The sequence below is a fragment of the Hemiscyllium ocellatum genome, chromosome 5, assembly GCF_020745735.1.
Source record: "Hemiscyllium ocellatum isolate sHemOce1 chromosome 5, sHemOce1.pat.X.cur, whole genome shotgun sequence".
Lineage (NCBI taxonomy): Eukaryota > Metazoa > Chordata > Chondrichthyes > Orectolobiformes > Hemiscylliidae > Hemiscyllium > Hemiscyllium ocellatum.
Genome location: NC_083405.1, coordinates 82,134,845 through 82,238,807, shown reverse-complemented (window position 1 = coordinate 82,238,807; position 103,963 = coordinate 82,134,845). Strand labels below are relative to the sequence as shown.

General features: G+C 41.3%; 1 protein-coding gene across 2 annotated transcripts; it reads right to left on the bottom strand.

Annotated features, from left to right (window-relative positions):
- Positions 1–8,621: 8,621 nt before the first annotated feature.
- cmtm6 (CKLF-like MARVEL transmembrane domain containing 6) lies at positions 8,622–89,304 on the bottom strand. 2 transcript variants are annotated; one of them, XM_060824915.1, is made up of 5 exons: positions 89,168–89,304; positions 88,567–88,957; positions 33,130–33,306; positions 16,176–16,274; positions 8,622–12,662 (listed from the first exon to the last, which is right to left on the bottom strand). In XM_060824915.1, exons 2-5 carry the CDS (start codon positions 88,696–88,698, stop codon positions 12,489–12,491), a joined length of 582 nt encoding a protein of 193 aa, XP_060680898.1. In that variant the 5' UTR covers positions 88,699–88,957; positions 89,168–89,304; the 3' UTR covers positions 8,622–12,488. The 2 variants fall into 2 exon arrangements, with proteins under 2 accessions (XP_060680898.1, XP_060680900.1); XM_060824917.1 differs by having other exon boundaries at positions 88,567–88,746.
- Between the last annotated feature and the right edge of the window lie 14,659 nt (positions 89,305–103,963).

The window sequence follows — 103,963 nt, the reverse complement described above, 5'->3', positions numbered from 1 at the left end:
AAGACTCACAATGTCTCGTGGATGTCCAGTCTTGAGTCTGTCCCATTTAGCACAGTGATAGATGTGAAGCCTGACTTTGTCTCCACAAGGACTGTGCAGTGTTTTCTCTAACTGATACTGTTATGGACAGATACAGCTGCAGCTGTCAAGTCGGCAAGGATGAGGTCAAGTATGTTTGTCCCTCTTGATGGTTCCCCTCACCACCAGTCCGGTAGCTATGTCCTTTAGGACCCAACCAATTTGATCAGTTTTGACACTGCTGAGCCACTCTTGATGGTGGACATTGAAATCCCCCACCCAGAGTACATGCTGTGCCCTTGTCATCCTCAGTGTTTCCTCCAAGTATTGTTCAATATAGAGGAGCAATGATTTATCAGCTGAGGGAGAATGCTGCATAATAATCAACAGGAGGTTTCCTTGCCCATGTTTAACCTGAAGCCACGAGACTTCATGGTGTCTGGAGTCAATGTTGAGGACTCCCTGACAACTCCCTCCCGATTATATCCCACTGTGCCGTCACCTCTGCTGGCTCTATTCTGTTGGTGGGACAGGACATAACCAAGGAAAGTGATTGTCTGTGAGGTATAATTCCATGGGTATGACTGTGTCTGATGCTTACTAGTCTGTGAGATGGCCTTCTCAATTTTGGCACTAGCCCCCAGATATTAGCAAGGGAATTGCAGGGTCAATGGGGCTATTTCTGCCACTGTCTTTGCCCTTCATTGCCAGGTGGTCCGTGTCTTTGACACTTTGTGATGATTGGTACAACTGAATGGCTTGCTCGTCCATTTCAGCGGGTGGTTAATAGTTAAACACGTTGCTTTGGGTCTGCAGTCACAAGTAGGCCAGACCAGGTGAGGATGCCAATTTCTCCCCCGAAGGGCCAGGTAGTTTACCCAACAATTGGCAATGGTTCCCTGGTCATCAAAGATGCTTAAGTGTGGACTACTTTTTATTGAATTCAAATTCCACTACCTGCTTGGTCAATCTGGGGTCCCCAGAACATCAGTTGAGTTTCTGGATTAACAGTCTAGCGATAATTAGGCGATCGCTTTCCCATTGCGTTGTCTGAATAACCTTTCACACTTCAATCAATACATTTAATTGATGTGCTTGAAATTAGTTGTGTAATGCAGACAGCATTGCAGTTCCGTTGCAAGTGTTTTGAAGCCTGAAGGTGGCTGACCAATGACTTATAGTAAATTGAATTAGGAAATCCACATCAAAATGTCTGATTATTGTTAGAACTGTAGAAAGTGTCACTCCTTTCTTAAATATTTCATGCTTTTGTTTCTTTTCTGCTGAAGTTATATTGGCTTCACATCCACTCTTTCTGATATGTAGGGAAAATCATTCATGAAAGTAATTCTACACAGAAACAAATAAAGGTGACAGACCATTTGACAGTAGATAGCAATTCAGGGAATTTGGCAATTAAAGGTTCTGGAGCAATAAACTGCTCAGCCTGAGGGACTCACGTGGGGACTGGAGTGGAATATAGCTGATAATTGTTTTCTCTTTTTGCCAACTCCAATAAAAATTTTGGACGTTCAATGGGATTTCATACTGGATGCAAGTCAATTGGCAATCCCAATTTAAGAATGCATTTGAAGTAGGATACAGTATTAAGTCTAGGTCATGTACACAGTTCTTACCTCTCTGAAAGTGTACATTCTGATAACGTGTTCTCCGTACAAACCTGAAAAATCTACAAGTTTCAATCGACAAATCACATCATTCTTCACCAGGATTAGAGGCCGGCACGATATTGAAAGGCTGAAGGGCCTGCACTGTGCTGTACTGTTCTATGATCTATGTTCAAAACTGGAAAGAAATTTTGTCATTTTTGTTTAAACAAATTCAGGCACATGTCCCAATAGGGAAATAGACACAAATTATTTGTTTGAAGAGTTTCATCAAGTCTAGTTCAGATATTTTAGAAAATATAATTGTTGAGTCAACTGTCCTGAAGTGGAATGCTTGATAAATTCAGAATTCTGAATTCACACAATGAATATATACTATTTGTAGATTCTCAGATTTCAAGTAATAAGGTTGTATCAAAATTGACTAACATCAAATTTTATTCATTATTTCATTAATTCCTGACATTCACATTATTCAAAATAATAAAACATCACCACTTGTTATAGAAAGAATATTATTAAGCTGACGACGCTTCAGAAGTTATTTACCAGGATGTCGCTGGAAATGGGAGGGTTTGAGTTATAAGGAGAGGCTGGATTGGCTGGGACCTTTTTCACTATGCCTGCCTTGAAGAAGTTTTCCTCCTCTCTCTACAAGAATCTCAGGGAGTCCCTCTCCCACTGCAACTCCCAGGTCATTTCCTCTGCCCTGAAGCTCTTCTCCTTTACCATCTATCCACTCCACCCTCTCCTCTCTGACCTATCACCCCATCCCCTCCCCCATTCACCTATTGTACTCTATGGTACTTTCTCCCCACCCTCCTCTAGCTTATCTCTCCACACTTCAGGCTCTCTGCCTTTATTCCTGATGAAGGGCTTTTGCCCGAAATGTCGATTTCGCTGCTCCTTAGATGCCGCCTGAACTGCTGTGCTCTTCCAGCACCAATAATCCAGAATTTTTTCACTGGAGTTAGGCGTGTTAGCCAGGGGCTGCAGGAATAGAGAGAGAGAGAGATACAAGCTGCCAAAACGCTGCAGTAAAATACTGAAATTGCTGACATGCAGGAAGGAGCGGCTTGTGAACTAAAAATTATTTGAGTCCAGGTACTGGTTTGTACTAACAATGTTATGTGGTAAACAATGAACTAACAAAGTTATGTGGTAAACAATGCACCAACGAACTTATGCGGAAAGCAAGGAAGATGATGAAATGCAAAAGCCCAATCTGAACAAGGAGTAATGAGGCAATGCTACTTAGGTCCTTGGCCTGGGCCAGTAAGATAAAGACATGTGACAAAGCAGATGAGCCTGAGCCAATGAGGCAGAGACAGCACAGCTCACAAGAGATAAGGTATAAGAAGACAACTCTCAGGCATGGTGCCAGCGAAAACTCCAGAGACCAACAATTGTGGAAGCAGACCCTACGTCAAAGATATGGTGACGACACCAAGAGAGAGGGAACAGAGCGCCTAGCCAATGTCAGTCCCTGTCAGCATCAGCCGCTATCCTGCTCAGGCATTAGCTTCTATATTCTGACTACTTGGGGAGTGTCAGCGGATCCTGGTTGGTGTACCAATAGGTTCTAGTTTGCTGTAAAACATATAAGCTACATGTGTATTCTCAAACACATGAATAAAGTAACTTGTGACTTATGAGAGAACTGACTCTTTTCCTCTCAGTACAAGCTGATAACTGTAGCCGGCGATTTTGGACAACAACACAAGGTTGAGGAGTGAACTTGTAGTGTCATAGAATTGTACAACACAGAAACAGATCCTTCAGCCCAATGCAGACATGCCGACCAGATATCCTAAATTACTCTAGTCCCATTTACCAGAATTTGGCCCCTATCCCTCTAACCCTTCCTATTCATATATCCATCCTTTTAAATGATGTATCAGCCTCCACCACTTCCTCTGGCAGCTCATTCCATACACGGACCACCCTTTGTGTTAAAAAGTTGCGTCTCAGGTCCCTTTAAATCTTTCCTCTCTCACCTTAAACCTATGCCCTCTAATTTTGGACTCCCCTAACCTAGGGGAAAGGCCTTTCACCCTATTCATTACCCTAATGATTTTATAAGGTCACTTGTGAGACAGGAACATCAACTTCATTTAGAAAGTCAGTGTGATCATATTGAAAAACAGAACAAGAATGTTCCTGGTTTATTTCTTAATACTTCTTTCAGGAAAGAGCAATGGAAACAGACACAAACATGTTTTGCCTGATTCGTGTGCTACTGGACTCAGGAAATCCTGTAAAAGTCTATCGTATCTGTAAAAACATTGGTGGGGTTTCCTACCAGATGTATTTAAAATGTGAAAAGTAGTGACTTGGTGGACACAGAGAATGTTTCTTCTTATCAGCAAAAGGCCATCAAAAAATTCAGTAAGAACTTCAGAAGCAATGTATCTACCCAAGACTGGTGGAAGTATGGAACTCATTAGCAGAGGGAGTGTTTGAAGCAAATAAAATGGATGCATTTAACGGCAGGTTGGACAAACAGATGAGGAAGAAGGGATTAGAATGATTACAAAAGTACATTCGACAAAGAAAACTGAAAGGCTTGAATAGAGCATAAATAATGTTGTGGACTTGCTGAATCGAATGGCGTTAAGCCTGTACTGTATATCCTAAATAAAATAGTAGTTATCCTATAACCAATTGATACTTGTGCAGTGGGGGAGGAGTCTGGCTTTAGATCCCTATCAATGCCAATCCTCAATGACATGATTGGCATTGACAGGGATCTAAAGGATTAGGTAGGATTCGGTCGGCGCAACATCGAGGGCCGAAGGGCCTGTACTGCGCTGTATCCTTCTATGTTCTATGTTCTATGATTTCCTTCCCCATCTCTCTTGGCTCAGATACACTACCAAACTCAAAGATTCAGTCAGAGCTAACATACATTCTGAGTTCCCACGTCAAATCAACCACCAGAAACTGACCCATGCTGCTGTTGCAGAGGCATAACGTTGCTAGATTCTAGACTCCTTGTGATTGCATTTAATAGTAGATTTTTTTTTGTAGAATAATAGAAATTGGATCAATAGAGAAAACCTTTTAGCTCCACTCACGGAACCCCATTATCCCCAGATCTTTTATATTTCTGACTACTTTCCTTACTAGCCTTCCAATAAGAATTATTTGGCATTCTTGGTTCATCCCATCTCAGTTCCCATTCAACACTGCCGCCATGTCCAGCTCTGCAGAAAATGCCGAGTCCCACTCCATCCACATGCCCCCACTCTCTCCTCACCCCTAGTTTGCCTGTGTCTAAATCTATTGTCTCTTTCCAATCCTCCTCCGATTACTCTCACCTCTCAGGTTCCCTTGGCTCTTCCCTGCTGGCGATTGCTGTGCCCAACCCATTGACTGTTCCCGAAATAGTAGTCAGCATGCAGATTCTCTGTTGCGTTTCCATTGTGAAGTAAATCAAGGTGGTGAAGGAAATTTGTGATAGTCCACACCAACACCTCTCTCCATTACAGAGAGACAATTAGTTATGTATGGCTTGATGGCAACCAAGTTTGAGATATATGACGAAGGGCCTCCATGAACTACCATCACGGACTTGAATCCACCCTGATGATTTTATTCTGTAGCAGACTGTAGTAGACAGGTAGGAGGATTAAAAAGAGAAGTTATTGTTGCTGTGGAGTTTTATGAAATTTGAAGATCTCTTAAGCACAAATGACATGCAAATGAAGTTGTGGAGTTAAAAATTGGGCTGGTTGAATTGAATTGAATTGAATTTATTGTCATGTGTACTGAAGCACAGTGAAAAGCTTTTGTCTTGGAGCAAAACAAGCAGATCCCATAGTTAAGTAGCATAGATAAGTAAATAATAGATAAACAGCAGCTAAAACAGTAGCACAGGTACAGGCGAATATAAAAAATTGTGAGTCCATTCAGTACTCTAACAATAGTAGGGTAGAAACTGTTTCAAAACTGGCTGGTGCATGTATTCAGGCTTCTGTACCTGCTCCCCGATGGTAGAGGTTGTAGGAAAACACTGCTGGGGTGGGATGGATCTTTGAGAATGCTAGGTGAAAGTGAGGACTGCAGATGCTGGAGATCAGAGGCAAGATTAGAGTGGTGCTGTAAAAGCACACCAGGTCAGGCAGTATCCGAGGAGCATGAAAATCTTTCCTTGACAGCGGGCCTGGTAAATGGATTCTATAGACAGGAGGTTGGCCTTTGTGATTGTCCGGGCTGAGTTCACACTCTCTGTAACCATCTCTGATCTTGAATGGTACAGTTGCAATCACAGCTAGTGATACATCCAGACAGAATGCTCTTGATGGCGCACCTATAAAAGTTGGCAAAGGTATTCACCATCCTGGGTGAATACCAAAGGTATTTATCAGCCCTTCCTGAAGAAGGGCTTATGCCCAAAACATCAAATCTCCTGCTCCTTGGATGCTGCCTGACCTGCTGCACTTTTCCACCAACACATTTTCAGCTCTGATCTCCAGCATCTGCAGTCCTCACTTTCTCCTCCTATTCACCATCATGCCAAATTTCCTCAGCTGGCTGAGGAAGAAGAGACATTGTTGGGCTTTTCTAACCAGTGCGTCCACATGAAGACTCCAAGAAAACTTGTTGTGGAGGACCACTCCCTGGAGCTTGACATTCTCCACTTGTTCCACCTCTGTGCTGTTAATGTGTGTGTGTGTGGGGGGGGAGCATGAGTAACATTCCGTTGAAAGTCAATAATGAGTTCCTTGGTTTTGCCAGAGTTAGGTTGTTCTCAGTGCACCATTTTTCCAGGTCTTCCACCTCCTGGCTGTAATCTGTTTCATCACCATCTGAGATTCAACCGACTATGGTGGTGTCATCAGTGAACTTGTAAATGGCATTACTCTGGCATTTGGCGATATAAATACCACTGGGTATATACTGAGTACAGTAGGGGGCTGAGTAAAATCTCTGGGGGGCTCCAGTGTTGAGTGTTAGTGAGAATGAAATATTGCCCCCATCTTCATTGATTGTGGCCTATGGGTCAGGAAACTGAGGATCCAGTAACAGAGAATGGGGCTTAGTCCGAGATCACTAAGTTTGGTAATCAGTCTCGAGGAGATAATAGTGTTGAAGGCTGAACTGTAGTCAATGAGTAGGATTCTTACGTAGCTGTTCTTGGTGTCAAGATGTTCTAGGGAGGAATGAAGGGCAAATGATATGGCACCTGACGTGGATCTGTTGGTCCGATAGACAAATTGGAGTGGGTCAAGAGTAATGGGGAGGCTGGAGTTGATTAATGCCATGACCAGCCTTTCAAAATGCTTCATGATCACCGAGGTTAGGGCCACTGTGCAGTAGTCATTGAGACATGCTGCATGAGCCTTCTTAGGCACAGGGATGATGTTGACCCTCTTGAAACAGGCAGGGACAGTGGCCTACTGAGGGGAGAGGCTGAAGAAGTCCAAGTTGATCTGCGCATGCTCTGAATGCATGGCCTCTGTCTGGTCCTATCGCTTTCCTTGGATTCACACAAAGGAAAACTGATCTGACCTCTGAAACAGTGACTGTTGGAATAGGAGTTACCTCTCCGCCAAAATTCTGCTCAAAGCGAGCACAGAAGACGTTGAAATGATCTGGAAGGGTTGTGTCATCGTCCTCTATCTTGCACTGTCTCTTTTTAGAACTTGTGATGTCATTCAGTCCTTGCCATAGTCGCCAGGTGTCTGGGTCTCTAGTTTGGATCGGTATTGGTCTTAATGGCTCTGCGAAGGTCATACTTGGATTCCTTCTATTTGAGTGGGTCTCTTGATCTGAAGGCCTCACACCTGGTTTTTAGCAGATTTTATATGTCCTGAATCATCCAGGGTTCCCTGCAGGTGAACACCCTGATTGACTTCCCCGGTATGCAGTCCTCCACACACTTGCTGATAAAGTCTGTGATGGTGGAGGTGTACTCGTCCAAGGTACCTGCACACTGGTTGAACACGGCCCAATCAGCCGACTCCAGACAGCACTAGAGTTGATCCTCTGCCTTCTCTGACCAGCACTAGACCTGTATCTGTGAGGGGATCTCCTGCTTGGGCTTTTGCCTGTAAGCCCGGGAGAAGAAACTCAGTATTGTGATCAGAGTTCCTGAAATGAGGGCGGGGGAATCGTGTGGTAGGCATCTTTCACAGTGATGTAGCAGTGGTCTAAAATGTTCAGGCCCCTGGTGGGGTAGGTAATGTTCTGGTGGTACTTGGGCAACACCTTCCTTAGATTGGTTGGGCCCATTATCCCACACCCAGTTAAAATACTTTCTAGTGCAACTGTGTTTTGAAGATAATATGTAACTGTGCATACGTAATGTCAACTTCAGACACTGAAGTCTCCTACACTTTAAGCAAAATATTGTCATGGCCCCAGTTAGTAAAAACCTGCAGGCTACATTGTTTTTATTTCTTTGAGTGATGGGATGTGGACATGGCAAGTTAAGCCACCATTTATTGCTCAGAGGGGCAGTGAAGGGTCAACACAATATAGTGGGTCTGAAATCACATGTAAGTCAGACCAGGTAAGGAGGACAGACTTGCTTCTCTAAAGCAGGATGGTACAGAAGCAAATGTGTTTTTGCAACGATTGGTAGTGACCAAACAGTGGCCCTTTGATTTCAGATTTGTGAGAAATTCAAATGTCACCAGTTGTCATGATTTGATTCAAATCCATGTCCTGGGAATATTAGCCTCAGGCGTTTACCACTAGGTTCCTCCGTCTCTCCCAGCATACACTTCTCATTCCTCCTTATATTGGAAAATTATTCAGTTTCTTTTCTCAACCTGATTGGCACAATTTAAACAGTTGTCTTTTTTGAACGATCAGGGATCTGCAGATGGAATGTGATTTGATTGACGAGAACAGACGGTATCACTCCCAGACACAGAAACACTTGCTTTTTGAGCATTTGTAAAGAGAATGTTTTTTTCAGTTGATACAAAGTAGTTTTCACAAGATTGATGAAAATATAAAAAAAAGTATATAAAGTCACTTTAATTGAACATGCAATACATAGTGTTTTTTCAGATTACAGTTGTTTCAAGACATGCAACTATATATCTCACAGATACATCTGTTTGCATCTATGTTGACATTTTTACAGCGCAAGGATAAAACAGCGTTCTGCAATCACAGGTTTGCAATATTATTGAAATCCAATTCACATTTAACGAAGAAGCACATTTTTATTTCTTCCTCAGATTAAAGATCTTTACTTCATATCAAGGAGACTCCAAGTGACCTTACACAGCTTTTCTTTACAGCCCCTAATACAAGTATGTAACCTCAATATTGGAAATACGGAAAAAAAAATTAAAGCCTTGGTAGAAGTAAAATTGGTCTATGCCAGTTGTGCGCTTGAACGGAGTTTTTCCAATTCATCTTGGATTTTATGAGTTTGGGGCATAATGCAACCCATGTGCCCTTGAGCCTGTTTATTTATTTATTTATTCACCAGGTAACCCCAGGTGAATAGCCCAAAGCTTTTATCATGTGGTATGGGTTCAAACACAGTGGCATTATCCCTGAAGTTTAACACACACACACACACACACACCACTTCATCACCACTTGCTGCAAAGCTGGTCTGCCAATCCCTTCACCTGGACCTGTCCAGTCAGACCCTACTGATACCCACATTTACCTTGAAGGCTGGATGGTAGTGGGGACCTTCACCTTTGGTAATCATTGCTGTTTCCTGTGTAAATTGGCAGCAAATCAGCTGGTGTTTTGGGAGATAAAACTATAAGGTAAGACATAGGAACAAAATTAGGCCATTTGGCCCGCTTAGTCTGCTTTGTCATTCGATCATGGCTGATATGTTTCACAACCCCATCCTTCTGCCTTCTCCTTGTAACCCTTGATCCCCTTACTCATCAAAAGCTTAAGTATCTCTGTCTTAAATATATTCAATGACTTAGCTCCATAGCCTTCCCCAGCAAGTGACTTCCACAGATTCACCGTCTCCTCTGGCTGAAAAAATTCCTCCTCATCTCAGTTCTAAAGGGTTGTCCCTTCATTCTTATGTTGTGGAAACATCATCTCCACATCCACTCTATCCTGGCCTCTGAGTATTCTGTTAAGTTTCAATGACATTCCCTCTCATTCTTCTAACTGCATTGAGTACAGACCCAGAGCGCCCAACTGCTCCTCATATGACAAATCCTTCAACCCAGGATTATTCTTGTAAACCTCCTCTGGACCTCCAAAGTCAGCACATCCTTCCTTAGATACAGGGAGCAAAACTGCTCACAATATTCCAAACACGTATGGCTGGAGCCTTATACAGTCTCAGCAGTACATCCGTCCTCTTGTATTCTAACATTCTTAAAATGAATGCTAACATTGCATTTGCCTTTCTAACTGCCAGCTGAACTAGTATGTTAACCTTAAGAGAGTCCTGAACTAGGGCTTCTAATTCCCTTTGTACTCCAGAATTCCAAAGCCTTTCACAATTTAGAGAACAGGCTATACCTCTATTTGCTTTGTTTTAGTCAGCAGGTGGCTAGGAGCAGAAAATATAGTGCCCCATAAAATCCAGCTCAGTGAAACATCTCTGTGAATTTCAGTGGAGCAAACATTTGGGCACAGTGAATATCAGTTGCTGATTCAGCAGGACTCTATTTCACACTACTGTGCAGACCAATTTCACCACCTATAAAGTAAAGCCAAGATAAAGAAAGAATTTGTGACAGCAAACTATTTATTCTACAGTGATTTGTATTACATTGCAAGACTGTGATAATTACAAATGAATAGATATTACAATATAGAGACCTTGAGGTTGCCAGATAATAATTTATATCATTCAGACATAACTTGATGAAAGGCACTGAATGGTGCAAAATCCATTAAAATATCAAAACTACCAGGTTTCTGAATACATAGGAACATCTATTTATAGGTTTAAATTTTTTTTGGAATGTCTTGATATAGAAAAATCATCCTCTTACCTCAGGGTCTTGAGATTCCTATAATAATTATAAAACAGGATCAGAGAATTCTAACAAGTCACTGATGTCTGAGAACACGGTGACCTGACTGGAATTTTCCTCCAGTGCAAAACTACCAGTGGTCCTCAAAGTGAAAAGCTGTTTGATTTTAAATGAAAAACAAAAGCACGTGGTTAATATTTGGCTCTTATAAATCGGTCAGTAAGCCTGAAAACAATTTTTTTCCGTTCATTATCAATGAATTTGTCAGCCTAATTGGGTGGACAGCAGCTTTGCAATACAGGTTGGTGCTAACAGCATAGATTCAATTTCTGCACTCACCGAGATTACTACAATGGACTTCTCAAGTTAAACCGCAAGTTCTCTCTCCAGTCTAATAGTCTGGTGAGACTATGATGGCTTTATCTTTCCACTTCTTCCCACATGGAATTTAAATACTCAACAGACAGTAACAGCAGTAGTGATTGCAGCCAGTAAGTAACAATTTTAAGGCCACACAACAGTTAAGGCTGGACTGTTATATTTAATAAATTCATATAAATAAACCCAATTCAGTTAGTATAGATTAACATTTCACCTGTTCTGTTTGGTCAGTTCAAACAAAATGTTTGACTACTTAATAGAATAATTTTGAACTCTGGAAACCAAATAAGTTCTTCGCAATGGCATTAATGTTACAGGGGGTGAAATATAGTTAAAATGTAAGTATTTTTAAAAACATGACATGCGCGGAACTGACCTGAAATCAATCCTCAGATTAAAGCCAATTTTAATGCCAAATGACCACATTGGCCATCAATAAAGATAGATTTAAATCTGTTACAATTACAAATTCCGTTTCAATTCAAAGCAGAAAGAATCTTAGAAATTATCAAGGTGATTTCATGTGCCTACTCATGCTCACATTTCAGCCCAATTATAATTTTCTTTCCATTTTTCCATTAAGTGTGATAGCTGCTGGCAAAGCTGAGATGTGTTGCCCATCCCTTAATGGCCCTGAACTGGGTGGTTTTCCTCACCATTTCAGAGGAAGGTTATGAGTCAACCACATTGTTATGGCTATGGAGTCATACATAGGTCAGTCCAGGTAAGGATGGTAGATTTCCTTGCCTAAAGGTTATCAATGAATTAGATGGCTTTTATGACAACCAATGTTAGGTGTCACCATTATTGGGACTAGCTTTCAATCTAGTTTTTTTTTAAAAGCCAAATGTAAATTCCATGATGAGATTTGAATGCTTATCCCCTAACTACTACACTGTGCTTCTGGATTACTGGCTCAATGACATTACTATGAGATTGCCATTTCCCCCCAATCACAACTGAATATGAGACAATGCATGTTTATATGTTTCCTCGAAGCAAGTTTAAGTAAACTGGAGATTCCTATGGTCATTTTTCTGAAAAGCTAAATAAAACTAATATGAACACCAACACCAAAAATAAATTACAAAGTTTTTTTATATCATAAAAATTTGATCCAAGCATCTAAAAGGCATAATTATGAAATGCTTTAAGATAAAAGTTGCTTAATCTTCCTAATAATCTTTAAATGCTGAGAGAGAGAGAGAGAGAGAGAGAGAGAGAGAGAGAGAAAAAAAAACTACACGCAGAGGCATCAGAACATCACACATAGTTAAGATACAAGTTCAATTCATTAATTTTCAATGGATCTACAGTAGATTGTATTCAGATAAACGGACAAATGACAAAAAGCAATTTTTATTGAATCCACCCCAAATCTAGAAACAAATGCTCTCTGGTCAGAACAACAAGTATAAAGAAGCTTAGATTTTTTTTGCTATTGTTGTCTGAACAACTTTGGAAACTTAAAATTCAAATGTGTATAAAAAAATGGGTCTGTTTTTAGAAACAGAACAACTGCTTCTGTAGCTCAGACAGGTATATTTCCTTGCTCATTAAGTGGCTGGGTTTCCGCTTTCACATTTTCCTCAACTTTTTTGGTTTCAACTGGCTTATCCTCCTTTTCTTTCCAGGGCAGACCCTCTTTCTGAAAATGCAGCACCAAATCCACAAAGAAGGCAATTGTAGCCAGGAATCCAAATGCCTACAGAAAACAATGAGAACAATGAGAAATGGTCCAGTTAAACAATATTACAGACAAAGTTAAAAATCACATAACACCAGGTTATAGTTCAACAGGTTTAATTAGAAGCACACTAGCTTTTGGAGCGCTGCTCCGAAAGCTAGTGCTGCTAATTAAACCTGTTGGACTATAACCTGGTGTTGTGTGATTTTTAACTTTGTACATCCCAGTCCAACACTGGCACCTCCATATATATAAGACAGTAAGCATTCCATTATAATTACCCTACTATGAAGCAGATATTACACAGATTACAGGAAAATCTAACATGACTGCAGTAGGGATGAAATTCCTGTGAGTTGCACTAATTAAGTTCAAGCAAAAAGGATCGAAGAGAAAATAAAGACCCATAATACTTGGCTTTTCTTAATATTAAAGTGCTGAGATGCTTCTGGGGACCTCCTTGGAAGGTAGAATGCCAATACCCAAGCTAGTCAAGTCACAGACTGGATTATACTGGGTGCCATGGTAACTACACCTCAACTACGAAGTCAATGGGAGCCTACCTGTCAGGAGAGAAGGGGCTGCCCTACAGTTTTGAGAGCTGGAAATGGAATATTTGGACATGGGGACATGAAGTCCTAGCTCAGGAAGTGGCTGTCCAACCCGGTGCTGGCAGTTCTCAACATACCCAGAAACCTCACTGGGAGAGTGGTGGTTTCTGCTGTTACTGTATTCAGACAAGGATCTGGTCAGCTGGGATGAATGGGAACTTGAATCAAATATCGTGGGGGATTGGTTAGCAGGACAACGATGAGCTTGGTGGGGCTCATTACTGAAACAAATAAGGGGTTATGGAATACTAGATGCATATTACAGTGAAGCTACAAATAGTATAAATAGTTAAAAATTGTAGCTGCATGTTTGGTGGTGAAGAAAGGAGGCACTGAAGGGATAAGCAGGATTGCCTGCAATGTATCTATCTTCTGTGAGTAAATTAATGTAATCTTGATATTGGCCTCAAGTATATCAGTTCCTTTAAAAGACTTTCAGGTATTTAACTATGCTGAATTCCTACCTCGCATATGGTTGCATGATGACAAATACTGTCTATATACCATTATAAAAATCCCAACAATTGGAGATCCAAGATGGCGGCGACTCAGCAAGTCTGAGTCTACAGAGCCCTTCCCAAAACCTGGGAAAAGTGGGTTTCCTGCCCCCACCACACTTGCCAAACCACCCAAAAAATTTCTTTAATCTTAATTAGCTGCTGAATATTATATTTAAATAGTCTAATACTGAGTGGATAATGAGTAAATCAAAGGGACCCCGCAGCTCTCAGAAAACAAAGACCCCTCCCCCACCCTCCTCTCCTCCGGCTGCAGCTGATGTAAAAACAGGCCTTATAGAGATGATTGCCAGACTGGAATCGACACTCGTCAATTTCATCGCAGAATCCCGACAGAGATGGAATGCATTCGAAGAAAAGCTGCAAAAACAGAATCAAACTATCGGGGAATTGCAGGGCCGAGTGGAGGGGGCGGAACTAAAGGCCACGACCTCCGAGGCTGCAGCTCAAACAGCTGCAGAACAGGTGCGAACCCTCGAGCAGAGAATCAGGGCCTTTGAAATTTAAATGTATGATATTGACAACAGAAATCGGAGAAAGAATATTCGGTTGCTGGGCCTTCCCGAGCAAGAAGGGAAAGGAAAGTTAGCAGTATTTCTGGAGCAATGGTTGCCCCAGCTTTTAAACCTGGGGGCTGAATCGGACCGGGTAAGGGTGGAGTGGGCCTACCGGGTCACAGTACGCGGATCTGGCCCAAACCAGCGCCCATGCCCGGTCCTGTTCCGGCTGCAGAGTTATAGGGAGAGGCAGATACTCCTGGATGCCTCCAGAAAGCTTGGAAAGGATCCTAAAGCTATGATTCATGAAGAATCCAAGATTATGTTATTTCAGGACTTCTCCCCGGCTTTGGCCCGAAGAAGGAAGGCGTTTGATGAGGTGAAGAAATGTTTAAGGGACTTAAATATTCAATACACCTTACGCTACCCAGCGACGTTATGCTTTACCCACGAAGGATCCGAGTATAATTTTAGATCACCGGAAGAGGCCAAGAAACTTTTAGACTCGGTTAAATAAATCGTAAGAGACAATTTATGTTGGCTTGCCTCTCACACACTCCGTGGGGAGAAATGGATACTTTATTCTACTTTACTTTTGCCTCTGGGAGCGGGGTTGTCTTTCTTGCTATCTTATGTTATTATACTTAACTGTAATCTGTTGGAGTTGTAATTTTATAGTTATGTGTGTTTGTACGTGGAATTGATGCTATCAGATATACTCAGGTATGGGTGGGGGTGCGGCGCTCACTGTTAACTCTAGTTCGGTATTATATCTAAATCCTATTAAGGAGCGCCCGAGTCGAGGGTGGGACACAGTTTGGGAGAGGATATGGTGGAACGTTGGAAAGGTAGTAAGGCCCCCTGAGAACAAGGGGGAAGATCTCCATTCAAACATGTTTAATTTTTTTTTGTTCTTATTGTTTGGAAATAGCTTCCTTTTTATCATACTGTTATGAGTGTATTAGAGAACATTTTCTCTTATTTGAAGGATGTAAGCGACTCAACTATACACTCTGGATGATTGTGGATTAGTTGAATTTTGATGATTATATATTTAAGATTTATTTCTATATTAATGTTTGTGCTTGAAAAGTCTGCTTATTTTTGTAAATTTGTCAAAATGTTAAATTTCCAATAAAAATATCTATTAAAAAAATCCCAACAATTAACCAAATGACACACATCAGGTTCATTAATGCTCCATGTTTTACAGGTTCTATTTAGTTACATATTGTTTTGTTTTAAGATAATATGAATGATTGGTTCAACATGAAATGGCTCCTGGGACATATTGGAGGACTGCTACTGATGACGTGAGTGGCTCGAAATTGTTTTGTCTCCCTTCTGTTCAGTGATCTGCCTGTGGAGGTTCGATCGGTGGTGGCAGATTTTTATTTATCGGAGGCCTGAGGACCAATTACAATTGATACTTCGATCACATGGATAAAGGCAGGCCATGCCTTTGCAACTTCGAGACCAAGTCTGACAACATACCCAGATTTTTAGCCTGAGAAATTTAACCACATAAAACTATCACCAGCTTCAAACACAAAAACAGATGTTGCTGGAAAGCTCAGTGGGTCTAGCAGCATCTGTGAAGAGAAATCAGAGTTAATGTTTCAGGAAGCATTGAGGGCGGGTCACCAGACCCGAAATGTTAACTCTGATTTCTCTTCACAGATGCTTCCAACCTACTGCGCTTTTCTGTTTTTGTTTCTGATTAATAGCATCCACAGTTCTTTTGGTTTTTAGTCACGTACAAACAGCCCGCCAACCCTCGAGGAAGCTAATTGGAAGGCTACTAATGCTCAAAGAACTGTGGTCCAAGCAAAATCTGATATCATTTTACAGAGCCTGAAACAAGGGAGATTGAAATTAAAAGGTATTTTTTAAAACAAAACTTACCACAGATGTTTTCTCCAAATCAGACCCATCATTCTTTGCGGCAAACACAATGGCAGCAATGAGGAACAGAATCCCAATCACAAGAGTGTAAAAAAAGTCCTGGAGGAAAAGAAAAGGATGCAGAGTGAATTTTGAGGAAGGTGCTGCATACATTTTTTGAAAACAAGTCATGAATGAGAAGGGCTGTTTGATGCACCGCTGTGTTCCAAGTACTTAAGCTCTCTTCATGATATCATCTAACATTAGTCCCATTCCTTTTTTAATGTTTATTACATTGTCTAGCAGATTGCCATAAATATTAGTAAAGAAACCTTTTTCCCCACTAGTTGTTCTAAACTTGCTCTCCACAAAAGCCCATAATTATTGACTGATGCTATTTTGTTGATGATTTAATTAACATGCTGTGTTTACCTCATCTATTCCTATAACTTTGAGGTCCCTTTAATCACCTGCACTCTTAATGGCAAAGACGGAGGTGAACTTTCTCACTGTTCATTCAATTTACCTTTGGGGTATTTCTTTTTTATCTACATTTTAGCTCCTAACAACTGCTGTAAACTCTTCACTAATTTCAAAAATTTCCCAACGAATCGTTAAAAGACTCATGACTCCTGTTGAGGATACATTAAACAGGGCTGAATAAATTCATTAACAGGTTGTTAGGTCTTCGAGGTTCCCAATGTGTGCGAGACATCAGTCCTTAAAAATTGCCCCGCATGGCACCAATTTGATGCCAATAGAATGCAGGACTAAAATTAGAATCTTTGCTGATGGAAGTAATTCATGCTGGTCGTTATCAATTTTACAGTAATCTGTTTTTTTGATGAAATAATTCACATTGACATAGTACTTTTAATATCCTTAAAATATCAAAGTTTCTCACAGTAAATTAATTGTCTTGAAATGCACACATGCACTAATGAGGCAGCAGCAAACTTTAGAGGTTTATATACCGAGGGATAGACAGTAACAAGCACACTGGCGATTTCTCTCTTCTCCAGCATAAAGTGTCACCAGATCCATTTATTGACTGAAAAGGAGTGTGGATTAATCTGATGGTATCTCCAATAAAATTACACTCTCAACTTCACTGAAGTGGTATCCCGGATTAATGTGCTTGAACTCTCAACCTTCAGATTAGATGTACAACTGTTGCATTAAGCTGACAATGAAGGCCAGTGTAGTATCAGAGTATCTTATAATTCAGGAGGATAATCAGATCCTGTACCAGCTGTCACAAAAAGCAGTCCATCACTTATTCACTCCCTGTCTTACAAATGTTGGCATTTAGCTACACTAGTATTTCTGTTAAGACATTCTAAATCTAAAATAACCTGCATTGTGGAAACAAAATCCCAACTGCCTCCTTCACTTTTCTAGTAAAGACTTTTGGCAATAAGTTACTAATGTACCGGCCAATGGAAAACTGATATTTTAAAACTTCCATCAGACTGACTTGGAATATGCTTTATTCAAATGAATTGGTTTCTCTGTATCAAGTACAAGAGGAAAAGAACTGCTAGTTTTCAGTGCACACAGGAGTCTTTCTTATGTAATGGCAGACAGCATAGAGCTGCTCTGTTTAAATGGTTCAATGTGTGCTTTAACCTAAGCAGCTGAGAAAATAGGAGGTGGCAGCAAACAGTTTGCATTTCAGATCACGCAAGCAACTGAAGAAAAATCTTTCAAACTTTGGCTTCTTTTTGCTTTTCTATCAAGTTAGTTGATGCCAAGGGAACTGGATTCCTTCAATATTGATATGCACCAGGCAGCACAAAAGGCAATAGGAATATCAATGTGTAGTAAACACCCCAGATTCACTGAAAAGACACGAAGATGTCACATGTTACAAAATGTATGAAAACCAAGTGTGACGACAAATATCCTGGCAGACTGAATTTGTCACACATTTCTGGTTCATAAATAGACACATTTACTGATATCAAACATGGTGGAAGTACAAGCTCAATAAATTAGATGACTGCCTCTTTAATCAGTAGACTGCACACGCTCAGAAACAGGAAGGAAAATCATTGTGGGTGGGGGCTGGTAGGACATAGGCACACTCCCCCGGAATGGTTTTCTCTCAAAATTACTATTTCAAAATAGATTTAAATTTCTGATATCAGGCTCTGCACATCTTTGAAAGTTCCTCTTTACTAACATTGCAAGTAACGCATGAGTTTACATGAGCAGGTGCTCATTTCAATACAGTTTGTTGAGACAAAGAGCTCTTATTACAACCTACAGGCATACAGTTATTCCTGTATGATGCAGCTCATCAGCAAGTGTCCAGAACATTCCCTAGCAGTAATCCCAAAGTAAATGTATAATTTGAAAAGGTTAATTTGACAAGCAGCATGGCATATCAGAAATAGAAGGAGGATTTGAGAGAGAGATTGTAGAGAAGCAGAGCTGGGTATCATTATTACAACACACAGCTGAAGCTCACATCGAAATGTTAGGAACAATCTATCTCTGTCTTGTTTTCTTGTCCTGTAACTATTTGACAGCATCCTGGAGCTGCCAATCAATCTAACAGCTACAGGACTGGCAGTGTACCTGGGGGTACCATGAAGGTGGCATCCATCCCTTGACATTTCCAGGTTACAAACTGGGCAAAAACAATGACTGCAGATGCTGGAAACCAGATTCTGGATTAGAGTGGTGCTGGAAAAGCACAGCAGTTCAGGCAGCATCCGAGGAGCAGGAAAATCGACATTTCGGGCAAAAGCCCTTTATCAGGAATAGAGCAACAGGAAGAGGCCCAGGAATAAACAAGCCTCCCCACAGTCCAAAGATGTGCGGGTTAGGTGAATTGACCATGCTAAATTGCCCGTAGTGTTAGGTTAGGGGTATGGGTGGGTTGCGCTTCGGCGGGTCGGTGTGGACTTGTTGGGCCGAAGGGCCTGTTTCCACACTGTAAGTCTAATCTAATCTTGTAAACTAGAATGGCACCCCATCTTATGGCTCTCCTTCACCTGCAAATTTGAGGTACAAGAACCAGCGCATAACTTATTTTCTTAAAACAGCTGGACAACTGATCTTTGGTACTCATAGGCAATGTTTTAGGAAGCGAGTCTGTCTTTTTCTTTTATTTAACCTATTTTTCTAACTGATCTGTTCGGGGAGGTTATTATACACCTCTAGAGCAGGTGGGACTTAAACCTGTGCCTCCTAATACAGTGGTGGGATCACTACCACTGTACCACAAGCACGTCCCCATCAGACGATCTGCATTATTTTAACAATCATGGTCAACTAATTAAATTGGATGTTAGGAATTGAGGAAATTCATGGGTTAGTGTAGACCAGTCAAACACATTACAAGGTATGAAACAGATATTACAGCAACCAACTGTTCAGTGTGTCTGCACCTTGCAAATGCAAGGCCAAACAGAGTGCAAACAGTGCCTGTACAGCGTGTGTGGAATCCTTAAAAGCATAGTACACATGCAATTATAAAGCTTTAACACAGTTGAATCCATAAACATTTATCAGTGCTCAGCAACAAAGGAATTTTTGTTTTTTTTTAAACACACTCACTGCCTCCATGTTGAAAGTTGGCTTGTAAAATGTGACTCACTTTCTGCCATTCTGTCTACCCCCTACCCATCCCCCATTTTTGTGAGGGTGGAAGGGGCATTGAACAGTCCGACATTGGGACAATACAAGAGACCGATAGGTTTCTAATTAATGGTCACTTCAAGGCCTCCTTTTGCCATAGTCACACAGGTTTACAACATGGAAACAGGCTCTTCGGCCCAACTTGTTCACGCTGCCCAGCTTTCACAATTAAACTAGACCCATTCGCCTGCATGTGGTCCATATCCCACCTTACCTATCCCATCCAATGTACTTGTCCAAACGTTCCTCAAAATGACAAAATTGTACTCACCTCCACCACTACCTCTGGCACCCACTCCAAACACTCACCATCCTCTGCATGAAAAAATTGTTCCCTGGACCCTTGAGTCTCACTTTAAACCTGCGTCCTCTACTTTTAGACTCCCCTTCCATGGGAAAAAGCTGTTGGCTAGCTATCTTATCTATGCCTCTCATGATTTTATAGATCTCTAAAAGGGCACCCCTCATTCTCTCAAGCTCCAGAGAAAAAAAATTCCCAGCCTACCCAGCCTCTTCTTAACTCTCAAACCTTCTAGTCCAAAAATATCCTTGTAAACCTTCTCTGCATCTTTCTAGTTTAATAATATCCTTTCTATAATAGGACAAATCAGAACTGCACCCAAAACTCCACGTGTGGCCTCACCAATGTATTGTACAGCTGCAACAAGATGTCCCAACTACAATACTCAAATGTTCTGACTGATCCCTTCTGCTATTTTGCCCTCAGCAGGGAAAGAATCAAAGCAAGTGAATACCCAGCAGGTTTTTGTGAAGGAGCAGCCTTCTTGTGGGTGGGTACTTACCTACTTCTTTGTGGGAGTGTGCTGGGGATTATGGTACAATTCAGTCCACAAAACTTGTGTTTCTGTCCTGTGTTATTTATTTACCCTATGTTAATTCTGTAAGTGTACCACTAATCAACTGACGGGCTTCACATCACAATCCTAATCCAACAGAATGGTTTCGAACAAGGTAAAGCATTAATATTGCTGCATTTTATAATCAATTAAATTTTTAAAAACGCATAACCAGTAGAAGTTCAATGCGATGCACTGTAAATTATTACTGAATGATTTGAGATTCAAAAGAGTGCTTAATAAACAGATTGGCATCAGCAACTGCAAGTGTGCCTCTGCTGTTCTGTTCAGAAAGAGTGAATCTAACAGCAGCCAATATTTTACAATGACAGGGGAAGTGAGTGAGTGAAGCTAAGAAAACAAGGGTACCTTTGCAGGTCACAATGAGGACGATCAAGGAGGTCACCACAAGTTAGTAGCATTTGTCTGAGCCATAGAGTCCTCCAGCATGGAAACAGACCCTTCGGATCAACTCATCCATGCCGACCAGATATCTTATATCTAGTCGCATTTGCCAGCATTTGGCCCATATCTCTCTAAACCATTCCTATTAATTTTTTAAAAATGTTTTGACAGGGTGAAGGCATTGTTAGCTACGTCAGCATTTATTGTCCATCAGACAATTAAGAGTAAACCACATTGTTGTACATCTGGAGTCACATGTAAGACAGACCAGGTAAAGATGGCAGTGTCTTTCCCTAAAAGAGATTAGTGAACCAGATGGGTTTTCCCCAACAACCGGCTTGGATTAATGGTCACCATTTGACTCTTAATTCCAGATGTTTATTGAGTGCAAATTCCACAATCTACTGTGGCAGGATTCAAATTTGGTACCCCAGGATATTACTCTGGATTAACAACGCAGTGGTAATACCACTGGGCCATAGCCTCCCCTTACATCCATCCTGATGTCTTAAATGTTACAATTGTCCCAGTCTCCAATATTTCCTCCGGCAGCTCATTCCATACATGTACCACCTTCTACATGAAAAAGTTGCCCTTTTAAATCTTTTCCTTCTCACCCTAAACCCATGCCCTCGAGTTCTGGACTCCCCCGCCTAGGGAAAAGACCTTGACAATTCAGTTGAATAATTGTCTCCAAATGGAGAGTCACAATCAGCCCATCTCTAAACTCTATAACAGCTCAGCAGTGCAGAAGGCCCAAGACTGGAATGTGTGGATGATCCTTCTTGGCCTCTTTTTTTTTGTAAATATTAATATTGAAAAGAAAAAGATTTTTGAGTTTATCTTGACCTCTTTCAGGGGTCCCCAGATACAGAAGTCAGGCTTCAGTCAATGTGATTTACTCCACACAATATAAAAAAAAACAAGTGGATATTACAAAGACAATGGACCCTGACACCATTCCTGATACCTATGACATGTGCTCCAGAATTAACTGTGTCTCGAAGCAAGTTGTTCAAGTACGGCTGCACACTGACATCTATCCAAAAGTTGTCCAGGTATGCTCTGTACAAAAAAAAGCAGGATAAATGCAGCCTGGCCAATTTCTACCTCATCTGTCTACTCTTGGTCTTAAGTGATGGAAGGTGTCTTCAACAGTGCTGATAAGGAGCAGTTGCTTAGCAATCGCCTCTTCACTGGCACTTGGTTTGGGTTCCACCAGGGCCACTCACCTCCCGATCTCATTCCAACCTTGCTTCAAATGTGGACAAACGACCTGAATTCCAGAGGGGAGGTGAGAGTGACAGCCCTTAACATCAAGGCTGTACTTTAATGAATGTGGTATCAAGGAACCCCAGCCAAACTGGAATCAATGGAAATCAGGGGAACACACTCCATTGATTGGAGCCATATCAACACAAAATAGAATGACTGCAGTTGTTCAAGATCAATCATCTCAGCAGCAGGACATCTTCAGGACAGTGTCCTTGGCCCAACTATCTTCAGCCGCTTTAATGATCTTCCCATCATAAGGTCAGAGGTGGGGATGGTTATTGATGAACTGCACAATGTTAAGTACCATGCATGTCCAAATGCAGCAAGATCTGAATGTTATCAAAATCACTACACTAACCCATTACCATTTAGGAAGTTCATACGAAGGAACCTGTATGTTTTAATAACTGAACCCAAGTGAGTGGCTTGTCATATGAACAGTTATGAAAAGCTGGTCTTATTACAGTTAATGTGGTGACCACTTAATTTTGACACATCACATACAAGAAAGGTGACTGACCACACCTTTAATGTGTGTTGTGAGGGAAGGGATGCCTTATATGAAAGGATTTCTTCGTAATAATTCCCATTAACAGTGAGCAGTTTCCCGATTTTTGATTTATAAAATCTGATAGTTTAAAATGAATTGTCATTATTAAGTACTAATCATTTATTTTTTAGGCAAATCCAAAATCCAGATTTAGAGGATTTTTCTCTCAATCATTTTGCCTGGTCTGGGTCCACTCTTGTTCGACATTTATATCAACGATGTAGTTGCAAACATAGGAGAAGTGGTTAGTAAATTTGTGGATGGCACTAAAATTGATGGCGCAGTGGACTGTGAAGAAGGTTATCAAACAGTACAACAAGATCTTGATTAGATGGGCCAATGGGTAGAAAAATAGCAGATGATGTTTAATTTAGATGAATGTGAGGTGTTGTATTTTGGTAAGGTAAACCAGAATAGAATCATAGAATCCCTACAGTGTGGAAACAGGCCATTTGGCCCAACAAATCCACACAAACCCTCTGAGCAGTAACCCACCCAGACCCAATCCCCTCCTCTAATAACCTATATTTACCCTTGACTAATGTACCTAACTTGTACACCCCTGAATATAATGGACAATTTAGCATGGCCAATTCACCTAATCTGCACATCCTTGGACTGTGGGATGAAACTAGAGCACCCAGAGGAAACCCACACAGACACAGGGAGAATGTACACACTCCACACAGACAGTCACCCCTGGCTGGAATTGAACCCAGATCTCTAGCACTGTGAGGCAGCAGTGCTAACCACTGAGTCATCAGGGCAGGACTTATACAGTTAATAGTGAGGCATTGGGGAGTGTTATTGAACAGAGGGACCAAGGGGTTCAGGTTCATAGTTTCTGGAAAGTGGCATTGCAGGTAGACAGGGTGGTGTTGACGATGTTTGGCACTACTGCCTTCATTGGTCACAGCATGGATTATAGGATTTGGGACATCATGTTATGGCTATACAAGAGATTGTTGAGACCACTTTTAGAATACGGTGTACAATTCTGGCTGTCCTGCTATAGGAAGGACGTTGATAAGCTAGAAAAGATGCAGAAAAAAACGTACAAGGTTGTTGCCAGGATTGGAGGACTCGAGTTATAAGGAGAGAATGGATAGGCTGAGACTTCTTACCCCTGGAGGGTTGGTGGCTGAGGGATCTTAGAGAAGTTTATAATATCATGAGGGGCTTAGATAAGGTGAGTAGCTAAGATCGTTTTCTAAGGGTCGGGGAGTCCAAAACTAGAGGGCACAGGTTTGGGTGAGAGGAGAAAAAGAGATCTGAGGGGCAACTTTTTCATACAGAGGGCAGTGCAAGCTGCCAGAGGAAGTGGTGGAGGTGGGTAGAATTATAACATTTAGAAGATGTTTGGACAGGTACATGACTAGGAAAGGTATAGGAGGGATATGGACTGGATGCAGTCAAATAGGACTAGCTCAGTTTAAGATACCTAGTCAGCATGGGCCAGTTGGATCGAGGAGCTGTTTCCATAGGATACAACACTATGGACTCTAAATGATGCAATGTTGAGGAAGAAGGGAAAAGTTCTTTTATAGTTGTTGTCTTATAAAAATCAGTTATTTAAATGAATAATTCATTCGGTACAACCTCAACAGTTGCTACATACTTAGCACAGTCAATCCCAACACATCACTGAGAAATTTCACAGATAGTATTTAACTTTGTTTCCTGCTTTGTTTATTAACAGGCTCTCTATTAACACAGATCTGAAACATACGAGTTGAGTTTTTAAATGCTAAACATAAATACCAAAGTAATTAACCATTGAAATTAATTGAATATTTATTTTTATTTAACGCTCCCATGAAAAATGTGAAATTCTGTTTTCCTATAGTTATTTTGGTTGTATATTCCTGTTACATTCTTTAAGGAACTGATGAATATTTTCTTTACTTTATTGTTGATGTGTGAACTGAAATTACTTCCTTGCAAAATATTTTTTTCTTAAGGCCTCCAGCTATATTTGAAGATGGCAAAGTAATATAAACAAGTGGCACGAATATTCATTTTAACAAGTGGGTTTCCGAGACATCTCTGGAAGTAAATCACTTTCATGCTTCCAGTGATGCTAGAGATTGCTGCCTGTATTTTCTTCCTCAGACCAATAGTACAAGCCAACAGAGTATTTATTTTGCATTATTGTGTTATTCACACATTCTTCCAGTATGGGGAGAGATCTATTGCCAGATATCATGAGGCCAAAATTGTTGCTGTGTTCAGATACTCCAATACAAATGGAAAAAGAATTTAAATCATCAGCTTCATGTTACAGAACCATGTCTAATAGGCACATCCCACAGTATAAAGATGATGCAAACAGCATGCTTCGATTGAAAATTAAGATTAGGATAATCCTCTTCTTTTCTATCCAGTTTTGGATATACAGCAATTACTTTTCCAGTTAAACTATTTAATACCACGTTAATTATGGATTGGTTACAGCACAGAAGGAGCCTATTCAGCCCAATGTGCAAAAACAATTTACTTACAGTGACTCCCCTGCCTTTTCCCAGTAGCCCTGTGAAGATAATGATCCAGCTCTCTTTCAAAGGTTGTGTCTGGCTCTGCATGTATCACTCTCAAGCAATGCATTTCAGATCCTAACTACTTGCTGTGTAAAAATATTGATCTTCATTCTCCCCTTGTTCTTTTGCCAATCACTTAGCTTTACCAAATCCCTTCTCAATCCTCTCTTCCCTGAAGAAAACAGTCCCCACTTATTGAATCTATCAGTGAAATTCCTCATCCCTCAGGAAACAATGTGGGTTTCTGGATCCTTTCTGTGCCCTCTCAAAATCTTTTACATTCTTCTTAAAGTCTGGTGCCAAGACTGAATGCCATACTCCACTGTTTTGTTTAAATTTATTATTACTTCTTTATTTTTTAAACTTTCCTGGTCTGTATTCTATGCTCATATTTATAAAGATCAGGATCCAATTTGCTTTTTAACAGTTTGCTCAATCTGCTCTGCAACTGTAAGAATTGTGCATTTATATTGTCTTTGTTCTTTCTCGCAAAATAAATCACTTCCTTACATTCAATTTTATTTTCCACTTCTCTGTCCTTTCACAAAATTATGAGAATCCCTGTAGTGTGGAAGTAGACCATTTGGCCCATCAAGTCCACACTGATCCTCTGAACAGCATCTCACCCAGACTCACTCCTATCTCTGTATCCCTTCATTTTGCATGGCTAATCCAGCTACCTGAGCATCCCTGGATGCTATGGTCAATTTAACATGGCCAATCCACCAGACTTGCACACCTTTGGGTCTGGTGGTGTGCAGACCCACCAGAGGGAGGGAACTGGAGCACCTGGAGGAAATCCATGCAGCCATGAGAATGTGCAAACTCCACATAGACAGTCACCTGAGGCTGGAATTGAACCTAGATCCCTGTGAGGCAGCAGTGTTAACCACTGAGCCACTCATTCCATCAACCTCCCTTTGTCCTCATCATAGCCAAATGTTGTGTCATCCATAAATTTTAAAAGTATGGCCCATATACCAAAGTCTAGGCTATTCATTTACATCAAGATGAGCAGGGGTCCAAACACTGGATTCACAGGGATACCACTGCAAATCTTCCTCCTGTTTGTAAAACAACCAATTATTCATCACTGCTTTCTGTTTCCGAAATTCAGTCAATTTCATGTCCATCTTGATGCAGTTCCTTATTCCATGAGCTAACTTTACATGCAAAGTTTTTGTGGGGTACTTTATCAATGTCTTTTGGAAATTCATCTCCATTTCATTACCCTATTTGCTTAACTGACTGCATTTTCTCAACTGACCACCAACTTTGTTCCAAATGCTTATTTCTAATAGTTCCCCAGCAGTGAGGCTGAAGCATAATCATTGGAGCTTATCCTTAAAAACTTTGAACAACAGTGTAATGTTGTCAATTATCCAATCCCAAACTGTGCCATTGTTTAAAAATGGCTAAATGAATCGATCCTAATAACAAATGAGAGCAGGGCCCCTTGAATCTGCATTACCATCTAATAAGTTGCTGATCATCTACTTCAACTGAGTTACACCCGCTGTCCTCATATTCCTCAATTCCAATGGAGTACAGAAATCTATTGATCTCAGCATCGACTACATTCAATGATTCAGCATCATCAACCCCAATGCCTGATGAAGAATTGCACAAATCCACAATCCTTTGACGAAAATGATTTTCTTCATCAGTCCTAAAGAATCTTATCCTGAGGCCTTATCCGAGTCCTAGATTACTCAGCCTGTGTTAACAACCTCTCAATCTCTACTGTGTCAAAGCCCTTTAGAATCTACAGTATGTCTCCACCTAACGGTAAATCACTTAATGTCGCTTTGTTCTAACTGTGTTTATAAAGTGGTATCAATATAAAGAAAGTCATAACATTAAAATGTCATCAGCCCTAGACTTCCTGTTCTGCAACCTGTTCACATAAGAGGCTTTTGCCCCAGTGCTTCCATTTCCAATCACAATCCTGAAGGTCACTCCACTCTCCCCTCCCTCACTGTCAGCTCTAAAACCCTCTCTTCACCCCAGTTCCTTCTCCTACTTTTTCCTTTATGAAGTTCCTGGTGTCTGTTGTCATCACTGGGGGCTTCAGTTGATGCTCACATGTTGCTGTGGTTCTCAGCTTGGACCTTATTCTGGCTCTTGCTCCTACATGCATACCTTGCACTTATCTTAGCACCTGGTCTGTTCTTTAGTTGCACTGCTCCTGACAGGTTCCTCCTATTCTGCACTGAAGTGCACCATGTGCAAAGTTTGGTTGGTGCAGGTAGTGAGGCAGCATCCAAGGAGCAGGAGAATCAACGTTTCGGGCATTAGCCCTTCTTCAGGAATGAAGGTGGTGTGCCAAGCAGGCTAAGATAAAAGGTAGGGAGGAGGGGCTTGGGGGATCCACTGCACCCGATGTGGCCTCCTCTACATTGGGGAGACTAGATTAGATTACTTACAGTGTGGAAACAGGCCCTTCGGCCCAACAAGTCCACACCAACCCGCCAAAGCGCAACCCACCCATACCCCTACATTTACCCCTTACCTTACACTACGGGCAATTTGGCATGGCCAATTCACCTGACCCGCATATCTTTGGACTGTGGGAGGAAACCGGAGCACCCGGAGGAAACCCACGCAGACACGGGGAGAATGTGCAAACTCCACACAGTCAGTCGCCTGAGGCGGGAATTGAACCCGGGTCTCAGGCACTGTGAGGCAGCAGTGCTAACCACTGTGCCACCGTGCTGCCCACAGGCCGCTTACTTGCGGAACGCTTCAGAGAAAACCTCTGGGACACCCGCACCAACCAACCCAACTGCCCCGTGGCTGAACACTAACTCCCCCTCCCACTCCGCCAAGGACATGTAGGTCCTTAGCCTCCTCCATCGCCAGACCATGGCAACATGGCTGAAGGAAAAGTGCCTCATCTTCTGCCCAGGAACCCTCCAACCACAAGGGATGAAAGCAGATTTCTCCAGCTTCCTCATTTCCCCTCCCCCCACCTTATCTCAGTCCCAACCCTCAGAGTCAGCACCGCCTTCTTGACCTGCAATCTTCTTCCCGACCTCTCCGCCCCCACTCCCTCTCCGGCCCATCACCCTCACCTTAACCTATAGCATTCCCAACGCCCCTCCCCCAAGTCCCTCCTCTCTACCTTTTGTCTTAGCCTGCTTGGCACACCTTCCTCATTCCTGAAGAAGGGCCTATGCCCGAAATGTCGCTTCTCCTGCTCCTTGAATGCTGCCGGACCTGCTGCGCTTTTCCAGCAATACATTTTTCAACTCTGATCTCTAGCATCTGCAGTTCTCACTTTCTCCTCCTTGATGCAGGTACTCCTCACCATCTGATACCAGCACTGGCTACCTTCTGCCACTAGATGGAGCCTGATTAATCTAAAGGACTGTACTGTGGATGAGTAACTTTTTAGAACAGGTTACAATGTGTTGGTGCAATGATACATCGCTAATAAAAAAGAAATACAAAGTATTGTATTTGGTAAGTTATCTAAGCTGCATCTCTAGATGGTGCTGCACATGTATGGTCCAACATTTTAACTTGTTTGTTGTTTCTTCCAGATGAGAAACATCCAAAGGAACCAAAACTAGTTTTAACAAGATTCAGGAGAAAGTGAGGACTGCAGATGCTGGAGATCAGAGTTGAGACTGTGGTGCTGGAAAAGCACAGCAGGTCAGGCAGCATCTGAGGAGCAGGAATTCTGATGAAGGGCTAATGCATAAATGTTGATTTTCCTGCTCCTCAGATGCTGCCTGACCTACTGTGCTTTTCCAGCACTACAGTCTCAATTTTAACATGACTCACACAGTTATTTCACCTGCTCAGGTACACTCCAACTTTACGTGAAGACTTGAAGCCACGTCTTTCAATGACACCAACTCTCATTCTTCTTAACTTGTGAAACAGGCCCAATATAATCAAATTCATTATGTAGGCCAACCATCTCATCCCAGGCACCAATGTAATGAACCTTTGTTGTATCACTGTAATATCCATTCTTAAATATTAAGAGCACAACTTACACTGAAGTCCTGTACAATTTGAGATAGACTTCTTTATCGTGTATTCCAATCCCAATGATTAATGGGATTTACTTTCCTACCTGCTTGATGTAACTCCACACTAATTTTTTTTTGTGTTCTAAGAAAGAGCACACCCAAATCTCTCTCAGCATCAACATTTAGAAGTTTCAGGCCTTTTAAAAATTATAATAATTTTCTAATTCTTACAACTTACGTCAGTAGCTCTCACTTCCTCATATTATATTCCTGTCTGCCATCTTAGCACTTAGCGGTCTATTTTTTTTTTGCAGCCTTGAATTTATAACCTCGACTGGATTTTGTATCGTTAGGAAGCTCAGTCTGGGGCTGATTTTTCCCATTTTTAGGCACTGTAAGTTTTGGGAAGTTTCACAAAATGACTTTTCTCACACTAGCGCCCCCCCCCCCAATCTCAAGTCATTAATTATATAACTGGCCCCTTTGACATCCTTCTCAGACATGCATATAATAGACATGATGATAAGAATGGAGTAGTGTAGGTTAGATGGGATTCAGATTAGTTTCACAGGGTGGCGCAACATCAAGGGCTGAAGGTGCTGTACTGCACTGTAATGTTCTATAAATTCCTGATGATGCCAGGCCCTTCTCACATAAGCTGACATATTTAAAACAACTGCACATCGCTTCAGATGCTACAAGTGAAGAGCATGTTCATCTTACGGATCAAAATGGCTCAGAATGGGAGGCTGGGACCCTGCTTTCCAGATTGGGACCTGAAGGCCCTGGTGAATGGTGTGATTGAAAGAAAGGCCATTCTTCACTCAGCAGACCAAAGGTGGCAAACAGCTGGCCTAGAAATAAATAGCAGCTTGGGCCAGTGTGATGCCCCAGGTTCAAACAAAATGCCCAGGAATTCAGGGAAAGGTCAATGATCTTACCCAAAATCTTTCTGTGTTACCACTCAAATTCCGGCTCTATTACATTAACCTCAGCAATATTCATGGACTATGGACATCACTACTGGATACAGCATCTATACCCAGGGGGTCTCACACCTCATCTGCCACAACGACTAACCCTTTCTGCCCTCTGTCCAAATCACTGCACATAGAGACTTACAGCCTCCAAGTAAACCAAAACTGAGTGAACACTAAGAAATAAATAATAAATAATACCTAATTTGAGGAGATAGTGGTGTCTTTTTTATTCACTCATGGGATGTGAACGTTCCCGGCTGATCCAGCATTTATTGTCCCTCCCTAGTTGCCCTTGCGAAGATTGTGGTGAGCTGCCTATGGGAATCGCTACAGTCTATATCCTATACCTAGACTCATGGTGCCATTAGGAAAGTAGTTCCATGATCCTGTTCCAGCAAAACTGAAGGAACAGTGATATACTTCCAAGTCAGAATAGTGAGGGCTAAGGGGAAAACTTGCTAGTGTTGTTTCCATGTACCTGCTGCCCTTGTAGTTGATAACAGTCATAGGTTTGAAAGTAATGTCTAAGGAACATTGTGAATCTTTGCAGTACATCTTAGAAATGGAACACATTGCTGGTACTGTAAGTGGTAGAGGGAATGGATGTTTGCGAAAGTGGTACCAATCAAGCTGGCTGTTTTGTCCCGGATAGCGACAGGCTTGAGTATTGTTGGAGTTACACTCATCCAGGGAAGTAGGGAAAATTCCAACCCAATCCTGACTTATGCTTTGTAGATGGTGGACAGGCTTTGCAGAGTCAGGGAGAGAGATATTTACTGCAGGAATCTAAGCCTCTGACTTGCTCTTGTAGCCACAGTATGTATATTGCTAGTCCAGTTCAGTATCTGGTCAATGGTGACCCCCCAATGGTAAATCCAAGTTTTGGCTTACTTGGATGTTGTTGTGGGGGATTCAATAATGGTAATGCCATTACATATTAAGAGTACAGGGTGTCGGTGATCGAACTCTCTCATCTTGGGGACGGTCACTTGTGTGGCACAAATATTAGACAGATATAGTGTAGGAGGGGTTTGTTTAAATGAACTCTTTTGGGCAAGAAGAAACTATAAAGGCCATTTTCCTAGGAAAGTGAATGGATTCAGTATTTGATAAAGAGGCCGACACAGAACGTGCGGAAGGATGGGGCACTGATATTTCCTCATTCCAGATGTACCTATTCCTAGGAGTGTGGAACAGGTTACCACTTCTTGATAAATACAAATCACAAGAAAATTACAAAGGCATGGCTGAGGAAGTGGCATACCTTTCGTCGATCTGTATTAAGGTAAATTAATTTAACTCCTCTGTGGCCTTAATAAAGTATTACCCAGAGGGTGCGTTTATTTAATGCAGTATCTTTCTCATTCTATTGTAGCACATCTTGTTTTTAGCGGATTTCTTCTTTATTGATAACACTGAACTTTTCAAGGCTGTGCTTGTAGCTGGGAGAGGAGCTGGAATTGCTCCAATTTTGATATTTTATTGTAGATCAGCACCAATAGGTTGAAAGAGCCAAAATAAAACCCAAAGACGAAAGGAATGCCAGACTTTTAGCTACTAGGTTCTATTTAATAGTAAAAAAGTAGTCAGTTTGAAATCAAACTGGCTAACCATAATCCAGTGACAACAGTACCACAGACAAAGGGATAACCCATGAGTTGTTCAGAACTACTCCTACTCCACCAGTGCAACATTTTATTTTATTTGTTTGCAAGATATGCACGTCACTGCCAAACCTAGTATTTACTTTCATTCCTAATTATCCTGGAGTGCTGAGCTGGCTTCATAAATCTCTGCAGCCCGTATATGTAGACATAACCAATGTACTGCGAGGTAAGGACTTGCAGGATTTTGAAATAACAATGATGAGGGAAGTTCCAGGAAGAGACTAAGAGAAATTTGGAAGGAACTTGAAAATGTTGGTGTTCCCATGCGCCTGTTGCCCGTGTTCTTCTAGGTGATAACATTTGCAGGTTTGGGAAATGCTACAGAAGGAACATTGATGAGTTGTGCAGTCCACCTTGTAGATTGTACAAACTACTGCTACGTATGTAAATGATAGAGGCAGCAGATGTTTAAGGTTATAGGCAGAAACAGAAAATAGGAATAAGCTATTTGTATCTACATACATGTCTCATACTTCCCTGACGATTAAGAGTAAACTGATGGGGACAATTGGCCAAAGTGGATTTGTCTGCCATTTGTGGACTGAATGTATGTGGATAGATGTACCTGTGCTGTAGTCAGAGTCTCCAACACTGGAGCTATGATACTGTTGTGGGCTACAGCCTCTAGCATAGCAAAAGTATTTGGCTGTTACTCAATATCGCAAGAAGCAAATTTATTTTGTCCTAAGTGTCGCCAAAAAACTATTTAAGCATGATATGGAGGTGCCAGTGCTGGACTGGGGTGGACAAAGTCAGAAGTCACACAACATCAGGTTATAGTCCAACAGGTTTTTTAGAAATCACAAGCTTTCAGAAGTGTGAAATGACAAAGGAGCAGTGCTCTGAAAGTTTGTGATTTCAAATAAACCTGTTGGATTGTAACCTGGTGTCGCATGACTTCTGATTCTGTTTAGGTAAGTACTAGGATAAATTTGAATTTGAACAATTCTGGAAATACATATAAAAATAGAAGCTTAGATAGAAATACTAGAGGATTTGATATCCAGCACCATGGAATGCCAAACTAAACATAAAGCAAAACATTTTTAAATAAATAAAATAACTTCACTTACCACTCGTGTCCAGTTGATCCGGTTCAATTTGGATTTCAGTGATGTCATCAGTACGAACAGCAGGAAGAAAGTCAGTAAGAAGGCACTGCAGCTGACAAACTCGAAGAAGTAAAGCGCATGACAGTGCATGCAGTTCTGCACTATCTCCTCCAGAATAAAGGCCACAAATGATAGGATCTATTCAGGGAAAAGGCAAAAAAAGTAAATTCAGACAAACCTCCTGTAAATCATGTTTTCATGTGGACATAAAACAATTCAGTTCAGGCTGGCCTTTGACACTGTTAATATTAAACTTTTTTCAACTGATGGTATTGATCACATACAGTTAAGCTACCCCGTTCATCACATTGTAACTTCAGCGTCGACAGAATACACTATCTCACACAAATCGACTTATTCCACTTCCAGACGAACTAATGAGGGGCATATTTAGGGTAAATAGACAAGGTCTCTTCTCTGGGATGGGGAATCCAGAATTAGAGGGCATAGGTTTAGGGTGAGAGGGGAAAGATTTAAAAGGGGCCTAAGGGACAACTTTTTCATGCAGAGGGTGGTGAGTGTATGGAATGAGCTGCCAGAGGAAGTGGTGGAGGTTGGCACAATTACAATATTTAAAAGACATCTGGATGGGTAGATGAATAGGAAGGGTTTAGAGGGATGTGGGCCAAGTGCTGGTAAATGGGATATCTGGTCAGTATGGGCAAGTTGGACTGAAGGGTCTGTTTCTGTGCTGTACGTCTCTATGACTCTTATCTTAATATTTCAGTTTGGTGTCAAACCAACAGGATACTTTTGAGTCTGTTAAGAAATAAGAAACTCATTTTGTTTGGGGCCCTGGCAATGCCCACTTAGGTTGTATACAAACCTGAGGGATAAGGCATGAAGCATGTATTAACCCACTGTAGTACCCAGTCCCAAAAAGCCGAAACAGCTTAACAATGCTTCAGTTTCAAATGAGTGGTTTTTCTCAAACCTACATGATTATCTGTTCCTGAACATATTCAAAATGTTTTATATTCCAGGAAAATTGTTGAATAAGAACAGAGTAAAAAAAATGTACCCAGTACTAAATGGTAATGAAACCCTCTAAGTGGTATTCAACCAAGGTTACTGATGAGAACATTACTGTGTTTTGCAGGATCCACTTCAATCTGAATAAACAGAAACCAAGAAGCTCAGGGGAATGTTTGCAATGGGATAATTAATAGTTGCCAGCATGTGTCTAATGCAACATACAAACCTGTTTGTGCTTGAGACTTTAAGGTAAGGAATGAAAACACCGAAATTAGGTAAGCTAATGTTTATGTAAAAATGGCTCATGTAGGAATATCTTCCCAGCATGCCCGAAATTCAGACGCAAGCTCTGTCAATTGTAATCTCTCCCCTAAAAATAGAAGAAAAGGCATTTATCTAATCTGGCTTGATCATTTGACTGGACAGTGTATAGAAAAAGATGATTTAAGACAGGCAATAACTATTAACTCATCAAGTGAAATCTAGAAAGATATGAACGCAAAAACAGTGTTCTCTTTAGGTTTACCAGCAATTTTCCATTGGCGATACTCCCTTGATCCAGAATTATTCCACGGAATATTTTAAATTGTTAAATTAAAACTGACACCACTTGTCCAACTGATTTGCTTTCAATCTTTCATTAGCTCCTAGCACAAACCCAAACCTCTACTAGGTAATGAACTTGTAAACACACTATCTTGTAAGAACTAAAATGATGCTGTGATCAAGCTCTGGAATGTTGGCAAAATAATGCTTAACTGCTATACCAAACTGTACATTTTGCAAGGAATGTGGTTTAAAAGAAAAGAATTGGAGAATCAAAGTGGCTGGATTCCCAAATCATGTGTTACACATTAAAGGTTTCTTTTGTTAAGTTATTACTTCGTTCTGTTCTCCCCTTTTTCTTTCTTGGTCCTGAACTGACCATGTACAGATTCAGGAGGCAAAAAGGAACTGTTGCTCCAGGTGTCTATCAATAATACATGAATTACTAAGACTGCAAAGAGATGGGCCTGAAAGAGAGCCTAAGAGGAGGAGGGCGAGGTAGTCAGTCATTGGTTTTAGAAAGGAATTCCAGCAATTACAAAGTTGCTGGACCAACAAATAATGTGTTGAAGGGGAGAAGGGGAGGAGTAAGGGACAACATTTGAAGAGGGTGGGTAGAATTGGAAAGGGGTGCAGTGATAGGGATGCTATATGAAGTAATAGCAGAAGTACACCATTTGAACCCCTGAGTCTTTATGTTCAATAAGATCATGACTGGTCCGTTGGTATTTTGAATTCCACAGTCCTATCTATGCTCGATTTCTCTCTATTCTCCTGCCTAACAAGAATCTATCCAAAAGAACACAGAACAGCAAAGCAGAGGAACAAGCCTTTCAGTCCACCATATCTGCAATGTCATGATGCCATTCTGAACTAATTCCATCTGCTTGCACATGGTCCATATCCCTCTATTATGTGCCTGTTCACATGTCTGTCTCAATAATTCTCAAATGTTGCGATCATATCTGCTTTTACCTGCTGTTACTGATTAAGGGTGATCAGCCACGATCATATTGAATGGTGGTGCAGACTCAAAAGGCAGATTGGCCTACTCCTGCATCTATTGTCTATTTTCTATTGTCTTCCTGGTTGAGGAGAGGCTAAGGATAGGTAATGCACCATTAGCACAGATATTGTTACTGGGACATTGGTTAGAGATATTAAAATGACCTGGCATAAGCAGAAACTGACCACCAGCTTAAAAAAAACACCAACTCCAAAACAACTTAAAGGTCATAGGGACTACAAGACCTGTGTGGTTTTCATACAAACATGGGAAAAACTTGTACACGGTATATTATTTAAAACGCAATGGTCCACACATAAGGAAATATGGCACCATCTACTGTACGTATGTAGAATTTTAATTTGACGGCACAGAATTCTCTTGCATGTTATTTAAATATCCAGATCTCCATTATGGTTTCCAGCAACAGCGAATTAAAGTTATGCTTCTATCTTTTAATATTTCCTTTAGTTTATGATTTACAACCTGATTTTGAAGCTAGGCAGATATGAATTGCTAGACTTGCTGCAAAAAAATTCTTTTTTTTTTAATTTTAAAGATGTGTTTGTAGCTTAACCTAAATATGTAAGATCACCTAATCACAAGGCTTTATGTTGAAATATGTGAGCGATGCAGTTTTTAAATCAGGAACCACCTCGAGTGGTACCATGCTGATAGCCCATTGTCACAGGAGAGACTGAATACATTCCAAGAGTAAGAACTCCCAACAGGATTCTCAAATTGATTGCTGAAAAAAAAGACAGCCTTTGTTGAAGCTTTTCATCTTGCACTTAACAGGACAATTTGCAAGAAATACCAATTTGAGGGCAAAACCAAACTTAATACTGTATGAAAGGGTAGAGACGATTAAGACTCTGATTCTTAGAGGTGCTGCCATAGAGAATATTAATGATGTTTATCAGTTAATTGTCAGGTTTTTATTTAAATAAACCAGCAAATCACAGAATTATGATGGTGCAGAATGAGGCCATTCAGTTCATTGTGCCTGCATCTGTTTCATTGTCTGCACAAAATGTAACTCTCCTGCCTTTTATTAAAATTCACTCATGGGATGGGTGCTGGGCCAGCATTTACTGCCCATCTCTTATTGCCCTTGAGAAGGTGATGGTGAACCACCTTCCTGAACTACTGCAGATCATGTGCTGTAGGTAGACTCAATGCCATTAGGCAAAAGTGAGGACTGCAGATGCTGGAGATCAGAGTCAAGATTAGAGTGATGCTGGAAAAGCACAGCAGGTCAGACAGCATCCGAGGAGCAAGAAACTTGACATATCGGGCAAAAGCCCTTCATCAGGAATGTTGAAGGGCTTTTGCCCAATATGTCGATTTTCCTGCTCCTTGGATGCTGCCTGACCTGTGCTTTTCCAGCACCACTCTAACCTCAATGCCATTAAGGCAGACCCTTCCTCTGTTTTCACCGATAATAGTGCCTGTCTTGGCTGCTCTGCTTAGGCCTTCAACATTATGATCACCATTAAAAAATGACTGAGGCTGCATTATACAGATCATAGGGGGAACAGCATCAATCACATTAACCCACAGTGATAGGTGATTATATTCTGGAATTCCAAATGCTACGCACTTAGATCATGTGTTGCAGCGTGTTGGCAGCCACACAGGAGAAGACTATTGCTGGGCAAGGTTTCAGAATAGCAGCAACGGGTGGTGAATGTGATACAGTTCCAGTGTATTGCCAAAGTGCAATCAGTGTCTCCCACCTTTGGCAAAGTTTCATTTTTGGCACTCATGATGCATTTCTTCACACAGATCTCCATGGAAGACATTTTATACATTCAAATCACCACAATGAACGCTTTGATGCTCATGTTTTAGCTCATTTAGAAATCGTCTGTCACTTTAGGCTGTCCCAACATCAATCCCTCAAGTAAGAGGTGTGAAAATTTCATTACATCTGTGCCAGGTTTGCATTGGTCATTGTATCAGATGCAGTATGACCACGGCTGTTGCCATGCTCCCCTAAGCACTAAGTTGCAGTTTACTATAGGAGCATCGTGAAGGGAAAGGACAACACCAATCTTCTCTTCTCGGTACCAACTATTTCCTTCTCAACTTCCCCATCCCAATGCACTCATCTCAGTACAAAGTTGATGTGGATCACTTTGTTTTTTTCAAAATCACAAAAATCCAGAAAGAAAATACTTGTGTGGCCCAACAGCAGATTAATTCCATCGTCCACATGAAGTAAAGATCCAAGATTCTGTGTTGATTATTCGAATATTATGTGGCAATGAAATTGGATTTGGGATCAGTTGCATGTTTTGGTTGAGGAGATCTTAACTAAGTTTAATAAAAACAATCTAACGGAAGAGCTTGCTGAAGGGATTAAGAAAGCTACATGATTTTGTATGTCAGCATATCATAATTACATATAGTTAAGAAAAGATTTTTAATTTTTTTAAACTTCAGAGGATATAGACTCTTACAGCGGGGCAAACAATGGTTTTAACTCCTGTATTTCTGCTCTTTTCTTTGAATAGAGCTCTTGGGCTGCCACGTTACACTTGGCTGGTCACCAGCAAGTTCAGTGAAATTACCACATTCGACTTTCCTTAGCTGTTCCTACTTTCAGCTTGGCAGTTGACTTTAAGAGGTGGGTTCAGCCATGTGTTTTTGGCCCAGTGTTCTGCATTTACTCTGCCTCCCATACAGCAGTGTGGTAATGTTGCAAGGCTCCGATGTGTCAATCTTGTAAAGTATTTTCAGACCAGCTCAGAGTTGGTTCCCCTCCTTGGATACATTGTCAACAAGGCATTCAAAATTCTCCAGCATTCTCCAGCCACTGCTGGAGTGGTTTCTTGCCTTGTTAAAACCAAAGTCTTCTCAAAAGGCTCGAGTTCAATTTGCTTGTGTGACAATCAACTTGGTTGTACTTTATTGTACTCACATTCCAAATGGTCTTTGTTACCCACCCCCACCAAGAAAGTTCAAATAAAACAATTGCATTGAAGTGGAATGATAGTCCTTTTAAATGCAATTAAAGAATCTGGCAGTTAGCATTAAGCAGCTTTAAATGAACAAGAATAATCCGTACGGTCCACAAGAACAAAGGTAATACTTCAGGGTGGAGTTAAAACATTGCTGCAAGCAGCAGGTCTGGCTCAGGTGAATTTACCTGACATACAATATGGCATAAGAGGTCTTACAATTAATCTTTTCACAGAACAGATACTCAAGTTACCAAAAATGCTGGTGGACAAGTTAACCCTTCAAGCCTCCAAACATTGGTGTAAACAGATGGGGTTGGAAATGGGGCTGAAACTGTTTCATGGTCCTAAACTGATCCTTGGGACAAAATGGTCACTCTGGCATTTTGTTTCTGGATTAGTGGTGCTGGAAAAGCACAGCAGTTCAGGCAGCATCCGAAGAGCAATAAAATCGACATTTTGAGCAAAAGCCTTCATATTCCTGAGGAAGGGCTTTTGCCCAAAACGTCGATTTTACTGCTCCTGGGATGCCACCTGAACTGCTGTGCTTTTCCAGCACCACTAATCCAGAATCTGGTTTCCAGCATCTGCAGTCATTGTTTTTACCTACTCTGGAATTTTGACATGGGCACTCATTGAATTGGCACGAAGGCCGATTCCATGCCCAATTGCGGGTAATAAGTGGGCTTTCAAAGCCGGAAGGCCAATCCCAATTGATTCCCTGGTTTGAGGCAATGGGGAGGATTGACATTTGGCAGATCATAAGGTTATAAATTGGTTTATCAACCACAACAGAATTACATTCAACCACAATCTGCAACTTCAGAATATCCCCTTTAAACTGACACCTCATTGTGCTGAAGGCTGTATTTCTAGCTGTTAATGAGCCTAACACAGACTGTCAAATGCATGGTCAGTACTGACATTTTTAACTTCCATCTGCTTTCATTCCCTAATTTGATAGCACTCAAAAATTTAGTCCTATGTTAAACTCAATAATGTTATAATTGCTATTTGATAAATGCTCATGTGCCATCAGGTTATTAATTAAATGTGGGGTGTCACTTCTTTCAAAATCTAATATGGTTCGCCCACTTGCTGCTTCTCAGACATATTGTTGCAAAAATCTATCCAGCGTTCAAGACATGCACAACCTTAAAATATGGTTGTGCTATATGCTAGTATGGTTGTCATATGCTAGTATGAATTGGGAGAAGCATACGAATGTTAAATTTTCCCATTAAATGATTCTACCTTTTCTATATTATACACATTTAGAGCAAGTGGGACTTAAACCCAGGCTTTCTGATCAGAGGTAGTGATGCCAGCACTGCATGACAAGAGCTCCCCAACCTTTTCTACATGCTTTTATAATCTTTGGATTTATACAATCTGAACATTTACAGAAGGCCAAAAAACAACCATCATTGCAGTCTTAAATATTTCGCTTGCTCTTAATTCTAATTTGTTGCCACTGCCATCACTGAAGAGATTTCAATTATTAAGACCAATTCATGTTCCTTCATCTTACCCATCTTTCTTCCGAATCCTATAACCTGGTATGTGAGAGACCAGGTACATTTCGGACTCTCCTTCAGCTATGTCTCAGTAATGGCTACAAAGGCACAGCTGAATTTCCAACAGCACTTTTTTTTCCAATTTGCTCTTTTTAGTCCATGTACCTTCAAGTATAAAAACACCAATTTAGCCACCAATCAACCTATTTTGCTCTCTGCTTCACTTGTACATTTTCTATTTCTCTCTCTCCTGGCTTAATTATTTTATACCTTTTAAATTTTCCCCTTTGCTGTTGTGTCTTAACCACCGCTACTCAGCTCCCTTCCCTTTTAAAAATTACTATCTACAGAACTCTTTTCAGCCGAACCTTCCCCTGGAATCCCACTTATCAACTGAGGGTTCCTGTGACCACACTTGCTATCCTTTCCACTGAGACCCTAACTCCAGCCTGGTTCAGGTGACGCCCAACAAGCTCCTTCATGCCCCCAATGCTAAAGCTACATGAACCGGAATCCTTTTGCTACATTGCTCCCTCAGCTTCCTTGCTAACCTTATTCCAACATTAATTTGAAAAGTTGCTTGGGTAATAATTCAGGGACTATAACTCTAAAAAGTTAGCTCTTTGTTCCTGGTATTCTCTGCACAGAACATCCTGTATATTTTTTCTGAATACCTAGATCCTCTCCAATATCATTTCACATTGGTTTGAGCGGCTGCTCACCCTTGCACGAGATACAGAACAAGCCATATGGAAATTCTACTCAAAGGTGCTAGCCATTCCTCAAGTGTAGATCTACAAGAAATTTTGTGTCCTTCATAGAAAAACAGAATGAAAACTTCAAAATGGCAAGCCCAATCAAAACCACTCATTAATATTCATTGAACGTATTCATAGACAAAAAGATGATTAGATATGGGTAACTAAATAAAATCCTACACCCAAGTGACTGGACAAAGCCAACACTTTGGACTGATTAAATTATTTAAGAAGAACATATTTACATGCCATAAACAAGCTGAACTTCAGGGAGCACAAAGGTGGAAACCAAACTACAGTAATAAATCAAATGGATTTCAGTTTGTACTCAGTTCTTGGTCAACATGCTGGACTCCTCACTGCAGTCTCAACAGAGGGTTAGCAAGTGAATACATTCAGCCTAATTACTGAAGAGGTTTGGCATACAATGGGTTGGACTCAGTTAGGATTTCCTGTAATCAAATTCTAAAATTCTGAAAAAAATTACACCAGAAAACAAAAGTGAAAAGATGCAACACCACGTGGACTGTTCTTTAAACAAAGCAGAAAATCCCCAAAAATTTACCCTCAACATAATTTAAATTTCAGTTGTAATTGTTTCCCCTTGGAATTTTAGCTGTTACACTTTATTTACACAAATCATCCGCAATTCAAGGCAGTTTTTATAGCAGTAAAAACAGCCTCCCTATCAAAGAGCTCTACTAATTTAAATGATAAACAATCAGCAAATGAAAAATATCTGGAAGATACGTCATCATTTCCTCATGAAAACAGATTCAAAGTAAAGCACGGTGAAGTACTAACACAGCAAATGTAAATAGTTTATAAAAAAAAACCTGTTTCTACATAATCAATCATGTTACGTAGCCATCTAAAACTCTGAAATGCCCAATTTCTCAAAATTTGTCCTCTTTGCCCAGTTACTTTTACATTTCTTCCCCTTCACCCGAAGGTACAGACTCGCTCAAGTTGGGGGTGGTTTAATGCGTGTTCACAGCTCTAATCCGTGCAAAGCAGCATTTATTTCAATCTGAGCTTGTCCTCAGGCAAATTAGGTGTCCCTTTAAATCATTAGGTGGCAAGAAGAAAGCAATTTAAAAAAAGGAAATCCTGATCATGGCTTCCTCAAAGTGTGGGCAGGGTACTTTCCTCCCGAGAAATGCTGGCCCTGAACATGTTTAGAATTATTTATACCAGTGTTGTGTTCCAGAAAAAATCCTTCCAGCTGCTGGCTGCCTGTAGCGCTGACCCTGCCAGAAAATACAGCTTCAGCCCATTTATGTACTGAGCTGACACTTTACAAGAGAGTAATATACAGACAAGGGTGGAAGCCACTGACACCAACAACACACACCCTCTCCTCCTCTCCCCTCTAGCACTCCAAAGGAACTGTTACCTTTTTGACACCTCAGTCCAATCCACATTCAACCCCAATACCCCTCCCCTTCCTAACAGTATCTTCCACCTCCCCCCCCACCTCCGTGCACAGCTTCCCTTTTACATTGTCCATTCTTACCACTTGTGGCCCTGAATAGCTTTCCAGGTTAAACAACACATTGCATGTACTTGTTTCAAATATAGTCTACGGTACTCCTTGCTCACGATGCAGTGTCCTATTTCATAGGGAGACGCCAAACAGGGATTGAGTGTCCAGTTTGCAGAGCTGGTCCACTTCATTTGCAAATGTGACTCCAAGATTCATGATGCCACGTCATTTTAATTCTTTGCCTCACTCCCACATTCTGACTTGGCAATCCTTGGCCAGCAACAATGAGGGTGAACATAAGCAAGCTTTAGGAACAGCATCTCAACTTTTGGATCTGCATTTGACAGCCTTCTGGCCTCAACAGAATTTAGAAATGTCTGCAACTATTTTGCTTTCCATTTTATAATATTTTGGACAACTGTTAGTAATGATTCTGCTGTTCCCATTTACATCTCCTCCTGACAGCCATTTTGTTTGTACCACCGCCATCTCCTTTTCCCTTGGATCCCTATTTATTTTGTTGTTTAATCTCTTCTAGCTTTCAGCCTTGCCTAGAACCTCATTTATGTTCATTCCTTCAGTACCCTTTGCATGACTTTGTGCTTCCTTAGAACCAGGTACATCTCTAATCTTTTCCAATTCTGGTAGAAGGTCATCAAGCAACATTGTTAACTCTTTCCTCTCTTCACAGATCCTCCTTGAACTGCTTAGCATTTTCAATGCTTTTTGAAAATAAATTTCTGATTTAGCATCCACAACATTTTGGCTTTGCATTTGAAACCAGAATCCATGATATAAAACCTATCACAGCCAATGAAGAATAAGAACATTGAGTAAGGTATTAGAATAATAACCTGGTCATAAACCAGAATCCAATGGAGAAGAGGGGGGGGGGTGGGGCAAGCGAGTAAAAGTAAAACATGAAACTGATGCAACTGATGCACCGTGGGCGGCACGGTGGCACAGTGGTTAGCACTGTTGCCTCACAGTGCCAGAGACCTGGGTTCAGTTCCCGACTCAGGTGACTGACTGTGTGGAGTTTGCACATTCTCCCAGTGTCTGCGTGGGTTTCCTCTGGGTGCTCCGGTTTCCTCCCACAGTCCAAAGATGTGCAGGTTAGGTGAATTGGCCGTGCTAAAATTGGGTAAAGGGGTAAATGTAGGGGAATGGGTGGGTTGCGCTTCAGTGGGTTGGTGTGGACTTGTTGGGCCGAAGGGCCTGTTTCCACACTGTAAGTAATCTAATCTAAAAAATGAGATAGCTACTGAGGTTTTGTTGACAGCCAGAATATCCTTTCATAGAATCCCTACAGTGTGGAAACAGGCCATTTGGCCCAACAATCCAACCAATGTTCTGAAGAGCATCCCACTCAGACCCATTCTCCTACATTGCCCCCCCGACTAATGCATCTAATCTGCACATTCCTGAACACTATGGGCAATCCAACTTGGCCAACTCACCTGACCTGTGCATCTTTGGACTGTGGGAGGAAACCGGAGCACCCGGAGGAAACCCATGCAGACATGGGGCGAATGTGCAAACTCCACATAGACAGTCGCCCGAGGCTGGAATCAAAAACCCAGGACCCTGGTGCTGTGAGGCAGCAGTGCTAACCACTGAGTCACCGTGCCATGTACAAAGGTACATAATCTGTCTTGGTGTTGTCACTGGAGTCTGTATAACAGAAATGTCATTCCACATACAAACCCATCTTTTTAATTTGCAGATTACACGCCTTCGCAATGCTTAACATTTGTTTTACTGAGGTAAAGGCAATGGTCACTTTTACTAACGATGCTTTTTTCCCTACACTACAAGTCAAAACATTCCAATTCTCGTCAGGACCTGTTAAACATTGTTCAGCAATACTATTTAAATTTAGGTGCTGTGTTGTTTGGAGTTTATGTTGACATGAGAGGTGATTTAGCCTAGTAAGAAAGCAAAGTTTCAAGAGAAACGTTGACACAATGAATTGTTTTTTGGAAATTTGAGGTTTGATTTGAGGAGACATACCTATACTTTTTAAACATAATACTGATGGATCATCTGTTACATTTCATGTGGCGAATCAGTGAATATACTGGAGGAGGGGTATACTGTGCCTTCCTATGTTGTAATCAACCTGTTCAGAGAGGTTATTACATACCTCTTGAGCAGATGGGACTTGAACCCGGGCCACTTGGCTCATGCAGGAGTGCTACTACTATACCACTAGATTGCACTTATGCCAGCATTAGACATCTTGCCCTTGTCGCCCACTTATATTTTTACAAACGTCTCATTTCTACCTTTTCTCATGAATTGTTATGAGCTTGAAGCCAGTACCTAAAATGGTCAGTAAAAGCAGATTTCATTAGTAATTCAAAAGGGAATTGGTTTAATTCTTAAATTGTTAGGTTGGAAGAAAGAATGAAAGACAGAGAGAAAAAGAAAAAGATTAATTGGATCACTCCTTCAAACAGGTGACACAAGTAAAATGGATGAAGTGCCTCTTTTTGTGGGGTGTTGTTCTATTATTCTCATTCCCCCATTTTATTTGTACCCTGGTATTGCTCACAACTCCCTTCCTTTGAGTGCTTCCTGACAACATGTGCTGCCCCTCATCCTTTCCTGTTGAGTCCTACCTTGTTGACTGTAGGATTTTCAATTCCTGTAGATAAATATGGCATGTTTAGCTTATTTGCGTAAGGGTCAAATGAATTTTTTTAAAACAGTGAGATAAACCAAACAAATATTGGTGAGCAATTGGGAAACAAGCGCTAACTCAAATGAAAGTGTACAAATCTTTTCCAATTTATTGTTGTTTCCATCAGATATACCTGGATAATCTAAAACATAGTTAAAAATCACACAACGCCAGATTGTAGTCCACCAGGTTTATTTGGAAGTACTAGCTTTCAGAGCGCTGCTCCATCATCACTAGTTACCTGAAGGAGCAGTGCTCCGAAAGCTAATGCTTCCAAATAAACCTGTCGGATTATAACCTGGTGTTGTGTGATTTTTTTTAAAACTTTGTTCACCCCAGTCCAACACCGGCATCCCCACAACAAATCTAAAACATGACATTAACAGAAATCAGGAAATATGTTAACAACAAAACTGGAATTCATTGAGAAATATTAGACATGACATGTATGTGACACTAAATCCCCAAAAAACAACCACACTGAAAACCCAAGTGAGTTATTTTTAATCCCAAATAAGATGCATAAGGAAAGGTGGCAAAACCACAAAACAGCAAAGGAACCTCGCAAAGTCAGGGATGCTGCTGGTCCATCAAAATTAATAGCAGAACGTCATGAACATGTTTTTGGACCATTTCCCACACTACAGCAGTCATATTAAAAGGCTAGCCAGAGGCCAGTGGTGAAACCAACAGGAGGGGGCCGTGGCTAGTGAAACAGAGGACGATCCAGCACGATCATAAAAGGCCACAAATAGCAGGGGAAGGAATGGGTGGAGGTGGTGCTGGTAAAGGGCTGATAGAGGAAAGGGAGTGTGTACCTCTGCTCTCCCGATTAACTAGGAATGCTGTATCACCTAATCTTTCAGTTAGAATGCATGCAACGTAAAAGAAACCCACATTTCAAAGCAAAAGCTTTTTGTTGTAGAATTAGGCCAATACTTGAAAATCATCTATCTCCCAGCATTCCACAGGACACAGAAAATCTGCCATACACACAGTCAGTTCTTCAAATCTCAGGCAGCAGACCACACAATAGGGACTGTCTACAAGGGGGAGAAAGCACTATAAATAAAATTACAGATCTGGGGCCATTATAGCTGAATGTGCATCCACATTCCTTCCAAATGCTAATCCCAGAGAACCTTTTAAAGCAAAACTGGACTTGATATAACCAAGATCTGCCAAACTGAAATCACCTTCAGATGTTACTAGGCCACTCATGCAACTGTTCCAGTATGTAAGAAATGGGAAGGGATTTCTTACAACAAACTTTGTCATGAGCGTGAATTGCAGTTTTCAGGAGTGATGCCAGTGCCAAAGTAAATAAGGGAAAAAGCAGTAGCCAACAGCCTGGCGCTCTCAGTACATTCAGTATTATACTGTCTTAACTTGGAAACATCGATGCTCTGCTCCTTTCAAGTTAAACTACAAATACTGATTTATCTTAAAAGGGCATCAGGATACTGATATGAGAGTTTACCAACATTGCAGTAAACTATTTTAAAAAATGGAAAGCCTTGACAATTTTCTGCATCTAGGCAGGTTTACACTCAGTCTTCCAAAGGTTGGAAAAACCACTACCAGCTCCCACCTGCCCTTCACTGCTGGGTTAGCAGCAACTTTAAACCCAGCGCCAAACTGTGCATTGTGGGAGCCCAAATTAAGCACATTACTGAAGATCACTGCCTCTCCACTGCAGGTCACCTGCATAGCTTCAAATCCATTGCGCTGGGTTCAGATTGTGGCCTGTACATGGGACTGCCTTTGACCTCTGATCTGTGCTTGACCATCATCTATTCCACTGCAGGGAAGGTTAATATTGAGGCCAATGAGCCAGGCATTTGCAAATCTTAACCAACGACCCAAAAAGCCCAAAGTTTCAGCAAGACCATTAACCAGAAACGTCAAGAGATAACAACAAGGCGTAAGCAGAGCCATTCTACTGAAAAAGGTCTGCAGTAAAAAATTAATTTCACTGTCCAAATAATCTAACCTCTCATGTTATTGACCATACTCTGTGTCCTTGTATAGATCACACAACTGTCTGTTTAATAATTAATCCCTGCCAACTTTCAGCATTGTGCTGCAATTTTGGCCAAACCATAAAAGTTAAAAGATATATGCCTTCATTGTATTCCTTATCCACAGCAAAACTCTATGTGGTATATGTAAGCATAGGGAATTAAAATATAAGTTTGTTAAGTAAAGTTCATGAATACCATATAAACTTTAAATCCAAACAGTTAAAGAGATGGTGCCACAGCAAATAAGCCCATTGGCCTTTCACCTCGAGGACCTTGACTCAAGTCCAGGCCGTGATGTAACATTTTCTTATCATCTGGCTGAAAGGGTCTGAAATAAGCCTGATCACCTCTACTCACCATAGAAAGAAAGAGGTCTGTTGCTCTCCAATGCTTTAAGTCCAATTCTCACCCACTTGAATTTTTGTTTCTGAACTGACAATGACTTTGGACTGATACCAGAATTTTGTAAACCTCCAGAATTTAGCTCAAGGTGCAACTGTCCAATCCAAGGTGTAAGCTCCAATCCAAGCTCTTTCCTTCATTACAATGCAATCTCTTCTTTGGTAGTTTGTGAATTTACTATTATGTGAAGGAAACAAAATGACTGGAAAAAATACAAAGTGTCTTTTTCTAGAGTCAGCCTTCTTGAAGTGTGCAGAATGCCATGTTACTACACAATCCTCACAAATAATACCGTTGTGTGTCCGTATTCAGTAAATTTTCAGTAGGAAAAAATAATTCACCATTTATAGTCAGAAAACATTTTTAAAGGTAGGAAAAGCAAGGCTTAGATATTCTGCTTCATAAGGCCATAAAACATTGGAGGGGAAGTAGGCCTTTCAGCCCATTCAGTTTGCTCCACCATTCATTGAGATCATGGCTGATCAAATAACGGCACCCAACAAGAGCTACAGACCCACAACCATTCCTCCACTATATGTTTGAATACAGGAAGCAATTTATTCCTAGAATGGAATGTGGCAAAAATTAGGTGGAAATCAGACTTGAGAGACAACATAAGCTGATTAATGAGGTGAGATTGGTAAGATATGGCAAGAGATCTCCATACACCTCACAGTGGCAAACCATCCAAAACAATAAAAAAAGTGATACAGCACTGAATTAGCTAAAAAGGACACCAGATTTACCCAAAGTTTGGATCTTCTGCATTAGGATATGAAGCCATAACAACTTGTCCAGGTCCCATCTATTTGGCAGGCTGGTTGGACAATGCTGAAAAATGTGTTGCTGGAAAAGCACAGCTGGTCAGGCAGCAACCAAGGAGCAGGAGAATTGACGTTTCGGGCATGAGCCCTGTTTCAGGAAATGGTCAATACATCCTTGGTGTTCAGTAAAACATAATTAGAAGCAGGAGGAGGCCTTTCAGCGCTTCAAGCCCACTCTGCCAAACAGCGAGATTATATTTGATAATCTACATCATTTTCCCACACTGTCCCCAAGTTCTTTGATGCCTTTAACATATGGAAACTTTATTGATTTGAGTGCTGAACATACTCAACCACTGAGCTTCCACATTTCCCTGGGGCAGACAATTTCATAAATTCAACATTGTCTGCTTGAAAAGACTCCTCCTCAGCTCAGTCCTAAATTGCCTATCCATTAATCTGTGACTATACACCTGATTCTAGACCACCTCCACCACCACCCTCCACCCCAACCAACCAGCCAGGGGGAACATCTTTCCTCCATCAACTCCGTTGATCCCTGTAAAACGTTTGTATGTTTGAATGAAATTACTTCACGTTTTTCTAGACTCTAGAGAATAATTGGCATTGTCTATTTAATCATTCCTCAAAGGACAATTCCTTTGTCCAGAAATTAGTTTATTGAACCCTTAATTGCATTCTTTCTATGGCAAGTATAAACCTTTCTTGGGCAAGGAGACCAAATTTGCACACAATACACCAAGTGTGATCTCAGCAGGAGTTTAACTGCAGCAAGAAATCTATGTTTCTGTAATCAATGAGCTTGTCACAATGGCTACATGCTACTTACCTTCTTAATTTGCTTGCCATCCCTGCATGCTAATTTTCAGTGACCCAAAATAAAGATACCCAGTCTCTTTGAATTTCAATATAACCCTCTGACCATTAAGGAATACTTTGCTGTGCTGCTTTTTCTTACCAAAGTGGGTAACTTTATATCACCTTGTATCCCTTCTGCCAAACTTCTGATTATTCATGTAGCCTCTCCAAATGCATTCTGAATCACCTCTATTTCCTCTTTGGAACTCCCACTTCCACCTAGTCGTCTCATGTACAAACCTGATGATGTTACATTTAAACCCCACACCTAAATCATTGCTATCGACTGTAAATAGTTGGCATGCAAACACTCACATTTATTTTTTTAAAATTCCAAATTGCAATATGGAAGCAGAGTGCCAGGCCAGCATGTAGTTCCCATCCCTAATTGACCTTGAGAAATTGATGGTGAGTTACCTTCTTGAACCACTACATATGGTGTAGTTCACCCACAGTGCTGTGAGGCAGGGAGTTCAGGTTCCATTGCAACGACATTAATTTTACCTATACTTTATGTAAATTGAAATCACTCATGATTGCGACATTACCCACGTTACATCTGCATCTAACTTCCTGAATTATACTGAGCTTTAGATAGTTATTTGGATTCCTATGAAAAACTCCTGAAAACATGTTTCTTGCTGTTTCTTAGTTCCCCTCAAACTGATTCTACATCTTGAACTGAGGTTGTCTTTCACATCAGTACACAGCCCTTTTTAATCAAAGGTCTAGCATCTGTCCGTCCTAAAATGTCATGCACCCTCAGGTATTCAGATCCCAGCTTTGGTTTTCCTTGTAGCCAAACTTTTGGAATGATCAGCATGTTGTACCTATTCATTTAAATTTGAGCTGACAATTCAGCTTTTCTTTTTGAAAAGTGACTGCTGTGGGCATTCAAATACAGAGTCCTTAATTCATTTTTTTTTCTTCTTTACTATTCTTGTAACTCTGGCCCTACCACTGGCTCCCTCAGAGGGTTACCATCACTGGATCGTCCTGCCATGCTCTGCATACCATTTCCTGCTTGCTACCCTTATCTAATTTACTCAATCTTCCCCAACTGGAGCCCAACCCTTTCTCTTCAGTTTAAAGCTGATTCAGTTTGCAAAGTAGTTTACATATGTCACATTATACAGATGGAAGCGTTACCTGAAATAACACAATGCTCCATTACTTTGGATTCTTGAAGATTGCTGGGGGTGGGTGTGGAGACTTGTAGCAATATTACCTTGGGGTGCAGTGCTCTGGTCTACCAAAAAACTTTCAGCCTTCAGGCTGTTTTCGAAGGAGCCAAGACAGAGGCACAATAGCTGCAAACTTGCAAGCAGCATGTAGTCTCCTGCACCGACCAGAATTCTGCAGTTTGCAGGCAAGCCTCCCATGTGAGTGAAACACAGCAAGTGAAAGGAGGTGGCCTCTGGGCAGTAGAATAACAGACAAGAGCTGCAATAATTTTCCAAGGTACTAAAACCCTCTCAGTGCTGGCAGGTTGTCTATGGACTATCCAGCACCTAGAACCAGCCTATTTTCCTTGGCTGAACACAATGTTTGCAAGATTGGCCCATGACTATTCCTGACAACAATGCAGGTTGGTCCACCATTTTGATCTCTACATCAGGGGTCTGATCCCAAATGCAACGTGCAGCCCTATAATTGCCTGGTGTTTGATTGCAAGCTCCCAACTGAGATATTGGCTGCTCTAACTAGTTATTTGTTCAGTGCAAAGTACAGAGGATGAAATGAAGACGGGTGGGAGGAGACAGGTATGCAGCATCTAGCATATTCCAGGATGGTTCAGACGGCTGTTTCCATACAATAAACGTGATGTAACTCTAAATATAAATTGCTTAGTTTCTTCTTTCCGATATGATCTTTGCAGCATTCCTAATTCCACAAGAGATTCAAATTAATAGGTGGTTTGTTAGGTAGTTTTTTTTGAAGGTTTTTGACCAATGGGTGTGAAATAAGTGATCACGTTATTAAGACCCGATAACATGATGCACTGCAACTGTGGCCAAGATTTTGTTGTGTTAAAAGGGTCTTCCCAATGGTCAGAGAACCAATGGGAACCCCTGTCACTTTGGTGGGAAAGTGTGACACACTCAAGTGCCTGTCAGCCTCTTAACTGGTCACCAATGGGCCTTCCCAATGATCCAGGTCTTCAGCAGTGGAACTGCCACCAGCTGAGGGCTGCTGGTAAAACAGTGGCCAAGAGCTCACATTCCTCCAGCACCAAGCACACTGCAGACACCAGGGGCCCTTGATCACAGAGAGGCCCAGGCCACAGGAGCATAAAGGCATGATATAGCAGAGAATCGAAGGTAAGGTTGTGAAACGTGAAAGGTTCAGAAAAGATTTACAAAGATATTGCCAGGATTGGAGGGTTTGAGCTATCAGGAGAGGCTGAATAGGCTGGGGCTGTTTTCTCTGGAGCATTGAAGGCTAAGGGGTATCTTTATAGAGGTTTATAAAATCATGAGGGGCATAGATAGGATAAATAGACAAGGTCTTTTCCCTAAGATGGGGGAATCCAGAACTAGAGGACATAGGTTTAGGGTGAGGGGGGATAGATATGAAAGGGACCAAAGGGGCAACTTTTTCACGGAAAGGGTAGTGCATATGGAATGAGCTGCGAGAGGAAGTGGGGGAGGCTGGTACAATTACAACATTTAAAAGGCATCTTTATGGGTATATGAATAGGAAGGGTTTGGAGGGATATGGGACAAATGTTGGCAAAAGGGACTAGATTTATGCAGGATATCTGGTCAGCACAGACAGGTTGGACTGAAGGCTCTGTTTCCGTGCTGTACATCTCTATGATTACAAGTGAGAAAGCACATGAGATGGGGGCAGAGAGGTGCTTTCAGCACCCCCTGTTCCAGATGTTAGTTCCTTCAAGTGGGTAGAGTACCTGATTGCATCCTTCACTATCCCCACACTCCACAAGGCGGATGCATGAAGCCAATTTCCAGGCCAACACTAAATTGACAGATTAGCTGTGAACTTGCTGCAATCTGCTCACTAATGAGCTGAACTGAGATTCCCCTCCCCACTGGCAATCCCTGCCTGCCCATTCTGCCCTCTTGTCTATTCAGGGGAGTTCTTCACTTGCCAGGAGATGTATGCAGGGATACTCCCGATGAATAAGGCAGTTCATGCCACGACAGGTCACATAAAACCCATCGCTAGCTATTAGTGAAAGAAAAGCATTGACAGCCACCTATGACCTACTGGCAGCAAAAGCAATAGTTCCTGTTCCACGGCCACCACTCCTTACCACAAAACAGCAATAAACTTTAAATTGGCAAATCACCAAAGCAGAGAATGAGAAACACGGTCCAAAGAAAGCCACAAACTGAATACTGCAAAGTACTGACAAGGAAAGTTTCTGGTAGATAAACTGTACTTTTAGAAATGACCAATAATTATACTGCACAACAGAGAGATAGCTGAACATGCATTACAAGACCAAGCTAGTACAATCACTATTTGTTTAAATGGCAAATAAGTTGAAACAGTGAGGACAGATGCAGCTTAACTGATGATATAGTTTACAGCACACATAATAATAACAGTACTCAGTTGCTGTTCTCTTTCCCCTACCCCAGAGGTGCACTCTGTTTACTAAGTAGGTTTCACCATTAAAGTTTCGACGGTTTGTTACAGCTGCAGCTGTCAAACTGTTACAGCTGTTATCTATGCTAACTTGATATTCAGTTTGTGATGAAAAGAGATGTATTTTGTAGTCATTGCATTGCCTGCCACTCCAGCGTACTCACTGCCAAGTGACTGAAACAGTGGAAATGCTTAGCTCCTTCCTTCCTCCCACATTTCCAAACATTTCTCACGCAAGCTTAACCCCATCCAAACACAACTTAGCAATTCACTTAATTGTCTCACTTATTCACATGGTTATGCTTTGCACGGCCCACCCTGCAGGTTTTGGCCCATCACTTTGGTGTCACACCAACACATGGCCACCAGCTCCACCCAACCCTGTGGAAATTCAACAGGAGGTTGTGGTCATTTGTACACACCGAGGTTTTGTTGAGCCCACGCTCCACTAATAAGCATCCTTTTCTCTTCAAAGTTCTGTATCTTACACTTGCCCGAATACTCGTGGTTGCTTGATAACACTGGCAGGAATTCCAAAATCCTGGAGAGCTATGGAACATGGCACTTAGAGTCAGAGATGTACAGACCTTTCGGTCCAACCCATCCATGCCAACCAGATATCCCGACCCATTCTAGTCCCACCTGCCAGCACCCGGCCCATATCCCTCCAAACCCTTCCTATTCATATACCCATCCAAATGCCTCTTAAATGTTGCAATTGTACCAGTTTCCACCACATCCTCTGGCAGCTCATTCCATACATGTACAACCCTCTGCGTGAAAACGTTGCCCCTTAGGTCTCTTTTATATCTTTCCCCTCTCACCCTAAACCTACGGCCTCTAGTTCTGGACTCCCCAACCCCAGGGAAAACACTTTGCCTATTTACCCTATCCATGCCCCTCAATTTTGTAAACCTCTATAAGGTCACCCCTCAGCCTCCGACGCTATAGGGAAGACAGTCCCAGCGTGTTCAACCTCTCCCTGTAGCTCAAATCCTCCAATCCTGGCAACATCCTTGTAAATCTTTTCTGAACCCTTTCAAGTTTCACAACATCTTTCAGATAGGAAGGAGACCAGAATTGCACACAATATTCCAACAGTGGCCTAACCAATATCCTGTATAGCCGCAACATGACTTCCCAACTCCTGTACTCAATACTCTGACAAATAAAGGAAAGCATACTAAATGCCTTCTTCACTATCCTATCTTCCTGCGACTCCACTTTCAAGGAGCTATGAACCTGCACTCCAAGGTCTCTTTGTTCAGCAACACTCCCTAGGACCTTACCATTAAGTGTATAAGTCCTGCTACGATTTGCTTTCCCAAAATGCAGCACCTCGCATTTATCTGAATTAAACTCCATCTGCCACTTCTCAGCCCATTGGGCCATCTGGTCCAGATCCTGTTGTAATCTGAGGTAACCCTCTTCACTGTCCACTACACCTCCAATTTTGGTGTCATCTACAAACTTACTAACTGTGTCTCTTATGCTCGCATCCAAATCATTTATGTAAATTACAAAAAGTAGAGGGCCCAGCACCGATCCTTGTGGCACTCCACTGGTCACAGGCCTCCAGTCTGAAAAACAACCCTCCACCACCACCCTCTGTCTTCTAACTTTGAGCCAGCTCTGTATCCAAATGGCTAGTTCTCCCTGTATCTAACCTTTCTAATCAGTCTCCCATCAGGAACCTTGTCGAACGCCTTACTGAATAGATCACATCTACTGCCCTGCCCTCATCAATCTTCTTTGTTACTTCTTCAAAAAACTCAATCAAGTTTGTGAGACATGATTTCCCACGCACAAAGCCATGTTGACAATCCCGAATCAGTCCTTGTCTTTCCAAATACATGTACATCTTGTCCCTCAGGATTCTCTCCAACAACTTGCCCACTACCGAGGTCAGGCTCATCGGTCTATAGTTCCCTGGCTTGTCTTTACCACCCTTCTTACCATGTTTGCCAACCTCCAGTCTTCCAACATCTCACCTGTGTCTATCGATGAAACAAATATCTCAGCAAGAGGCCCAGCAATCACTTCTCTAGCTTCCCACAGAGTTCTCAGGTACACCTGATCAGGTCCTGGGATTTTATCTACTTTTAACCGTTTCAAGATATCCAGCACTTCCTCCTGTGTAATATGGACATTTTGCAAGATGTCACCGTCTATTTCCCTACAGTCTATATCTTCCATATCCTTTTCCACAGTAAATGCTGATGCAAAATATTCATTTAGTATCTTCCCCATTTTCTGTGGCTTCTGACAAAGGCCGCCTTGCTGATCTTTGAGGGCCCTGTTCTCTCTCCAGTTACCCTTTTGTCCTGAATATATTTGTAAAAACCCTTTGATTCTCCTTAATTCTATTTACCTCACCCTGACCACTGCCCCATCACAGAACAGATTTGTTCTATTTTGGCGGGATTTTAGGAACAGCCAAAAAGGATACAAGCTCCTTGACTAAACCCCAATTTTTAAAATCACTAGGAATACATGAGCACAGGACAGAGCCATATGGATTAACTTTCTGATGTTGGAAGCACGCTATTTTATCATTTAACTAGAACATTTTGTTTCTCAAAAACTATTAGGCTCTGGTATCTTTAAGCATTACTATTTAAATAGAACTTTTAATGAAGCCACTAGGTACTAGGTTGTACAGTTTGACACCTTGATCCTGGATACTGACAAACTATTGCTTTCAATTTGCTCATTATTCTTAAAAGAATGATTGGCAAGTCCTCTTCCATCTCAGGAACTTAGACTTATTCAGTCTTGAAATTAGATCTTCTCTGATGGTTACAACTTGGAATTTTATCCAAATTCTTTGTGGGAACTCAATACAATACAATGCAGGAACATTTCACCCAAGAAGCCTGCATCGATTCCTGATCCTTATTGAGACCCGCTACATATTGCCAATGCGCAGTATCTATCCCTCGGTTCACCTCATGTTCATCGGTCTGTCAAGATATGTCTTAAACATTGCTAATGTGCCTTCTTCCACCACCTGCACTGGCAGTGTGTTCAAAGCACCCACCACCCTGCATGTGAAAACATTTCCCCACACTTCTCCCCTAAATTTTCCCCTTCACACATCATCAATGCTAGATGTACAAGTTTGCAAAAATCTCCCTCAAGACAAATAAAATAAACATTCTGACAGTTCTTCGTGTGGGTGCAGATCTTTTTATATTCATTTACTTGCAGGATATTGGCATGTTCAGCATCCCCATTTGCCCTTGAGGCAACAGAGAGCAATTAAGAACCAAAGAATTGCCGCAGTGCTGGAATCACACCGACCAGATTCCAGATTTCCTTCTCTAAAAAGGGCATTATCACACTAGATAGATTTGAACAAGAATCTCGTAGTTCCAAAGTCACCATTACTGATCTTCAAGACTGGCCATGATTAATAATTAATCACATTTCAACAGCCACATGGGCGACTGGAGAAAGAAACAAAATAAAAGGAACACTTGACCATTAGGTGAAGCTATTGTGTTTGAGGTCAATGCACATTATTAGGAAAAACTACATGGGAATATCACTTCTAACCATCTATACTTCACCAACCTTGATAGTTAAACATTTCCCAGCATCCCTCACAATGGTAAGACAAACACTTACCAAAACATTTTCTGTATTATTTACAGTTACTTTAAAATATTGCTTTTTTAAAAAAGTACTTTCATTTTTTATATTAGTTAAGAATAAATTACATTTTTTCCTCATTGTGCAGGATTATTACCTTGTATTTCCAACTTTTTATAAGAATATAAGAAAGAGGAGCAGAATTGCGCCAGTCAGCCAGTGCTGCTCTGCCACTCACTCAGGTGATCTGATCTTGGCCTTAACTTAATGTTCCTCCCTGTCCAATAATTCTAGATTCCCTTATGGTACAAAAGTCTGTCCACCATTCTGAAAACATTCAATGGTACACAGTCTCCACACTTCTACGGGGTACAGAATTCTATAACTTGAGGATCCTCAGAAGAAATCTCTGCTCTCAATGGATGATCTCCTATTCTGAAACTACTTTCTTTAATTCAGTCATGGGATGTGGGTGTCATTTCTGGTGCTACTCCTACCAGGCCCTCCTGCATTCTTCATTAAACCACAATTGATCTCCTAGTTTAATGACAGAGTGGGGAAATGTCTGGCCAAGATGTTGCAGATTATGTTGGAGTACAATTCTATTGCTGATGGCCTACCAAACCTCACGAATACGCAGACTTGAGTTACTACATCTGTTTGAAATTTATCAAGTTTAGCCTGGAGATAGTGCCACACAACAGACTGCAGTGAGGAGACGAGTCTTTGTCTTCACAAGGACTGCATGGTAGTCACTCTCACTGATGCTGCCATTTATAGATGCATTAGCAGCACATAGCTTGAAGGAGAGGTTGAGCCGGTTTTTCCCTCTCGTTGGTTCCCTTATCATAGCCACTAATCTGGTCTCTGCAGTAGATATCTTCATACGAGCTGACCAACTTTATCAGCAGTGGTGCTGAGTCACTCATTGAAGTTCCCCACCTAAAACAGAGAAAATGCATGTGCACGCGCAGGCACACGCGAGGAGGGTGAGGGGTGGAGAAGAGCTGGTTTTACATGATAACTTGCAGGAGGTTTCAATACTCACGTTTGACCCAAAGACATGAAACCTCATGGTATCTGCAGTCAATGTGAAAGACTCCTTGTGTAGCTCCCTCCTGACCTCCGGTGGGACAGGATGTCCACAGAATAGTGATGGTGCTATCCAGACAGTGTGTGTAAGATATGGCTTGTTATAGCATGGTGCTGGTTTGACTATGCCAGGTTGCTATTTGAGTCGTCAATGGGACAGTTCTCTCAATTATCGCACCAGCCCCTAGATCTTAGCTGGTTGGCCTATGTAAGATCAACCGAGCTGCGTTTGCCATTGTCATTTCCAGTGCCTTAGTCAATACAGCTAATCTATCCGATTTTATTCCTTCTTTCCTTTCCTGTAGTTTGTACAATTGACAATCTTTCTAGGCCTTTTCAGACTGCAGGTATGAGTCACACACATTTCTAGGGAACTGGAGTCATATGTAGACCACACCATTTAAGGAAAACAGTTTCCTTCCCTTAAAAAGGGGATAGGCGTGAATCAGCTGGGTGCCTACAATGTTGACAATAGTTTCACACAGACATCATAAGATATAAGATTCAGATTTTTAAAAATAAACTCAAATTCCACCATCTACCTGGAATCAAATCCAGGTCCCCAGGACATTACTTGGGTCTCCGGTCTAATGATAACATCACTAGGCCATTACCTGCCTGTTGGTAAAAACAATGACTGCAGATGCTGGAAAACAAATTCTGGATTAATGGTGCTGGAAGAGCACAGCAGTTCAGGCAGCATCCAAAGTGCGGCAAAAGCCCTTCATCAGAAATAAAGGCCTCCCTGCTGTCCATTTTTCACAAACATCCTTTGTCAAGATCGTTCAGGATCTTGAGGTTTCTCAGTAAGATCAAGTCTCATTCTTCTAACCTTCAGTGAATGTAGATTCAATAGAATCAACATTTCTCACAGGACTTTGTTCCCCACCTTTATACTTCTGCTCATTTGCTGATCAAAACCATGAATGAAATTTATATAAAACAAACTGGAAAAGGTTCAACTAAATGTGACTTTGGCTTTCTCTACAACACTAAGCACTAAAAGGTATCTGCTGCTTTCACATTAACAGGCCCCAATCCAGGGAGAAGAATAATTCTTGAGCTGGGTTAAAAAGGTCCTTTATAATATTTGTGCTCAATACTTCAGTGATAATGGGCATATTTTTGGAACATTATGGCAGGCCTCAGTGGCTGTCTAGACACAGACCCTAAGAGGACGTTATCTTACAGTTATAGAGCTGAACAACATGGAAACAGACCCTTTAGTCCAACTTGTCCATGCCAGCCAGAAAACCTAAATTAATCTGGTCCCATTTGCCAGCATTTGGTCCATAATATTCTAAATTCTTCCTATTCATATACATACTCAGATACCATTTAAATGTTGTAATAGTACCAGGCTCCACCACTTCCTCTGGCAGGTTTATTCCATACACAGCGCCCTCCGAGTAAAAAAACGTTGCCCCTTAGATCCCTTTTAAATCTTGCCCCTCTCACCCTATACCTATGCCCTATGGTTTTAGACTCAGCCACCTCAGTTATTCACCCTTTCCATGCCCCTCATGATTTTATAAACCTCTATAAGGTCACCCCTCAGCCTCCAAATCTCCAGGGAAAATAGCCCCAGCCTATTCAGCCTCTCCCAATAGCTCAAACCCTCCAACCCTGGCAACATCCTTGTAAATCCTTTCTGAACTCTTCCAAGTTTCACAACATCTTTCCTATAGCAGGGAGATCAGAATTGCACATAATATTCCAACAGTGGCCTAACCAATGTCCTGTACAGCTGCAACATGACCTCCCAGCTCCTATACTCAATACCCTGACCAGTAAAGGAAAGCATACCAAATGGCTTCTTCAGTATCCTGTCTACTTATGACACCACTTTCATGGAACCATGAACCTGCACTCTGAGGTCTCTTTATTCAACAATACCATCCAGGAACTTACCATTAAGTGTGTATGCTCTGCTCTGATTTGCCTTTCCAAAATGCAGCACCTCACATTTATCTAAATTAAACTCTATCTGACATTCCTCGGCCCATTGGCCTATCTGATCAAGATCCAATTGTACAGAGGTAACCTTCTTCGCTGGTGTCATCTGCAAGCTTCCTAACTATATTTATGTTCACATCCAAATCATTTATATAAACATGACAAATACAGTGGACCCAGCACCAATCCTTGTGACACACCGCTGATCACAGGCCTCCAGTCTGAAAGGCAACCTTCCATTACCATCCTCTATTTCCTACCATTGAGCCAGCTGTTTCAAAGTAGCTAGTTCTCCCTGTATTCAACTGGACTTGCCATATAAATATAACGGCTACAAGAGCAGGTCAGAGGCTAAGAGCATTGCAGTAAGTAACTCCTCTCCTGACTCCATGAAGCATGTCCACCATCTACAAGATACAAGTCAAGATTACTTTCCACTTGCCTGAATGGGTGCAGCTCCCACAACACCTCAACAAGCTTGACACCATCCAGGATAAAGCAGCCCACTTGATTGGCACTAAATCAACAACCATCTACTCCCTCCACCCCTGACACTCAGTAACAGCAGTGTGTACAATCTACAAGATGCACTGCAGAAATTCATTAAAGATTCTTAGACAGCACGTTCCAATCCCACAGCCACCTCCATATCGAAGAACAAGGGCAGCAGATACATGGGAACATCACTACCAGAAGGTTCCCCTCCAAGCCATTCACCATCCTGACTTGTAAATATATCACTTTCTTTCACTGTTGCTGGGTCAATTCCCTCCCCAACAGCATTGTGAGTGGACGTGGATGGGTGCAGTAGTTCAAGAATGCAGCACGCCACCATTTTCTCAAGGGCAATTGGGGATGGGTAATTAATACTGGCCAGTCAGTGATGCCCATGTCTGAGTGAATAAAAAAATCCTGGGCATCTACGATCTGTCTGATTATCAGTGGTAGAGGATAAGCCACTGGTCAATCTAAACAGAAGAGGAACATCATAGATAGCAAGATATAGTTTAAAGTTATTTTGCTGCTGTGCAATAAACTAAGCACTTACATTATTAGTCAGGCATAATTACCCAGGTCTCTTGAGAGCTGCGCAGAATACTTATCTGTCCCCTTATGAGAACGGAACACAACCAACTCCACCCAAAGACTGAGAGACATTGTCAGATTAGCTGGAGCAAATGCACCTTAAACATTCACACTTTGAGAATTATTATAATAGTTACATGGGTCTGAGTGTGAAAAGTCAGGCCAAGAAATATTAAGTAAAAAAAAATTCAACTAAGCTTCAAAAAGACTTCTAATTCCGGGCTTCCTTTGTATGGGGGATTTGTACATGGTAAGCTGTGCCGGGGGTGTGGAGGAAGTTGAGTGATATGATGACAGTGGGAGCACTGGATAAATATTGTTTAAGGTTTAAACTAATTTGTATTCCTTCCTGATACAGTGCTTGCTGTAAGTCACTATCATCCCAGATTCTTTGCCTCTGATTAACAGCAGGAGAAATTTCTGTGCATGGTTGGGCCATCAAATCCTAATTGTTTACACTGAGGTCAGTGTCAGAGACATTCCTTTATGATCAAGGCAGCCAATTGAGTCCAGCAGCAGAACTTTAAACATCTGTTTTAACATCACAGTCTGGACTTCCAAATGTTTCTGACTAGCAACAGTGGTTGTGTGCCTCGACATTCACTGCTCTTATTACCAGAAGATCAAAACTATTAACTAACTGCACTGCAGCACGGTGAGAAGGTACAGCCTTGTTGCCAATTAGAAACCACTCAGCCATTAGAACGTTTACAACCAAGCACCAGGTTCAACTTCATCCCCCCGATAAGAGAGATCCCAGGTACATTCCCTCAAATCCAGCAGCCAGAGGACTGAAGCCATGCTGGATCTCAGAACTTGAGAGTTTTTGTGGAAAATAAACATACTAACTTTGATCAGAAACTATTAATCCACTGAATTGGGGTCTGGGGGCACAGGAAACCCAAGTGATATAGTTACAAAGCACTTTAGGTTAATGGCCATGTCACTGCTAATATTAATTCACTCTCGTGCATTGGATTTAATAATTCTTTCTTGCTTCTCCCACTTCCCTACTACTCCCAAGAATCCAGTAATCTTCAAAGTAGTAATAATCTTCCAAGAATTCTTTGTTTCTGGAAAATGTTGGAGCATTGGAAAACTGCCAGTATCACACATTCATTCAAAGTATAGAACAGGTGGCTACAGACCAGTTGATTTAATATTAGTTATTGGGAAAATGTTAATATCTATTATCAATGATGTAACAGCACAGCATTTTAAAAAACTCAACCTAATCAAGCAAAATAGGTGGGAACGCAAGTGCTGACTCTGACGAGGGACACAGAAAGGTTTAGTAAGTGGGCAAAAACTCAGTAGCTGGAATACAATGTGAGAAAGTGTGACAGCATGCATTTTGGTAAGAGATAGAGAGCAGAACAATATTGAACTGAACAAACTGTAGAATGCTGCCACACAAAGGGATTTAAAGGTCTTCATACATAAATCACAAAGTTAGCAGCCAGGCTTAGTAGGCAATATGGGACGCAAATGGATTATTGGCTTTCATTTCAAAATGAAATGGAATATGAAGACAGGCAAGTCTTACTAAAACTTTACGAAGTATGTGTCAGGCCACACTGGAACACTTTGTAGAGTGTTGGTCCTCTTAGCTAAGGCAAGAACACTGGAATTGGAGGCAACCCAGAGAAGATTAATCCCAAATCTGGAGGGATTTTTTTTAACGAGGAGAGGTTGAGCAGTTTGGGCCTGTACTCATTGCAGTTTAGAAGAATGTGAAACAAAGGAGATTCTTTGGGGGCTGTTAGCCTGAAAGGTTGTTTTCCATTGTGGGAGAATCCAGGACCAAAGGGGAATATCTCAGAATAAGACAGAAATGAGGAGAAATTTCTTCTCGGAGGTGGTGGTGAATCTGTGGAATTCTTTACTGCAGAGGGCTACAGAGGCTGGGTTGTTAATTACTGATAGACAGTTACTAGCCAGGAAGGGAATCAGGCTGAAAAATTGCAATTTGGGATTATCAGATTAGCTACAATCTCATTAAATAGCGCAGCAGAGTTGATGGACTGCATGGCCTACTTCTGCTCCTACAGTTTATGGCCTTATCAGCACAACATATTTGAAAGGAGAAAATATTGATTATTAAAAATGTCTAGTTTTCAGATAATGCTAGTCTATGAATTGCCTGATTGGAGAGAGAATGTAGTGTACCTCATCACCATATTGGGCACGCTAACTCCACTTACTGATTGTGAAGTAAAGATAGATTTTATGAATCTTATTGCCCAGACCAGTGCTTTCTCAGCAGGCAACACAAGGCCTCATACCTACTAATTTCTGCCTAACTTCATAAGTTGCACATAATGGTTCAAAAATGCTCACAAAGCTGGACAGGAATTCCTGTTTATTCACAGACACAAATTCCAAGAAGCAATTTCTGTTACAATAAACAGATGCTACTCCCAAAAATTAAACTATATCTGACTTTGACTTTTTCCTCTCCTGTTTTTGGTGTTAGCACGATTATTATTATTAATGCTAAACTAGGGTGTGTGCTCCCACCATGCACAAGGATATCCATTCTTCTTCTGTAATACATGATGAAAATACCTCATGAGAATATTGTCCAATATTTCTGACATGTTGTAATTGTTTTGCAGTTTGCCAGGACTGCTGCTTCATTAAATACATTAGTTTATTTCTAAATTGAATAGCATTGACACTGAATTGTCACTGAAACTGAAAACATCAAGTAATTGTGAAATAAAAAAATTGGAAAAGGCAAAATAATCTACCTGTGGGAATCTTGTAAAGCATCTTGCCCAGTGTTTCAGGGATTAAACAGCAGCAGCTAGAGAAATTATTTCCAAATCTAGCCAAATTTCAGGTGATCACCAAACCATTCTTTCACTGAAATATGTATACTTTTCTGCAGAAAGGTCCTGTGGTTGTGACGATTGATCTTCAACAACCACAACCATCTTCTGCTGGGCAGCACATGACTCCACCCAACTGAGAATTTAACTCTCGAATCTCATTGCTTCAGTTTTACTAGAACTCCCTGATGTCACACTTGGTTAAATACTGCCTAGACAGAACTATTACAATGTGGAAGCAGGCCTTTCGGCCCATCAAGTCCACAAAAACTCTCCAAAGAACATTCCACCCAGACCAGCCCCCCACATCCCTTCCCCCAACGCTATCCCTACATCCCTGCATTTCCCATGACTCATCTACATAGCCTGAACATCCCTGGATACTAAGGACAATTTAGCATGGTCAACTCACCTGAACTGCACATCTTTGGACCATGGGAGGAAACGCACATTGACATGGGGAGAACGTGCAAACTCCACACAGACTGTTGCCCAGAGGGTGAAATCAAACCTGGGTCCCTGGTACAATGTTAACCATTGAGTCCACCGTGCCATCTTGCTGTCAACAACAAAGGTAGTCTCCGTCATTTTCCTTTGGATTCATCTCTTTTGTTCTTGTGTGAACCAAGGCTGTAATAAGATCAAGAGCTGATTGGCTCTTTTGATACCCAAGCATGTTATTGCTGGGTTAGTGGCGCTTGACAGCATTGCTGACGATCCCTTCCATCACTTTACTGACAGCCAAGACCAGGCGATTGAGGCAATAATTGGTTGGGTTGAATGTCATGCCTTTTGCAAACAGGACATATCTGAGTAATTTTCCACATCACTGGATAGACGCCAGTGTTGTAGCTTTACTGGAACAGCTTGGCTAGGGGCTGGCAAGCTCTGCTTCATTTGCTACTGAGCTCCTACATTGAATGAACATATTGAAACCTTGACACCCGCATATCTTCAACAGCACGAGGTAAGCATCTGGTAATGAATATGCATTATTGAATCTTGATGTCTAGAACATTAATGTAACAAACAGTTTATTGCTGTTTTGCAAATCCCCTTTCACTATGTTTAAGCCAGGTGAATAAGGAATTATGAATTTAAGATGAAGACCATTGGAAGTCATTGCCTGAAGGTCAGGTACAATAACATGACCACAAATGCAAATAAAGTTGCTTCCAAGGTAGGAATTATATGAAAACCATAAAAAGAGTGTATAGCATTGATTCGGCAGGATGATATAACTGATAGGAAACTTTCATTGAGGAGTGTTCATGATCCCACTTCATGTTACTACTGGACAGGTTACATCCCAGAATTAAATATGTCTTCAGGGATGAAAAACAAAGTCAAATCTAATTTAACATTGTGGTTTTTCACTGAAACAAACATGCAAGGCTATACATTTGATATTAGCAATAAAACAGAGGTTTACTACACAAAATAGATAAAAATAAAATAAACCCATACAAGCTAAATATAATAATTTGAAAGATTTCAAAACATATGGCAAATCAAAACTCTATTGACACTCCATCACCATTTTGCTGTTCAAAATTCAGAGAAACTTTTCTCCTCTGTCAAAATTGTACGTTTGACTTAATTACTTCATCTTAGTGCTTGTCCTGTGATCTTGAAGTCACTTCTCTAGCATAAGCACTCAACTGAGAACTCAAAACTTTTCCAGCTTTGAATAATCTGGACAAAGCTTATTCTGGTCTGTAAGTTTTCACAAACTACAATTCTTACACAGAGGTATCTTATTTCACTGGTTGCTCTAAATGATATCCCTTCCTGAGGGAGACCATACTTGCACATATTTTCAGCAGGTTTCCTCTGAAATGAGTCCAAAACATTTTGGAAATATAATAAATAGTTACTCATCCTAGATTCAGCTGTAGCTAAAAGCTGAAAATTTTTGCTCTCTCATCATAAATCTCGACAATATAAAACAAACAGCAATTAACACTTCAGGGGTCCAAGCAGTTATCTGCTCTCCGACACCTACTCATTTAAAGTCATAGTTCTGGAAAGATTGTCCTAGTTAGTTATTAAGTCCTTTCACAAAAATAGACCGAGACACATCTGTCACTAGTTTGAAATCTAAATCTAAAACAAAAGATATGAGTATATAAATTGCATACTTTTCATCACAAGGAAAAATAAGGGAATAATTTCCACTGGACAACAGGGAGCTCAGAGGATTGTTAGTAGGACATTTTTTTAAAAATGCTGTATTTTAGTGCAGTAAATAATTATTTCTTCTATTTGGGAATACAGTGACAAAGTCAGTGACCTTGGTTTGACGTGATGACATTGTCCCTGAGACCCAGGTAATGCTCTGGGTACCTGAGCTCATATCTCATCACTGCAGATGGTAGAATTTGAATTCAACGCAGAAAAAAAAAATCAGAATTAGAAGTGTAATGATGACCATGAAACCACTGTCGATTACTGTAAAAATCCATCTACCATCCTTCCCTGGGTCTGGCCTACATGTTACTCCAGATGAACAGCAATATTGTGGCCTCTGAAATGGCCTGGCAAACCATTCAGTTCTTTCTAACCACTAAGAAGCTGAAAAACAAGAATAAAACCAAACAGTCCACCTGATATTGAACATGGGACAGCAAATAACAGCAGCAAACAGTCCTGGCAACCCTGGAAAGTCCTTACTACCATCTTGGCACTGGGGTCAGTATCAGGAGAGGAGCAGCTAGATGATTACTTTGCGTTTGATTATGTGCCAGACAACACCAACACTATCCTGTCCACCCACTGGCAAGTCAGATCCAGCAGAACGGGCAGCACAATAGTATATACTGTTGGGAGTATGTTGCCCCAAGTTCTGCAAACATTGATTCTAGACCCAGTGAAGTCTCAGGGCATCAAGTAAAATGTGGGGCAAGGAAACCTCCTGCTGATTACTAGTAACTACACACCCATTTACTGAGGATGGAACAAATTTACACTATGAGAAAAAAAACTGCTAGGAGACCACAGAATGAGGTTTCATAACTCCATGTAGCTTATTAGTACAGGCAATCTAGAATCTTATGACATTTCAAGTGTGCATCCAGAATGTGGTTTCCCTAGAACCGAACAAGTTACGCTACTCTGCCATTGTGCAGAAGATGCAGAGATGTATCCATGCGCAGCTGTCTTACTGGTCCAAATAAACCCATCCTGGTAATTATACTTAATGAACTTGTTCAGAGTGTTACATGACACATCTGGGATAGATAGAAAATCAAGATTTTCTGGCTCAGTCACAGCGATACCACACTGTGCCAAAAAGGCCTTAACTCAACATAATACTGGCAAATGAGCAATCATTAGTGTCAATTCATTCTAATTCACTTCACAGATTTGGGGGCTAATCTCATTGATAGTATGAGGAAAGCTGTATCAGGTGCATCTGGTCAGCAGATTTATGAAATAAAACTCATGCAGGCCTTGGTTCTTGTGGTTGTATCCCTACCAGGAGGACAGTTTTCAAATACCATCTGCCCCAAAGATATGTAATGACATGTCTGAACAGATTGATTAGAAAATTAGCTTCAAAATAAAATAAGTTTAAAAAAAACTCATTCAAGACTCTTGTGGCACAGTAGTAGTGTTCCCATCTTTGTGCCAGGAGACCCAGGATCAAGTCCTACTTGCTCCACCAGAATGCAGTAAGATATAAAAATCATATAGGCTCTCATGGCACAGTGATGGAGCAAAATTAAAACCCTTTTGCATATAAATTCGTCACTGATTTAGGAACATGGCTGATTTAGTGGTGGAGAATAAAGGAAAAATAATTAACATGGGTGATCTGGTAGTGGAAAAGTATGTCCCGTGGCGTGTGAAAGCATTTCTGGATTGGAAAACAAGTCCTCTTGTTTCAACCAGTACTAACATATGGGCCTCCTCAGCAGATATCAGGTTATACTTAAAACAGACCTATACATTGTATTTTAGTAAACTGAATTGCCTGTGTTCTGACTCATGGCGAGCAAAGTGGTAATTATTTTTAATCAACTATTCAGAGTTGTTATAACACACCTGCAGGGCAGGTGGGACCTGAATCCTAAACTTCTGGGTCAAAGGTAAGGCGACTACCATTTCTCCATAAGACCCTGAATTCAAGTTTCACCACTTGGTACAAACAAGTTTTTGTAATGATCTGAAAGTACCACTAAAATTTGGGAGCATAAAGACAAAAGCACAAGCGATAAAATATAATCATTCTATCGCTTTGAAAGAGACAGTTGCATTTGAACTGGACAGAATGTTGCAGCAACATTAGCCCACCTGGTGAGCAGACAAGTTCATCTTCTGTGTTTTTGCAAACATTGCAAAATAGTGAGAGATGAAGGAAATTAAAAAAACTGCAAATGCTGCAAATCAGAAACAAAACCAAAAATTGCTGGAAAAACTCAGCAGATCTGGCAACATCTTGGAAAGAAAGCAGAGTTAACACTTTAGGTCCAGTGATCCTTCTTCAGAACTGACTGTAGCTAAGGAAAGGGTGGAATATAATCTGAAGCTGGGTTTGGAGTTGATCAGGGCAGTAAAGAAAAGGTGGAGATGAAACCCAGAGAAAGAGAACAGCAGTTGGGTAGGCAACAGGAGATACCATGTGTCATCCGGGGGGGAATGAATAGTTGTTGATGAGGGCTATTAGAAGCCGACAACGGGTTGGTTATGGTAGCAACCAAAGTGATGACAAGGCCTGGTGTGTGGGATTGGGGAAGGGTCTTGAAAGAAGGTGTCTAAAATTATTGAACTCTTACATGGAGTCCTGAAGGCTGCAAGGTTCCTAAGTGAAAAATGGACTGCTACATTCACTGCTCACAATATGGTCTCCTCTACATTGGAACACAGATGAGGTAACCGCTTTGCAGATACCTATATTCTGTCCACAAAAATGACCCTGAGTTTCTGGTTGCCTGGCACTTTAACACACTGCTGAGTTCCCTGGCCAATCTCTCCATCTCGGGCTTGCTGCAGTGCTTCAGCAAAGTCCAGCGCAAGCCATTCTCAGCTTACATAAAGCTTTGTCATTGCAATGTCGTAATTGCAATAGCCAACATGCACACAATCAAATATATCACATGACAATGTAATAATGTGGTTTCATCATATTGGGTCAGGAAGAACTATGGGCCAGCGCTCTGGGGATAACTCCTCTGCAACAGTTGACAATAAAAACATTTATAAAAATTAAAAGTAAAAATATTTATAATATTGATTTTTTTTGGCACTAAAATTAGAATGAAATACAATGATATTTAAACTGGACACTGATGACAAGAAACTGAAAGTTTTGATGCATTCACAAGTTAAAGAGTTTTTTTGCTTTAGCTAGGAGTGTTTTTGAATGAGCAGTGCAAATTACTGTGGACAAAGAGATTAATGAAAGTGACGGTGTGTCTAATGAGTTGGTTTGTAATACCCTCTCTTTTCCGCAAAGTGTTTTCAGCAAACCAGTAGACCATTTGGCCCCTCAAGCCTGCTCTACCATTCCTAACTATCATGGCTGAGCCAACATTCTTCACCTCCACTTTCCTGTCCTTTCCCTATAATCCTTGATTTCCCTACTTATCAAGAGTCTGTCTATCTCAGCCTTATATAGACACAAGGACTCTGTCCTTACAGCTTTCTATAGCAAGGAGTTTCAAAGACACTTAACCCACAGAGAAGAAATTCCTCCTCATCTTGGTCTTAAATTGGCATCCCTTCCCTGAGACTATGTTGTCTGGTCCTAGACAGTCCCATGAGGAGAAACAGCCTCTCAGCATTTACCCTGTCAAATAGTTCTTCTGATTAGTGTTGAGAACTGGCTGCAGATTGATGTATAGAAACAGAGACTAGTTGCTATGAAAAACGAATGTTGAGTATTTGTTGGAAGGAAAGTGGGACTAACACTAGCTATTGAAGTGCCATATGTTAACATGCCGCAGGTAGTAGTATCCAATGGTAAGCATTTGTATATATTTCTGAATAGTGGTAATCTTTGACAACAATAGAATGGACGTTATCTGGGGGAAAAAGTTGGAAGGTCAAAGTGGAGATAGTGAGACAATTATATTCTAAGGAATTTGACATTGAAGAAACCAATAGTAATCAAAATAAATGCATCACCTAAATTAGCAGTAAACTATTAATCAAAACGTGAATTAGAATGAGGTAAATAGACAGTACTTAAGAGTACTGCAAATCTCTAAAAATCTCCAACAACTTTGGACATATGTTGAAAATCAGAACAGGTAGGCACAGATAATCACCTTCAAGACAGGAAGAGAGAGTTGGGCTATTTCTTGATCTCCCGATCCTCCACCCTACCTTTGGCAGAACCCGCCCACATTAGTTTCAATGCGGGGTGGTTGGAGCAGGCTGCAGTTGAAGTCACTGCCTCATGAAGCTGGACCAAGCCAGAAACTGAGATGGATGAATGCTGAGGCAGACAACTTAGAAAGACCCACCTCCATTCACTGGGATGTTAGCCCTTGCAGTAGTGGCGTGTAATCCCCACCCCCGCTAAAACCTAACACTCCGACACGCAAATGCAACCCCCATCTCACAAAGCCCTTTCTAAAATATAGGAACGTGAAGGAATAGAAGGAAAACTAGAGCTGATTCTCTTCCCATGAAAGAAGACAAAAGCATCAGAAATTAAACTAAAACTACATATGATCAGGACGAAGACAGCAACAAGATGACAATAAATAGGAGGAGTTGCCAAAAGAATATTGTTCAACAGACAATTCTGCAACCAGGCAGCTGCAATCTATGTCAAAGTCTTGTGGCACCTGCAGTTAGTATATTCATTAATCATACGCTGAAATTGTTTTAATCATTAAAAAGATAAATTTGTATTAAATAACTAACATTCTACTCTGATCAATGTAATCTAAAGACTAAACCTTACGCTTTTCAGGTCACCAAAAGCAAAGTACTGAGGAAGTTGGAAATTAGAAATAATAACAGAAATTCTGGAACTTTCAGTAGATCTGGCACCATGTGTGAAGAAAGACTTAATGGTTCAGATGGATAATCTTCCAGAGTTCATCAACCTGAAATACTAACTCTGTCTCTCTCTTCTCAGATGTTATTAAGTCTGCTGAGTATTTCCAGCATTTCCTGAGTAATTACTCTGAATTGCAATTACTAACTGCTCTGGAAGCAAACATAGCAGCCAACTTCTATTCATAAAATGCCAAGAAATAGTAATCTAGATATTTGTTTTTCATTTCCCAAAAAAAAATGATTATAGGAAGAATGTTGAAATGTGCACCAGAGAAGTCAGTGCTCTTTAGAGAAATGCCATGTTTTGAGGCATAACTGAGCAGAAAGCAAGTATCAAAGAAGGGTCACTGGACCTGAAGTATTAACTTGGTTTTCTCTCCACAGATGCAGCCAGATCTGCTCATTTTCTCCAGCAATTTAGAGTCACAGAGATGCACAGCATGGAAACAGACCCTTCAGTCCAACCAGTCTATGATGACCAGATATCCCTGAATACTCTGATCGATAAAGGAAAGCATACTAAACGCCTTCCTCACTATGCCATTTACTTGCGGCTCCACATTCAAGGAGCAATCAACATGCACTCCAAGGTCTCTTTGTTCAGCAACACTCCCTAGGACCTTACCATTAAGTGTATATGTCCTGTTAAGATTTGCTTTCCCAAAATGCAGCAGCTCACATTTATCTGAATTAAACTCCATCTGCCACTTCTCAGCCCATTGGCCCATCTGATCAACATCCCGTTGTAATCTGAGACAACCTTCTTTGCTGTCCACTACACCTCCAATTTTGGTGTCATCTGCAAACTTACTAACTGTACCGCTTATGCTTGCATCCAAATCATTTAAATAAGTGACAAAAAATACTGGACCCAGCACCGATCCTTGTGGCAGGAAGCCTCTATTGAAGCATCAGCCTAGATTATATGCTCTAATCCTCAACTGGACAAGAATCTAAACCTGGAATTCGAGTGGGGTGGGGCGTGGAATAGGTATTGAGCTAATTAGCCAGTATTAAAACATGCCAGATCGCATTTACTATAAATACAAGGCTGAATATACTTAGAAAGCAAACTGACAACTTCTGCTTCTGTACAACTCCAAGACTCTTGTCAAGAAAACCATTTGATTTGTCTTTCTTGCATCTTGATCTCTTACAGTTATGCAAACAATTGTGTCTGTCATAGCCATTCCCGTCCACTTATTCAGTCTATTACGTTATAACTTCGTGTTACTACTTACATACATTATTCTTAACTTAATTCTAATTATAAACTACAAACCTACAACCCTCTTTATTCAGCCAAGCTGTTGGCCTAAATTTTATGATCAGTGCCAAAGAAAGGAAATTCAAAAATTAAGGAACCTCTATGAATTTCAACTTTCCCAATGTTAATATGAATTGGACAGAAATTTAAAGGGATCTCTAGTGTCCGTGAGTGGAAACTAAGCAACCCCATCATTTTCCCCATTTCACCAGTACTGAATCCAATAGCTTTCTCCATGCAATTTACTTTTAGGTCCCCTTGTACAGTTGGTATTTTGTACTCTTCATGTACTATGAAATAGATGCATTTAACAAACCTTCAAGGTTTTCCTATTCACTATAATAGTATATGTATTTGCCTTTAATAAATCCATATTCCCCCTTGTCACATTTATTATATTAAAAAAAAACTTATGATATCAGATTGGATATCTTTTGTAGTTTTTTGTCATGAAGCCACCACCTGTTTTCCTTGTATCACTTTGTAGCTGTTTACGACTTGGTTTGCTATTTCCTTTTGTTTTGTATTTGTGCACACTTCCTCCTTTTAGCTCAATCGTGTCTTTTACCTGATTTGTCAAGCATGATTCTCAACTGCACATGTAAAGCTAACATTTAAAGCTTACTCACGTATTTGATTACAAGAAAACCTTTAAACAGCCCACACTTACTGTGGTTTACCCATTAGCAGTTGAGCCTAGTTTACTACAGTCAGCTTTCCTATCACACATCACTGACAAAGTGTGCCCTGCTACGTCATGGCTCTTACATTCACAGCAGACTCAGAATGATGGAGGGGGAACAAAATGAGTCATTTTTAGAAAATAATTTGTGGGATGTGGGTGTTTCTGGCCAGGCCAGCATTTGTTCCTAGTTGGCCTTGACAAAGTTGGTGACCTGTCTTCTTGAACATTACAATCCACTTATTTTACACTATTAGTGATGAAATTCCAAGATTTTGACACAGTGAAACTGAAGCAATAATGGTGTATTCCCAAGTTGGGACAGTGAGTCATTTAGAAGGGAACTTGCAGCTGACTGAAGTGTGAAAGCTTGTGGCCGAATTTTCCATCATTTAGTGAAATTTGCATCTTAAACAATCCTAACTTTATCCTTTGAGAAGCTGGAGGCGATTTGCCACATCTTAAAATTGCTCTTGCTGTTACCAACATGGTGCCTCTAACACAGGTGGTTGGAAAGAGTGCACTGGGGGTGGAGCTGCAGCTCAAACGAATGCAAGTGAATTTAAAATATATTCATGTCAGCTGTAAAGTGCAACATTATCAAGCTAAAAGGAGGAAGTATGCTCAAATACAAAAAAAACAAGAAAATAGCAAACTAAGTCAGAGTACTGTGGTTAGCTATTTCAAGGGAACAGAACAGATTCTTCTCACAGTAGGATTGCCAAGCAAAAAGCAGAGATCCTCAGACAGCATTTTAGAAACATTCAACTCTGTGTAATAGATCTAAACATCTGGTACAATCATTTTAAATTCATATCCCTGCTTCACACGCAAAATGTGCTACCAGAATTGTTTGCTCAGTCTGAAAATGTTCATCTTGATTTAGGTCATAGATTAAAATTAATATTTCTTAAGTTTGGTTTCATGTTATTGGGATTTCTTTTCTTTGGACCTGCATCAAACATCTAAACTTCAGCAAAACAACAAAGGCCTCTGACTGTATAAAGAGTTGCAGTGACTGTCATATGACTCACAGATGTACTTTCCTATCATGAAGCAAACATGTGTTTTGGGGATTTTTAACCAAAACACGTATGTAAATATTGAGTATTAAATTGCATTAACTTCCCAACAATTAAACCAAAGGAAACTTTACTGTTTTAAAATAATTAATTTCCCTTTGACAATTTCCCACCAACATCTCCCTACCTAAGATTGGTTGTCCCTCTACAATTTTGCCTGAGTAATAATCATTCATTCTTGAACATAAACAGTGAATTCTGGCATTTTTGGACTGAAAGAAATTATGCTCGACACTTACTCTCACCTTTGTATATAACCCTATCAAGGCCAATATTAATTGCCTAAGCCTTATTGCCTATGAAAAGGTGTTGATGAGCTGCCTTGAATCCCTTGTATCCACATGGGGTGCATACACCTAATGCTGTTAGAACATACAACATAGAAAAATACAGCGCAGTACAGGCCCTTTGGCCCTCGATGTTGCGCTGACCCAAGCCCACCTATCCTACACTAGCCCACTATCCTCCATATGCCTATCCAATGCCCATTTAAATGCCCATAAAGAGGGAGAGTCCACCACTGCTACTGGCAGGGCATTCCATGAACTCACGACTCGCTGAGTAAAGATAAATGTTATAGAGAGTTCAAAGATTCAATGAATGGCAGTATTCGGTTTCAAAATCCGTTACTCAGGGAACTTGCAAATGGTGATGCTGCACACACACATATTTGCAGCAGGGTTCATGGAATGGAGATCTACAGTTGAATCAGTTTCCCTTATTTCATGTAACATTCAATAGAACATAAGAAATGGGATCAGGAAAAGAGCTGATTAAGCCTGCTCCACCATTCATTATGATCACTGCTGATTGTCGGCTACAACTCCGCATTTCTGCTGGTGTTAGTTTTTATTTCAGTCCCAGCCATAAATATAACCAGTAACAGTGCACCCACAAACCTCTGGGACAATGATTCTACAATTATTTGAGTGAAAAAGCTTTCCTCATCTCAGTCTTAAATGATTACCCCATAACATGAATCGGTGCCCCAACGTTTGAAATTCCACAACGCTTCAATATCAATGTTCTGATGAGATCTAACACCAATGGTAGCAGCCAGTTGAAATCAGGCATCTGTACGCCTCATCTACTAACTTGATGAACCAATGAAGGTGTTGGTCAAAGGTAAGTTGTTCAGTAAAAATATATTTTGGTTCCTTTCTGTATTCTGTGGAATAAGTTGCTGTATGCAGTGAAGCTTCTCTTCAGTGCTTATCGATTTTGAAAAAAAATATTAAAATAAGAACCTTGAATATTTGCACAGCCTGAATATTCCAATAAGGCGTTCCAAAAGGACATTCATCTAATTATGTAATTTTTGAAGGGCAGTCAGTGCTGTAATGGGGAAGACATTACAATCAATGCAATACTTTAAGAAAACATTCTGACCCAGAGGGCAGAGTGCTGCAATTTAGCTACAATCAATACTTAAATATTCAGTTCTAAATCCTTATGCCCCAACTACTTGTATTTAATGTTATCCCACAATTCTTCAAAAAGCAACATTACAAGGCAAAGTATAAACACCAAAACATGCAGGGAAGTATCAATACAGATCAAAGGTAGGTTCAAAAGAGTGTTTGAACAGAAGCAAGTGAGATAGGAAGGTGTAGGGAGGGGGATTCCAAAAGGCAACTGTAGGCATGGTCACCAATATGGAGCAATGACATTTTGAGATGGACAAGGAACCAGCCTTAGAGGATTGCAGACAGTTTAAGGATTATGCAACTGGAGGAGACTACTGAGATAGGGAGGGGCAAAGCCATGGAGGGATTTCAAAACAAGGATGAGAATTTTTAAAGCAAAATATTTCTTGATCAGGAGGCAACTTAGGTGAGTGAATACAAGGTGATCAGAGAATAGCCTGGCTGCATGTTAATGGCTCATTCCTGATGAAGGACTTCTGCCCGAAACATCAATTCTCCTGCTCCTCAGATGCTGCTTGATCTTCTGTGCTTTTCCAGCATCACACTCTAGACTCTGATCTCCAGCATCTGGGGTCCTCACTTTCTACTGTCTGCCAAGTTAAGTCGGTACAGATGAGTTTTAGCTGACCTCAAGCATCAATACAAAAGAAACAATAAATTTAAATAAATATTGGGTAACTTAAGAAATAGGAGCAGACGAAGACTATACGGCCCCCGAGTTTGCTCTGTCATTCAAAATAATCACGATAGGTCATTGCCCTGAACTCGGATTTCCTGTCTGACACCCCTGTCCAGTGATCTCCAGGGAGGCTAAACACCTTCACTGTGTACAATACTAACAAGTACAACCTTCTGGGGTAGGAATTTCCAAAGATTCACAACCTAGATTTCCTAGCTAACAGGAATACTCTCTTGGTGACTACTCCAGCAATCCCCTTCACAGCTTTATAAATTTCAATGAGGTCACACTCACTCTTCTACCTGCCAGAGAAAATAGGCCCAAACTACTCAGCGACTCAGCACAAGACAATCCTCTTATCCCATAAACCATTCTTGTGAAACTTTATTGCACCACCTACATTGCAAGAATGTCTTGCCTTAGCTATAGGACCAAAACTGTACACAGTACTCCAGGTGCAGTCTCACCAAAGCCCAATGTAAACTGTCACAAATAATCCTCATTCTTATACTTCACCCCTCTTGTAATCAGGCCAAAGTGCCATTTGCCTTTCTAATTGTTTGCTACACCAGCATGCTAGCTATTTGCATTCTAGGTATGACTAATTCAAAGTTCCTCTTAACATTGACATTTAACAATTTCACATGTTTTAAAGAAATATTCTGCTTGCCTTAGAGCACTATGAAAGTGAACACCCACACATTTCTCCACATTATACTCCATCTGCCACTTTGTTGCCCATCAGCTTAATCTGTGTAAAACACTGAATCTTCCTTACAGTTTACAGTTTGACCTAGCTTTCTTCTGTCATGGAGTCAAAGAGATGTACAGCACGGAAACAGACTCTTCAGTCGAACTTGTCCACACTGACAAGATATCCCAACACAATCTAGTCCTACCAGCCAGCACGCAGCACACACCCTCCAAATCTTTCTATTCATATAACCATCCGGATGTCTTTTAAATGTTGTAATTGTACTAGACTCTGCCTCTTCCCCTGGCAGGTCATTCCACACATGCACCACCCTCTGTGTGAAAAAGGTGCCCCTTAAGTCCCTTTTATATCTTTCCCCTCTCACCCTAAACCTATGCACTCTAATTCTGGACTCCTCCACCCCAGACTTTGTCTATTTACCCTATCCATGCCCCTCATGATTTTATAAACCTCTATAAGGTCACCCCTCAGCCTTTGAGGCTCCAGGGAAAACAGCCCTAGCCTATTCAACCTCTCCCTACAGCTCAAATCCTCCAACTCTGGCAACATCCTTGTAAATGTTTTCTGAATCCTTTCAAGTTTCACAACATCCTTCCGATAAGAGGGAGGCCAGAAGTGCACGCAATATTCTAAAAATGGCCGAACAAACGTTCTGTACAGCCGCAACATGACCTCCCAACTCCTGTACTCAATACTCTGACCAATAAAGAAAAACATACCAAACACCTTCTTCACTATCCTATCCACCTGTGACTCTACTTTCAAAGAGCTATGAACCTGCATTTCAAGGTTTCTTTGTTCAGTAAAACTCCCTAGGACCTCACCATTAAGTGAACAAGTCCTGCTAAAATTTGCTTTCCCAAAATGCAGCACCTCACATTTATCTAAATTAAAATCCATCTGACACTCCTCAGCCCTTTGGCCCATCTGGTCAAGGTCTTGCTGTAATCCGAGGTAACCTTTTTCACTGTCCACAACACCTCCAATTTTGGTGTCATCTGTAAACTTACTAACTATACCTCCTATGTTCATATCCAAATCATTTATATAAATGACAATAGAAAATCTAGATGCAATACTCTTGATCTCTTCATATGTCATTAATACAAAGTGTAATGAATGGAGGCCCCAGCATTGATCCTTGTAGCACCGCACTAGCTACAACCTGCCAATCTGAAAGTGTGTTCTTTTATTCACACTTCCTGCCTCTTGTCTATTAACCAATTCTCTATCCATGCTAATAGATTACCTCAAACCCATGTGTCATCACCTAATGTACTATCCTTTACTGTGGTGTGCTGTCTAATACCTTCTGGAAATCATTAAGAAAAATACAATCAGACTCTGGGTTAATTGTAGGAGTTAATAGCCGAAAGCAAATTCATGGAAACCAAATAAAGAGGGGCAGGGAGTTGGGATGGAATAAAATGGAGGACTGAATTCATAGTCAGAAGTTGTTGAACTCAAATGTTGAGTCCAGAAGCCTACAGTGTCTACACCTGGTTCCAGTACCGAAGAATCATGTTAAACTTGAAAAGTTAACTGTTGCCTTAGATGATTTCACGCTTGCTGCCACCATGTTCCATTTTCACTTGAGATCCCCAGCATCCATAGTATGTTGCTCTTATTCTCATAAACCAACATCTTGATTCTAAGAGTCAGCATGATGTCAATCTATATGAATTTCATGAGTTTGACAAAGATGCTAGCTGCTTTCCCACAGTTCTGCATCAAAAGACAGTCTGTGGTACCAAGGTAAAAGAGCTGGCCAATTATTTTCAGAGGGCTTTATGCAGAGTAATCAAGGACAGAAATGTAATACATTCTCAGATAATCACAGTTTTTGTGGTGTTTACAGCAAATTACAAATATTGAGGAGACAATCCATGAGTAAACGTGGATGACTAGCATGGCATCTTCAGCAGACAGGAGTCATTTATCATAGTATGCTGTATTTTTGACTTTGATTGCAATTGGACCAAATAAACTCCTTTTATACCAATCAAGAATTCAAAGGTCAGGAGCATGGAGAAGGAAATACCAAATAAAGTGGGGGCAAGGACCCAAACCCAGTTCATTCCATTCTGGAGAGTCCAAAACTAGAGGTCATAGGTTTAATGTGACAGGGGAAAGATTTTTAAAAAAGGCCTAAGGGGTAACTTTTACATACAGAAGATGGTACACATATGGAAATAAAGTGCCACACGTAGTTGTGGAGGTGGGTGCGTTTACAACATTTAAAACGCATCTGGATCAGTATATCCAGAGGAACTGTTTACACAGATATTGGCCAAATCCTGGAAAAACTGATAGGCTTTGGGATTAGCGAGTTTTGCAAAGATTTGTAGCTCAGGTTGAGGTTCTGGATATATGATTGCTTGCTGAGCTGGAAGGTTTGTTTTCAGATGTTTCATCATCATACTAGGTAACATCATCAGTGAGTCTCCAGATGAAGCACTGGTGGCAAGGCCCACTTGCTATTTACGTGTTTATGGGTTTGAAATGTCTGGTCAATGTGGATGAGTTTGACCAAAGGGTCTGTTTCTGTGGTGTATGACTCTATAGCTGGCATCATCAAATTATACCATACAGCACCTGTTCACATGAAAACAACTGAACACACTGTGGGCAGCTTGATGGACAAATTTTCCCCAAAGTCTTGTAGAGTCATTCCAGTTGATAGTGTCAAACAAAATTTGGTCGGCATGGATGAGTTGGACCCAATGGTCTGTTTTCTTGCTGTAAGATTCTATTTAAGATGATCTAAGCAACTACCAACATTATTACTAAAACAGACTATTTGGCCACTGTCTGATTACCATTAGATTAACGATCTACATAACAGACTGTTAACAAAGACAAATTACTGATATGTCTGCGAGAATTAGGGATAATGGCAGGTACACAAATTAGCTGAATGTGACTAGTGGTTTCCCCACAAGAATCTGTGTTGGGGTCTCAAATATTCATATTATTTTTGAACAACTTTGATAATGCACAGCAGATTATATATCCAAATGTGCTGATGACACAAAGATAGACAGCATTACAGACAGTGCATATGATATCATAGAATTACAAAGGGATGTTGATAGATGCAGTGAATGGTCAAAACTTTGGCAGATAGAATTGAATGTAAGCAAGTGGCAGGTGGTAAGGTGGCCCGGTGGTTAGCACTGATGACTCACAGTGTCAAGGACCTGGATTCAATTCCATCTTTGGGTGACTGCGGAGTTTGCATGTTCTCCTTTTGTTTGTTTGGGTTTCCACGGGTGCTCTGGTTTCTCGCATAGTCCATAAATTGGCTGTGGAAGTGGATGAGCTATGTTAAATTGCCCATAGTGTCCAGGGGTGTGCAGGTTAGCCATGGGAAATGAAGAGTTATAGAGCAGGAGGGGGTGGGGGGGGGGGGTGTCTGGGTGGGATGATCTTCAGAGGGTTGTTGTGGATTTGTTGGGCCAAATGGCCTGTCTGAAGTCAAATTCAGTGGATGGCCAAACAAACTTAGTGGTTCAGGTGCACAGATCTTTAAAATGCCACATTCAGGCACAGAAAATACTCAAGATGCTAATGGAATCCTGTCCTTCAGATCAAGAGGACTGAAGTATAAGGACGCAGAAGTTGTGCTGTAGTTATACAAACCCTGGTTAGATCCAACTTGGAGTACTCACAGTAGACCTGGGCACAAACCTTAGGAAGGATATACTTCGAGGAAATACAGTGTCGGTTTACAAGAATGATACTGGACTTTTGGGGTTAAGTTACGGGGACAGATTATACAAATTAGGCCTGTTGTCTTGAGAATTTAAAAAGTAGTGGGGTGATCTTATTGAAGCCTTCAAGATATCAACAGAAAAAACAGGGTAGGTAAAAGATAGTCTATTTTCACTGGTTAGGGATTCTAGAACTAGGGTGCATAGTCTAAAAATTAGATAGAGACTGTTCAGGAGATATTAGGAAGCATTTGTACACAAAGAATTATAGAATAGAATCATAGAATCCCTACAGCATGAAAGCAGGCCATTCAGATCACTGAGTAAAAAATGAGGTCTGCAGATGCTGGAGATCACAGCTGCAAATGTGTTGCTGGTCAAAGCACAGCAGGCCAGGCAGCATCTCAGGAATAGAGAATTCGACGTTTCGAGCATAAGCCCTTCATCAGGAATAAGCTGATGAAGGGCTTATGCTCGAAACGTCGAATTCTCTATTCCTGAGATGCTGCCTGGCCTGCTGTGCTTTGACCAGCAACACATTTGCAGCATTCAGATCACTGACTCTACATTGACCCTGCAAAGAGTATTCCATCCAGACCCAGATGCACCCCATTCCAGTAACCCTACATTTCCCCTGGCTAATTCAACCAGCCTGCACATCGCTAAACATGGTGGGCAATTTAGCATGGCCAATCCACATAATCTGCAAATTGAATCATACAGCATGGAAATAGACCATGTCCATACCGAACGTAATCCCAAACTAAACCAGCCCCACCTGCCTGCTCTTAGCCCACATGCCCACAAAACATTCCTATTCATATAGTTATCCAAATATCTTTTAAACATTGTAATTTTACTCACATTCACTGCTTCCTCAGGATGTCATTCCACATGCAAACCACACTCTTGTGTAAACATTTTGCCCCTCCTGTCTTTTTAAAATCTCTTTCTTCTCACTTTAAAAATGTACCCTCTAGTCTTGAAATCACCCATCCTTGGGAAAAGACAACTATAATTAATTCTATCCATGCATCTCATTATTTTATAAACCTCTATAAAGTCACCTTTCACCCTCCTTCACTCTAGTGAAAAAAGTGCCAGTCTTCCTTTATAACTCAAACCTTCCATACCCGGCAACATCCTCGTAAATCTCTTCTGAATCCTCTCCTGCTTAATAATATCCTTCCTATAAGTGAGCGACCAGAACTGGACACAGTACTCCAGAAGAGATCACACCAATGTCCTGTACAACCTCAACATGACATCCCAACTCCTATACTCAGAGGAGTGAGGAAATCTTTGGACTGTGGGAGAAAACTGGAGCACCCCGAGATAACCCATGTAGACATGGGGAGAACATGCAAAGGCCACACAGAGCAAGAGAGAGAGTGAGAGCGAGAGCAAAAGAGACCTATACTGCAGTCTGATACAGCAGTGAATCTGCATAGCTTCTGCCTTTTTGTATTTCTAGACATTGTTAATTTTTCTTAGACACACTCCAAACAGTGAAATTCACAACTGACTTCGGAGGAACCTGTGAGAGAGAGCTCACAGCACAGCAGCAGATAAGTGCATGAATTTAAATTGTAACCTTGCTGTCTTTTTTTTAAAGAGTAGAATGGGTTCTTTTTGGTTATATGTTTTACTGAGATCTGTCTCTTGATTAAAGTTTAAAAATATAAAACACAGGTACTAAGTTAGCCTGGAACAGTAAGACTGTGCTATTTTCTGTGGATTGTTAAGGTGCAAAGATGGCCTTCAGTAGGTGAGGTGCTCTTCCGGTCAGATGTGGGAGATTAGGGAGCATTTCTAATTTATTGATGATTATGTCTGCAGTTAAGAGTGCTTGGTTGCAAATCCTATCAGATCGCATGGCTCAGTTGGAGCAGCATTCAGAGGCAATGAGGAATTTATAGGAACTTACATGGTACGGTTGTGAGGAGTATTGCTGAACAAAGAATGCAAGTTCATAGTGCATAGAAAGTGGAGTCTCAGGTAGATACGATAGTGAAGGAGGCATTTGGTATGCCTTCCTTTAGTGGTCAGAGCATTGAGTGTAGGAGATGGGAGGTCATGTTGCAGGATATGGGTTAGGCCACTTTTGGAATAATGTGTGCAATTCTGTTCTCCCTGCTGTAGGACGGATGTTGCGAAACTTGAAAGGGTTCAAAAAGATTCACAAGGATTTCGCCAGGTTTGGAGGATTTCAGCTATCAGGAAGGCTGAATAGTCAGGGGCATCAGAATCTGAGGGGTGACCTTATAATGGTTTATAAATCATGAGGGGCATGGATAGGATAAATAGACATGGTCTTTTCTCTGGGTTGCGGGAGTCCAGAACTAGAGATCATAGGTTCAGGGGAAAAATTTAAAAGGGACCTAAGGGGCAACTCTTTCAAGCAAAGGGTTGTGCGTGTGTGGAATGAGCTGCCAGAGGAAGTGGGGAGGCTGGTACAATTACAACATTTAAAAAGCCTCTGGATGGGTTCATTAATAGGAAGGGTTTAGAGGGATATAGGCCACGTGCTGGCAAATGGAACTAGATTAGGTTAGGATAATTGGTTGGCATGGACAAGTTGGACCAAAGGGTCTGTTTCCCTGCTGTACATCTCTATGACTGTATGATTAAAGAGTTACCTATTCAGTTGCAACTTCCTGTAATCAATGTATATAGCTACGTAAACGTAAAACAAAGCTGGGCTCTTTCAGTCGAGTTATAATTCCAGCATAAAATAGACAATGGTATTGTGCACTGGCCCCTATGTGAGCAGACAATTTGCAGACAAATTTCCATGCAAATAGCACAGACACTGCGCAACATCCTTGGACACTGTGGGTAATTTAGTATGGCCAATCCACCTAACCTGCACATCTTTGGACTGTGAGATGATGCATCCTACCTCTTATGCAAGAGAGAGTTACCCATTCATTACCAGTATGCAAGAATATTAGGTTGCCCACGAACCCATTTGAAAGACTGAAGAGAAAGATTATAATGTAGAACAATGAACTGTTTTCAAAATTCTCACCACTTATTAATTCAGCAAATCAGTAAATACCAAGCATACTCATCAAATTCAGCCATTTACTACATGTATACTTACTACCTCATGCCACAATATTTTTTGACTGATAAGCAATCAAGATTAGGGTATGCCTTCCAGTATTATCATTCATTTCCAGGGAAATGGCCAAGTGGAAGAATCACACCATTGACCTAGCACGTATTTCCAGTGAAAGAATTATACAGTGGAGTTTATGAGTGATTTAAATGCATATCTTATAGTGAGATAACTTTATTTCTTTCCCTGATAGACCAGCTACATAACCAAATACCTGTACACTAACCTACCTCTAGCACATAGTCTTGCCTGTGACCTGTTCACGGCTATGTAAATTTTGGTTTTGGAACAGAAATCAGTTTTTAACCCAAAGTCCAAAAGCCCTGAAAGGTGGCCCAAAAAGTAAATCATCAACTAGAGCGAGGTTTGAGATGATCTGGAAGGTCAAGGGGACAAGCGGAAGAGAATGGGACGTTGTAGATCAAAAACATTTTTTAAAAAAATTCACTTGTGGGATGTGGGAGTCGCTGACTGGCCAGCATTTATTGCCCAAGTAAATATGGCGCTGAATCAGAATTGGAAGAATTTGGACAGGAAGGCGAATTGCAGCATCAGCATAGAGGACTAGTGAGAAACATCAAAAAGGTTAATAGCTTTCTCATGACATTGTACAGAACTGCAAATGGGAACACAAATAACTCTTGGAGCCAGGCATGAGAGCTTGCATTTCCATCATGAACGAATCCTCAGATACTTCACAGGTGATTAAAGATTGTAGACTCAACAGATTAGGCTCGAGAGCAATACCTAATAGATTCAATAAGAACTGGGCAATTTTATGTTGAAATACTTCTAAATTCATGTTTGGTGCAATGTTTGTTTATTCATTTCGTTATTAATTACTATTAACTAATTATTTACTTGTTACTCGGCTGAGGTGACCAGCATAGTACTTACAAAACTTCCATAAATATCTAGAGCAATTTGATCAGTTCAACATATTTTTAGGAGCTTGAGCATAGATGAATACAGATTGACACAATGGCTCAGTGGTTAGCACTGCTTCGTCACAGCATGAGGGAACCAGGTTTGATTCCACCCTTGGTCAAATGTCTGTGTGGAATTCATACATTTTCCCCATAGGCTTCCTCCCACAGTCCAAAGATGTGCAGGTTAGGTGGACTGGTCATGGAAAGTGCAGGGTTACAGGGATAGGGTAGGAGTGGGTCTTGCTGGATGCTCTTCAGAGGGTCAGTGTAGACTTGATGAGCAGAATGGCCTGCTTCCACACTGTAGGGATTCTACGATGAATCTAAGAGCCAGCAAATACTGAAGGCTGAAAAGCCTCCTTGCGCTCAATAGATAACAGAACAAATACATTCAGCTCAGAGGAGACAGATAGAACATATACAGATACAATGCAGTACAGACTCTTCAGCCCTCAATGTTGCACCGAAATGTGAAATTAATCTGATGCCCATCTAACCTCCACTGTTCCATTATTATCCATATGTATGTCCAATGCTCATTTAAATGCTCTTGACGTCAGCAAGTCTATTACTGTTGCAGGCAGGCATTCCACGCCTCTACTACACTCTCAGTAAAGAAACTACCCCTGATATCTGTCCTAAATCTATCACCCCTCAATTTAAAGCTATGTCCCCTCATGTTAGCCTTCACCATGTGAGGAAAAAGGCTCTCACTGTCCAACCTAACTAACCCTCTGATTATCTTATACATCTCGATTAAGTCACCTCTCAATCATCTTCTCTCCAATGAAAACAGCCTCAGTTCCCTCAGCCTTTTCTCATAAGACATTCCCTCCATACCAGGCAACAGCCAAGTAAATCTCCACTAAGCCCTTTCCAAAGCTTCCACATCCTTCCTATAATGTGGTGACCAGAACTGTACACAATAGTCCAGGTGCGGCCTCAACAGTGTCTTGTGCAACAGAATCATGACCTCATGGCTCCGAAACTCAATTCTCCCTACTAATAAACGCCAACACATCATATGCCTTCTTAACAACTATCTCAACCTAGGTGACAACCTTCAGGGATTTATGCACCAGGACACAGAGATCTCTCTGTCCATCTACACTGCCAAGAATTTTACCATTAACCCAGTTCTCTGCATTCCTGTTACTTCTTCCGAAGTAAACTACCTCACACTTTTCTGCATTAAATTCCATTTTCCACTTCTCAGCCCAGTTCTGAACCTTATCTATGTCCCTCTGTAACCCAAAATATTCTTCAGCACTATCCACAACTCTGCCTAGCTGAGAGTCATCCACATATTTACTAACCTGTCCTTCTACACCCACATCCAGATTGCCCACATAGCAAGAGTTAGGTTGTCTGTCTTGCCTAGAAAGCTATTTCTGGGGTGGCTCAGTGGTTAGCACTGCTGCCTCACAGCACCAGGTACCTGGGTTGGATTCCACCCTCAGGTGAGAGTTTGCGTGGAGTTTGCACATTCTCCCAGTGTATGTGTGGGTTTCCTCCCACAGTCCAAAGATGTGCAGGTTAGATGGAATAGCCAGGGAAATGCAGGAATGTGGGTCTGGGTGGGATGCTCTTCAGAGGGTTAGTGTGGGCTGAGTGGCCTGCATCCAACCTGCAGAGATTCTATGAATCAAAATTAATGAATATGCAATTAAAAATAGTTGTAAAATAACAAATATGAGATGATTTGTGCAAGTTTTGATAGATATTAGGCTTGAATACAATTCCCATTTTAATGATATACTAAAACTGGTCAAAATACTATAAAGAAATGATCCATTTGCTCCACCAAATCTGAGGCATGCTGCTCTTTGTAAGAATCACACCATCTAATTCCATTCATCTATCTGTTCCCCAAGCAGTTTAATATTAACTTTTTTCTAAGAATGGATTTTAAAAAAAATGTTCTCATGGACAACAATAGGTTTAAGCAAAAAATTATGCTCTGACCTAATTTATATATCTCTTAATTTTGTGCTGTCTTGTCCACCTGTGAAAATACTTTCCTTAGCACAATTCTTCATAATCTGCAACTTTTAATCCTTTCAGTTCAACTGAAAAAGCCAAAGCTTCTCACGTCTCTCTGTAAACGTCACCTCATCTCTGGTAAGATCCTGAAATCTACAGGCTGTGTCTTTTCTGTTACTAGGAGAAAGTGAGGACTGCAGATGCTGGAGATCAGAGTTGAAAAATGTGTTGCTGGAAAAGCGCAGGAGGTCAGGTCAGAATTGGATTCCTAAAGAAGGGCTTATGCCCGAAACATCGATTCTCCTGCTCCTTGGACGCTGCCTGACCTGCTGCGTTTTTCCAGCAACACATTTTTCAGCTCTTTTCTGTTACTCTCATTTCCTTCTGTTAACTAAATGGCACACAAATGTTAGAAATGACAAAGGTGTGGAAAATATTCATTATGCATATATATTATTTATTTTTGCTAGTGTGGAGATGAGAAACTGTCTACTGCTACTGAACAGCAGGTGTGAATTGAATCTTTTTGCAATAAAGAGAATTTGAATTGAATTGTAACATGTTAACACACCCCAGTCCAATTACAAAAGGCATCTGAATGGGTAAATGAATAGGAAGGGTATAGAAGTGTATGGACCAAGTGCTGGCAAATGGGACTAGAAGCTTTGGCTTTTTCACTTGAACTGAAAGGATTAAAAGTTGCAGATTATGAAGAATTGTGCTAAGGAAAGTATTTTCACAGGTGGATAAGACAGAACAAAATTAAGATAATTATAAGAAAAATGAGGTCAGAGCATAATTTGTTTGCTTAAACCTATTGTCCATGAGAACATTTTTTAAAAAATCCGTTCTGAGCAAAAAGTTAATATTAAACAGCTTGGAAACAGATAGGTGAATGGAATTAGACGGCGTGATTCTTACAGAGAAGCATGGCTCAGATTTGGTGGAGCAAACGGATTATTTCTTTATAATAATACTTTGACCAGTTTTAGTATATCATTATGGGACTAGATTAATTTAGGATATATTTGGCATGGACAAGTTGGACCAAAGGGCCTATGTCCATGCTGTACATTGCTATGATTATAATTATGGCCTCAGCACTAATCCCTGTGATACTCCACTAGTAATAGATTGCCTTCCTGAAAATGCCCTTTTATCCTAACTCTCTGTTTTTTATTGGTGAACCAATTAATTCTCTATCCATGTTGATATACTGCCACAATACCAGGGGCTCAAATCTCATTAAGCAGCTTTTGGTACAGTACCTTATCAAATGCCTTTTGAAGATGCAAATATATTATATCTACTGGATCCCTATTATCTATCCAGCTTTTTACTTCTTCAAATAAATTTGAATAAATTTCCTAGGCATGATTTCTCATCATGAATTCATGTTGACTCTTCTTGATTAGATTATGTATTTCTAAATGTTCTTTATCACATATTTTATAATAGCTCAAATATTTTCCCAATGACAGATGACAGAACTGCAGGATGATTATTGTCACTACAGCCTCTGCACACTGAAGTCAATTACTATTTTCTCAGATAAATTAGCTCATGTACTGTTTAGGGATCATTTGCAAAAACTTTCTGATACGTACATCTCAATACAACAACGTTCAGTCAATTGCAAAGAACTTGATTCCAAAAAAAATTCAATGTTATGTAATTTTTTCTTGTAAAAGTAATGCCAGCATTATACATGTTGAGTTCACTGATTCTATGTCCAGAGTAGTCTTAAATTACTTGAAGGTTTCTTAAAAGAACGGTCATGGTTATGCTAGCCTAGACATCTCAGGCAGTACTGTCTGTGCTGTCTTAATGATGGTTCTCTCCTTCCTCTCACTACTCCCAGACTCCATTCCCTCTTTTCCAACAAAATCTTCCCAATTCATAATGCAATTCTTCTACGTTGCTGTCAGATTAACAGCATCTCGAATCTGTTACATCTAAGAAAGCTGGTTTTGTTCATCACTCTATACTGAACGTTTTCACATTGGCCTTGAAATGAGGGTAGCATTGCAGGATGAATATAAATTAGGTAATCAATTAACACATGCTGGCAATATACTGGACTCCTTGAAACTGAGAGCAAAAGTAAAAGGAATATAATTATTTTCCACTGTCATAAACTTGTGACCCTGTTCAGCTGCGGCTGCCAACCTCTGGAATTTTCAAGAATTGAAGATCCGTTTCTAGGACGCTAGTGAGCAATCCATTATCGAAATCATAAGCAATAAACACAGAGTGCTGGAGGAAACTTGTTATTTTTTGTGCAAATTTCCAGCATCCGCAGTTCTCTGCGTTCACCAAAATCATGGCAGCGTAAGCATTTCCATTTTCTTTTAACTGACAGAAATGTGGGAAATGCTGGGCGAGGCCTGTTTGTGAGGAAACCGTGTGAAGAAAACTCCAAGAGCACATCCAAGCGGAATTAATGTAATTACAATGATATACAGGATTTCCTTAAACCGGGATCGCACCTCAATCCCGCCCTGACTTCGACTGACTTGTCAACCTGGGTTCTTAACCCGCCCAAAATAATTCTGCCATCCATGTAGAAGAGCCAGAGCTGAGCCGGTCAGACTCACCACTTGTAGCAGTTTGAGGATCCCTTTGAGAGTGCGGAGGTAACCGAGGTTACAGCAGGAGTCGGAGTTCTGGATTGGCTCCGTGGTTCGCTGGTAAACCTCATCCATGCCGTTGCCTTGTCCCTGCCGCATCCTGTCGCTGACTCCTTAATGCCCACTTGCCCTGTCGGCCAACTTCGACTGTGTGTTTTTTTTAAAAAACAAGAAACAGAAAAAGGGAAAGAGAAGGAAAGTCGAAATTAACCTCCTCCCCTCCTTGGAATTGATCTTATTTTGTCACACGGAAAATCCGATCGGTGGGCTTTAAGACAAAAATTCCGAGAGCCTTGCTTTTCCCTCAGCGCCGCCGATCCCCTCTGGCATCGCGTCGCCCGGAGTGCAATGAACGCATCTGCGAATAGAAAGGGGGGGGGGGGGGGGGGTTGTTGGTGAGAGAGAGCGTTGAGACCCAGCCTCCCCTCCCCTCCTCTCCGCCTCCACCCAGTCCCTCCCGCCTTCCCACCGCTTGCTCAGGGCGGCACAGGCCACAATTTCCCCACACTGCAGCAACTCGGCTCCTACAGCTCTCCGACCACCGTATGCACCGTCTCTGTCCACTCACCGAGGGGGGGTTATTAGCCCTGGCTGACTCTGAGTTACTGCCGCCCCGATCACACACTGCGCTTCCCCGTCTCGCTTGAACCCTGTCTGTCTCACTCAAGTGCTTCACTTCCTGGTTTCACTTTCATCATTGAAGGGAGGGCTGGCTTCTACTGGGACTTCCCACTGCCTCCCCACACCACACCTCATCCGTTACAATCAGGACCTGCACGGAGAGAGAAAAAAAACCCTTTCCCAGTTCGAGATGACCTTCTCGAAATCCCGGCTCCCCTCAACACTTCCCAGGTTGACACGTGGGGCATGGGGAAATTCCCCTGGGCAGACGAATGGAAGACGATTTGGTGTGGATTTCCAGTAAATTGGAAATTTTCAGAAAGTACCTAGGCTGACACGACGAAATGAAACTTCAGTAAAACCCAGACAGAAAATGGAAACAAATAAGCAGCATCAGCCAACAGAAAGAAAGAACCGAGAAAAAGTCGTGGCATATATTATAAACGCAGGGAGGTGTACAGAAGTTTGGTTAGGCCACAGTTGGAGCACGGTGTGCAGTTTAATCGCCCCACACTACAGGAAGATATCATTTCACTGAGTGCGCGCAGGGGAAATTCACCAGGACGTTGCCTGAGATCGAGAAGTTTAGCTGTGAAAGAGAAGTTGGAGAGGATTTAGAGAAGAACCTGATTAAGGTGCATAAGATTATGAGGGGAATGAACAGGGTGGAAAGGAAGCAGCTGTTTCTCTTAGTTGAAAGGGAGTCATGACAATGAATAATTTTGAAGTGAAGGGCAGGAGGTTTAGAAGGAATTTGAGGAAAAATAATCTTAGTCTGGAATGCACTGCCTGGGAGGATTGCATTGGTAGATAAACTCACAAGCTTTAAAATGTATGTGGATGAACACTTGAAATGTCAAGACTGTGGGTCAAGTGCTGGAAAGTGGGGATTATTGCAGATAGATTGATTCAGACTGTTTCTCAATTCACGTGGGATGAGGGCATCTCTGGCTGGGTCAGCATTTATTGCCTCTCCCTGGTTGCCCTTGAGAAATGGTGTTAACAAAAGTGTTTTGTCTGCCAACATGGGGCAGCTCAGTGGTTAGCACTGCTGCCTGACACCACGCCCCCCCAACAAACCACCCTTCCATTCTGGCACCCTCCCCTGCCACTGCAGGAATTGCAAAACCTGTGCACACACCTCCATTCAAGGCCCCAAAGGAGCCTTCCACATCCATCAAAGTTTCACCTGCACCATCCACCAATGACATTTATTATATCTGTTGCTCCTGATGCGGTTTCCTCTACATTGGGGAGACCAGATGCCTCCTCGCAGAGCATTTCAGGGAACATCTCCGGGACACCCGCACCAATCAACCTCACCGCCATGTGGCCCAACATTTCAACTCCCCCCCCCCCCCCCCCACTGCCGAGGACATGCAGGTCCTGGGCCTCCTCCACTGCCACTCCCTCACCACCTGACGCCTGGAGGAAGAACACCTCATCTTCTGCCTCAGAACATTTCAACCCCAGGGCATCAACGTAGAATTCACCAGTTTCCTCATTTCCCCTCACCCCACCTTGCCCAGTTCCAACCTTCTAGCTCAGCACTGTCCCCATGACCTGTTCTACCTGGCAATCTCCCTTCCCACCTATCTGCTCCTCCATCCCCACCCCCATTCACCTATTGTACTCTTTGCTACCTTCCCCCACTCTCCTCTCTGACCTATCACCTCCATCCCCACTCCCATTCACCTATTGATCTCTTTGGTAGCTTTTCCCCAGCTTCCCCCCCCCCCCCCCCCATTTATCTCTCCACCCTGGAGGCTCCCTGCCTTTATTCCTGATGAAGGGTTTTTGCCCAAAATGTCAATTTTCCTGCTGCTCGGATGCTGCCTGTTCTGTGCTTTTCCTGCACCACTCTGATCTAGACTCTGGTTTCCAGCATCTGCAGTCCTCACTTTTATCCAGGTTCGATTCCTGCTTTGGGTGATTGTGTGGAGTTTGCACATTCTGCCTGTGTCTGTGTGGGTTTCTTCTGGATGCTCCGGTTTCCTCCTACAGTCCGAAGATGAGCAGGTTAGGTGAATTGTTCATGCTAAATTGCCCGTAGTCGGGGGTAAGTATGGGGAATGGGTCTGGGTAGGTTACTCTTTAGAGGGTTGGTGTGGACTTGTTAGGCCGAAGGGCTTGTTTCCATACTTAGGGAATCTAATCTAATTTATATGATAGTTTGTCAGGTAACTGAATAGCTTCTGGTTGGGAACAAGATAAAGAGAAAGGATTTGATATCCACCAGCATGGAAGATGTATCTCTGTACTCTGCAGTCAAAAATCACTTTAAAATTCAAGATAACTATTTAATCTTCAGCAGTTGCTGTAAACTTTGACTTTGAATTGTTAAATCAGACAAGTGAACCAGCCACCCCATGCCTCTTGTAATCCAGGGCAAGAAAAGGACAGTCATGAGAAACTTACAGATCAGCAAGAACCAATTCAACAGAACTTGGGAACAAAGGTTATTGGACTGTCCTTACAGTTTTAGTTCCTTGTCATTTTTTTGTCTGCCATTACATCTACCTCTCAGTGTTTGTAAAGGGACTATATTAGGGGATTATAATTTAAGGTTATAGTGCTTTATGCCAACAGTTTGTAACTGCTTGCCTGTAGCTAGATGTACATGTAATAAATGGTCATTCTTGTTAAGTACAGAACCTGGTCCATGCTTTCTATCAACCTGGGTCTGAAATCAGGTTAAACGGAGAAGTTCTATACTGATTTTAAAATTTTTAACTTTTGTGATTATTCCAGGAATAACGGGACCTGATTTCCAGTGCACTATGCCAATGACTCATGACATTTTGGACTTAACCAGATCATTCAGTTGTGATGCAAGCCACTCTTGGTAATGAACATTGAAGTCCCCCCAGTAGAGCACATTCTGCACCCTTGCAACCTTTAGTGCTTCATTACAAGTGGTGTTCAACATGGAGGAGTATGGAACCATCAGCTGAGGGCTAGCGTTATAGTGTAATCAGCAGGATGCTTATTTGCTCATATTTAATCTAATGACACGAGACTGCATAGGCTCTGGAGTCAATGTTGAGGACTGACAGGGTAATTTCCTCCTGACTGTATATCATCATGCCACCCCCCTGATGGGTCTGTTATATTCAGAGATGGTAACGGTAGCATCTATGACAAGGTATGTCTGAAAGGTATGATTCTGTATGACCATGTCAAGCTGTTGTTTCTCATCCATGTGACAATTTTGTTGTTAAGGAGGACTTTACAGTGTCAACAGGGCTGAATTTGCTGTTGACCATGATGTGGATGCCAAGTGGTTGATCTGATTTTATTTACTTTTGATACTTTTTCATGGTTGATACAACTGAGTGGCTTGCTAGACATATTAGAAGGCAGTTAAGAGTCAACCGAGTTGCTGCTGGTTTAGAATCATCTGTCAGCTCAGCCAGGTATGTTCAAAACATCACCCAGAACCAGATGGACTTTTATACTAGTCGGGTCTTTATAACAATCAACAATGGTTTCATGGTCATTGTTACACTCTTCCAGATCTTTATTGAATTCAGATTCCACTATCTGTTATGTTGGGATTCAGACCTTAGCCCTCAGAATACAACCTGGATATCTGGATTACTAGTCCAGTGACAATGCCACTACACCATCACTTTCCCATCAACTTAAGTGTTCGTTTATACATTATTTTTAGTTTTTGACTCACTCACCTAAGAAATAATTTTTCCTTTGCTAGAAACTTTCTTGTAGTGTTATTAAAGTTATTATAGTTATTATACTTCACTAATGTAAGAACTGTATTCATTTTATTTCATTGACATTCAAAACCCAAAAATATCAAACATAAAAAATCCTGATATTTTTTCAAACTCACTTTTTTTTAAAATGAGCTTTTCAGGATCTCAGGTGAATGGCTGAGGTTTTTTATTCTAAATTTAGAAGTTTCAGAAGACTATATGCATTTTAAAGGGAATTTTTTTTTACATTATAGAACATAGAATACTACAGTGCAGAACAGGCCCTTTGGCCCTCACTGTTGCACCAACCTGTGAAACCAATCTGAAGCCCACCTAACCTACACTATTCCATTATCATCCATATGCCTATCCAAAGACTATTTAAATGTCCTCAAAGAAGGTGAGTCTACTGCTGTTGCAGGCAGTGTGTTCCACACCCCTACCACTGTCTGAGTAAGAAACTACCTCTGACATTTTTCTATATCTATCACCCCTCAATTTAAAACTATTGCAAATTTTTTTTGAAAACGTAACTTTTTTTAAAAAAAAGAGAGAAGGCAAAATCGGATGTAATGGTGTTAGTTAAATAAAGGTAATTATGAGGGCATGAGAGAGGAACTGATGAAAATAGACTGGAAGCAGAGCCTAGCGGGGAAGACAGTAGAGCAAAAATGGCAGGAGTTTGTGGGTATAATTGAGGACACTGTACAGAGGTTCACACCTGAGAAAAGAAAGATTATCCGGGGAGGGATTAGACAGCTATGGCTGACAAAGGAAGTCAGGAAACGTATTAAAGAAAAAGAGAGATCCTATAAAGTGGCCAAGAGCACTGGGAAATCGGAAGATTGAGAAGGCTACAAAAACAAACAGAGGATAACAAAGAGAGAAATAAGGAAGGAGAGGATCAAATATAAAGGTAGGCTAGCCAGTAATATTAGAAATGATAGTAAAAGTTTCTTTCATATGTAAGAAACAAACGACAGGCAAAAGTAGACATTGGGCCACTTCAAACTGATGCTGGAAACCTAATGATGGGAGATAAGGAAATAGCAGGAGAACTTAACAAGTACTTTGCGTCAGTCTTCACAGTGGAAGACATGAGTATATCCCAACTATTAAAAGGAGTCAGGGGGCTGAGTTGAGTATGGTTGCCATTACAAAAGAGTAAGTGCTAGAAAAGCTAAAAGAACTTAAAATTGATAAATCTCCTGGCCCCGATGGTCTACATCCTAGAGTTCTGAGGGAGGTGGCTGAGGAAATAGCAGAGGCATTGGTTGAGTTCTTTCAAAAGTCACTGGAGTCAGGGAAAGTCCCAGATGATTGGAAGATCGCTGTTGTAACCCCATTGTTCAAGAAAGGATCAAGACAAAAGATGGAAAATTATAGGCCAATTAGCCTAACCTTGGTTGTTGGTAAAATTCTAGAATCCATCATTAAGGATGAGGTTTCTAAATTCTTGGAAGAGCAGAGTCGGATTAGAGCAAGTCAGCATGGATTTAGTAAGGGGAGGTCATGCCTGACAAACCTGTTGGAATTCTTTGAAGAGGTGACAAGTAGGTTAGACCAGGGAAACCTGGTGGATGTGGTCTATCTAGACTTCCAAAAGGCCTTTGATAAGGTGCCACATGGGAGGCTGCTGAGTAAGGTGAAGGCCCATGGTGTTCGAGGTGAGCTACTGGTATGGATTGAGGATTGGCTGTCTGACAGAAGGTAGAGAGTTGGGATAAAAGGTTCTTTTTCGGAATGGCAGCTGGTGACAAGCGGTGTCCCGCAGGGTTCAGTGTTGGAGCCGCAGCTGTTCACGTTATATATTAATGAGCTGGATGAAGGGACTGGGGGCATTCTGGTGAAGTTTGCTGATGATACCAAGTTAGGAGTACTGTGTCCAGTTTTGGTCCCCACACCTCAGGAAGGACATACTGGCACTGGAGCGTGTCCAGCGGAGATTCACACAAATGATCCCTGGAATGGTAGGTCTAACATAGAAGGAATGGCTGAGGATCCTGGGATTGTATTCATTGGAGTTTAGACAATTAAGGGGAGATCTAATAGAAACTTACAAGATAATACATGGCTTGGAAAGGGTGGATGCTAATTGTTTCCATTAGGCAAGGAGACTAAGACCCGTGGACACAGCCTTAGAATTCAGAACAGAAATGTGGAGGCATTTCTTCAGCAAGAGAGTGGTGGGCCTGTGGAATTCATTGCCCCAGAGTGCAGTGGAGGTGGGGCCACTAAATGTCTTCAAGGCAGAGATTGATAAATTCTTGAATTAAGGGCTACGGGGAGAATGCGGGTAAGTGGAGTTGAAATGCCCATCAGCCATGATTGAATGGCGGAGTGGACTCGATGGGCCGAATGGCCTTACTTTCACTCCTATGTCTTATGGTCTTATGGTCTAAAATGTGGAGTTGTGTTTTCATTTGGGGATTCCTACATGTGGTCAGCTGTGGAGAAGATTTTTTTTCTTTGAGGAGTTTATTGAAGAGGAGTCTTACTTTTTTTCAGTTAATCAGCTAAACAGTTAATTTTATTTAAGTTTTAAATGTTTGATATACATTTTTAATTTTTTTTCCATTTTAACATTATTTTCTGTAGTTATAGAGTCACAGAGACGTGCAGCACAGAAACAGACCCTTCAGTCAACCCGTCCATTTCAATCAGATATCCCAACGCAATCTAGTCCCACCTGCCAGCACCGGCCCATATCCCTCCAAACTCTTTATATTCATATACCCTTACAGATGCCTTTTAAATGTTGCAATTGTACTAGCCTCCACCACTTCCTCTGACAGCCCATTCCACACACGCACCACTCTCTGCGTGAAAAAGTTGCCTCTTAGAGGTCTCTTTTATATCTTTCCCCTCTCACCCTAAACCTATGGCCTCTAGTTCTGGACTCCCCCACCCCAGGGAAAAGACCTTGTCTATTTATCCTATCCATGCCCCTCATGATTTTATAAACCTCTATAAGGTCACCCTTCAGTCTCCGCGCTCCAGGAAAACAGCCTAGTCAACCTCTCCCTATAGCTCAAATCCTCCAACCCTGGAAACATCCTTGTAACTCTTTTCTGAACCCTTTCAAGTTTCACAATGTCCTTCCGAGAGGATGGAGACCAGAATTGCACGCAATATTCCAAAAGTGATTTTACCAATATCTTGTACAGCCATAACATGACCTCCCAGCTCCTGTACTTAATACTCTGACCAATAAAAGAAAGCATTACAAATGCCTTCTTCACTATCTCATCTATCTGTGACTTAACTTTCAAGGAGCTATGAACCTGCACTCCAAGGTCTCTTTGTTCAGCAACACTCCTCAGGATCTTACCATTAAGTGTATAAGTCCTGCTAAGATTTGCTTTCCCAAAATGCAGTACCTCACATTTATCTAAATTTAAACTCCATCTGCCATTTCTCAGCTCATTGGCCCATCTGATCAACTTACTGAAAAATAGTTTATTTTATGTAGACTGGTGTTGTTGAAAGTTTGTTTTAGGCTTAATGTTATTAAGGGCATATATTCATCCTGTGTGGTTGGAGGGTTCCTAGGCGTGGTGTAGTCAGGGTCTGGCGATGGAGGAGGCCAAGGAGCAGCATGTCCTTGGCGGAGTGGGAGGGGGAATTAAAATGTTAACCACACGGGATGAATGTAGATTTCTCCAGCTTCCTCATTTCCCCTTCCCCCACCTTATCTCAGTCCCAACCTCCAGATTCAGCACCACCTTCTTGACCTGCAATCTTCTTCCCGACCTCTCCGCCCCCACCCCCTCTCCGGCCTATCACCCTCACCCTCACCTCCTTCCACCTATCGTATTCCCAGCGCCCCTCCCCCAAATTCCCTCCCCCCTTACCTTTTATCTCAGACTGCTTGGCACACCAGCCTCATTCCTGAAGAAGGGCTTATGCCCAAAACGTCGATTCTCCTGCTCCTCGGATGCTGCCTGGCCTGCTGTGTTTTTCCCGCACCACATTTTTCAACAGGGCCTAGAGAGTCAAGATTTCTGAGTGTACAATCAGTGTGTCTCTTTGTGGCAACTTTGTGAAATCAGAGATGGCTTTGAGATCAGGGGTATGTGAGTCATGGATGGGGTGGTAGAAAGGGGCAGCACATGGGGATAAAGTGACTTGGGGATCAAGGGAAAACTACAGAGAGTGAATTAGGAGGAAAATGGAGAATGAGGAACGAGAAACTGGGGAATGGAGTTTTGGGGGAGGAATGGGGAATAAAGAGCTGAGACATTGCAGTCTAACGATGGCCACAAAACCATTGTCAATTGTCATATAAACCCATATGATTTGCTAATGTTCACCTTACCTGGTCCAGCCAACACGTCACTCCAGAACTACAGCAAAGTACTGCAAGAGAGATACGGACTAAATGACAAAGGATTGAGGCTCCGACCTGGTGAGAGTCTGGATAGGGGAACAAGAATTTTGTAAGAAACCAGGAACTGCAACAGCAAGGAGTGAAGTAAGAATCTCATTTAGAGAGCAGCAGCCAAAAATAAGGTGAGTTATAAAGAAAGGCCTTATAATAGGTAAGTAGATAAAGGTTATTTCCATTAGTCGGTGAATGTAGAACAAGGGAATAGAAAACAAAGATTGTACTGAAAGCAACAAGTATGAAGAAAGGAATTCTTGAACTGATGGCTTCGAGACTGTAGGCGATCGAAGTATACACAAAAATGTAATTTTAGAGAACATGGAATACATTTGATATGTATGAGGAAAATTGAAAGAACTTTTGGTGGAGGAGATATAGGACAGAGCTTGCCAACATTGGAGTGCAAATAGTCTACTCTTTTGCTGTAATTCTATGGAAATTTCTCTTACATGAGCTCAGAGAGTGAAAATGTTAGTGGTGCTCAGATGATATATCACGTAAGATGTCTTCAAACGGTAAACCTACTCGCTTTGGGTGCGATCTTTTGCTTGGTACAGGATGGTCTGTGCTGCCCTGTTTGAACATCAGAAGTGCAACCACAGAGTATGGAGAGTGAGAGAAATTTGCACTGTTAAGAATATTCTCAATTGGGGATCCTGACCACAGCTTGCACAGTGCAGGGAATCTCTGGGCATAATTTCATGGTAAATATCCATAACTTGTTGGATATTCAGGTTTTACTGTTAGTCACTTGCAGACAATGAGTCAGTGACAGTTGGTTACGATGGGAATTGGAGAGTTATGGCTTAATTATTGTTGCAATATCAGTGAGTTACCATAATTTAAAGGCACAATCTAAATTCCTTATATCTCTGTCCTCTCCTTTGTGAGTCAACTTCACCACATTCAAATTCCTCATCCTGTTTTCCCTCTACTCTAGTTCCTTCCTCTCTCTGCCTCACTCAGATTTTATGTCTTTCCCAACCACATTTTCCCTTCTTCCATCCCTGGTTTTGCCACCATCTGGCTCCCTCTTGTTCACAGATGGTCTCTTGATTCTTGGAACTTTTTTTAACAACAGCTACAAAGATGCTGGATTTCAGAGAATCACTCTCTGCAAGATAAATGTGAAAAAAACTTTGTGATCAGATGTCATATGTTTAGGACACCATATAGTCGTACAGCACAGAAACAGATCTTTCAGTCCAACCAGTCCATGCCAAACATAATTCCAAACTAAACCAGTCCCACCTGCTTGCTCCTGGCCCATATCCTTCCAAAACCTGGGTATATGAATAGGAAGGGTTTGGACGGATACGGGCTGGGTGCTGGCAGGTGGGACTAGATTGGGTTGGGATATCTGGTCGGCATGGACGGGTTGGACGAAAGGTCTGTTTCCATGCTGTACATCTCTATGACTCCATGACTCTATTTATCTAAATGTCTTTTAAATGTTGTAATTGTACCCACACCCACCACTTCCTCAGGATGTTCATTCCACACGCAAACCACCTTCTGGTAAAAAAAATTGCCTTTCCTGTCTTCGTTAGAATTTCTGTCCTCTTTCTAAAAATATGGTCAGATGTCATCTGATCCATCCTCCAGGCATGCCTCCAAAGAGTTTTTGGAACCCCACCTCTGCATTTGTTCTCTCAAGGTTTGTGGAATTTCCAGGTGATTTTATTGGTCTTGATGAAATCAAGCTCATAACTAATAGTGAGACACCAGCAGGTCTGAGAAGACATGGTGTAGTTGCAAACAATCACAGCTGGTGTACTGAGCAAGTGTACACTGTGCAAGCCACTAACAATAGAGCTTGGGATACATATGGCCTATGCTGGTAAACTCCAGGCCAGAAAAGAAATGTTGGGAACCTTAATGTTGGGTTGCACAGTGGTTAGCATTGCTGCCTCAGGCGATTGACTGCGTGGAGTTTGCACATCTGGTCGGCATGTCTGTGTGGGTTTCCTCTGGGTGCTCCGGTTTCCTCCCACAGTCCAAAGATGTGCAGGTCAGGTGAATTGGCCGTGCTAAATTGCCCGTAGTGTTAGGTGTAGGGGTTAGGGTGGGTTGCACTCGGCGGGTCGGTGTGGACTTGTTGGGCCGGAGGGCCTGTTTCCACACTGTAAGTAATTTAATCTAATGTGAACCAACTACATAATTAGGCCTGGCATCACTGAATCCCAGTAGATGATTTTATTTAATGAGCACAATTTTGTAATGGCCTTGTTCAACATAATCTTTTTTAATAACAACATAAAAACATAAGAAAAAAATGAAAGAATTGCAAATGCTGTAAATCAGAAACAAAAATGGAAGTTGCTGGAAAAGCTCATTAGGTCTGGCAGCATCTGTGGAGAGAAATCAGAGTTAACGTTTTGGGTCATGTTGTTGACTCTTAACTCCAACTGAAACACAACTTTCAATTCAAAGGTAGACAACAGTGCAAAGGTGAAAATCACACAACACCAGGTTATAGTCCAACAGGTTTAATTGGAAGCACACTAGCTTTCGGAGCGCCGCTCCTTCATCAGGTGGTTGTGACCATAACCTGGTGTTGTGTGATTTTTAACTATGTACACCCCAGTCCAACACCAGCATTTCCAAATCATGAGTGCAAAGATGTGCAGGTTAGGTGAACTGGCCTTGCTAAATTGCCCATGGTGTTCAGGGATATGTAAGGTAGGGGAATGGGTCTGGATGGATTACTCTACGGAGCATCGGTGTGGACTTGTTGGGTCAAATGGCCTGTTTCCATGCTGTAGGTATTCTATGACTTTATTACGGAACAGCTGGTGAGAGATTCTGGGTGATACCAAAGGAGTCTCATATCCCTCTTGTGTGGCACCCCTCACTGAATCTCTGAACATTACATGCAAGTGGTATATTTTATATCTTGATTGGATGTGACTAATGCAAAGTTATTAACATCACACGGCTGGTTGCTATAATGTTGTTAGAACAGATATTTCTCAATCTTACAATGACTCGTGACTGCTATCTTCCTGTGACAAATATTGAATTGTTCACAGGAGCTTGTTACTATCATTCACAATTTTATGTTAATAGATAAGGAGATAGATAATAGGATTTAGTATTGTTCTCATTGTTGGTCTTCACATACACTTGTTAATAGGTAAGGAATAGGAACAGGAAGCAGTTAATAAGATCTATAACCAGAGCTGACGTCTTATTCAGGGAAACAAATATCTTTGCCCAGTACTGGAAGTAAAATACACATGTATGGTTCCAGACAGTTCAGAGGTAGCCAGACACCCGCTGAGATTTCTGGTCTCAGCCTGTCAGAGGACAGGTACACATTCGAACACATAATGAATCACTCTAATAGGGGCTCTTTAATCCTCAAATTCCCAATAATCCAAAACACTATGACTAGCCAGTAAAATGGAACTTTTTACTTTTGGGGTTCTCAAACTTCAACAGCATGACCCTTACTTAAAAAGGTTCTCGGTCCTGATGAAGGGTAACTGGACCTGAAATGTTAACTCTGATCTCTCTCCACAAATGCTGCAAGACCCGCTGAGTTTTTCCAACAATTTCTATTTTTGTCTATAAAACCATAAGAACTAGGAGCAGTATTAGGCAGTTCAGTCTCTTGAACTAACTCTGCTATTTGATACAATCATGGCTGATCTCATCTTGGCCTCAACTCCAGTTTTCTGCCACTCTCCGTAACTCTTCAACCCATTACTAATTAAAAATCCACCACCTCCTCACATTTATTCAATGTTCTAGCATTTGGAACACTCTGGCTTTGCAAATTCAACAGATTCAACATAATTTCTCCTCATCACCCTTTAAATCTGTTACTCCAAATCCTAAAAATATCAGTCTTGTCCAAATTTCAGGACTGCTTACTTTCACCTCTAACATTGCTGCCATTATTTCTCCAGCCTTATTCCTACCTCTGGAACTCTAAATATAATTTCCAATATTTTTCTCACTGTTGTGAGATATTGTATTATAGGTCTTTTTACTAACCCACTCACAAATGCTTTAGATTTACTCATTCATTACTCTTTACTAACCCACTCACAAGTGTTTATATTTAATAACACTGCATTCACATTTCATTCGTTCATAAAACTGTGCTTTTGTAGTGTATTTTATTATTACAGTATTGACTAAACTGAAAACATTCCTTTCAACCGATTACTGCATTTTCACACTTTTAATCCTTACCAGGCCTATTTCTATATCAAAAGCTACCTCTGAATAAGTGCCGATATCATAGAAAATACCATCCCCATCAAGTCTCCAGCCCTGAGTCCATCACTTCACCATTTTTACCTCTCCCAGATTCTTGCTTCTTGTTGTCATGTCTTCTTTCATTGCTCCCCCTGTGTGCCCTCTGCCATCCCAAATTCCCACTTCAATCTTTCAATGCCCTTACCCCAATCTCAGGCTTGACTCCCTCTTAGGTAGGCCCACTACCTTTGTGTTGTTCCCTCTAGACATTCGAGAGTGTGGTGCTGGAAAAGCATCCTGATGAAGGGCTTATGCCGGAAATGTTGATTCACCTGCTCCTCGGATGCTGTCTGACTGGCTGTGCTTTTCCAGCACCATGCTCTCAACTCTTATCTCCAGCATCTGCAGTCCTCACTTTCTCCCTCTAGACTTTCTCAGACATTTGTCGCTGTCTCCTCAGAAGTAACAACCTCAAACACCCGATTCTGCTCTCTTGCTGCCCATCAGCCAGTGTTCCTTTTGGTATTAAGGTTGCCAAACTCCTCCACATTCAGCTTAACTCCCCCATAGCTGGGCCTTTCAGTGGATCAGCTATCATCGTCCCTTTGTGCATCTCCCTCCAGAATACCCACTCAGTAGTAAATAAGACCCTTACAACCCAAGAGTTTATTGTGCAAAAACATCCTTAAAATTTAACTGCTGCAAAGCACAATTCAATGCATTTTAAAATCCAAACTTTGAGAAACAGGTTTGCATGTGTTTAACGATTCAAAAGGAAATCAAAAGGAAACATTGCAAAGTACACATGGGAGACTGGTTAGATCTCATGGAATAAAGGGAGAACTCGTCATTTGGATACAGAACTGGCTCAAAGGTAGAAGACAGAGGGTGGTGGTGGAGGGTTGTTTTTCAAATTGGAGGCCTGTGACCAGTGGAGTACCACAAGGATTGGTGCTGGGTCTGCTACTTTCATCATTTATATAAATGATTTGGATGTGAGTATAAGAGATATAGTTAGTAAGTTTGCAGATGATACCAATATTGGAGATGTAGTGGACAGCAAAGAAGGTTACCTCAGGTTACAACGGGATCTCGATCAGATGAGCCTATGGGCTGAGAAGTGGCAGATGGAGTTTAATTTAGATAAATGTGAAGTGCTGCATTTTGGGAAAGCAAATATTAGCAGGACTTGTACACTTAATGGTAAGGTACTAGGGAGTGTTGCTGAACAAAGAGACCTTCGAGTGCAGGTTCATAGCTCCTTGAAAGTGGAGTTGCAGGTAGATAGGATAGTGAAGAAGGCGTTTGGTATGCTTTCCTTTATTGGTCAGAGTATTGAGTACAGGAGTTGGGAGGTCATGTTGCAGCTGTAGAGGACATTGGTTAGGCCACTGTTTGGAATTTCACGTGCAATTCTGGTCTCCTTCCTATTGGAAAGATGTTATGAAACTTGAAAGGATTCAGAAAAGATTTACAAGGATGCTGCCAGGGTTGGAGGATCTGAGCTATAGGGAGAGGTTGACTAGGCTCGGGCTGTTTTCCCTGGAGTGTTGCAGACTGAAGGGTGGCCTTATAGAGGTTTATGAAATCATGAGGGGCATGGATAGGATAAATAGACAAAGTCTTTTCCCTAGGGAGGGGGAGTCCAGAACTAGAGGGCTTGGTTTAGGGAGGAAGGGGAAAGATATAAAAGACACCTAAGGGGCAACCTTTTCACGCAGAGGGTGGTACGTGTATGGAATTAGCTGCCGGAGGAAGTGGTGGACGCTAGTACAATTGCAACATTTAAAAGGCATTTGGATGGGTATGTGAATAGGAAGGGTTTGGAGGGATATGGGCCGGGTGCTGGCAGGTGGGATTAGTTTGGGTTGAGATATCTGGTTGGCATGGACAAGTTGGATCAAAGGGTTTATATCCATGCTGTATATCTCTATGACTCAGCAAGCCTTTCAACTGAGAGAGCTGGATTCAAAACCCTCTCAGTAGAAACAGTTCAGTTATCACTGCGTATTCTAAGGCTTCCCTCATGATTTAAAAAATCAAAACTATCAGTAACATTTAGAAATCAAGTATTATGAAATCCTACCACTGAGAAAGGTCAAATTCAAGCAAACACATTTTTGTAAATGGAATTAAAAGCAGAAGAAATTTTCCAACCACCTGCATGAGGAACTGGAGTTACATAGAGAGATTGGAGAAGTTGGGACTGTTTTTGCTAGACAAGAAAAGGTTGAGAGGAGATTTGACAAGATATTTAAAATTATGGGGAGTCTGGACAGACTAGATAAGGTGAAATGGTTCCATTAGTGGAAGGATCAAGAACCAGAGGTCATAGATTTAAGGATGATTGGCAAAAAAATACAATGGCAACACGAGGAAAATCTCTTCCATGTAGTGAGGAGTTAGCATCTGGAATGCTAGACACTACTTG

Excerpts from the sequence above, each read along its gene's own strand:
- cmtm6 (XM_060824915.1), bottom strand. The coding sequence starts at position 88,698 with ATGCGGCAGGGACAAGGCAACGGCATGGATGAGGTTTACCAGCGAACC. Across the intron at positions 33,307-88,566 it reads TCCTCAAACTGCTACAAGTG|ATCCTATCATTTGTGGCCTT; the intron begins GTGAGTCTGACC and ends TTCCCTGAATAG. Across the intron at positions 16,275-33,129 it reads GGATCAACTGGACACGAGTG|GACTTTTTTTACACTCTTGT; the intron begins GTAAGTGAAGTT and ends CTTTTCCTCCAG.